At 46.0% G+C, this 144179-nt stretch overlaps 4 protein-coding genes across 11 annotated transcripts; 2 read left to right on the top strand and 2 right to left on the bottom strand.

The window, feature by feature from the left end:
- Positions 1-30959: 30959 nt before the first annotated feature.
- Positions 30960-82588, bottom strand: LOC135396396 (ATP-dependent RNA helicase DHX30-like). Its single transcript, XM_064627346.1, has 18 exons — positions 82484-82588; positions 77360-77506; positions 70485-70583; positions 65180-65310; positions 61776-62022; positions 59401-59699; positions 56396-56640; positions 55027-55237; positions 50406-50633; positions 47684-47836; positions 47364-47589; positions 39877-40187; positions 39128-39336; positions 36015-36105; positions 35793-35943; positions 35067-35271; positions 34350-34536; positions 30960-31393 (listed from the first exon to the last, which is right to left on the bottom strand). Exons 2-18 carry the CDS (start codon positions 77433-77435, stop codon positions 31124-31126), a joined length of 3339 nt encoding a protein of 1112 aa, XP_064483416.1. The 5' UTR covers positions 77436-77506; positions 82484-82588; the 3' UTR covers positions 30960-31123.
- LOC135396395 (ATP-dependent RNA helicase DHX30-like) lies at positions 81497-108940 on the top strand. 6 transcript variants are annotated; one of them, XM_064627341.1, is made up of 17 exons: positions 81497-81610; positions 83946-84044; positions 85944-86074; positions 86139-86352; positions 90114-90385; positions 90939-91159; positions 92530-92740; positions 96504-96731; positions 97154-97300; positions 100526-100751; positions 101688-102001; positions 103531-103739; positions 105425-105515; positions 106073-106223; positions 106302-106524; positions 108141-108333; positions 108436-108940. In XM_064627341.1, the coding sequence occupies exons 1-17, from the start codon at positions 81553-81555 to the stop codon at positions 108724-108726; spliced, it is 3279 nt and encodes a 1092-aa protein (XP_064483411.1). In that variant the 5' UTR covers positions 81497-81552; the 3' UTR covers positions 108727-108940. The 6 variants fall into 6 exon arrangements, with proteins under 6 accessions (XP_064483411.1, XP_064483415.1, XP_064483413.1 ...); XM_064627343.1 differs by lacking the exon at positions 81497-81610 and adding an exon at positions 82471-83028 and having other exon boundaries at positions 100655-100751; XM_064627340.1 differs by lacking the exon at positions 81497-81610 and adding an exon at positions 82473-83028.
- Positions 108941-111705: 2765 nt separating this feature from the next.
- LOC135396393 (F-box/WD repeat-containing protein 7-like) lies at positions 111706-125246 on the bottom strand. 3 transcript variants are annotated; one of them, XM_064627336.1, is made up of 9 exons: positions 125023-125241; positions 124175-124511; positions 122828-122995; positions 122228-122293; positions 120526-120921; positions 118630-118821; positions 118432-118569; positions 116242-116448; positions 111706-113881 (listed from the first exon to the last, which is right to left on the bottom strand). In XM_064627336.1, the coding sequence occupies exons 2-9, from the start codon at positions 124412-124414 to the stop codon at positions 113570-113572; spliced, it is 1719 nt and encodes a 572-aa protein (XP_064483406.1). In that variant the 5' UTR covers positions 124415-124511; positions 125023-125241; the 3' UTR covers positions 111706-113569. The 3 variants fall into 3 exon arrangements, with proteins under 3 accessions (XP_064483406.1, XP_064483407.1, XP_064483408.1); XM_064627337.1 differs by lacking the exon at positions 125023-125241 and adding an exon at positions 124808-124971; XM_064627338.1 differs by lacking the exon at positions 120526-120921 and having other exon boundaries at positions 125023-125246.
- A 63-nt stretch (positions 125247-125309) lies between these two features.
- On the top strand, positions 125310-135759 carry LOC135396394 (serine/threonine-protein phosphatase 4 regulatory subunit 2-like). The gene is made up of 7 exons (XM_064627339.1): positions 125310-125459; positions 125740-125821; positions 125897-126067; positions 126130-126264; positions 127055-127648; positions 129117-129420; positions 134310-135759. The coding sequence occupies exons 1-7, from the start codon at positions 125420-125422 to the stop codon at positions 134415-134417; spliced, it is 1434 nt and encodes a 477-aa protein (XP_064483409.1). The 5' UTR covers positions 125310-125419; the 3' UTR covers positions 134418-135759.
- The last annotated feature ends 8420 nt before the right edge of the window (positions 135760-144179 follow it).

Below are 144179 nucleotides of genomic sequence, written 5' to 3'. Positions count from 1 at the left end.
CATCTAACGATAGGGTGCTTGAACCGCACCGCAAGGTGCACCGCACGAGCAAGCGAGTTGTTTGCAACCGATGGCACGTGATGCGTGATGTCACGTATCGACGGCAACGAGCATTTGGTATTTCCTTGCCTTGATGCCTTGCCTTGTCGCTGGTGAACGACGCTGTCGGCTGAGTGTCGGTGCACGAGCGGTTTCTCGGACCCAGTCGTTTGGCCTGTCGATTAGCCGAGAGCATTCAACGGAGATGGCTGCAGGTTACTTGGCGTGGCTGCTATCGAGGCCAACGCGGTCGGAACCTATGTACACGTCGACCTGCCTCCATCGCTCTCCGAGGCAGAAGCGGCCACGGCCGGTGCCATATAAATGACCGTTGATGCGGACTCCGAGGCCAGCGGTGCCTGTATCCAGAGTCTCCTGCATCCCGGTCGTCGCCACTTGCCCTATCACAGAGGCGAGCCGCTCCTCCAGCTCAGAGAGCGATTCTTTCGGTGGTGGACCTTTTCCCTCCCCCGCGTATGGTGTGAGATGCGAGCTGCGATGGCTTTGTTGGCGCTTTTCCAGTCGGTCCACGTCTAAAAGTTCCCAGTGAACACAACTTCAATCAAGTAGTGGGATATTGCAACAAAAACAACATATATATTCTGATAATGCAGGGGGGTGGTTTTCCACTCTATGAGTGGAACGCTACCCCATAGCTAGGGGTTCTAATATGAGTGGTGACAATGATGCGTGATGATGATGAGAGATGACGGGAATGATCGAAGCAGCGATGGCGATGATGAACGTGATCGTGATGGTGGTAATGTCCGAGAGCGCTGGTGGGGTCATAATGAGTTCCTTAGGCCTGTCGCCTCAAATGAGCCAACTACATGACGTAAGGCCGCCCTGGAGTTGGCCGCGGTGTCCCAAGGGCCGAGGATGGGGATATTGCAGTCGCCACTGCTGCCGCGGATTTTGAGATTTTTGTAGGTGTTTCGGATCTGATACTAATTTACGCACCTTTCTCCACCTCTCAACGGGTTTCACTGCACCACCGCTGGCGTTCAAACGTGTAGCCAGCTTGCACCACTCCCTATTTCTGTCTTGCGATGTGTAGCCAGCGGACAGCCCACCCGTAAAGAGATTACGGTGCTCCCCCACATAGTCGAGCACAATGTGAAAGTGCTCCGAGGTGGGATGTGAAGCGCGTACCGGTGAATTCATCGCAGATAGAAGAAATTATACGAAAACAAAAAACAAAAACAAGCACAGCTTGTTTCTTTTCTTTTTTTTCGTCATCTTTTATTGCCTATGTTTGCTTTTATATCAAATGCACAAAGTTGTATTTGCGAACGCGCTCGTGCAATCGCTTTGTCGTCGTGGTCTGGGATGCGCGTGACAGTGACGTTGAACGGGCTGAACGATGGTAAATAACCCAAGCGCGCGATCGTTTGACTTAACCCGAAATACCAAAAGTGGCAGGTATCGCTCGCGCCGCCTCGATCGCTTCGCCTACCGACACAGTCGGTGGTCCGGAACTACATGTAGTAGCTGCTCAACGGATCGGGAAGTTGTCAGTGGTTCCTTGGCCTTTCGCACCCCCGACTGCTTTTACTGCATGTATATTCACTGTCAGGCGTGGAAAAACTTGCTAGAGCGGGAAGCCGCTATAGAATGTAGCAAAAAAAAAAGAAAAAAATATTACACACGTTGCTAGCTTATGAGGGTCAGAACCAGGCGGCAGTCGTCTTCTGGTGGTTCGTGTTGATAGTTGTTCTTTTTCACGTTCTCTTCTGCTGAGCTCTCCCCGCTGAACAAGCGTGCGCATCGGTCAAACGACAGGATCTTTCACACGCGGCTCGTCTGGAAGCACAGGAATACCAAATTCTCGGCGCTGTCGTTCGATGACATCACACACCACGTGCCGTCGCTTGCAAACGACTCGATTGCGCGAGCGAGGCACCTCGGAATAGGGCCCCAGCGCGGGCAGACGGTCGTCTCGAGCGTATACACCGCGGAAGAGTGCCGAAATGTAATCGTTGTACTTCAGGAGTCTCTCGATATCTTGCTCGACCATTGCTAATCCAGTGTGACGTTCCTGTTCTTATCGATGGACATGATTCTCACACTCTCGGACAGTATCAATACGGTCGTGGGTTCGGCCAAGGCACGTCGGAACTTGAGTTGTAGACGAACATTTCCACGCCTGATCGGTGACAGGTGGACGGAGGATTGATCGGTATCCAGGTCGTAGTACAGTAGAAACTTGTTTCCAACATAGTGGTCGTATTCGTAGGAGACGTGCTTCTCACACAGCTGCTCCAAGAGGTTGAAGTAGCTTCGGTGGTTCAGGTTATTGTTGAAGTCGAACGTGTCTATTCGCTGCGTCCCGTTCACGGTGAGCGTCGCCGACTCAATGTCGCAGTTTACAAATCGGTACGGGTCCCGACTGAATGCTCCCTGGTAGGCTAGGGTGGGCACGAATGCGACCACCACCTTAGACGGTATCTTCTCTGGAAATAAATCTTCCAGGCATGCATCCAGGTTGCCAACTGGTAGCGCACGAATACGCGATTCACTTCCGGCCAGTGTGTAGAGAGCCTTGCGCTGCTGCAATTCCGTTTCGTGCCCGAGGAATAGGCTGGGAGACACGGTGATTTTCTTTATGTACAAGGCGGCACTCATGATTTCCACTTTATACGTGTGCTGCTCCTGATCGGTCTTCATAATGCGGAATACGCCGGAGCCTTGATAAAAAACAAGCCTAATTTCCACTCCCGATATCAGTAGCTTAGGCTGCAGGAAAATGTCAGAGTTGATCTTGGAAACCAGGTCGATGGTCTTGCCGCCCCGTGTGAGGTTGTATCGTTCGGTCGGTCCACGAGCGCGAATGTTGTCTTCCGATTGACGCGCTTCTTCTTGCGTGCACAGACCCGCTTTATGCACGGTATTTTGCTCCATGGTGCTGGCGTGAAGCAAAATATCCAGGTAGCTTCTATAGCTATACAAATCATTACTCGTAATCATGGTCTGATTCAAGAAGACGGCTATGTTCTTGAAAAGCGAGCTGGCGAACGCGTTGACGGGGTAGACCTCGTCATAGGTCGTCCGATCGCCAGCGTGTGTTCCATCGTCACGTACGATGCGGGCTTCCGTCACTATGTACGCGGAGTTCAAATCGAGATAGTGATGCCCCAAATTCGAAAGCTGGAACTCTATGACAGAGGATATGTCAGCGACGGGGTAGAATACCCCATATTCCCCCTTCAGTATATGCTACTGCGTTCCCGGCACGGAAAATAACTGTGTTTCCGACTTATCCAACAGAGGAGTGTCGGGATGTACGACGTTAATTGTGTCCATCTCGCAACTAAATTGTGGCCGCACAACCAGCGTGATTTATGCTGTCGAAGACGTCCGGTTTTCTCCTCTTTCTTCGCCCGGCCCCTCCGAGGTCTCGGAGAATTTCGTGGCCCGTATCTTTCGCCAATCTTTTAAGCGCACTTTGGAAAGGGTCTCCCTCCGACAGATTTTTGGCCACGCGCTCAGCGGCCGCAACAGCCATCTTTTCTAAGGCGATACACGTTTAAAGAGTGGAATAGCGAAACGCCCGGGCTGAGACAAGAAATTGCCTCCCCTCTGGTACAGGTGCGACCTAGTATACCGTCTGAACACCAAATCCGTAGATTGGTAGCGCTTTAGTGTACATGCTTAAAGTGCAGCGTCAGCGTCGACCTACTGCAATTTTGTAGCGGGAGCTTGCGACCCGTGTCGTCGCGTATAGAGACGGTGATTGAGGAAATTTCGCGTTGCACTAACTTGAAATACTGAGTGGGAAGAAAGCTGGAACTCAGTTGTTCTTTCGTTCTATCGTATACGAATGGAATTAATTTCAGTATCGGATGCCGCCCGTTTCCCACTACGGAGGGCGTGACGAGATCCGTGTATATCATAATACAGTTAACGGGAACATCTATGGTCACTTCGTCGACGCCCGTATCGTTTTCGGTAAATACGGTTTTCGCACGTTTTCCCGCAAGCTCAACGAGCACTTCCTCGCCCATGCATCGTACGTGAGGGAAGCCTCCGGCTGCAGACGCTCATGGATGGCGCTCACGAGAGCTTCGGGTGTTTCGTAGTAATTTGGTGGAAGTGAAATGCATTGACTTTCCGTCTCTCGAGTGTTTATGTGGATGCGGTACGTCTTCACTATGGAATTACACGTGATGCGCTTTCGGGATCCTTCAACGTGGATGTGCTTCACCCGAATGAGGTCCAGGAACTCGGTCGACAAGTTGAAATTCGCCGGGTGAGAGAGCGAGTAAATGTTGTTTTTCTATTCCACCCTTGATTCTGTATCGTTCGTCGCTCTGAAGAATTCGTTGAATATGTCGGTAATTAGCGATCAGGGTTCTAAAATTATATCATTATTGATCACTATCACCCGGCAAACTCACATCATAACGGCTCTTTCCTCCGCGAGCGGTAAAACGTTTGGGACAGCGCGTACTCTACCGCCCTCCGGGTGATCTCCATCGATGTCGACGATTCCAAAGGCGAGATGCAACGGTCTGTCGATTAATTTCACCGAGCGCACGCGGGACGGTAGCTTAAACACGTAGTGATCTTCCTCGTAAGTCCACTCTAGCCCATATTCGGGGAATATTTTATTCAATAGCGTGTCCATGTCTTCGAACGTAAGCTGTTTTCTTTGCCACTTCTTCGTTGATAGCGTTATCAGGTTATCAGGCGCTTGGTTCACGTTCAGGAAGCTGTTGGGAATGGAAAATCCCTCAAGACCGACGACGACGTACGAATCATCCAGATGTAGCGGCTTATCTAACGCGATCGTGAAGTCATTCAACGTGTTGGACGGGTGCAGGTCCATGCTGGCGTTCGAGAGCAGATACACGTGAAATTCATTTTCTGACATCGCTGGCTGGCACCCAAGAATCGTGATCTTTGGCGTATCCAAACCAACGAACCAAGTAGCGCAATACCCCGTTAATTTTCTTCTTTCTAATCCCCGCAGATATGAGTCGCCTATCGTACGAGGAAAGATGGTGGATGGGCTGCAGCTCCTGCTCGTAGAATGATCCCAGTATTTCTTTTCCCGTAGAATCTTTCACATACACTACGGGTGGATCGGTCTTTGTAGTTCGCGACACCTCGAACACTTCGGCCGTCCACCTTTGATCGTAGCCTTTGGCGAACACGTCGCGATCTAACGCGAGCCTCACCTGGTCCCCTGCTTTATACTTGCCCTCGCGGGGTCGTCTTACGATTCAATCTGTTGAACAGAGCTACTTCATTTCACGTTTTTCGGCTTTTCGCCCGTGATGGAGTGTACCCGGACTATAAAGTCGGCCACTATCGTCGGCAGTGCGTTGATATAATTAAACTTCCTAGTACTAGTGAAATGCCTGGCTATTCTTTCTCTAATTGTTCTTTGCACGCGTTCACAGGAGGCCGCCTTCATTCCGCTTTGCGTGCTATAGTGATTTAGTAGCGACTGAAAATACTGACGAACGGGGGAACCCCAAAATTCGCTTCCGCGATCCGTGAGGAGATTCTTCGGAATTCCATGACGGAAAACTCGTTGGAAAGCTTTCTTTACGTCTTGCGGGCGCTTTGTGCGAATGGGGACCATGTACAGGTACCTCGATAGCGTATGACCGTTAAGATATACCTGAAGCCCTTGTTAAATTTCTGATATTTACGCATATCCAGAAGGTCTGCCTGATGTAAATGCCCCACGTGAGTTGCGATGATGGAGCGCCGCTTAAATTTTTTCTTCACTGGCTTGTGAAGCATCTTCTTTTTTCAGCTGTTCGATGGCTTCTGCGCGCGTGAGTTTGTGATAGCATCGGTACCGATCAACTCCACCTAACCCTTTCTCCTTGATCTTTCTATAGGGCCCCATATTTGCTCCAGCGAGCAATGCGGTGCATTTTCAGAGTGCTTATAATTTTTGATACTTTTTTGTACCAACTGGGTTTCTTGATGAGCGCGCTACGACGTGCTAAGTAGCTCACAAGGGCCACAATGTTTGAGCGATAGATTCGCTTCCCTCTATATACTAGTACATTATCCGCCTGCCAGGTGAAAACTTTCTTCAATTCTTTTAGCACAGATTTCGCGCGTGCTTTATCAACGCCGGAAGGTAGAAGATTAAAATCGAATTGATTGGGTTCCGGTTCAGGTGCCGAATGGATAGGTTCCAGAGGAGGAGGAGGAGGAGGAGGGGGAGGAGGATGATAGTGAGCGCGCTTCAGCAAGTAATAGAGGGCTTCCAATATTTTGCCCACCTTTACGTCGTCCGAATTGTTAGATTTCAGAACTCCACCTATTTCTATTCTATGAGCCATGACCGATGGCTTTGGATATCGCTCTCCCGGCGACTCCAGCCACGAGACTTGATAGCCCTGAGAGGAGCAGTGGAAGTATGGGAATGAGATCACCTTGTTGTTGCCTAATATATTTCTTCAACTGCCGGGGGCACTTATGAAGTGACTTGTAAGCAAGGAAGCGGAGGATTTTTTTGTGTTTCTTCAGGTTTTTATGAAGTTCCGTCGAAAGTGTGATATTTCCTCGTAGAATGTTCAGACAGATTTCCGAAAGGATTCGAATGTCGTCGCAGCTGAGCTGTTGAAGTAACTCTGCGCGGTGCGCCGGTTTGCTGGTGGCCAATACTTTGAGAAGCGTGAGATGTCTTCTATGATCGGCCGTCATTTCGCGGACATAAACAGGAACTGCCGGTCGTGCGGTAAAATACCCGTTCGCAGGCTACGAGAGTGAGGTGTTTGCGAGTGAAGATCCACAACTAAATAACCGTGCGCCTTCTCCGTCACCTGGTTATATGCGTCGAGAAAATAGGGGAGCCCCTGTTTCCCGAATACCTGGCGTCTGAAGGTTTCCATCTGTTGTACGGACCGAGCGTTCCGGAACAATATGATATAAATGACGTTCAGCGATATCGTTCGAAAACCGCCGTTGTGATTGAACAAGGCTTGTGTGATCAGGATCACGGACGCATTCCTATGGTGGCTACCACATACAAACAACGACTCTACCTCCGGTAGAACTCCCTTTTCCGTGATTTGATCGTCAATAACTATGAGAGTGGAATATCGCTCATCCCAATCTGCGGTTATCCTGTCCATAAACTCCACACTGTCGAAATCCTTTTCCCAGCCGGCTGCATACGTTCATACGCAGAGTATCTTCTGCGGTGGAATGCTAAATAACTCGGGGTGTCTCATTATATTCTGTGTGAGCACCGTCTTCCCACACATGGACGCGAGGGAGATAAGAATTCAAGCTGGGTTCTGGAACTGCATGCTCATCGTGGAATAACTTGAGCAGACTGTGTAGTGAGGTGTGATGCATCGTTATTTTCATCCATAGCTCCTATCACGACTGATGATCGTCTCCAGGACTGTTATTTCTCCCTGACATAGTTACTGAGACTCACGCAGTGATTGCTCCCTGTAAGCCAACAGGTAGTCATCCAAGATTTCGCATATGATGTCCCGCAACTTGTTTGCGGCGAAACGGGAGCGCAATATGTGGCAGCACATCTCGACGAAGTTCTCTCGCTCGTGTGACGCCTCAAAGCGAAATCGCGCGGAGCTGATGCACCTGAGTCGCGCCATGTGGTGGCACGAGGTAAGTATGGATGTATGAGATAGAGATACCCAATTGGTTCAGAACCATCTGAAGTTCCAGCAGGTTCCAGCATTACCATAGATAGGCGGCACCATCTGGCTGGCCAATTGGCATGAAGTGGGCGGAGCCAGTAGATAGGTAAGTTTGAACATCTAAGATAAAGCCGCAGCGGGGCTGCTGTCGCGCTGGTGAAGGCGGAGCGCCTGGAGAGTAGGACCAGTCAGCAGAGCCGGTTAATTAGCATAGCAGGGTCGGCGTGCACCAATCAGCGTGAAGTGGGCGGAGTCAAGTAATTAACATAAAAGGGGCGGAGCTATGGTGAACCAATCAAAGATCAGCGGGCTTAGCATGGTCCAATGAACGTGAAGTGAGCGGAGCCAACTAATTAGCATAAAGGGGTGGAGCTACGATCAACCAATCAACGATCAGTAGGCTCGGTGTGCGCCAATCAACGTGAAGTGGGTGGAGCCAAGCCAACTAATAATATTAAGGAGCAGAGCTACGATTGACCAATCAATGATCAGTGGGGCTTGGCGTGGACCAATCAACGTGAAGTGGGCGGGGCTAATGGCGACCAATCAGATGGCTTTGAATTTGGCTTGTTGGATTACAAGTGGATTGTGTTGGCTTAGAACTGGATTCTGTTGGCTTAGAGCTGGATTTTGGCTTAGAATTGGATTAGAATCGGCCATCTTGGATTAGAAAAAGGATGTCGTTGTACGTAACGGTTGTTATGCCGTCTTAAACTATACTACTAATGTTCGGCTGCACAGCAGTGCACCAGTGGAGCGTCTGTTTTCGGTTGGTGGTCTGGTTATGACAAGGAGACGTGGCAGCCTTACAGACAAGAACTTTCAGAATACCTTACTCTTGAAAGCCAATGGACGTTACAAGCTGCACTCATAATCTGCACTTTGTTCACGTACCTGAAGAAAGAAAGCCTTTTGACTGTGATGTTTGGTATTTCTTTAACATGGCAAGAGACTTGTCCTTGTGTAAGACTTCTGTAACCTGTTTTTCTACCACAAGCACAACTACCACCATCTTTCAGAACATGTGCAATAAATGTGTACATCAAATCTTGCATGTTGCGGTCAACTTTGTGAATGTAATTCAGTGCAATGCAATTACTTTTTGAGTAATTGTAATCGTAATTGAAATACAATAGAAAATGAGTAACTGTAACTGTAACTTAATTACTTTTGTGAACAAGTAATTGTAATCGCAATTACTTTCCAAAAGTAATTTGTACAGGTCTGGTCACGACTGACGCCCAGGGGGAATGTGCGTCCTGGGCCGACTTCTAAGGGAATTTTGCCGTCATAAGTCTGAAAGCGTCATAGCGGCCCGCGTAGGATACAGCAGCCAATGAAAAACGCTCAATTTGATTGCCAGGTAAAGCCTCTTTTTTAGGCTCCTTCTAATGGCCAGACTCCCTTTGGAATACAGGGCACTGGTCCATTGCAGCGACGTGCTAGACGACGCTGAGAACGTCATTCACGACTGCAGTAAGTACAGAGACCATGATGAAACTGCTTGTCGCAGTCGGCCACGCGTTCTGGGCCGACTTTACAGGAAACTCTACCGACATTTGTCTTAAATCGTCTGAGGAAAACCCAGGGGAAACAGCACAGCCGGCGCCCGGATTCGATCCCGGGTCACCTCCCAGTCTCGACGTGGAATGCCATCATCGTAGCCACGGGAGCTGGTCACGGAACGCCAGGGTTGAACCAACACCACGATTAAAAATCCGCCAATCACGACCTTGCTTTCAGCGACCGTATAGTTATGGAGCAGCCACTGGTAGCCACAGAAATCGTCTGCTGCGATTGCTGGACACCTTGGCGGACTTCGATAATGGCATTCCACGACGAGACTGGGAGGTGACCCGTGTTCAAATCCAGGAGCCGGTTGTGCTGTTCCCATGGGTTTTCCTCATACGCTTCAAGACAAATGTCGGTACAGTTCCCTGTGAAGCCGGCCCAGGACGCACGATCCCCCCCCCGTTATAGTAAAAAGAAGCAGAGTTCGAGGTAACTCGTTACAAGTAACTCGTTACTGTAACTAAGTTCCTTTTTTGGTAACTTGTAACTTAACTCGGTACTTTTGCACCGTGGTAACTTTCAGATGAACTCGATCTTTTTTCAGGTAAGTAACTTAAGTTAAGTTCCAAGTTACTTTTAACTCGCTTTTCGCTCACGTCCACATATTTTCTTGCTTTCTCTCCGGTTCCTTCATGCCATTTTTTGCCATAAAACGTGATATTCAATCAGTGACAGGAAGTAAGAACAGCTGCCATTGAAATGAAGCCGAACCATTGTGCGCCCACAGGGAGTAAGATGCAAAGCGTTCGAATAGACCTCACCCAGAGGAACGTCATCATGACATTGGTAGAGAGACTGAAACCGAAACAAATCGGAAGGAGAGGGCTGGGTTCCACGAACGGGCACTTGTTCGCTGCCTCCCATTGAAAGAAAAGCAGGACCAAGGGTCGCGTCCCTTTAAGGGACCATATCGTAATCCCCTCAAGACCGTGGCTTTCGGGAGCGACCTTGTTCACCTCTAGCTTCGAGCGTAGTTCAATTCTACCAAATTTGTGGCACTGTCGAACACTATGACGTCATTTGTTTACAAACAGGGAGAGGTCTATTGTTGGACATAGACGAAAACGATCTAAGCGTGTTGTACTTCTCCACAGGCAACTCAAGGTCTAACTCAACTGCTCACGCGCGCTGCACCTGCGTAATGCTATTTTGTGTCCGAAGTAACTTGGAAGTAACTCGTTCCTTTTTTTAAGTAACTCAGTAACTGCGAGTTACATTTCAGGCTGAAGAACTTCGTTATTAACTTAGTTACATTTTGCACACGGTAACTTAACTTGTAACGAGTTCTTTTTGACCGGTAACTTCTCAATCTATGAAAAGAAGTGCGCTCCATGCGCTCCAGAGCCGCTTACCATGTGAGAGTGGGACACAGCGAGGAGGACAAAAAAAAAAAGGAAATGCAGACGATCAGGGAAAGTGTTTCAGCGGCAGTTGTTAATGACTTTTGCTGACGCTGACGAACGTTTGACAATGCTTGCGGGCAAAAAGCCCGTGAGCGTACGAAAGCTCGCTGCAGTTTCTGTTTTTGCGGATCTCAGACCTGAGGGCTTCTACTCTACAACTTTCTAATTTAAGCCACCGACTCATTTTTATAAATTAAAGAATGTATTTATGAAGGCCGTTGACTGTTAACACAATATTACGCCGCAGTAGACCACAGCACTGTTTTGTAAGCAAAATTTAACTCTGAATTTAGGAAACTTTTGGGCCATTCCTCGAGAAACACCCTGTATACCGTACAAAATAAAATATTATATGTATACTCATTCAGAAAGAAAGTGAAATAACTTGGCATATAATTTGTTCCAGTCGATGAGCAGGATCAATTACTTGCCTATTTATTTATGTCGACGTATTTAACAAAGGTATCAAGTATTCACTTTCCCCAAGTTAAACAGCGAGGACCCACACGATCTTCCCCATTCCTTTTCCACGTTATTTCTTCGAAACAAGAGGGGCGGCGCTTTTTCTGTCACTCTTTCTATACTGTAAACTTCATAAGTTTTTTCTTTCTTTTTTTTTTCAATGTGAACCAAGCCTAGCTAGTTACACAGAATTAATCTGCAGGGAAGACGGGCTTCCTCTCAACGCTATTTTATCGCTTGCTCATAACTTGGTCCTTCAGGGAAGATTTTTACATTGTTAAGAACACAGTACATTTTTACCCAACTTTTACCGCAACTTAATAATCTACCAAATGTACGCAGGAGCTGGGGCCTAAAAATATAGTTGGAAGGGTCAACCCAACAATACCTTTCGTCGTCTTTAGAATACGCTCTATAGTCATCACCTCCAAGCGACAGCGGGCTACATCGTCCACTTCGTACCGGCTTTCAGCGATGACCCCGGAACAAAAGTTTGAGGTAAGAGAACATCTCATGTACGAACATCTGCTGAAACCCCATGCCCTTATCAACTCTAGTGAACCACTGGAGGACTTCGAATCGATTTTGCTGTGTCTACCTCACAAATTTCGCCCCAGGAGTGCAAAAATTAGTAGAATACTGAAAAGGTTCGTTTCCATGTTCGTCTACAGCAACGCTGATAGCTATACGGCAAAAACCTCCTATAATGTTAAATGCCGGCTTGAAGCGACAGTTCATCAAAAATATCTGGGCATACATAGACATACATAGAACGGACAGCGAAAAGCAAGGACGGCCTGCGAAAAGTTGGAAGCTTGGAAGACAAGTGAGTGACAACTGGTCAGAAAGAACAAACTACATATCCTAGCACACTAAAAATTACCGTGCCTTCTTTTTTGTCACCACGTCAGCTTTCTGGGCAACATAATAATCAATTTGTCGTAAGCCAAATTTTATATATTGCACATTTTCTTTTGTGGAGTAGATGGTGTCCCTCTACATGAGTCCTGAGCGACGGTGATGGAAAGTCCCAAAAGGCAAGATGTGCTGGGGAGATGCTGAACCGCGCCCCACTCCTGGACTCCACCGGTGGCTTATGAGTTATGTCATGGCGCGTGGTAGTACATAGTAGTTGCGCGTCGTCGCCAACCGCGAGCAGTTAGCTGGGATGCCGAGCGGTGCTTGCGGATGAGGTCGGCGTCGATACCACGAGGTGGAGAACGATGACGACTCATGGACGAGGGACTATGGTGAGCTCACCGTATGCACACAGCTTCTGGTTGTGGCAGTGAGTAGAGCAACTGGCTGAATGCATGGGCAAGCGCGCTGTAAGCCGGGCGGGTTCCAGTGATGGGCTGAAGGGGCGTGTGTTCCAATGCGAGAGGGCGACAGTAGCGCATCCCCAAGGGTTGTCGTCAAGGGTGTGCCGGGGAGGACCATCGCGGAATGGCCGGGAATGGTGAGTAACCTGGGATATTGTAAACTTTGTGCGAGGTGGGGGAACCTTACACAGAGACATAAACATCACGGAGTGCAAGTGTGTCAAGAACCGGTACGAGATTGAGAGGAGAGAGTAGAGTAGAAGTAGCTGCGTTTTGGAGCTTGGTGACGCCCGAGTTTGGGGTCTGCTGCTGAAAGTGACAGTTCCATGAGCTATCCTTTTGGACTTCCAATGCTTCGGCCACATTAAGAATGGGCCACGCGGGCAGCATTTCCATGACAACGACGCCGTAATCATAACTGTGAGAAAGTTGCTGAGCTCCGCTGGTGTAATATCTACGAGCAGCATGCAGGTTCTTGTTGATCGGTATCGAAAATGCATCGCCAATGGTGGGAACTAGGTGAAAAAAAAACAAAGTTCGTAGAAGACTTGCTCAATTCAATGGTGTTATTCCAGCACCTGGTATTATCTTCGGATCAACACTGGGTACCTACAGGGTGTCTCACTTCAGCTAACATTTTTAATAAAGGGAGGCACGCTACGGAAAAATGTGCGGTGAACCACTTTTACCCGCAGGGAGCTTTTGTCGCATACCGCAAGTTTATGAATTTTAACTGAAATAAATTTGATTTCCCGAATTAATAATTTCCGAAGCGCCTAGTCAACGAAGAGGGCGAGGAGGACACGAACCTAGCTGCCCCTTCAGATTCCTCTAGAATGTTTCTGCTGATAACGGGAGCTAGGTTAGAACTAGAGTCACTAAATAGTGGTACAGAGTATCGCATTCCTTTTCCGCGCCGGAGCCGCCATCCGATGTCAGCTATTGGGCCGATTGTGTCACATGATTTCTCCTTCCAAGAAGGCGCCGTCCATGTTGAGTCCCCTCCACTCGAAACCGGTTTCCTCGATTGCGAGCTGGGTCAAGTGCGCGCAGTTCTCCGGTGGAGAAGGGGGTGATTGGTGTCCCATTGCTAGGCGACGCAGCCGCGCCGGACCCAAGATGGCGGCCTCGCTCGCTGGCGTGACTCAGTGTCGCTACTCTGCTCCCTATTTAGTGACTCCAGTTAGAACAGTGAGATAGCGAATTCGGGTGGTCATTTCGTAGCAAAACGGCCGAGCACTCGGAAATTGCTAGGTCGACGACCGAGCTGGATCACGTGACCGTTGCCACCCGAACATGATTGCTAGGAATCTAGCGGTTTTAGGTACTTGGATCACGCTAGGGGCGTCGCGGTCGCAAGTCTTCGAGTTCTGTCGTCTGCTAAACCACGTGATTTCAACATGCGGGCCAATGAGGGCACTCGCCACCGTTGCAGTGCGGATGTGACGACACCGGATACAGTTGAGCAATCTGCTGCTCCATCGTTTTGAGACCGGGCAAAAAAAGTGCTAGCTAGCAAATTCCGAGCGCTAGGAAAGCGCCACGCGAACATGCGGGATTTGCTTCATTTTGACCAAGCGAACATGACTGCTCGAGATCTGGCAAAAAAAGTTGCTCCGAAATGACCACCCGAATTCGCGAAGAGGGTTTCGAAACGACGGTTCTCGCTTTTTTCTTCTTTTGCAGCTATTACCATTGTAATATGCAATGTCTTTTGTAGTGGAACGGTAATTCGATAAACTTACTTGTAGTAGCTTGCAGAAGTTCCGTACAGATCGTACGTACGTCCTTCATCGCATATTTTTCTGCACTGTGCCTTTTCTATTAATTCTTTTACATGGCTACCGAAACATCCTGTATAGTATAAGTCTTCGAAATGTCCGTACGCTACTGGATTGGGTTCACCTTACAGGATACAGATTTGCATGAGAGAAAACCGGTAATATATTAGTTACCTGTGCAGTGCATGACACCTGTGGCGTTGCCTATGATCCCAATTAGGAAGTTATCGTACTTACATATCTGAACCAATGGCAGTGCGCATGACGCAGAATTTTACGTCACTTCGGAAGCCACATTATCAGCGGTGTACTAACACTCCACTCTCTCATATAGCCGCGAATTATCAACAGCTGGGAATGCAAATACATCATGCAAAAAGAGTATTAGAAAAATACCACAACCCGCACAGCCCCAACAAAGACCCACAACTTAAAAAACCCCCGAGACTGGGGGACAAAAAAAGACAACTTCTGTTTTCGTTATGGATCTATACCACCAGCTCGCTTGCTACCTATCTATTCTCTCGCAACAAAGACATTACAAAACACCACCAAAACTCACAATCTCCAATCAGTCCAGCAACTTTTATTTTCGTACTGGCCTCCACCACCACCTCACGTTCCTCGAAAATTTAGCACACCACGATCGTGAACTTGACAGTCAACAGCGCTCCTAACTACGCCTGAACCAACTCCACTTTCTTTTGATGCACGCCTTAGGAAGTGGAGGTTTCAACTGCCCACACACAGTAGCCTTTAAATTCTTTTTGATCTTCTTTTGTCCCTTCTTATTAAACACTCCGTCAATAATCACACTGGGAATATAGGTTACAGGAGGTTTCACACTCATCGTACGGAGTCCCATCTGATAAAGCAACGTCTTGCCTTGAGCCGAAGAAGCACAACTGTCAATCTTCTGCGCGTCAGCTTTCACCTCCTTAGAGCACTTCTTTAGGGCCTTTTCCGGATTCCGGTTCTTCAGCGTACAAGCCACAAACTTTACGTTGATATTTTGGTCAGGATACAGTCCTATCGCGCATGCGTGAATTTGGTGTGCCGCACATTCAGCTGGTCCGTGATGACAAGTAAAGCTAATGGACGAGTTTTCCGACTTCATTTTAGTCTTGCCATAAGGTACAAGATCCACGATGAGATAATCCTTGAGAAGGACGTAAGTCGGCAACAGCTGCTTGGTGATGAACCGTGAGCTCTCCTTGCAGTAGGCCTCGTACATGACGGTGACGTTAACTTTGGTGATAACGGGCGCCGGTGTGGTCGTCGCTGGTGAGGCTGCCACGACGGCGGAGACAAAGATGAGCGAAATTAGGATCAACGCGGCCGTGAGGAGTCTCATGGTGGAGTTGGAGTGGTGGGACTTAGTCGGGAATTTTGAGCGGCAAGAGGACCTGACCGCGACGGCTCAAATCTTTAGGTGGTGTGGAACGCTCTGCTCACGCACGCATGCGCGCGGAGCCCATGTAGCCCGTCGTTTTCTTCTATAGGTTGACTTTCGTAAGATATTGTTTTGGTGTGATTTGTGTGATGCTTTTGATTTGGTGTAGTATAATAACGTTGCGTTCGGCAGAACTGATGTACAGTAAGTGAAAGGGCACTGCACACTGTGGCCGCTATGCTGTGTACTTATTCTATATGTGTCTTTCAGAAAGAAGTAACCCCATTTGTAGCGAAACGAAAAAACATTGGTATTTGTACCAATTGTAACATATGTTTTGTTGTATTAATTGTATATGTAATTCTTGTATTTGTTATGTTTGTTGTAATATGTGTTTGTTGTATTTGAATGATGATGAGTGGGTGAAACGAAAAAGAAAGACAAATGTGATAGAGAGTTCAGTTCAACCTTGCGTTACAGTACGTGTTGGATGCTTATCAATCATATCAAAGTTATCGTTCGGTCTACACTTTCAAACCAGAGCTCCACCACGGGTCTAGGACGCGTCGGTGCAGACATTACGGTACAGATATCTCGGTACACGGACGTTTCGGTACGCTGACATAGGGTCGTCTCCATGCACGGATACGCGCATCTTGGTACGATCCATCCTGGCACAAGGATTGTCACGTACGGAAGTTTTTTGCAGGCCCGTTCGTCGCTGATAGACGTTCCAGCCTGGGGATGAGATATATCCAAATTTTTGCGACATTGTAAATTCGAGGCTCATGCAGGCAGGCCTAGGAAAACGCTATTCAATCGGATATAGTTTTGTCAAGTCTCGTGTAAGTTACAAGTAACTTGAAGTAGTTACTGCTTTTGGTTTGAGTGAATGTAAAATGTCACTCTGGTCTTGCAAAATTTTCTACGCGCGTCGGTTCTCTAGCGTTTGTGTCGAGGCTTCCCAATTAAGGAGGAATTCCACGCAGCCAGGGTTGCCTTAGACCAATGGTTGATTCTCAACCTTTATTGCTCCATGGACCGTTCATCGAAGCGTTATCCCCCCGTATTAACTCCGAAGCAATACACGCATAATATTGAATGTATTTAATTGCTTTTTCCGAGTTTCTTGGAAGTACTGTTTGTGGCGAGCGACCTTACCGCTAGATAGCCCTACCAGTACTGTACACACCCATGCAGGAGCCTTCATGACATATACCGTCGAGGCGTTCCTTGCGAGGGAGATGTGATATACAGTCGACCCCCGTTTATCCGGACGGTGCCGTTCCTGGCGAAATCGTCCGGATACCGGGGCATCCGGATAAATGAAACGACCGAATAGAGACGTCCTACAGAGCAAGGTTTAATTAAAACACAGAAATCTCGTCAATGACAGCTGTTACATAGTAGTGTATGCACTCGATTCCTGCAAACGTTTGCTAATTGCATCGAGTTGAGCCACGCTGTTGCGCTGCTCGAAGAATGTCAGTGCGGACGCAAAGTGTCAATGTCGAAGCCTTGTTTCTCACTGGCGTCATCGGCACCGTCTTGCTACACATCATCGGAGGCAACAGCAGCAATCACACCGCCATCAGTCATAGCTGCGCACGCGTTATCATCCTTATCAACGTCAACGTAGTCAGAAACGGCAGCATCATCTACGGCAGTCACAGTGAGCCTCTGCATCAGGGATCGCAGCTCACATAGGGGAATGTCTTCATCGGCCAACGGGCCGTAAGCAGCAGGCCCTCGGGTTGGAGTTTTCCCCTGTAGAACCGGACAGTTACTCGAGATATTTCCAAATGACTCGACTGGTCAACGTGACCCAACGCACACAAATAGAAAAGCGGGTCATCGTGCACGGTTGTCTCCCCTACAGAGGAATGTAGGTCCCTAACGTGTGACGGGAATAACCCCAACACAGCGAAAAGGGTGACGAAGCGGGATCAGCGTCTCCTCTTACTCACGGTAGTCCGGATAACTGAAGCTGGATTACAAGAATTTTCGACTTTCGTTCCCTGGAATTCTTGTCCGAGTCCGGAAGCTGAAGTCCGGATAAACGAGAACAAAATACATTGAGGAAAATCCGTTCCCGTGCCTTTTGTCCGGATACCGCGGGATCCGGATAAATGAAATCCGGATAAACGGGGGTCAACTGTACTACACAGAGCTAGAGATCGCGCAAGAGCCGATTGGAAGAAAACAAATGTCCCCATGACATTCCCACCGTTTGAGGACCTCTGCCTTAGACTAACTCCCATGGCCCTAGACTGGACCATAGCAAATCCTGCTTCTTACGGGATAGCTATGCTTGGACAGCAGAAGCGCTAACACAAATTTTTGAGAATTACATTTATTCGACTTTCTTTATATGTACCTGTAAGGTAACTAAGCTATTTTAGTTACATTTCAAAGAGTAACTCGGACTAACTGTAACTGTAGCGACGAAAAAGCAAAGGCCCTTGCAACGAATCATCAATCCTAATGATTTGCTCGGCATTACATGTGTCAGGCGACGTTACGTGTTCACTATAGTCGTGTTCAACTTAAGAAGGAAAAGAAATCTAGTCCGTCAATTACATACGCCGTTGGAGAGAAGGAGAAGCAATAGCGTGCCAGGAGAAATACTGCAGTGCCACCATGCGCCATCAGTTGGGAGCGCACTTTCTGCCGCAGCGTGGTGTTCTGCGGCCAGTCTTAACAGCCAATAGATCTCTCCCTGTTTGTAAACAAATGACGTCATAGTGTTCGACAGCGCCACCAATTTGGTAGAGTTGAACTACGCTCAATACTAGTGGCGAACAAGGTCGCGCCTCAAAGCCACGGTCCTGAGGGGATTACGATGGTCTGTGAAAGGGACGCGACCTTCGGTGCTACTTTTCTTTCAATGGGCCTGTAGCTCTCGGCCAGGCGGCGTTGCGATCAGCCATTGCCATTTATAGGGAGAGTTTGGCCATTCTCTGATCTTTTGCCGCCTCGTGGGTGGAGCCTATTTTGACGTCAAAGTCGTCGTTGCGCCGCCCAAAAAGCCTGAATCCAAGCAGAAACCGCTTATCAGCCATCTGGTGCGCGCCATATTGATGCTGTCCGTCAGCTTTGTTGTCGCAATGAATGCAATCTACAGAAATAACCGTCTTATGACCCACAGCCGCCTGTGATAAGGGGGGCTTTGTTGCCAAACTGAAAGAGTTCAAGGACGAAGGGCTTTGGAAGGACAATGTACGCACGTGTCTTCCCTCCTTGCATCGTAAACAACGATCAGCATCAACATGGCGTCGGCGACCGGCTGACGACGGGACAACAATAGAGCACGGCGATGGAGGTGGCTTAGCCGTGACGTCGCATGACGCGCTTCAAGTTAGGCTCCTCCTAATGGCCAAACTCTCCCTATAAACGGCTCTGCGATCAGCGGACGACAGCGCCGCATGTGGAAGCAAAACGAAACAATGGTCCGCACTCAAGAGTGTTTCGGTTTCGCGGGTTTCGCTCTGGCGCAAGCATAGAAATCTTAAGTATGCTATAAGGAAACCTCCGAAACTAGGACGTACGGGCGAGGGGAGCGCCATATTGAATCAGCTACTGTTGCCGCGGCGCATGCATGCAAAGGAATCCAGTAAGCATACAGCAAACATAACGCCAAAATGTTTATGGAACAGTAACACACCGCCAGAACCCATGAAACCGTAAGATATATGAAAACACATACACACACACACACACACACACACGAAGAAACAGACACGACCACGGACGCCACATGGGGACGCCGTCTCCGCCGCTGCCTAAACCAGCCTTGACTACAAGCCTGGATAGGGGCGGACACTGACAAAATATGTAGCCGACGGAAGCTGAGGAGCAACCGAGCAAGTGTTGCAACAGTTTTTGGAACCACGGCTGCTTTCACGGGCTGGAAATTTCCTCGTTTCCTCGGCTGATTCAATATGGCTGCCTCCGAGCGCATACATTGGGAGAGGGAAGATCCCTGTTCAAGTGCTTTGCTCTCCTCCGATCATCCTCCCCAGCTTTCCTTCTAGCCTCTCTCCATAAGATTTCTATGGGCGCAAGCAAGCAATATATCGCATCCTGCGTGGGTTTGAAAAGCTGGAGGCCATTGACGATTTTTTGAGAGAATCACACCTTTCCAAGGGCCAGTTACTAGTCAATGTTTCCGGCGTCGACGAAGCATCGGACGGTAACGAAATCGTCGTTAAAGCGAAGTGCATTTCGGAATAAGTGAAGGACAGCGCGGTTTGTAACGTCCGGTTCGAGGTAAGTCGGCGTGATCGTACGTAATATTTGTTCACTGTACATCAAAATGATAGACCTGATCAGAAAAACATTGAATGCACATTTTACCCGCACTGAAAGTTGATTTAACTCGGTTTCGGTACCTCTCCATCACAGGTGTCCAAGTGCCCGTGAACAGTTTATGTTGCGTCGTGTGCCTGTAAAGCTGTTATAAAGCGGGAATTGCGGGAAAATGTAAGCACGCGGCAGCAGTCTGCTGCTACCTGAACAAGGAAGAAGACGCGACATGTACGTGGCAGCCACAAAAGAGGGGCAAGCCTCATCCTCTCATCGCTTCACGTAACCGTCATTAACTGGGCCCTCATGTCACGATCCGTGGCCAATAGGTAATATGCAAAATTACTTTCACGTCGGGCAACACTGGTTAGGACTTTTTGGTCGGCCATCTTGGTGGAGTCAGAATTTGGGCGTTGCCTATGGGACGCCGGCCGGTTCAGCTGGCGGCCGAAATGACTGAACTGCGACGTTTCCCTATGTATGATGACAACATGTGGAAAAACGACTTAGGCGCTCTGCCACACCTGTCAGAGGATACGTTACAGAGTTTTTGTGCTCTTTCGGCACCGCCGTGACGGTAGCAAAAGAAGTCTACGCCTTCGCCGTGGAAGCGTACACACTGCCTTCTTCACTACTCACGAACAAATGTGACTCGAGATACGTGAACTGTTTTTTTGTAGTGGAGCACCTTGTCCACAATATTGACTAGCACGCGCAATCGAACTCGAGCAACCGCCCGGTATTCGGTGTTTAGTGCATGCGCCATTCACGTGTGTTCGAAGTGACGGCTGTTTTCCTTCTTCACCACTATACGGTAAAATGTGCGTCCGCCGAAGTTTCTCGACACACTTTCGTGTATCGTACGTTATACGTAAGCGCTCTTTCTATGACGTTCTGAGTTAAAAAAGAAGAGAAAAGCAAAATAAACAGAGTGTGCTATCAGCGCAAGGATGTGAAGAGTGTGTTGGTTGAAATTACACATAGCTATTAACGAGAAAGACAGAGGTGGGCACGGATAGCCCGTGTCCGTCTGTCTTTTTCTGTCATCGTGTGCTATGAACTTCGTGTGACTAAGTTACGTCTCGCTTGATGGCAATAATCTACTTCTTGTTTAGTGTCTCACCATTTGGAAAACGGTGAAAGAACAACTACAGAAGACAGAACACTGTTAGCATGTAACATGTTTTGCGTACCAGCAAGGCTCGAGGAGAACAACAATTGTATTTATTATTTCATTCTGAATAAGCTGCCCTTGTGGAAGCCCTGTTTGCGCGATCCATCCACAACGAGGTCCGCACATGAATGCCTTAGTTAACACAGCATCGCAACATTGCGCGATCGCAAAATTCCCCTCCTATTCAACACCTATCTTTTCATTCGCGTGCGTTACGCGATACGTGACCGTTATGCGCGATCGCTCGATCATAGCCTCCTATATACTCAATATAAAGGAGGCTATGGCTCGATGAGAGCAGCAGACGTTCTGGGGAGAAGCTCAAGTACAGTTGGAAGACAAAGGCACAAGCCACTGATCTCTATGTATAAAGGCTGGATCGCGCATGGGAGAGGGGCTCGTGAGGGAGAGGCGTGCATTCGGGCCGCCATGTTGGGAGGCCCTAAAACGCAGTGTTTTCCTAACAGTGTTTCACAGGTGTCCTGTCGTTCGATTCTTAATTACGTTATGTTTTGCATTCCGAAACTAGACCGTCACGGCAGTGCAGCGCTGGGGATTATACTACAGTACGTTTCCGAGCCAATATTTCAATAAGAAACGATGTGAGGTTAACAACAACCATGTATGTAATATCCCGTGCTGCGTTCTGGACAAAAATTGTTCCATAAAGAACGGTCCGGGATGATATATACTCGCATGGCAGAAAGAGATCGTACTGTAGAATCACAGCCGTTGTCTTAGTCGTGTATGGGTTTAGTATGATTTATATCAAGCATCGCCGCAGAAACAGTCTTTTAGTAAACGACAGCGGTGCTTTGCCTCGCAAATATGGACACACCGAAGCAGCCCTAAATACTTCACGCAATTAGATCACGCTCGTTAGGACAGTTAATCAGGTAGTGATGTAAGCTTAATCAATTAAGTTACTTAGAAAGTGGTAACACCTCCTTGAGACACAGGACTTATCTCTTTTTGAAGTACAGCCCTTCTATGTTTGTTTGCTTCTTCCTTTATTTGTTCTGATTATTTGCAGGCACGGTTGTGCCAAACTGAATGTCCTTCTCCAGCACTCACATGATTTTGTTGAATACAACTGCAGCGTGAGAAAAGCTGCTTGGGGACGGGGTCCTGGTATCCAGTGCAGACTTGTACAAAATACTGCGCAAAAGTATTTAAAATAAGATACTAAATACTCTACGGAAAAAGTATTTAAAATAGAGTACAAAATACTCAAAACTGAAAGTAATTTGAGTAGAGTACCAAATACTCTAAGAAGTATTTAAGATACTCTTTAAAGTACTTTAGTATTAGCAGTAAGTGAAACGCGTATTCTGAACGTGGCCTTACAAATGAAAGGAATAAACTTCATCAGCCATGCATATCTTTCATTTGCAACGTCTGGTGTCAAGTAATGCTTGGTGAACTTTGGTGAACCCAAGTAAACTTTGTTGATATGTTCTGACCCAAAACTTCGTAATCCCTCCTGTATGTCGGTTCGGGTCTTTCAATCTCTGGCACGTGTTTATTGCTTTGATGACCAAGGAAAGAAATGCCGGGATTATCTTGTACCTAATCCCCTGGTGATTCACCTGGCAATATGAATAGGAACGGTTTTCGGACGAAGTTGGCTATTGACAAGCAAAGCCAGGCTTGGGACCAGCCTATTGTACAAGAGGATAAATGACAGATTCGCGAATTCCCGAAAAAAAGAAAAAGAAGAAAAAGGGGGTTAAATTCCAGTGAGCTGAAAATCTCGGCACGGCGGGAAGCGTGCTGGATATGGCTTGACGAGGAAGGAAAGTATTTTGAGTACTGATAGCAAATACCGATAAAAGTATTTTAAATACATTAAAAATACTTGTCGCAAAAAGTATTGAGTAGAGTACCAAAATACCGGTAAAAGTATTTAAAATACTGTATTTTGAGTACGTACTCAAGATACGTACAAGTCTGATCCAGTGCTGACTTTGTCATGCTTGTTATGTGGAGCATGTTCCAAACAATGCAGCTCCACGTATGGTCTTCAAATTGCAACAGGACTATTTGGAGGTTGAAACAGTTGTGATTTTGTCATTTTGGCCCTCGTGTACCCAGTCTGTGAAACGCAAACAAAAAAGTCTAACACGATATGCTTTTGTAATGAAGATCACTGATGATGAGTAAAGAGAATATACGAGTTCAAGTTTATTCAATATTTTATATCATTCATTATATTATTCAACATTTTATGTCAAGTTTATTCAACATCAAGTTTATTCAAGTTCACGATTTATTTCTTGCACTTATGCGTTTCAGGATACAATGAACGTGCAGGGAGGTCGCAAAAGGCTACATTTATTGTTTTGTGACCTTGCTACAATGCAATATATATTTTAGGAATGACAATGGTCAGGTACGCTCTCTAAATTTGTAGCACTCAATTTTAGGTTGGAATGAGCAATGAATAGCAACTTCCCCACTGATATTTTCTCATATATGCTAAATTTTAAATTTAATGTGATCGAATATGTGATAATATAATAATAATATATAAGAATATAATATGTGATAAATGAATGTGATCAACAGTAGATGTAAACAACATGAGTAGCCAGAGAAGTGCATTCTCAATAAATAATTGTCTTCTTATAGCGTATATGTGCATGCCTATTAACTGAAACAATTATCACAGTTCCCTGACAAGTTTTAATTTCTGAGAGTGTACTGTAGAAGCTGCTTAGATCTACAACAGTTCATACAAGGTATTATATACTGTGAATGCCTTTAAAAATCCCATGTGACACATATCCCTTTACTTTCTGGAGATGCTGTGGTAGTCAAAGTTTGCGGGCATTACGCAGGTTCTGCACCCATTTCTTGAGTATGTCGAGGCAGCTGTGAAGTAACCTGCATTGATGAAGATGATTATTCCAACTTTTATGGTGCATCGACAACAAAGGAAATAATACATCAGAACATTGGTTTGGGTGCAACCAGTTAAAAATGAATATGTTGTTTAATAAATGCATTGGACAAATGTTAAAACATCAGTTTAAAACATGGTTTACAATCCCTGTATCTTCTAATAATTAAAAAGATTAAAAACTATTCTAAAAAGAATATGGGGAACTCTTCTAAAAAGAATTATAATCTCTAATTATTATATTGCTGGGTGAAGGAGCCTAAAGTGTAAGGTGTGTTTCTGATGTGAACATGTAAGAAAATATGCAAAACTGAGAGAGGCTAACCACAGTGCGTGCACTGAGGTTGTTCCTTCCTGTAAAGTAGAAACCAGTGGATGAGGAACGTGATACTTACCTGTACACCCAGCCGTATCACTATGCACAGATTATTCACTGGGCAGCCCTCATGACGAAACCTGTATTGAGAGACCACTTTTGCCTTAAAACTGCTACAAATAGCACGACACGCTACAAATTATTACTATCGTAACAAGCTGACGGTACAGCTCAGACACAAAGGCGTTATTCAAGTCGCGCCACACCACCGTTACGTAGGATTCTTTGTCACAAATCAAACCAAGGCACAAAACAATACCAATACATGAAAAAATGTGACAATCGTGGTCTTATTATGACGTAATACCGAACTTGTGCGCGAAGGTAATTCAAAGAAATGAATGTGGCACTTGCTTCCGCAGAGAACACCGTGTACCATGCTAGCAATGCATGCAGAAAAGCGCTCGAGTGTTCGCACATATATCGATGACAACACTACCTGTGTAGTGTAACATGTTCTTTCAAGCATATTATGCACTCAAACTGTATTTGCCGCCGGGTAAAATGCAAGTGTGCTCGATTGAACGTCGGAAGAGCGATCAAGCAACCTGCACCCAGTGCTCGTTTTGGGCAAAAAAACACTTCAGAATGGTCAAATAAATGTACAGAATGGACGCCTATTTATTCCTTGATGAAGAGTGACTCACCTGTATAAGTTTAGGCCCTGTAACCTTGCCAGTACGGTTGGTACGACCGTAATTGCAAGAAGTTGCCATGATCGCTGCGGCGGCTGTTGTGGGCACCGTAAGATGGCGGCCGGTTTCTTCACGCTCGCGCTCCCTATCCGCGATCCAGCCTTTTACAATCGAGATCAGTGGCACAAGCTAACTGACACACGAGACAGCACGTAACACAAGTACTAGCTGTTTTTCTTGCGGCTGTAGTTCGTTACCGGGACCACTCGTTTTTAAAAATTTGTGAAAGCGTTTGAAAGGTAAATATTGCGTAGAAGTGAAAGAAGTTCATATACTGAATCGAAAAAGGTAAGAATTATAAAATTCTGTGGACTAGAAGTTTTTTTATTGGCATTTCAACAACCCCATCTGATTCACTTTTAGCACAGGAGAAACACGGGAATGCTAAGCCTAACGGATCCGGAACTTGCAAGAGAACTGGGCTAAATCGCCTCACTTTAGTGAGGTTGGGTTAAGTTAGGTTCTACAGATTGGGGGGGGGTCTGGGGGGGGGGGCGCCGCCCCCCCCCCCCCCCCCCAGGCACGCAGTAGGCGGTTGCGGGCGTCGAGACTGTGCCTCGGGTTAGGTCAGAAGGTCCTCACCCAAGATGGCGGAGCGCCATCAAAAAACGGGCGATAAAATTTAATTTTATACGTTTCACGCAATATACGAGGGTCATTCCTGTTTAATTTCGTTCCTAATTTGCTCCTGCTTCAGGTAAAAACATATCATTTACCTAGTTATCTTCTTTCTTTACAAAAACGCAGTGGTCCCGGTAACGAACTACATCCTTTCTTGCTAGTCCTGTTTCCTTATGTTCGGTATTATCAACGTACACCACCCTCATCACTTAAAAAAAAAAAAACGTGGTATACTGCGTGCGTACCATTCACTGCATTTCACGGCCGCTTCTAGGGTTACTGCCAGGCACACTGAACAGAAGTGAGTGATACCAACCCAGTTCCCGTTGCAGTCTTTGGTTCCACGTTTACACAACGGAACGCAGCAGTTCGTGGGCATTCTTGTGTCAAAAAATAAATAAATAAATAAAATAACTAAAAAAAGGTACGATCCCGCAGTGTATGTGCACGTACAGGACGATACATGCATTACAGCAGCAGCCTAACGCGCGCGTTTCTTGACTCTACCAATATGGCCGCCCTAGTTACAACCGTTACCATGAGATGGCGCGTCGCATTTTGCATATCTCCTATTGCCCCGTGCTATGCGCCACTGCGGAGAAAGACGAAGAAGAAGAAGAAGAAGAAGAGGGACAAGGCCAAGCTCAAAGCCGCAGGCGTAACATGACAAAGGGTATCGCCGACTTATTTCCGATTACGTATGTATAATGTGGACAGTGTGCTTTCCTTTAGACAGGAGCTCGGGTGCAGACCTTTCATATTGTATTTTTAGAGCTGATGAGACTACAGTCATCTCTGCTACATCGTTGATCATTGGCCAATGATCTTTCTCTACTGAATGCTGCTGGTGTACCCTGCTGCATCGTTGATCGTTGGCTATTCTGTTAATGATAATTCTTCAGCATTTTATGTTTCATCAACCAGTATTGCACCGTGTACCTAGTACGGTGCCTCAAAACAATGCTTTGTAATAAACAGCTTGCATCTGATATATTTCTCCTTGTTTGTGTAGTGTTTACCTGTACAGGTATATAAACCAAATGTCTCCCCGCTGCAAAAAGAAAACTGCCTGGAGTCTGAACAGAGGGGGCCTTACAGTGGGACTGTAAAGAGGTTCTGAACGGCATTTTCGACAATGTAGTAACGGCAGAGCAAACGGAGAATCTATTCCGATCTCCTAAAGGTCATGAGAGGGACACGCACGGTGTTCCATTATAGCATTAAAAAAAACAAGAAAAATACCAGGGGGTAGCTTCATAGCGGGTCTCTTGGATAACAGAAGTAAGTAAGTAATAAGTAAGTAAGGTCATTTCTTTTTTCGAAGTAAACATCACACTGCACGAAGACCCTCGAACATAGCAGTATGAAGAACCGGCGCCAGTCGATGCCCACAGTAAGCCTTTCATATTTCCCTCTAATCTGCATGCGGTATGTTAGAAAGTAATAACTGTTTGGCAGAATTTGTGATATATCCAAGTAAATTTCTACCGCAAGTTGTTTGGGTATAACCCTACATTATCTCCAGGTGGAATGTAGAGCGGAAACTTCGCGGGGTTTTTACGGTGTACAGACGCAATTAACGCTTTCCGCCTTTCTGTCTCCCAAGGTTTTTCGAGGAAGCGATAAAACTTTATTTTTTGACGTTTTGTAATCTGGTATGGTAGCCAACGACGCAACAGTACTGTGTTCCCGATTTGTGTTGTGGTTTGCCGTGCGTTGGCAATCTGAAAGGCGGCATATTTAACCACAGTACATGCTTGGCTGCCTGGCTGTGCGGACCAGTCACTGCTCCCACTCCCGCTTGGGTCCCGATTGGCGCTCGCGTCGTCGGGCAAACTTGAGCGCATCAGGCCTATAGGGACCGTGCGACACCTGCAGGGGGCGCGCTGCTCCGTCGCGATAGCGCCGCCAGTGGCGGTCTTGGACGTATCCGACGTGATAAAACCGGGCCGCCCGTTCTATGCATTCTCAAGTGGAACCGTAGCTTGCGTGGCGACCTCCGTAATTAGAAGGGCTAATTTTCAAAGTGCAAGAATGGAGACAAACTGCACAGAAGCAACCACCGTATTTATAATGCATCTAACAGTACGGAAGGAGAACAGCCACTCGCGTCTGCCCGGTCAAAACGCCTGTAAGTGATACGTCGAGAGAATGGTTATTTGACTCCTCACAAAATGGCTTGCTAGCGAAGGTTATATACGTGTATTCCTCTGACTCCAGCCATTTGTAATATCATGTTTTTGACTGAGTCTTGTATTCCATTCGTCGTCTTTGCACACCCATAGCTTCGTCACTGAAATTTACATCGTGCGTCCGTTTTATCCACACAAATAAACACGTGGGGTCACAACTTATTGCCTGAACTTGTACTGCAGTTTTTCCAGTATCTTCAGATACAATAACTCTAAAGACATCCTCAAAGAAGAAAGTATATGAGTTTTTACCTCGGCTACCGCCGTAAGCTTGCGGGACGACAGCTGTGAAATGGTCGGTGAGTAAATACTAAACCTTTTGGACAACGTAGAACTTCTGTTCTCACTGCGAGACTCGTCATACCGAGAGCAATATCGGCTCTGGGCACTGGCGATGAAACACCTCAATCATTATCTCGAAATAGGTTGCCGTTTGGTCGGTGCATTTGACGGTGATACAGTATCCAGCGGCGTTTCACCATCACGAAAGTGGCAACTGTAAATCATTGATCATTTTGCAGGTCCTCATTCAGTTTCATTGAAACTAGAACAAAAGAAATATAATATATTCGCTCATGTTGTGCACACCTCATGCAATGGCCGAACGCGCGTCACAAACGCTATTCGTTGCGAGTCTAGTGACCTCGGTGGTATTGGAAGCGTAGAAATCACGAGAAATGAAGCATCTGGTCCCTAATGAAGAGTTCTTTTAGGTGCTGGCACAGTTAGCGATGCTGTGGCAAAAAAAGATACCCGCACTTCACATGTAAACAACGCTGGCTACCCGGCGGCTATCACGCAAGGTACTTTCTCCGGAGGCCGCATCGCGGCGCCACCAGTTTGTCGCACAGTCCCTATAGGAGGCAGCGAACAAGTGCCCATTCGTGAAACCCAGCCCTCCCCTTCCGATTTGTTTCGGTTTCAGTCTGTCTACCAACGTCATGATGGCGTTTCTCGGGTAGAGATCTATAAGGAAGCGGAGTGAGTATGATGGATTACATTATCTGGCGCAGGGAGAGAGCGTGACCTGACGGTGTCCAGCCACCCTATAAAGACTGGATCGCGCATAGGAGAGGGGCGCGTGGGAGAGAGGTGCGGCAACCGGCCGCCATGTTGGAGGGCCCACTGGCGCCGGCTGCTCCCATAGGAAACAATGGGAAGCGATGTGATTTGTAGTATTTATTGCGATGTAAACGCTCCTCATTGCTGATTGGCACTCAACTTTCTTAGGAACAGGCGTGCTTATGTATTCCAAACGTGCTTCAGCCGTGTTCCTGTAGTTTTTAATGGTAATTGCCTTCTTTTTCTTCTCCGCTGCCTGTATTCCAATAGGGGGTCTAACTGTCGTGCACAGGGCGCATACGCATGAAGGTGAATTTGGTCAATGTCAACCTATAAAATTAATTATTTTTGCTCAGGAAGGTTTCACACTGTTTCTTATTGTAAGGTACTTCCGTTTTTATATTTGTTTGTTTGTTTTCGTTTGTTGTTCGGTTTTCGTGTGGTGTTCCGCGGTTCTCGTTCGTTATTATGTGGTTTGGTATTGTACGGTTCTCGTTTGACTTTTTCCTTTATCGTATTATGCTCTAGGGGTGTCTCTGTGTGTATTCTGCAATAAGACCTCGATCCTTATTCTGAAGGGGCTCATATATATATTTTATTCACCACATCACCACCAGCAATATGGGGTGGAGTATAGACCCTGGCGATGAAACTCCCCATTCCTCATCTTAAAATAACGTTATTGTCACGAGTGCTTTGCAGTTGTTCAGCTGTCAGCGTATTTCATTACAGCAATTCGAAGCGCTGTGCACGAAGAGCATGCTCATGCATGACTTATCACATACGCTGTAGGAGCGACTGCACATACGAGGTTAACACAGCAGTTTATTTACTTCCACCGTACCTCACAAATTAAAAGAACAGTGGAACAAATTGGCATATTGGCGCAGGTTCCTCATCCGCTTCTTCGGCACAGCTGAGCGACTGTGAGGGGAATCAGCAAGCACAAGCGCATTGTTTATAGAAAATACATGGCCTTGAGATCTGTAGGAGCAGCCACAAATACTTTCTTAGTACGTAATGACACCAGCGAAGCAGCAATGCAAACAAGTCAGTCAATGCAAGTCAATGCAACGAGTTCAGATGCATGCGATACGAACAAACAGGTTTTTCCTCAAAATAAAGACCTTACCTGCGAAAAATTATCCCTCTTTCTCTGTCCGTGTGAAGTGTACTCAAAGCTGCAACAAACTGGTATGACATGCCCTTTAGTTTGAAATAAATTTTAAAAAATACGGGCAGCCCCGCTTGAACTAAATGCAGACGACAGAATGCGTTGGGCCCACCAATATGGCAGCCGGTGACCACGCTGTGGAGCACCCTATGCGCGATCCAGCCTATACTATACAGATCAGTGATCCTATCCGCGGCGCAGTAATATTTTGAGAGCTGACAGACTAGATTTCTTTTCCTCCTTAAACACGACTACAGATCCCAGAGGGTTTTCGAGAAGATCATAGAGGTTTTAAGGGACACTATTCGTGAAATAGTTGAAAAATAGTTTTGTAAGCGCAACCTGAACCTCATTTCCAAGGCCCAGTGTGCTTTTCGTTCCGTACAATTCACGATGCACACCAATATTGTGATTCTTGAACAATAAAGTATACATATTTGAAGAAAAAGACAGGAAACGGTCCCCGAAATTTCGTTATAGGCATAAAATTCAATTTCGGAGAAATAGGCCAAAAAACTCCCGACTTAGCGCCCAGACGCAGGAAGCCTAAGGTGAAGTCCAAAATCGAAATCGAAACCTGAGCATGTATTCCTCGTGGCCATCGTAAGCATCAACAAATTATCCTAACAACTGGTCATATCCTTTCATTATACGTAATCACTGATCGAATATACTTAGCGAGGCTAGGAGAAACATGGGAACTCCCGATGACGTCATCTACTCTCGATCAAGGCTTATTTATCGTACCAAAGAAAATAAATATTTTTTAGACCGCAGTAGCACTTTTAAGTGCTCACCTAGGCAGAACCTAAAAACAATGCAAACATATTACGTAATATACGTACGAAAGAATAGAACATTAATTTATTCGAATCAAAGGTATGCAATATACATTTGTACAGTATCACAGTCATTTTGGAGGCATTACTTCATACCTCTCACATATTATCTCTATCGGCATAACAGTCATCACAGAAAAATTTTTATGAAACGATTATGGGCCTCGGTGTTTAATGTCGGTTGTCGACGGCTGTTAGAAGAGCTGCCGTCATCTCAACTATGATGGGCGAAAGGCGTTGCTTCAAGTCAGTTATGCCATCAATTGATTCCGTGATTGAACGGGGCAGGAGATGAAGTTCGACCAGGAAATGGAGCATGTTTCTCCACCTGGCGATGACGTAGGCGTCCTTCAGTGAAGCGCGAAATGTGAGCTGCTCACGACTGTCGATGGTTATGATCGCCTCGCGATCTTCCGCCTTAGAGCAACTTCCAGCGTCGTCCTTTCAATGACCAAGGCACAAACAAGTTGTCAATCGTCAAACAGATAATGCAAAATAGCCAGTCCAAGTCTGTAATACTAATGATTCCAATGACCATTGAGCCAGAGCCGTATATTAAAAGGGAGTCTGGCCATTGGGAGGAGTCACAAAAAGAGGCTCGACCTGTCAATCACAGTTTCGCTCCTCTGATTGGTTTGCTTTTTACCAAGGGGGTCGCCATGACACCATACTGCCACACAAAATGGCGACGAAAACAAACACAGTGAAGCGGGGATTTCATGGCAAAAAATTTTCACAGACTAACCTGATTTTACGCTGCAAATGTACATCCTAATATAAATTTCTCGGAAATCAGTTTCAACTTATGCTCATCCATCGATATCCAACTGAAAATAATACGTTTTGTCGCCGGTGTTAGGCCTAGTGAACACGGCGATCACAACGAAATCATAACAGAAACGGCGCTGTGCTGTACAATCTTATATTTAACAGCTGGATTTCATGGATATAAACATTCTTGCCTCTTATATTCCAACTATACATGTAGATTTGTTTAAAAATCATAACGACAACAGAACGTGTCCCAGCAGGTGGTTCTGCCGGCAGCGGTACAACGACGGAAGCAGACAATTCCCGACGTGCCTTACGCTCCCTAGGTGGCGCTTATCAAATTTGCACCAACAATTCACTACTTTTGCAGATTGCGAGTGGTATCCATTTCAATCCAATCCAATGCACTTGCCACCCACAATGGCGCTGCCCATGTTGGATAGGGGGGGGGGGATAGTGACGATAGGCTGATTGATAGCGCCCCATATTTCAAGACTTCATTGGTCGGAAAGATGAAAAAGTGGGTGGAGCTTCAGGTATAGGCATGACCCATTAATGGCCAGGCTCCCTTTTAATATACGGCTCTGCATTGAGCATGCTCGTAGCGTCACCAAGCATGTAACGTAGCAACTTTTCAAGGAGCATTGAAAAGCATATCTGACATAGTTGACACGTTAAACGCTTTGTAGCCACTGGTTTCAATGATCATTGAACAGTGCCCGTGTGATGGCCCCGGTACAACTTTGATTAAAAGTGGACACAGCATAATTCGAGAAACGCGCAGCACAAAAGATCATCAAGTATGTATCCAAGAAACGTAACAGGGTAATCCAAAAAGTAAATATCGTCAGGTTCAAAAATTGCGACACACACAAAAGACTAATGGTGAGCCACCGGAAATCCGAGACGTGGTAATATTCTTCAACCGAAAGCTTAAAGCGACGGTCCCATCCGGAAACCCATCTATGAAACCGATACCACAGTCTATCTGGCTAATGTTTTCATTCCAAAAGTGCTTAGACATTGAATACACGAATTTTAAGGATCAGCGCTGCCTCCGCGGCTGCAGAAGCTCCAGCGGTGTGACGTCACTCCGTAAGCGAAGGAGTGAGAGGGCGGCGCGCAGAGGAGGAAAGGCGCCGTCCAGACGCCCGGTAACTCTGAGACGGCCACGGCATTCCTTTTCTCGAAGGCGCGCCATAATTGGCCTGGTTACAGAATGACGTTTTCTCGATTTTCCAGAGAGGGAATTCCGGCATACCCTAAATCCGTCGTCTGCTCTTGTCATGTATTCCGTCGAATAAAAGTGAAACTACACCAGTATTTCGCGTGGGATTTTCGATACTGTGGTGAGTGGTCCGCGAGGAATTAAGTGACACTATAGTTCCGAAATCGACTGCAACAGTTTCTGGCTAAATGCATTGGCTGTGGGCGACTACAACAACGGGGTTTAAAAGCGCGTGAACAGATACGATAAATGCTTATCTGAAGGTGATCGTGGAGAAGTATATTAAGGTACTGTGCGCTTAAAAAATGTATCAGTGAACGATAAAATGTTTTCTTAATTTCTATAAAACTAAACAGTCTTTACTTCCTGGATTATTCTCGTACAATCCTACTATTCTCTTCTCTCTCTCTTCTTCCTTCATAGCCCTCTACATTTACGTACACGTTACTTTCCGCGCCCCTGTTATGAATGTAACTGGCACGATCATGGCTGTCAGACAGGTGCAAGACTGCTGCTGTGCAGAAATTTGTGCAGTGGCACACTCGGCTATTTTCTGGCCACTTTTCGGATACTTCATGGCGATCCAGTGGCGTCACTAGGGTACGCGCCACCCACAAATAATGAATCCCTTTCCATACCATGCGGTACTCGATAAGTAACAACCACACGCTGAAAAAAAGAATCAGGGTCTCGCAGGAAGCTCCCAGCGTTGTTTTTGGTGTCATCGCGCCGCAAAGAGGAAGCAGCGGTACTACTATATGTATAGTAAGCCTCGTCACCCGGTGTGAACCGCATCCCCTAGTGACGGCCTGACGCCTAAAGCCGAAGTGCAGTGCGTTCACTTTTGTCGTACAATCAGCATAATATGCTATACTTGTACGCCATTCAGATTGCTTGGCCCTCTTCTGCACAGTTGCGTCTATCATTGTGCAGCAGAAGCTTCCTCAAAGTCTCGCTGAAGTTGAGAACCACAAGTTCAAGTTGAGAACCACGGGGCTTGCAAGTTCTCGTGAACGCCGCGAAGAAAGCTCAGAAAGTCTTTTTTTTTTTTTTTTGGTTCGGCACATCTCCTGTCACAACGTCTAACATGTGCGTCTGTTTCCGCCGTCAATGTTCTCCAATGGCAAATTCTCGAACAGCGCTCGCATTATCAACAGACCTTCGGTACCAGAGTCTCCGGTCAGGAAATCCGGTGTCTCTGATGTTGCTGTTATTAAGACTCGCGAATAATTCCCAACCGATTCGGCTTTTTTGTACTGCCGAAGGTAATTTATTCCTCGAATGGCATGTCTGACGGACACTTCAAAAATTTACCGAACAATGAGAACGCACTGAACAGCGTAATACTGATCAAGGTAGACCGTATATCAGGCGATACCCAAGTGTATGACGTATTACCTCGGTGACATCTACTTCTAAGCCAGCAAAGAGGAGGAGGTGGAGTGCAGAAACTTCGGTTGCGTCGTAGACTGTAATCCTTTGTCCATCATAGTGACGTTTTGCGTTGAAGTAGACTGCCCACGAACATTCGTTCTTCCTTTCTTGCAACACCGACTCTTCCGCTATCACTGCAAGCCCTCCATTCCTGCACATAAACGCAAAGCTCATAGTGTACTGGCAAAAACTATGTTCAGTGGCGGATCCAAGGGGGGGGGGGTACATTGAATTTCCCCCTCTCCCCTCCTCCACTACGCGCTTCAACAAAGAAACCACCCCCGGCCCCAAATCCAGGGTCTTCGTCCGCCCCTGTCCCCCGCGGTTACTTCAATAGCTGCACATCACTGTCGCAGCGCAACATACAAGGGGCCTAGTTGACACAGATTTTTTATGGCCAAGTGGACATACTGTCGGGGAGAGTACTGCTAGATGACTAATTACTTAAAATTATTAACTTTTTAATTAGAGGCGTTCGGGGAAATGTGAGAATCGGAGCCACTCATTATGTAAAGTCACCCTCTTTTCTAAAGATCCATTCACCAAATGCTGCTACGCAAATGAGCCCCAAGTCGAAATCAAGCGCATCAAGAGGGCAGACAGGACACGACCTTCAGCTTGTACTATTATACTTCTACAACTGCGGTCACTGAATATTCGCGTGTCATATAAATGGCTTACAAGCAGAGGAATTCGGTCTCCTTGCGATTGTGTGCTTTCTTACGACGCAGGACATTCGGGTAGAAAGCGGCCGTCACAATTCCAGACAACAGCGAACAGTTTCGAGCGTTCTGGTTCACGGGATGGTTCCAATCCTCCATCTTCTCTCTCGGACTTTCTACCAAACCCGTGTCCGACAGGTGGCGCAAATAATCGTCCTTCAGGCCTGCAAGGTATGTTTTTGTAATAAATGCGTATATAGTCACAATACCTCTATTTCGGAGGGACGAAACCTATCACCAGACGTGAGCAAGGGTATGGGTATGTCCGCAGTTACCCGCACATGCGCACACTTTTGCGATTTGCGGGTAGAAATGCGGTGTCGCTTCGGGTAAAATGCAACGGCGTGCGTGGGTAATGCGGGTAAACCCGCACCGAGCCACCCATGGTATGAGGGGTCCCTGCAGAACGTCCTAATTCCGCAGGGGTGCGTACAACACAAAGAGTGAGTTTTAGTATTTCGTACGCTGTCGCATTTGCGTACGTAAGGGATATTGCGGTGATCCCGCGCAATGCGCAAAGCTCCCTTTATGTTATGCGCGTGCGCGGAACTACCAACGCTATCCCTTACGTGCGCAAAAGCGATAGCGTACGATATACTAAAAATTACTCATGCGTAAAATCTCAGAAAACTGTAAACACTGATTTTTTTTTTATATGTTCGGGGAAGGTAGGAAAATTCCCTGCCTTTGCTGAGCTCCCAGCTGAATCGGTTCATCCCCATACTTTGAAGGAACATGTCACGTCCGACAGGGTTTGTCTTTGCATCCCAAGAACAGTACATCTTCATCAGGGCAATATGATCGCTCCTCTGCGTCGATTCGTACGTCAGCTTTGCCTGCGAGCCAAGTGACTCTCCGTTGTTATTAACTTCATTTCCCCAGCTGTAACCTCTGCATATAAAATTACCTTTCTCGTTTCAACGTTGCTTAGCTGAGAATTGAACAAGTCGAACGCTTCGGACATCAGGGGAGCTAACGATGCTACAGACTTTACGCACCTGCGGAGAGATAAAGAATTTCCAATTACGATCCCAGCTGCAATCTACCGGTAGTGCTACAGAGTGCAACGCAGCGCTGGAGATTTACAAAAAAAAAAAAAAAACGATATTGTGCCAAACGTGCCATGTGCTGAAGTAACGAGTTTCGGCGTAAAATGAATCCGTAGAGATCCTTGGTGCGAAAATATGCTTTTTCAATTCTGTCGTTCAATGATGAGGTGATTTGACAAGTCACGCGGGTTATGGAAGCAAATGTTTTTCCTGCTTCAACAGATGAGCAGCATATATCCCGCGGCGGCGTGGAAGACATCAACTTCTGGGAGGGGCATCCCACAGGTTCTCGGCCTGACCCAGAAGGAGGCGTCCAGATTAACTAATGTTACTTTTCCACGCAATACACGCAAAGGCCGCCCCACAGATGTTACAGCGCTTGGATCCCCGTGGAAATAAAGTAGCAAGTTTGGTCCGCCACAAAACGGGTGACGGCTAAAATGACGTCATCATCACTAGGGGGAGTGGACACTTCCTTTTTCTTCTTGGGGCACGGTTGAAAGTACGGTGGGGAGCAGTGATTTCCCTAGAAATTCACTGCTGGTGGGGTGCCGAGCTTTCAAGGCGGGGGGGGGGGGGGGTTATGCTTGGTGAAGGTTCCACTTAAGGAATTTGTTTTCTTAGACACGGAAAGAATCGTGGCACATTGGTGACATCTCTGCACAGCTTTCCCGTTTTATTTGTGCATGTTATTACGTTAGAACACAGTCCATTAGAATACAGATTCATTATGAACGGCATTTCAACATTAAGATGCATAATCACACGACCGACAAAGAAAAAATACTAGCACCTTGTCTCACGAAGCTCAATGAATACCTAGCAACCAACGGTGAAAACCTAGACGAAAAAAGCAGAATACCTCGCTCGATTGAGTTGGGCGCAAATGGTTCTTGATGATCCACATTGAGTTTGCGTGCCCCCACGCATTTTTGCTCGTATATGCGCGCAATATATGCATTAAACAGACACTTTGAAATGATTTTGGACAAACACATGGTACGATCATCTGCATGACTGTGGTCCTACAGCCCAAGTTTGACAGTACAGGATGTAATTCGCTGTGCCGGACTCTCTACCAGAACGTGTTGGTGGCCGACCTGGGTGGGGTCACCGGAGAAATTTCGGGGGAGGGGGGTTAGGGAAATCTCTGGCTGGGGCGTGATCTCGCAAGGATGGTGGATGATTGAATCAGTAAAGCCGCATGAGTGGATAGCAGCCATCGCCACAGAAGCGTGGTGCAAGTGCGCATTGTCCTGATGGAAAGGGCCCACTTCAGGAGCGAAGCCCGTCGTTGGGCCTTGATGGCGTCCCGTAAGCGATAGACCAGGGTTACGTGGTACTCCCCGGTGATGGTCTCAGAAAGCCGTGGCCATCGCCTTGCCTGATGGACCATACAGAGCCTTCTTCAGTGATGAGGAGGGGGGCTGTTCCCACTGTTTCGGCAGGGCCTTGCTCTTGGTTTAGAAGCGCGCAGAGCGAATTTTGTCCACACAAACTAGAAAACACAGTCCACAGTGGGCACAGTTCGCGGAACCTACCCTGAACAGCAATAAATCTTGGGCGTATCGAGAGGGGGCTAGGGGGGGGCGTGCCCCCCTGGAGCTTCAAGGGCACTCTTCGTGCATCTTTAGTTACTCATAGGTCGTAATGATTTTTCCCAGATTGCACAATAACATGCACTTCTGAACAGTTCGCAGCATCCGTCTCCAGGAAAAGAGGTGAGAGGGTAGTACGCTTTGCCCCCTCCCCTGAAAAATATCCTGGGAATGCCCATGCTGGGGATCATCCCTAGATGTGGTGCAGCGCGTGCGTTTTTGATCACGCGTGAGCTAGAGCCCTGCACGGGCCCGTGTATGCCAAAGGGAGTCTGGCCATTAGGAGGAGCCTAAAACAGAGGCTCGACCTGTCAATCAAATTGAGCGTTTTTCATTGGCTGCTGTTTCCTATGCGCGCCGCCAGGGCACCAAAATTTTCCCGAAAATGGCGGCGTAGCTTGGAACAGCGAAGCGAGAATTTCATGACAAATTTTTTCACAAATTACTACTATTTTATTCCGTAAGGGTACATTCTGTTGCAGCTATCTTGCAAATCACCTTTAAATTACGCTTCATGCAGTGTTGATGTTTACCTGAAAATATGTTTCATCGTCCTTGTTAGGCCTAGTAAAGACAGCAATCACAGGCAAATAGCAAGAAAAACGCTACGGATGGCAAAAAATTTGCATTTTATGACGTACTTTTATTCACATACACACCTTTGCCCGTTCTTGATTCAATCTTGTTGTGTTTCTCTCTACCCTATGATCTGCCTGCGTACCTATGTGCTGCGTGTGTATTTTTGTGTGCTGTGGTTTTGCCTACCGTTCTGATGTCATGCTGACTCCACTGACTATCCCTATTTAGCATCGTTCATCACCTCATCATCAGGACACATCACATCCTGCCCCATTGTGCCTTGGGGTAGTGGGCCGCACCTTAAGTGGCGAATTTCCCCATTCATTATCATTAACTTATTTGTTGTTGTTGTATTTCATAGTTAAAATACGTATAATACCGGCAGTCTGTTCCAACAAGTGGTTCTTCCGTCCAACCAGTTCTACTAGCAAGCTCTTCTACTATTCTGAGTCTTCCCTACATGCCTCTCTCCATCCAGATGGACGCAAAATCCATTACGTTGCTAGGTCGTCAGGGAATATCCTATTCAATCTAATCCAATCCAGTGTCCCGAAAATGTCGGCACCCAGTAAATACAGGTAATATATAGCTTGGATACCCTGGGATTAATAGTAGTAATTAACTGCATTTTGGATCATGATTTGCCAGAGAGCTCAAAAAGTGGGTGGAGTTCCAGGTATAGGCAGGCTCCATTAATGGCCAGACTCCCTTTGGTATACACGGCACTGTAGTGCCCCACGTAATTGTCTCTATGCCTTGTCCTAGAGACTGGGGTAAAGACAAACTGCATTCACCTAAAGACTGCAGAGTAGACGAGACCCTTAGACAGCTGCGGTGCCATTGGGAAGAGGACGACGCACTTGCCCAATTCTGTCAGTCCCCTGAACTGATCCATAATGCCCATCGCCTGGAGATCTAATATGGCCTTGTGGACAGTTTCTGCAGGCGGAGGATCGGGTGCTTGGGATAGCATTGCTTCGACCTCGTTGCTGGGGCAAAACAGCTGTTGATACAACACGTGATGCTAAAGTAACGACGCATTGCTTGAAGGTGCACTAAGTTGCGGAAGTTATCTCCTCGCGGAATGAAAGGTGCCGTTACCTTGACACCAACATAAAAGGAACGAGATTCATCGGTTGCGTCGTTCGTGATTTATGAGGGAGAGAAACATCAATTTATGCTTTCCCTCTTCCTTTCCTTCCCAAGAAGAGCGACAATGCAAAGATCCTCAAACGATTTGTCATCAATCATCGCGGGAGACCGTTTGAGGAGACCAACCCGGGCCCTCTCCGCATTGTCGCGCAACCACTGAATGCTGTTTCTTTTCTGTTCGTGTCAAGGTAACGGCATCTTTCATTCTACGAGGAGAAACCTGTGCACTTCAGTGCCCCCTCAATTTCTTGGAGTCATTATATCTGACAGACAATGATGAGGGATTGAACTACTCTCCTTCTCTCGAAAACTTGGAGGTTCGGCGTAAACGAAGCGTTTCAGCACCCCCTCTTACCCTAGCCTAAGCGATTGATCAAGAACCGGACATCACCTTGCAGCTGAGCACCACTTGGGTAAGTGATTCGCGCTGGATCTCTGGAAGAGGGAACTGCGATCTCTTCATTGCGTCAGTCGTGGTGAAAAGATAGTAGCACTCCCCCGCTTGTAGCCTTCCAGCACGACCTTTGCGTTGACTCATGCTGGAGCGCGACGTCTCGAAAATGCCTAACATGGGCACTCCGAGTCTGACGTCAAAGCGCTTCTCTCGGTGCAGGCCAGTGTCAACAACGTACACAATGTCCTGCACTGTGATTGAAGTCTCGGCAATGTTGGTGGCCAGGATCACTTTGCGCACGTCTTCAGCTGCGTTGTACTATTCGGTTAAAGACAATTTTCATTTCATACAGGGGGGGGGGGGGGGATATATATTTATTGAATACAGGGGAGTTACAATAAGCAAACTGTATAGGGCAGGGTTTGACCGGCCGCCCCTGTCAGATACGTGAGGCCCGCGCTGCGACTGAGTCAACTGCCACAACTGATGATGCTGCAGTCGCTGCCACGGGTTCTGATATTAAAGAGACAGTCGCATCCGGAAAACAAATATATCTCACTATGCTCGGCATCGGCCGACAATCTACTTGGTAATTTTTTTCGCCCGAAGAGTGATTGTCTATTGGAAATATGGTAAGATATTTTATACGATGAAATGCTGAGGTAGTTCAAATATACGTGTCACAGCGCACACAAAGTGATGCACCTGTGTCTCATGTGTGCTGTCAAAATAAGGAAATCCTTTGCTACGGGCAGACAATCGCTGCCTCCGCAGCTGCGGAGGTTCCGGCAGCGACGACATCAGCTCTGCGAGCTGCCTGTATCCACATGCGGTACACATGTGCGAAAAGCGCCTGCGGGCTGTCGCTGCGCGGCAAGAAAGCATAAAGGACCTTTAGAAAGAGTGCATGCTGCCCAGCAGCCGCTACCTCCTGCGGTTTCCGCGTTTCTAAAGATATCGAAGCTGTCAACGTGCTGCAGACTTCGTGGGAGCCCAGAAGTAAACAAGTGACCACCTGATTGGTCGACAATGCGCGGCATGCCGCAAAAAATAAAATAAAAAATAAAATAAAAATCGTGCATTGCGCAATCGAGGAAAAGCGGCACGCGGAGGCGGCTTCTCCCGCTCCGCGGCAATAATTTCCGGCCCCGCATACGCGTTACCGCGCGCATTTGCCGCAAACAAGGATTGAGAAGGCAGCTCGCAGAGGCCTCGCAAGTTGGCTTCGCGCGGCCACGGCGTCCCCTTTCCCAGGGTCATGCTCTGATTGATGTGTAGAGCCTTTTTCCAGAGAGGGAATTCCGGCATGCTCTCAACAACCGGCGTCTGCTCTTGTCATGTATTCTATGGAATATCAGTCAAAGTACGCCACTATTTCACGTGGGGATGCGACCGTACCTTTAATATTGTCAATTTCGTTTTGGCAGGTTCGGTGAGGTCGGCGCTCTCTCTTTAATCCGATCGTCTTGGTAGAGATAACAAAGTGCAATGTCAGTTGCTATTTATGACTAACGGAACTCTAAAGGGCCAGCAAAGTCTCGTTCAGGTCTCACAACTTCCCTGCGGAACAAAATGCGAGACACCCATTCTACAGGTTTTCCCGCTCATTTTAATCCATTGGTCACTCAATTTAATCCAAGCGCTACCCAATTTAATCCAGTGGTGAACCAAATTAATCCAGACACCAACCAATTTAATCCAAGCGCTACCCAATTTAATCCAAGCAACACTTGTAAATGTATTCCGTACGTATTCAGTCATGTCATGACTGAGACTTTCATGATTTCGCCAATGTGTCATGAGTTTATGAGTACTGATTCAACAACCCCTGGATTTTGAGTGTCATAGGGTGTTTTATGACTCCTTTTTGTCATTATGATATTTCATGACTATTTTCATGCTGTGTGCCATGAATCAATTTTATGGGACTGTCACTGCTTCAAACAGTGTCATACAGTGTTTTTTAACTCCCGATGGTCATTATGACATTCCGTGACTATTTTCATGATATGTGACATGAATGAATTTTCTGGGATTACCGCTGCTTCAAACTGTCATGCAGTGTTTTATGATCATCCACGCTCATTATGACATTCCATGACTATTTTCATGACATGTGCCATGAATCGATTTTATGAGACTACTGCCGCTTCAAACAGTATCATCAACGTTTTATAACTACCGATGGTCATTATGACATGCCATGACTATTTTCATGATATGTGCTATGAATCGATTTTATGGGACTACTGCTGCTTCAAACAGCATCATACAACGTTTTATAACTACCGATGGTCATTATGACATGCCATGACTATTTTCATGATATGTGACATGAAGCAATTTTATGGGACTACCGCTGCTTCAAACAGTGTCATGCAGTGTTTTATGACCAATAACGGTCATTATGACATTCCATGACTATTTTCATGATATGTGCCATGAATTGATTTTGTGGGGCTACTGCTGCTTGAAGCAGTGTCATGCAGTGTTTTATGACCACCTACGGTCATTATGACATTCCTTGACTATTTTCATGACATGTGCCATGAATCGATTTTATGGGACTACTGCTGCTTCAAACAAACGTTTTCTAACTACCGAAGGTCATTATGACATGCCATGACAATTTTCATGATATGTGCCGTGAAGCGATTTTATGGGACTACTGCTGCTTCAAGCAGATCATACAACGTTTTATAACTACCGATGGTCATTATGACGTTCCATGACAATTTTCATGATATGTGATATGAATGAATTTTCTGAGATACCTCTGCTTCAAACAGTGTCATGCAGTGTTTTATGACTACCTACGGTCATTATGACATTCCATGACTATTTTCATGATATGTGACATGAAGCAATTTTATGGGACTACCGCTGCTTCAAACAGTGTCATGCAGTGTTTTATGACCAATAACGGTCATTATGACATTCCATGACTATTTTCATGATATGTGCCATGAATTGATTTTGTGGGGCTATCACTGTTTCTAACGGTGTCTAGCGATGATTCATGACTACTGCTTGTCATTTTGGCATTTCATGACTATTTTTGGTATAGGGGTCATAACTAGACTTTGTCCGACTGCACCTGGTTCAAACTACGTCATCCACCAATTTATAAGTATAGCTCCCCTTCCTACCTCTCTTTATTCATGACATGAAGTTTCAGTAGCCCTATGCTTTGATCGATCAACCGTACATTCCATTATGTGTTTCATGTACATGTGTTCTACTGTAATGAACTTGATAAGAAAGTGAGTCGAAGTGGAACCACGTCCTTGTCAACTTTATTACATCAGATACAGCGGAAACTGCAGAAAATATGACAATGTCGCGAAACATTGATGGGAAATGAGAACAACAAGCGCGGCCGGCGTTACACTTTTGCTCAATTCCTACATGTCAGCGCCTTGGAGAGCTTGCTCAATATAGCGGAAGTGATTTCTATCATATGACGAGCAATCCACGCGGTGGATTCTCTCCATGGCGTGCTGCGCCGCGTCAAGCAAAATAGCACGGCGGTGCTCCCGGATCGTTAGGCCATTTGGGTGTCCTAATATTTCGTCTCCTTTTTCCCTCAGGAAAGCACGAACTTCAAGCTTAAATTTGGAGAATATCTCCTCGATAGGATTGAAAAAAGGGCTATACGGCGGCAGAAATTTAATAGTGTGTCCCTTACAGAGCGTTGCTTGATGTGCTCGCTTGTGTTCAGGGGCGTTATCCATTATCAATACGACCTCTTGGTCCGGCTCTGAGACCGCAATGGAGCGCGACACCTCCTCCAGAAATTCATTAAAGGTGAGGTGTGTCACCCTTTCCAATGTACTTCAGCGCTGGAGGCCGTTTCCCGATATGCACGCCACTACGTTGATGTTGGGGCCTTTGCTGCTTTTAGTCTTCCTAACGGCTGCAGTGCCCTTTTTTGCTCGCCATATCTACGGCTGCACCAGATATTGAAATTGGTTTCGTCTATGTAGTACCGCAATGTTTGTGGCCCTTCAGACTGCAGCCACAATGCATAATTCCTTCGCACTGACTTGACGTCTTCCCTGTTGCGGTCGGCAGGCTGTAAAGTCAGCTGTTTCAAGCTGTAGCAGTGCCCATCCAGCAAGCGGTCAATCGACGACAAGCTAATTTGTATACTTGGCACACGCTCGGTGAGCACGCACTTCAGTTGAGTTAATGTATAGTCGGGATGAGCGTCAACCAACGATGTCAATATTTGGACGACGTCCGTGCCAAATCTTTTTGATGACCCTCCTCTTCGCTTAGGCACGTCTCTGTCGCTACGCACTATAGAACGTGCAGTTTTAATGTTGATCCCCAAGGTGGCAGACAGCGAAACGAGATCGCCACCGCGCCTGTGACAATCCAGCAAGCGATCTCTATCTTGTTGCGATAATCTTGCGTATCGCCGCAGAGGTTCGCCGGGTTCTTTTCGTGGACGCCCTGGTCGCCGCCGCTCGTATTCCACTTGATTTTCTCTTCTCGCGCCGGGTGAGCTCTCCACGAGTTCCATTTTAGCTGAGCGTCAGAACACCACCGAACAACTTAGCAGACGACAGCCTAGCAGACTACACGGCGTGCGACGCCGTGGTCTGCTAAGTTGTTCGGTGGTGTTTTGAAGCTCCGCCCAAAGCCGACAAAAGAGCAGCAGACGACACTCCGTGAAAGAGACACGGCTATAGAACTGACGCAGCGTTTTCTTCACAAATTTGCTAAAATGGAGGACTCACCTAGTGCAATACCTAGTATATGGTCTCGTGGCCGTATTTTTTTTAAATTTCGTGTTAGCGCCGCGAAGCAACTGTGGCTATGAGCGGCGTACAACGTGGACAGATGGAGAGAGGACAGCAGGAAGAAGTGGGGGACAGGGGCGGTTAGTGTGCGTCCTGGGCCGACTTCTGGGGGAACTGTGCCGACATATTCGTCTGGAAAGTCTGCGGAAAAGCAAGGGAAAACCTCAGACAGTACAGCCGGTGACAGGATTCGAACCCGTGTCACTTCCTAATCCCGGCGTAGAAGGCACCACTACGCCACGGGAGCTGGTCGTGGCAGTATTGGCAATGAATAATGCCCCTCTGCACAAGCAAGCACATCAAGCAACACACTGTGATGGACATTGCGTGAAATTTCTGCCACCGTATAGCACCTTTTTCAATCAGATTGAGGAAATCTTATTCGAATTAAAGCTTGAAATTCGTGTTTTCCTGAGCACCGCCGCACTATTTTGCTCGATGCGGCGCAGCACGCCATGCAGTGCAAACACCGCATGGATTGTGCATCGCATAACAGAAATCACTTCAGCTATATTGAGCAAGTTCTCCAAGGCGCTGACATGTAGGAATTAAGAAAAAGTGCAAGGATTCCGCTTTTGTTCTCTTCGTTCATAGAACACCGCTTCAAGAAAACTTAGCGGTATTGTCATACTTCCTGTAGATTCAGCTGCTGGTATCTCATGTTATAAAGTTGACAATGACTTGGCTGCGCCTACAGAATGAACGCTTCATGAACTTGAGTACGTACATCAAAGACATAACTAAGCAGTAGTCATGAATCATCACCTGGCACAGTTTGAACCAGCTGCAGTAGCCGAAAGTTTGTTTGACTCGTATAGGCAAAATAGTCATGAAATGTCACAATGACAAGCAGCAGCCACGAATACTTTGTAGAAAATTGCACTAGCAATAGCAGATGGAATGCCATAATGTCATAAAATACCATATGATACTGTTTGAAGCAACCTTAGTCAGATAACATCGATTCATAGCACATATCATGAAAATAGTCATAGAATATCGTAATGGCCCTCGGTAGTTACGAGGCATTATATGGCACCCTTTCTAGCAGCATTAATAATGATCATATTAATAATAATAACTGGGGGTTTACATCGCGTGACAGCTGAGATCATGAGCGACGCCACAGCGGTCGGTCTGTGGAATAGTTGCTAAAATTGGTTCATGGCACGTAATATAAAAACAGTCGTGGAATGTCATAATGACCGCGGTAGTCGTAATGCATTGTAGGACATTGTTTCAAGCAGCAGTAGCCCCATAAAATCGGTTCATGTCACATATCATGAGAATACTCAAGAAAGGTTATAATGACCATCGGTGGATATAAAACATTGCATGACAATGTTTGAAGCTCATGGCACATATCATAAAAATAGTCATGGAATGTCATAATGACCGCCGGTAGTCATAAAAGACTGTGTGACACTGTTTGAAGCAGCGGTAGTTCCTTGAAGCTGATTCATGGCACATATCGTGAAAATAGTCATGGAATGTCATAATGACCGTTGGTAGTCATAAAACACTGCATGACACTGTTTGAAGCAGCGGTAGTCCCATAAAATCGATTCATGGCACATATCATGAAAGTAGTCATGGCATGTCATAATGACCATCGGTAGTTATAAAACGTTGTACGATGCTGTTTGAAGCAGCAGTAGTCCCATAAAATCGATTCATGGCGCATATCATGAAAATAGTCATGGCATGTCATAATGACCATCGGCAGTTATAAAACGTTGTATGATACTGTTTGAAGCAGCAGTAGTCCCATAAAATCGATTCATGGCACATGTCATGAAAATAGTCATGGAATGTCATAATGACCATCTGTAGTTATAGAACGTTGTATGATGCTGTTTGAAGCAGCAGTAGTTCCGTAAAATCGATTATGGCACATATCATGAAAATAGTCATGGCATGTCATAATGACCATCGGTAGTTATAAAACATTGTATGATACTGTTTGAAGCAGCAGTAGTCCCATGAAATCGATTCATGGTACTTGTCATGAAAATAGTCATGGAATATCATAATGACCGTAGGTGGTCATAAAACACTGCATGACACTGCTTCAAGCAGCAGTAGTCCCATAAAAGCTATTCATGGCACAAGTCATGAAAATAGTCATGGTAAGTCATAATGACCATCGGTAGTTATAAAACACTGTATGGCACTGTTTGAAGCAGTGGCAGTCCCATAAAATTGATTAATGGCACACAACATGAAAATAGTCATGAAATATCATAATGACAAAAAGTCATAAAACACCCCATGACACTGCGAAATCCAAGGGTTGTTGAATCGGTACTCATAAACTCATGACACATTGGCGAAATCATGAAAGTCTCAGTCATGACATGACTGAATACATACGGAATACATTTACAAGTGTTGGTTGGATTAAATTGGGTAGCGCTTGGATTAAATTGGTTGGTGTCTGGATTAATTTGGTTCACCACTGGATTAAATTGGGTAGCGCTTGGATTAAATTGAGTGACCAATGGATTAAAATGAGTGGGAAAACCTGTAGTTTCTACTGTGGCGTCGGGCGCGGCAGGCCATCGCATCGTACCAAAGATATCCCGAAACGCCTCTAAACAATAGCTGCTGAAAGCGTTATAGATGACCATCTATAAAATTGCTTTCATCATAAACCGGCCGAAGCGACGTTCTTACTGTTTGAGGGGACGTCAAATATTTTCCTCTGATCTTCATGGCGCAACTTGGAATGGAGCGGTAGTAACCATCGGTGGGTGCGGGGAGGCAGTACCTTGAAGAGCTCCTGCATGACGTACATGATTTCGCCCCAGCCGGGCAGAAAGCACAGGATGGCTCCGGGAGGACGGTTATAATAAATATACTTCACTGTATGCACAGCTAACTTGACAGGGTCTTTCACATCCTTATGAAAAAAAAAAGTAAAAAGAAAGAAACACGGTAAGTAAGTGTAATCATAGTTTCACGAAAACTACACGCTATGGCTTCCTTGCACTTACCTTCCGAGGAGGACAAATCAATGCCCTGTCTATCAAGTCCTCCAAGTAGAGCTCTCGCACGGGGTATAGCCTTCCAGGTATGGTGATTATAGGAGCCCCACCAAAGTAGTCCGAAAATGTGTGCGTATTAATAGTTGCACTCATGAGTACCACCTGATGTAAGAGAAACCATTGTAGCAACAGCCCCACAGACCGGCCGCGCGGAGCAAGACACAAACTCGGTTTCCTTAGCGGTTTGAACGTTACCACTTATGCTCAGACTAGTTCTTTTCGTGGCGAATTTCATTGGTAGATATACAGCGTGTTTATTCTTACCCTTTACATATTTTTATTAAAGAAGTACGACAGCAGCATGTATGTAGTTTCTGTAGTTGATTAGGCGGACATCCTCTAGTAGAAAGTATGCAACCACCAGGTGACTAATTACCTAAAACTATTTAATTAAAGTATTCTGGGAAAAAGCGCGCCAGCAGAATAGGAAACAATCTTTATTGTAAGGCATTTTCTCTTTTATAAACCCTGAAACAAGCGGGTGCCGTGAAATATCCACAGCTAAATTTCGCTTACAAATGAGCCGGAGCCGAAACCAAAACAGCATGACCTTCGCCGACGGAGGCCGGAGAGCGCTGGAGCAGAAGGGCCGGAAAGCGCTTGATCTGACCAGCAGATCAGCACCTATACTCCAATTATCTCCATTGCCCCAAAGCACGTGGCCCTCTGACGAGCGCTGTGCTCCCGGTCGCCGCGGTTTCGGTTTATTCTGATTGCATATATAATCCCGGGGACGGGTATTTCACAGAGCCCTGTTTCGTGGTCGATCGGTACAGCATAGTTTAAAAATGCAGACAAAACTTCTACAATTCTGTGGCTCATGACCTGCTTGGACTGTAGTCATTCACTGTAGATCCTTACAGTTCTCTTAAGTTTTTTTTTAACGTCCGTGTTAGTGCCGCGAAGCAACTATGGCTGTGAGCGGCCTACAGACGTGGACAGATGGAGAGAGGATAGCAGGAAGGAATGGGGGACAGGGGGGGGGGGTAGTATGCGTCCTGGGCAGACTTCAGGGAGAACTGTGCCGACATTCGTGAGGAAAGACTTCGAAAAACCCAGGGAAAACCTTGGGGAAAACCAGGGAAAAGACTGCACAGCCGGTGCCAGGGTTCGAACACGTGTGACCTCCCAGTCTCAGCATGGACAGCGATCATCCTAACCACCATCCTACAGGAGCTGGTAGTTCGCCAAGTTAACATTACACCAGGGTGTCGAACCGCAAAAAATACGGGTTCGGTTCGGGTTCGGGTTCGCGTTGTTTTGATTTCGTTCCGGTTCAGTTCCGGTTCGGCCACGCCAAAAACCGAACCGGTTCGCAAACCGGTTCGCAGCCCCGAACCGGTTCGCGAACCGGTTCAACGCTTCCGTTTTATATGTTCCATAAAACTGCTTTTATCAGGAAATGCGTGGCTAATAGCTTACTGCTGTTGTCTGCATTGACGTCTTTAGCGGTGAGGTAGCTCTTTAGCGAGAGAAATAAGAAATGGATGAACACTTATTGCAAATAGAGTCCACGCTGATGAAGCGGTGTTGTCCCGCTACTTTCTGTTGCCAAAATCTCTTTTTCACACGCACAGTGCCAGCAAGATAAACTTAAAGAAAGCCTAATAAGATGGACAGCGTAAGATAGACGACAGTACTTGCCGGCACACTGCCTTCGCAGCGTGAATCGATCTGAAACCGTACTGAAGCATGTCGAAAATAAGCCTGCCAGCCTTACTCTGTCCAAGCTCACAGCAGTGCACTAGTTAATCCACCTCACAAAGGCAATGTATCACGACACAACTGCAGTACCAATAAGCAGAACCACATTTAGTTTTCAAACCACGACCAATCAAACAGGCACCGTTCTGCCTACGCTCCTTCTCCGCTTCTCATGTTTCTGACTTGTTTAATTTTTACTGCTCACGTGTAAAAATAAATCTTGGACGCTTATTTGATCACATAGTCGTCGTGTAGAGCTACATAACTGGCCTACTCCATTCCTGTTGCATTCGTCCGCGTGGCACCTCGTCTCTGAAGAGTAGACGCCGCATCACCGCGTGCGTGGGGCGCCAGCCGCGGCGCTCACAAGGACAACTGCGCTTCAACATGTTAAAAAGATGCTGAAAGTATACTTACTATACGTCGTCGTCTGACTGCTAGGTGAAAATTTCTGAAATCCATGATATAGGCGCGTGATGATGATACCGATGTGTCTTCGTTCGGGGATAGAGAGGAACTCTTGTGCTGACTTCTATGTCCGAACCGTTTTGTTGCGAACCGGTTACCGCTATTATTTTTTATGGTTCTGCTCCGGTTCGGGTTCAGCAGTGTTCTGAAAATTTCGGTTCGGGTTCGGGTTCGGTTCCGGCAAAAATAACGGTTCGGGTACGGTTTTCGGTTCGGGTTCGGGTTCGGTTCGACACCCTGCATTACACACTACGGTATTACATTTTATGCTCGATTTAACTGATTTACTTTGTGTTACATTGTGTAGGCTGGCCACGTACGTCCTATTAACGATAAAATAAACAGAACGTGTTTGTTAAACTGTGACATAATTGACGAATTCAGCAAGATACACAACGCCATGTCTGTGTAGGTCCTGCGTTCCTCAGTTGTGTTGTGTACATTCTATGGTAGGAAATGCTGGTACGCCCGGACTGCAAGATATGAGCAGACCACTTACCGTAACACTGTGGTTCAGTTTGATAACCTCTCGGAGCACAATGAGCAGAAAGTCTGTATCCAGGTCCCTCTCGTGTACTTCATCGACGATGACGTGCGAAATCCCCTGCAGCATTGGGTTGCCTTGCAGGTGTCGCAGCAAGATGCCCGTGGTGCAAAAGTAGATTCCGCCACGCTGGTGCAGAGCCACCCGCTTCAGTCTAACTTGATAGCCTACCGTATCGCCCACCTACGTTCCAACAGCTAAGTGTCATGGAGCATGTTTTTCCTTGGCTGGAGCGTGAGTACCGTTCACAGAACGCTTTCCCTCGACATACTGCCGCGACTCATTATTGTTGCAAGTTAGTAGCAAGGGGACATATCAACTGCTCGTCCCTTTGCCCTGGGGTACGATTTGCAAATGGCTGCTACTACTTCGATGCCAGCTGCTAGGTTCGCTGCGAACTTTCGCTGACGTCCCTATTAGAACATGCGCGGTCTCGGGCTTACCCCAAAGCCCGAGCCGAGTCCGGCACGCAGGTCGTGCCGAGAAACACGCAGCCGGCTCCCTCAGCCGATACAATGCACCAAGACTTCGGAAACAGAAACTAAGAACCACTTCGTAACTCACACAAGCAAAATATGTTAATACAATCATTTTATGCTAGCCGGGAAATGTCGGCCAGCGCCGAAAAGGAAACAGTCACGTGACCTCAAGGTGACGTTATTTATGACGTGATATTAGGACAAGATGGCGACGTTTCCACAACCGACGGCTTGAGAATTTTTGTTAGAAAAACGGCAGGTATAGGGCATCCCTGTGCTACCAATAGACGGAAAGTGTTGGGGTGCTTTTCAACTAGATGCAGCCCCAGAGTCACTCACATATAGCTGTTGAAAGCATAATTTATACAGGGTGTTTCACCTAAAGTGATAAATTCTAACTGGCGACGTACGCCGGAGGATTGTGGGACTTTCGACAATTACCTTCTGGAAACTTTTTGAAACTGGGAAACCTCTGGAAACGCCATTTAGGAAGGCTTTGGACAATTTTATTGAGGGAAATTTATTTTTTTCAATCGAACTTTGAAAATTGCCAAGCCAACATTACTCTTTTTTTCTTTTACAGAAATATGAAGTCGTCCACGGATAACCGCAGACCCAACAAAGTCTATGCACAGTATAGCAACATAAATAGTAAAAAAAAAAAGTATAAGTGCTGCTTTAGTCCCGCCTGCGTTATTGTCGTAAAAAAGAGGCCGCGAAAGGTGCGGTGATAGGAGGAAGTGCCCCCGCCTTCTTTTGTTTTTGCTAATTTTAGCGTTCTGACCAGCCGCCGCTCTAAAGCGAAACGCACCGCTTCCAAAGCAGCTGATCTAAGCAGAGTTCGAGGTAACTCGTTACTGTAACTAAGTTCCTTTTTTTGGTAACTTGTAACTTAACTCGGTACTTTTACGCCGTGGTAACTTTCAGAGGAACTCGTTTCTTTTTCAGGTAACTTTGGCAAAGTAACTTAAGCGAAGTTCCAAGTTACTTTTAATTCGCTTTTCACTCACGTTCGCTTATTTTCTTGCTTTCTCTCCGGTTCTTTCATGGCATGCCGTAAAACGTGATATTCAATCAATGGCAGTATTCTATTCAGGAAGTAAGAATCGCTGCCACTGAAATGAAGCTGAACCACTGTGCGCCCACAGGAAGTCAGATGCAAAAGCGTTCGAATTCATGGACATAAACGAAAACAATCTAAGCGTGTTGCACTCCTCCGCAGGCAACTCAAGGTCGAAATGAACTGCTCACGCGCGCTGCACTTGTGTTGTGCTATATTGTAACCGAAGTAACTTGGAAGTAACTCGTTCTTTTTTTAAGTAACTCCGTAAAGGTCCGTTCCGATATACAGCGCTTTGCCCAGGAGCACTGGAAAACAGCGCTGTTTTTCCCTCCTCTCCCGGCTGCGACTCGATGGAAAACAGCGCTTGGCGAAGTTGAGCTTCGGTGAACTTTCCCATCGCTGTCTCCCAGCAATAGGCTCCCTGAACCAATGAGAACGCGGAGCCGCGTTCACGTGACGGGGCTGCCTCCCCCCCCCCCCCCGATCACGTGAGATCACCAAGCACAGCGCTGGGACAAGCGCTGCAAGTGCGAACCCCACAGTGGAAATACAGCGCTGTGGAGCAAAGCACTGTATGTCGGAACGGGCCTTAACTGCGAGTTATATTTCAGGCTGAAGAGCTTCGTTATTAACTTAGTTACATTTTGCACACGGTAACTTAACTTGTAACGAGTTCTTTTTGACGGGTAACTTCTATATCTATGGATCTAAGTATCCCTAATTGGCTGCGTGATATATATGTAAATATTTGGCTGCTCGTTGGTCTCCGAAAACTGGCGTCAGTCTTCCTTCGCGCTGATTGGGCGAGAGTAATTTGACTGAGGCGCGAGGATCCGTACGGTCGGTCGAACTGGCCCAACGGAGGAGAAAGAAAAAACGATGGAGGAGACATCATGTCTGTCCGGCCAGGCGTGTTCTCTCGGTCTACAACCGTTGTGCTCGCAGACGCTAGCGGGTAGTTTAGAGGGTTTTGAATGCTTTAGATTTAGATTGTGGCGAACTGCTAATGTGAAAACGGAATGGCACATCCAGCTGATCATCACAACAGCGGGAAGACGAACATGACAGGTAATCCCTGCACCTCCAAAGGACGCAGAAATCGTTCGTGAGGAAGTCTGCACTTTTTCCGATGTCCCGCAGGTGAGCGGTAACACAAGTCTGGTAACACAAGCTCAGCTGTTTTCGAAAAATATATAGCTGCACATTCTGGGTGTGCGAACTGCGATTGGCTTTTGAACTGCTCTTCGATGTCAAAGCACCTAAAGCTCCAGTGAAGCCTGTTACAAGATGTGAAAAGATATGTACTGTAACTTTTTCGAAACAGTTCGCGAGGACAAATCAGTGATTTCCCCATAAATTCACTACTGGGGGGGGGGAGCTTTCAGGGGGGGGGGGGGGTTTGCTTGGTGAAGGTTCCACTATAAGGAATTTTTCTTAGACACGGAAAGAATCGTGGCACAATGGTGACATCTCTGCCCAGCTTTCCCGTTTTATTTGTGCATGTTATTACGCTAGAACACAGTCCATTAGAATACAGATTCATTATGAACGGCATTTCAACATTAGGATGCATAATCACATGACCACATCCCCACCAGCACTGGGGTAGAGTATCGCCTCTCGGGCGATGAACCTCCCCACTCTCCATCTCAAAATAAAGTTGTTGTTCACATGACCGACAAAGAAAAAAGACTAGCACCTTGTCTCACGAAGCTCAATGACTACCTAGCAACCGACGGTGAAAACCTAGACGAAAAATGCAGAATACCTCGCCCGATTGAGTTGGGCGCAAATGGTTCTTGATGATCCACATTGAGTTTGCGTGCCGCATTGAGTTTGCACGCATTTTTGCTCGTATATGCGCGCAATATATGCATTGAACAGTCACTTTCAAATGATTTTGGACAAACGCATGGTATGATCATCTGCATGACTGTGGTCCTACAGCCCCAGTTTGACAGTACAGGATGTAATTCGCTGCGCTGGACTCTCTACCAGAACGTGTTGGCGGCCGAGCTGGGTGGGGTCACCTGAGAAATATCAGGGGGGGGGGTTGCAAAAATGCAGGGAGGGTGTAGGGAAATCCCTGGGACAAATGATGATTGAGGTTTTATGGCGCACAAGCAACTAAGGCTATATAGTGCGCCAACCAGGACAAATAAACTTGCTTTATCAGACACCATCGCTTTTTGGTAGTCTGCTTTGGGACAACACGATCGTTACTCTACAGCAAGCACTGAAGAAAAACGGACGAAGCTGGGGCTGGGGGTAGGGGGGACGAGAAGAGAGAGACGAAAAACCCGGGGAGAGAAGGGGAAGGAGGTTGGGAAGGAGGTCGGTCTGCGCATGCGCACTTGACCCGAGCTTTTTTTCCCACGCTGCTGATCTTGACCGCTGTGAGTGGCTCCTGCAGATCACGTGGTTTTGCGCCCGCCATTTTCCCTGAACATTGAGTCTATGGGAGCTTCCGGCGAAGTCTCTGACCTTGGTTCCGCGGACTGCACTTTTATCGGAAGTAGCTTCCCAGGTAAATCCCTTTTTTGTTTGTGACTGGCAAATGTGAATAAAACAGGGACCTATCCTGAGTTCTTTGTGATAAGACCGTCGTCAAAAGCATCAAGATCAAAGCAGGGCAAAGAAAGGAAAAACAAGAGGCAGGAACTCTTCTTCCTGTCGCCGCACCTTTCGCGCCCGCTTTTTTGCCACAATCAAGCGGGCGGGGCTAAAGCAGCACTTTCACTTTTTTTTTTTTCGATTATTCCTGTTGCTATACTGTGCATAGTTTTTGTTGCATCTGCGGTTACCTTGGAGGACTTCATATTTCTGTAAAAAAGTGAGGGTAGCTTGGCAATTTTCGAAGTTCGATTGAAACAAATATATATAAATTTCCCTCAATCAAGAATTGTCCAAAGCCTTCCTAAATGGCGGCAAAAGTTTCCAGAAAGTAATTGCCGGAAGTCCCACAATCCCCTGGCGAGTACGTCGCCAGTATCACTTTAGGTGAAACATTCGAAGCTCAGCACACATTCCTTACCTCTTCTCCCCTTTCCCATGCGACACGCTCCGCCATGCTTATTGCTGCTATACGGCGAGGCTGCGTCACCACTATGTTGCACGACGACCCATAATTGGAGGCTATGCAGTCTTCGAAGATGTATTGAGGTACCTGCGTTGTCTTGCCGCATCCGGTTTCACCAGCGAGAACCACCACTTGGTTCCTTCGCACCATATTGATGATTTCGTCCCTGAACCAGTTACACTTACATATTAGCATTTTCGCTGGTACTTAAAGGGACTGCTGCATCCGGAAACCCATCTATGAAACCGATACCAGTACCCTCGGCATCGGCCGACAACCCAGTTGGCTGATTTTTCCGTCCGAAAACTGCTTAGTTATTCAATAAACCGATTTTAGGGACCAGCGCTGCTTCCGCAGCTGCAGAGGCTCATGCGGCGTGACGTCACTTCCTAAGCGGAAGAGTGAGAGGAGCCGTCCAGACGCCTCGAAACTTTGAGACGCCCACGGCATTCCTCTTCTCAAAGGGTCGCCCCTCCGGCATACTCTTGGCGTCTGCTCTGGTCATGTACTCCATCGAATAACAGTCAAACTACGCACTCTTTCGCGAGGGGTGGATGTATAGTCCACGAGGAATAAAATGACACCACAGTTTCGAAAACGACTGTAACGGATACGACAGTCCCTTTACAGGGGACACTAAAGAGAAAATTTTCTCCTCGTGAATGAAAGACGCCATTATCTTGACAGTAGCACAGAAGGGCGGGATTCACTCGTCGTGTTGTTCGCAAAGAAAACCGTAATTTACGCTTCCCCTCTATTCTCCTTTTTTATCCCATGTTAGCACCGCAAGGCAACTGTCACTATTAGCGGTGTACAGACGTGAACAGCAGGAAGGAGTGGCGGACAGGGGAGGGGGGGTTAGTGTGTGTGGGGTCAACTTTCAGGGGGAATGCCGCCATTCGTCTGAAAGGTCTGCCGGAAAACCCAGGGAAAACCTCAGAGAGCACAGCGGGAGGTAGAATTCGAACCCACTACCTCCCAATCTTCAGCGCGACCTCGGGTACCACCACAGAGAGGATCCTTTTTACCCACTCTGTCCTGCCGCTGGGTATCTCGCTCGTAAGAAGCATGGCAATGCGGAGCGGCCGCCTATTGACCTCCTCAAATGATTTGCCCATTCATCGCGGGATATCTTTTGAGGAAACCAATGGGAGGGCGCTCAGCGTCTTTGCGCTTCTTGAGGAGAGAGGAGGGAAAGCGTAGGTTGTAGTTTCCTTTTCGCACAATCGCGAACGACGCAATGTCTGAATCATGTTCTTTTTGCATTGGCGTCATTGGCATTGGCGCGCTTTAGTGCCCCTTTACTCCCAGTAGCTGCTCGCACCTGTAGTCATAGACGGGAAGCGACTCTCTCCAGCGGTGTCTCGATGATGCCCGGTGCATGTTGTTCTTTTGTACAAGTTGATGATCTCGGCGTTCCAGTGAAGGTATATCCGACGCCCAGAGGCGCCTACCTGTCATTACATCCCACACGTGCTCCTTCGTAGCGTCGTCCATAAAGGAAACATCATCTTCGTCCCTGTAGTCCTCCTGACCCTCTTGCAAGCAGCTGATCTCGGAGACTATGCCCTAAAGAAAGGTGAGATTTTAATTTATGAACAACAAAATTCTACGAGAAAGCAAATCCTCGACAGTTGCTCTGGGGGTCTGACACGTCCGCGAGGCATGGGCATTGATACTATTGCAGACTGTGTGGCGCTCCACCTGTTTAGGTGCACACATCAATCAAATTTCTTCCTTGAGCAAGAGCTATCCAACGAATGACCTCAACTCATCGTCTATGACTGGAGCCACATCACTGCTCCGAGTGTTTCGGTTGAAAGTCGCAACACGCTACGCAACTAGGTCAAAGGACTCGGCATCCATTTAGCTGCGGTCTTTCTATGTCTGCGCAGGCCGTGCCCTCAATAGAAGGGCTTCAAACAGGCTGTGCATATAAGTAAACGGATTGCGCGTCCCTCCAGCTTCTCCTATCCCTGTTTGTGAACGCCATGACCTCGCTGGTAGGGGCTCACATAACTTTCAGGTGGACCATGAGCAGTCTGGTATATGGTCTGAACATCAGTGACAAAAGGAGGCTAAGCCAACGAAGCCATACACCATAACATGATGACCATGGAGGCCGTGCATTAGGGAAGCGTGCAATTGTTGTGTGGTATTTTCTATGTATTGTCCAAATGGCCATCCTGAGGAGGTATTTATCTCAGAGCTGTCAAGGTATCTACCATGGTGAACTGCTTGCTGCAAGACCATCATATCGAAGGGCGCTTGATAGCCTGATAGCTTGAGCGCCGTTAGGTAAAACTAGCAGGGCTTGGAAACAAAATGGCCTCTTCTTGTATCTCCTGCTCGCCCTTGAAACTCTGTGTCGCTTCTCTGATGCAAAGCTTGACTCTAATATACCCCAACAACAACCACATGGTACCGAGTTGCCCCTTATTTCGCCAGTTATGCGGCTTCTCTTCTGCTGATCTCGTCTCATGTGCAAGGCCAAGGAATGCCACGTTTGTGCTGAATCGCACTCTGCTGTTTGTCCATGTTGCGCTCACATGGGTCGGCATCATGTTTTCTCGAACGAAGTGAAAAACATATCTTTTCGGACACTATGAAGTGCTTGTAACGCTACCTCTGTCACTGCTTCAATTACATAGCGATTCGTTGTGTAACCTGAGAAGCGAGGTTAAGCTACGTTCCCACTGCCCCTCGCGCGCGGTGAACCCTTACTTGCACTACCAGTTTAATTTATACCAATAACTACCAATAATTTGTTTTCTCCCGCCACGGACCCTCGTCGTCGTCGTCTTCGCTTTCATTGGTTGGTTGCTGCTGTCTGCCATCGTCAATCACGCGAAGAGCGACTGCTCAGACGGGGCAGGAAAGCGGACCTCCGGTGACCACTAAGTAAGCAAACCTCCCGCCGTTACGGCCGCCGTTGTGGAAGCCCGCGCGGTAGTGGGAACGTAGCTTTACTCCAAAGTCAGGTTATCGAAGCGATGCTCGACATGTAAGTGGGGAATCTCTGTACTCAGCGTTACTGCAGCAACTCCCTTTTTTAAATGTAAAAACGTCGGCAAGTTCGGTTTGGTAGCCAGGTCAAATTTAGGCTGCGACGTAGTTATGCTGAATTTCATGGCGCGATAACTCGCATAGTAATAAACCAATCAGGCAATCGGCTAAATCCAGATAGCTTACATAGCATCGTGTATGTAAGATTCTAGCTAACAAGGTCACTGCAAAGGCTGACGCAACCTCCGGGTGTAGCGGGCGCGTGCGAGAGAGACAGAAATGTAGGGGTACGCATACCTTGCTGGCAGTCGCGAACGCGTGAAACTAGGACGCCGATCGAGGTGTCGTTGGTAAGCGCTTAAGGTTCTACCTGGACCTTAAGCGATATCGGCTTCAACGACAATAACCAAAGTTTCATGAATTTACAAATTTGAAATATCAAAATTTTGCTAGAATGTCGGCATATTTGAAACTAACATATGATCAGAATCAAAGGAAAAGGCAATCCGAAGACAGGGTGGCTCGAGAGGAACCCAAAAATCCCACAAAGTCCAGCACCAACTCATCGAGAGAGTTACAGGATGCCAAGGATGCCAAAAGGTAGAATGGCTGCGGGGGGGGGGGGGAATAAGGGGGGGTGCAGTCGTGTCCAAGCCGTAGTGTTTTTTACATGAAAACGTCACAATCTGCGATTCCTTTGGTCCAAACTCGTTCGCCACGAACGCGACGGCGCCGCAGGCCGCCTCCTATCTCCGCTGCGCCTGGGGTCTCTGGTAGGCTCTGGCTCCTCCATAGTGCTGAGCCCCCGCCCCCTTCACCCTGGATCCCCTTCCCCCTGGATGCACTCCATCGTCTTTGCAGGTCACGGATTGCAGGTCACGGTTGGAACGAGTTTGGAGCAAAGGAATCGGAGATTGTGACGTTTTCATGTAAAAAAACACTACGGCTTGGACACGACTGCACCCCCCATTCCCCCCCGGCCATTCTACCTTTTGGCATCCTCGGGCAGTCACCCAGAAACTAGTTAGCTAGATTTCTAGTTAAATGAGTGGCCAACGTGCTGTAGATGACAAAACATTCCTGAGAAAGTTTGTACGCTGAAATGTAAAACCGTTTGTAATTAACATCTTCGTCATGTAGTTTTTTTTTTTTCTACAAATGTGGAAACCGCGGATGTGCGGATATTGAGTATATGCGGATACATCTATTTCGCGGATCTTACAAGCGCATATGCCAGCACATTACCATGAAACCAAGATATGATAAGCGGGTACGGTGCAGAATTGCTACTTACTACTATTTTCCTAGTCCTCTAGCACCCACCTCGAACTCGTGCAAAATCTGCTCCATCCTTGGAATGACGTGAGGTGGGAGCTTCACCTCTTCTAATGGCATAGGACGGCCGTGTGAAACAGCTTTATTCGTCCCGCCAATGACTTGCGTTCTTGGGCCTTCGGTATGCAGTTTTGGTCGTAGTCTGTTATCTATGAATTCATTTTCTTGGAGGTAGCTGATGAGGTTAAGACAAGCTCTTCCTTCAGCTTCTTTTTTCTTTTGGCCTTCACCAGCGAATGACATCACAGAAGGCCAACGTACCGTAAGGTCTGCCACCCACTTTTGATCTGTAATCGCATACAACGCACGAATGGATTAAAAAATTACAAATAGGGCTGCAGAAATAAGGGCTGTTAAAACAGTCGTCAAGGTCTTCAGTTCTATAGAACTCTTCTTGGCTGGGCATAAAAATATGGGAGGATTTTGGTCTCTGATTCTGGCCACGTGGGTCGCTAGGTAGTCTTCAAGGGGGATGGGAGGCCGGAGTCTGCCGAGTCACTCATGTTAATTATTCGGTCATCGCTCCTGCTGACCTATGGTGTTTAGTATATCTGCTACCTCGCACCCAGCTTTCAGTTTCTTTTCCAATATTTCTGGCTCGGACGAGATATTGCTTTGATTCTGAATTCGAATATAGAATTGCATGGTTGATTCGTAATTCAAATCTAACATGCAATTATTTGCCTCGATAAAAATATTTGAATACTTGCACAGCCCTGAAGGCATTGACATAGGCACTTCAAGGCATTGACCCTTGCAATGCATAAAACTCGAAAACAATCATGATCAGTGCGCGTGCGACATGAGTTGGATGGATTCAATTCCACTAGGAATATAAAAATATTTTTAGTGCGCATACGCATGTTTACTCTTCGCACGCGGAGAATAACAGCGTCCGTTGCTGGGCTGGCAAAGTGATCGTCGGCAGGCGGAGTCGTTGCATGTCAGGGACGCGGCAAATCTAATCGCGCTCCTCCCCTGCCCTCAACTCGCCCCGTCGACTGTTCGACAACACCCTGTACTACTCCCGTCACCAAGTTGAAAATCACGGCACTAACTAATCAGCCGAGGCCGATAAGTATCTCTTAATGTCTGAGTGGACGCCGGAAGAATAGCTTGCGTGTCCCAAGGGAGTTATGTCCGCAAAGCTGATTCGGGGGGAAAAAAAGGAAAAGGAAAACGAAGCCAGCTCCTGTGGTTCACTATGAAGAAATGGGGGAAGACGCATAATCTCCGTGCGTCCTGCGGAGTTTCGTTTTAGGCGCGGCCTGCTTTGTCACCCTCTCCGCTGTCTTGGCTCCCTCCACTAGCTCCGTTCCTCGAGGAACCCCTTGGTGGTGATATTGTGAGAAAGTGAATGAGTCGACCACAGTGAGGACGCACCGTTCCTCAATGCGTGATGTGCCGGTACTTTATTCTGTAGTTAAATAAATAACGAGTAAACCTTCTCTTCGTTTTCGTTCTCAGAACTACCGGTCAGCGAAACAGTGCATGGCAGTATAGATCGGGGTGCACCACGTATGGTGAAGCAGCCAGCCTGTGCACAGAGACGGATTCAACACGAGCGGAGAGGAGGCAGTGCAGTGGCCGCATCTGAAATGAAACTCCGCAGAATGCGCAGGAGTTTTGCGTTTTTCACCTTTCATACTGAAGATAGACCAGAAGCCATGGGACATCATGAGTATCCACACACTGGCTAGAGTCAAAATGGCAATGAGAAAGTTGTAGGGGACGATACAACTACACGAAACACGTTTTATGCAACTTTGTACCTCTGGCGGATCCTTTTTTCCCGGCTCCTAAGACTAACTTCCGGGTTCGCCAAAAACAACAACACAAAAAGAAAAAGAAAAAAAGAAGAGAAAGAAGAGAAAGAAAAAGAAGAAATAGAAGATAAAGAAAAGAAAAGAAAAAGAGGAAAAAAAAGAATATAAAAAGAGAAAAAAAAGAATATAAAAAGAAGAAAAAGAATATACAAAGAAAAAAGAAGAAGAAAAAAACACACACACACACGAAGCATTACCTGTCGCCGACGCGCGAGGAACGCCGATCACATTGCTCTCGAGCGTCCTGTTATCGAACGAAGACTATAGTCACAGTTCTTCATTGACATTTTGGCTTGGCATTGACTCCTCGCGCGTTTGCGACAGTGGAAACGCAATTTAACTCTCCAGAAAGGCTTCTGACACCTGATCAACCAGCCACGGATTCGTGTTTTTCTGCATGCATTGGTGGCCAATTGAAAAATAAAACTGGCCGAATCATGCCTGTGGTAGTGAAGGCAATCCGGACGGTCGATCGTCTAACTATATTTACACCAACCACAATGTTGTTCCTGCCTAGAGTCAAAGCAGATGACTTACCGGTACCCATTCGTGTCTCCAACTGGGGCTTGAGACGGACATCATTTTTAGCTCTGCAGAGACGGTCGTAAACGTTTATAACGAGAGCCTTAGCACGGGTCACAGATTCTCCAACGGCTCCTTCAGAGCTTGGACAATGCCTCAGTAGATCTGGTTGTGGAGAGCAGTTGGGAGGCTTGGTGGGCATAACCCGCTCAGCACTCGCCAGCTTTCTGCCAGGCAGCAACTTGTCGAGCGCCCCGACTTCCTGCGTGCGCGGAGGTAGTAGCAAAGACGGGGTTTACCTTCACAGGTCACTACAGAATACCCAATGAAGGCGACGAACGCAAGCGTGAAGCCATGAAAGCTGAAGTTAGCGATGGTTATTGTGCCACGTCTGCTGCTAGTGGGATGCCGCTACGTGTAGCCCATTCTCTGTCAACGCATTTTAACGCAGATTTCATTGCATTTTTCTTTTTTAGTGCGAGGGAGCCACCTCGTGAGAAGCTTAACAGAAACGCGTCAGGTTCCTAAAAATTCGGGATTGGTAGCAGTCGAGCTACTGCTAGGTTTTACCGTGAATATGTCTCGCATGGAACACTGAAACGACAGACATCGGTTTACCAGGTGAAAATCTTGTCAAAGTGCATGTCCGCAGCATGTCAACGATCATCGTTAGTTGCGGAACAGACAAGCAGTGCTTGTTGATCTCTCCTTTGTGGACACGTCGACTCCGAAGTGGACGGAGCCTGCATTCCTGTTGGTTTTCTTTTTCACACGATAGAGCCGGCAACGCTCCGCAATGCTCATAGCCGGAACGATTCCTTTTAGTAGACAAAGTTAAGCATTTCGAGCTGATGCCCTTAATACCTTCACAGATGTGTCCTGCACTTTCCTACAGATCACCTCAAATTGTAATGCTCTGTACACGAATCAACTCTAACTTCACAGTTTTGGCAATGCAAATGAGGCGGGTTTCGCAGCAAGACGACAGACTGAATCGCTGTTTTGACTTTAACAGGGTGCACTGTCTACCAAATTGCAGCTTTCAAATTCCCTGACTTGCCCATATCGTGACTGACAATTTCGAGCGAATTCCCTGCTACGTTTTGATACAGATCCCTCGTAAAACAGATCATTTATTGACTCTCGATTTCGGGTGATGCACCTGGTAATCCGAGCGAGAGCGCCCAGGTCCAGTGCACGCTCTACACGGGAGAGGGTAGAGGTGTGCGCCGCCGTGCCGCCGCCGGAGGTCTGGACCTCGCCGCCGCCGTCCCAAAACTGTCGGCGCGCCGCCGCCGCCGATATTGAAAAATCGGCGCGGTTGTTGAATGTGTCCATTTTGATCCGTTTTCCATAAAAAAAAAAAAAAAACTCCCATACATCTAATCTTTTCTTGCATCGTAGGTCCCAGGCTTCATTTGTGGTGTTTTTAGCAGTAAGAATTTAATCACTGATATACTGTTTATGCTTCACAGCTTCGTTTCACAGTCCACCCTGGAGGCACAACCCCAGGGAAACTTGTCATTCAATTCCTGCAGGTTGTTTGCCGGTCATCCACTAACACCATAGCACTAGTCATTATCCATATACAGGGTGTTTTTTTTTATTCGTTACAGAATTTTCGTTAAAAAAATAAAATGAAACAAGCGGAACAAAATGGATGCCGTTTTTGAGTTGGTCAGGCGAAGAAAGTATGTAACTACAAGATCATCATTTACCTAAAATTCTTTAATTAGAGGATTTCGCGCAAAAGCGAGATGGCAGGACGGAAGATATTCCTCGTTGAAAGCAATTCCGTGTTTAAGAAATCCTTAAACGCGCACGTGTGTTGAAATATCTGGCGCTGAATGTCGCTATACAAATGCGCCGAAACCAGAAGTACGCAATTTCCGAGCGCAGAAATGACGAGACGTTCGCCTTATGTGGGTTGGAAAGCGATCTATCTGGCCAACAGATTAGCACCTACACCAATCAGCTCGATCGCTACAAAGCACGTGGTCCTCTCACGTGGATTGCCTGTCGATCTTTCTGCGCTCGAAAAGTGCGTAGCAAGTAGTGCGTTTTGTGTGTGCCGGCGGCAAACACCCCGTCAGATGGTGTTTTCAATCGCGAGATCGCGCGGCTTATAATGCGCGCGAAACGTGCCAGCCTCAACCCACTCGCTCTGAACAAGTTTATACTGCAAAGCCCTTTTATTTCGCGAGCCCTTAATTTTCGCGAATTTTGCGAATCGAGAAAATTCGCGAACTTTAAGGGCACGCTAAAATTTCAAAGCAAGGGAGGAGGAGCTCGAAGAGCGCGCGAAATTTAGTTGTTGCGAATATATGTCTACTCGATTCGCGAAAATTCAGGGCTGCGAAATTAAAGGGTTTTACAGTATTATTCATGATAACTACAGCCTGTGCAAAAATACTATTCAGTGACGTGGTGGGTGCGCCTTATGTCATATCGTTTTCTAACGTTTGCATATATGTATTTACTATAGTTTCTCAAAAAGAGCCACTGGATCAGTGGACAGAGCTTTGACGCGTCGTCGTCCAGTGAACGTTCGGCACTCGCTATAACTGTTACGCGTAGTTACCACTAAAGGGAGGACTCGTCGTTCTGATTGTCTAGCTATGTTGTTCTCTCCAGCGAAACCGGCCCTTAACGTGCCCTGTCGAAGTTCTTGGGCGACGACTCGAAGTGCTTTACTTCTCCTAATGTTCCTTTGTAGTGTTCGGTTTTCTTTCATAATACTATCCACTGCCGATGTACTTCTTTGGCGCAAGGTACAATAAATACTGCTACCGTCTCGGTGTCTATATGGAGAAAATACCCCCGCTCGGAGCTGTCCGTGCGTCCCCGTCGGAGAAGAGAACACATATTGACAGACCACGGGGCCCACGCCGATAAGACGTCGGCGTGACGACGTGAAGGCGTGACGACGACGACGCCAATCCTTCAACGTGCTCTACGCCGCCGCCGGAAAAATGCCCACGGCGCACACCTCTAGTAAGAGCCAAAGAAGTGCTCTTGGGGCGAGCGAACTGCTCCGTAGTGCATCATCCGAACACGCGGCTCTTGCTCTGACCGCACCACCCGAATTTACCGCTCGGGTTCGGGCAGAAAAAAGTGCCCCAAATGCATCACCCGAAATCGCCTTTAGTGAGGCTGCTCTACTTTTCTGCCTCTGAGCTTGTCATATTGGCGAGCTGTTTGTCGCAGCAACGTATCCCCACTTATCGGCACTCGCGACTCGCTGGGCATCGACACTTTTCAGAGTAACTGTAATAGACTTACAACTATGAATTTGTAATTGCAACTGTAATCCTGTTAGGTTTACGGACACGTAGCTGCAATTGCAATTCAATTAGTCTGAAAACTCATTTGTACCGGTCTGATAACCGCAGAGCACGATGACAGGCGACTGCACGTACCTGCAGCCTGTTGAAGAAGGCAATCTTGACAAGCGCTTCAGATTCCTTCTTTGTCATGGCTGTTGCTGCAACTGCTAAAGGCTCTGGAGTCGTTACTTGAATTTGCGTTCGCCACTGGGTTTTACCTCCACCTATAGTGATAAAGTGACGGTTGAGCGTGCATGCTTCTAACGACAGGGCCTAGGTTGTGGCAGAGGTTAGTCATTTTTGGCCAGTACCCGGACTGGACTGCGCTAATCATCTCTGCGGTTATCGGGCCGCAAGGAGCGTCCCAGTTTAAGGCAACTCAGGAATTCTCGCATGTCTTTCGTGGTAGGGTAGTTCAGCAAGCTACTCTAATCCTAGAGCAAGAAGGAATTATGCTTCTGCATATGTCGCCAGTTACTATCAGGGTTTACAAATGCTTTTTCCTCCTTTCCGCTAGTCAGATCTCAATTTCAAAGCCAAGTTCCAAAACTAAATCCCAGGTGTCGCTGCTGTCCCTGACTTCCGTATATAACCCGCTCTCCTTTACCCCACTCGTCTTTCCTCTTTGACTAGTCAGTCTTGATATCAGCCTCTTGCGCGCGATTTACTTTCGATTTCTTTGAGCTTTGTTAGCTTAACAAGGTAAGTTTGGTTCCGTGTCTCCGGTTCCTCGAACCCAACCTACAGTTTTGGTCGTAGCCGTTGTGCTACGTTCTTGAACTCCCCGTGGCAGGTTCCCCCATTTTTTTTTTTTTTTTTTTTCGTTTTGTGGGTTGCTTCCTCCACGGGATCATAACTTACACTGACCTATCTTAGAGCTGAAAGGACCCTCTCTCGGGGTCGGAATATCACTTTTCAGGGCCGGAAGGGCACTTTCGAGGCCGAAAGGTCCGACCTTCTGAAGACCAATTTGCGGGGTCGGAAGGTCAATTCTCGGAGCCGAAAGGCCCGACTCAGGGTCGGAAGACCAATTACGGGGCCGGAAGGGCAATTTACGGGGTCGAAATGTGACGTGCTTGCAGCTGGTTCGGGAATGATAGCCTTCCCGACAGCGGGAGCATTGTCTGAATCAGCAATTTATCCTTGTTCCACCTTCCTTAGGGCGGTACACAGCATCGATCAGCAGCTCTTGCATTTAATCTTTCCGGGCCACTTATCCCGCTCCTGTTTCTTCGCAGGTGCGATGTCGTCCCCTTCCGCGCTAAGCTCCCGCCGCGATCCTGACCTACGTGCCGTGGTCGAGTCGCTCGCAGCAACGGTCGCGTCCCTGGAAGCGCGACTTCCACCTCTGCCAGCTCAAGAATTTGTCGTGCCGGCCGTCCCAGGAGCAGACCCTCCCCCACCTGTACCGGGAGTGACGCCAGCCCAGGCTAGCATTCCTCCTCTGCCGCTCGGAAATGAAGAGGATAAGGAGTACATGCAGGAGTGCGAATATCATTCAGCCGACTGGCTAGCTGGCCTGGCTAGCTCCGGCCCACAGGGCCTGTCTCCTGCAATCTCTCAGTTTGTGCAGGCCCTTTGGGGACCTGAGGACAGGGTTGAACGTTGCCGCAAGGCTCTATCTGACTTCCCTCGCCTCAGGCTCCCGTGGCTCGTGGTGCCGGACATGAACCCTGAACGGAAGGCACTAGCCCGTGAGCTTACCAGGGACCACGGGTTCATTACGAGCCGGGACCAATGCCTGAGGGACGCGCAAACAGCCTTGGTGTCAGCGTTGGGCCCATTAGTGGCTCTTTTGGAGGTTTGCTCTGCCGTTGGACCGAACCAGAACGGGGTGCCAGGGGAAGCTTTCCTGGAACAACAGCAGGGCCCAGACAGGAGGACGGTCGCCAACCACCTGGCAGCTACCATTTCTCACCTTGGTAGGCTGTTCTCCTGTCTGTGTGTGGAACGCAGGGAGGGCATCCTCAGCCGCGTTGTTCCCGAGCTCCGCCCGCTGGTGTCCTCGGATCTGCAGGGAGAGGGCTCCACCTTGCTATTTGGACAAGGTCTGCTGGAGCAGATAAGCACCCGCAATGAGGCAGTCAGAGTCCTCCGCGAAGCACAGCAGTCCACCTCAGCGGCATCCTTGGGCGAACCAGCCGCAAAACGCAGTCGGCCGGCCCAGTCTGCACCTGGAACGTCTCGCCGCCCCTATCAGCCCTTTTCATGGAGGCCCTTCTCTGGTGGACCACAGGGAGGGGCTTCACGCCAGCCGGCAGGCTGGGTTCCTGCAGGAGGACTTGGCCAAATCTCACACGGGATGCTTGGGTACTTAAAGCTGTAGCAGGGTACCAACTCGAATTCGCGCGCACTCCCTCGCGGCATGTTCAGGCCTCGCACTCTACCTGGTCCCAAAAAAAAAGGACTCCCAACTACGACCAATCCTAAATTTAAAGCAGCTAAATCTCTACAATTCCCACGAGCACTTCAAGATGGAGGGTTGGGATACAGTAAAGGAACTGATCCTGCAGAATGACTTCTTGGTGCGCATCGATCTGAAGGATGCCTACCTCTCCGTTCCAATAGCAGCGAAGGACCGTCGTTGGCTTTGCGTCCTCTATAAGGGAACTTGTTACCATTGGAATGTCCTCCCGTTCGGGCTGAGGTCATCCCCGAGGGTCTTCACAAAGACCGGTCGTGGCCTTTCTGAGATCGCAAGGGATACGTCTTGTGATTCTCCTGGACGACATTCTAATCATGGACCAGTCCTCATCCAATCTCGAGTCGCACACACAGTCGGTTGTTCACCTCCTCCACTCCCTGGGGTTCATTGTCAACCTTGCAAAGTCCCACCTCATCCCGTCCCAGCAGCTAATCTTTCTATGCTTCGAGATTCGCACGTCTTCGTTGTCTGTCTGCCTTCCCAAAGAGAAGGGGCTAGCTATCAAGCAGTTTCTGGACTCTCTGGGCCAACACAAGGTTCGTGCTCAAGTTCTCGCAAAGGCGATTGGTCATTTGAACGCGACACCCCTCGCAGTTCTAGAAGCTCTACTTCATCTGAGGTCCCTCCAATTGCTCCTTATCCAGGCTCTGAGAGTGGGTTCGTACGAGACCATAGTTACGCTTTCGACAGGGGTCATGCAGGACTTGGTGTGGTGGCGCAATATCCTCCCTCTGTGCCCCAGTCGGAGCTTGCGCAGGAATCCAGTAGTCCAAGTTATTCAGACCGACAGCTCTCTCCAAGGCTGGGGGGGCTGCTCACAGACCCATGTGATCGGGCGTCAGTGGTCCTGCGAACAGTTCTTGCTCCACATAAACGGGTTGGAGTTAGTAGCAGCCTTCCTGGGCCTCAGAGCTCTGGGGAGGGTTACAGCTTCGGGCTGCATCCTCCTCCAGTTAGACAACAAACCAGTTGTAGCAGTCATCAATCGGATGGGGAGTGCTCGCTCCCCTCGTCTGAACAAGGAAACACTTCAGCTGTGGTCTTGGTGCCTGCATCGGGGATTGACTGTGAGAGCTCAGCACATGCCCGGCAATCAAAACCTGGTGGCAGACATTGCGGTAGTTAAAGAAATAGTTTTAACTACCTCCCCTGAAAAGTAGTTGAACTACTAGTTAAACTACTCCATCGCAAAGTAGTTCGTAGTTATAGTTAAACTACTGTAGAAGTAGTTAGTGGCCATCACTGCTCTTGGCAGCATCAAGACAAAAAGGTACCAGGCTGGCATAAGACTCCTGCTGGCGGAAGTGGAGTAGCTGGTGTGGTGAACGGTCGGTTGATCTGTTTTCTCTCCCTTTAACTCAAGTCGTAAACTTTCTGGCTTATCTGCACTTTGCTGAACACCTGGCATTCAGGACGATCTGCAGCTATCGTTCAGCACTATCCCAGACGATTGGTGTCTGTGAAGGGTTCCCTCTGGGTGAGCACCCTTCGGTTTCCAGATTGCTTAAAGGGGTTTTCCACATCAATCCTCCTTCTCCCAGATACCCGTTCACCTGGTCAGTCGAGACTGTCACTTCCTTCCTTTCATCTTTGGGTGATAATGGCTCACTGCCCATTCGTCTCCTGACCTACAAATTGGCCATGTTGTTAGCTATGGCTACAGCCTGCAGGTCAGCAGATCTTGTGTTATTTTCTTTAAAAGGCATTCAGCGTCGGGATTCTGGCTGGGAACTGCCCCTGGCTGGCCAGAGGAAAACTTCTCGCATGTCTAAGCCCTGGCCGTCGGTCTTCGCCCCTGCTCTTTCTCAGGTCCCTCTTCTCTGCCCGGTTCGGTCACTTGAATCTTACATTGCTCGCACCCTTCCTTACCGGGCTGGCCACTCGCAAATCCTTCTAACTACCCAGAAACCCTTCCAACCAGCTTCCCGGGATACCGTAGCTAATTGGCTGAAGCGTACTTTGGATCTTGCTGGGGTTGACACGTCTGTTTTCAAGGCCCACTCCACATGAGGCGCAGCCACCTCAAAGGCTCGGGGAAAGGGGGTCCCAATTCCAGAAATAGTGGAAGTGGCAGACTGGTCTTCCGACACCACTTTCAACCGTTTTTACAGGCGTGACTCGCGCGCAAGAACACACTTTGGGGTGCAGGTACTCAGCTAGCCGTGCCGCCCTCACAGCTTTGAAGAAGCATTTGTAAACCCTGATAGTAAGTGGCGACATATGCAGAATTCCAATAATTACCAGTTCTAACGAACGGTACTTACCTGAAGTTAGAGCTGGAATTATACGATGTATAGGGAGACACTTACTATCAGGGTGTCTACACCCGCCCGTTCCTTACACCCACCCATGCTCTTCCACCATTCAATCTGCTTTTTTTTTTTTTTTTGTCTCTTTCCCTGCAGGACGGGGCAGATACTAGAGCAGCCCGGCTATCGCATGCGAACAGCGATGCACAGTTTGGATAAATAATTATTATTCTTTGCATTCGAATCCCTCTCGTTCCTGTCTCCGCTCTACTGACCTAGCTTATCGGAAAGACGAGTGGGGTAAAGGAGAGCGGGTTATATACGGAAGTCAGGGACAGCAGCGACACCTGGGATTTAGTTTTGGAACTTGGCTCTGAAATTGGGATCTGACAAGCGGAAAGGAGGAAAAGGCATTTGTAAACCCTGATAGTAAGTGTCTCCCTATACATCGTATAATTCCAGCTCTAACTTCAGGTAAGTACCGTTCGTTAGAACTGGTAATTCACACCCCTCCGTCTCCTGTACCACCGTCATCTTACTCTTCCCCATCGTCACCCTTCCCCATGGTGCACCGAGCCGACGGGTCAGAGCAGGCGTACCGCACTTTCCCCAAACATTCTCCCACCCCCCGAAGCGAGCACACGCTAACAGCTATAAGAGTTCCGCCCATTTTGCCTAATGCAAGCACCGAAAGACAAGGAAGTATGGCCCAGTCCTGCCATACCTTGCACTTGCATAATGGCCATAGTCTGCCATGGCTCACGATAAGTCCTCTGTACGTCACTCTCTATCGAGTTCAGGATGCTCGATATCTTGGCAGCCTCTGGAAAATGCAAAATTAGATAACCTTAACCCCGTAAATTCCGCCTGAGTACTCAGAATTATGCAACACATGTTGTGCAAAATACAAAAAGAAAATGTGTTCCAACTGCGGCGCACAGAGCGGTGTTGAGAGGGAGAGAGTACAGCGCGAAGAAGCGGGGTTAGGTTAGTACGCATCCACGGCCGACTTCAAGAGGAACTATGTTGACATCCGCCTGAAAAGCCCTGGGCGAACCTCAGACAGCGTATCCCGTAGGATTCGAACCCTCCACCTCCCAGTCTTTTGAGTGACGTTGAAGCTATAGCACCAACGAGTGAACGCTGCATCCACAAAAGACCATGTCGCAGGTCGTTTTCCACTTACAAGTGCTTACCCAATTGGGTGTAGTTCCGTATCGGGACCACTCGTTTTTAAAAATTAGTGAAACCGTTAGGAAGGTAAATATTGCATAGAAGTGGAAGAAGGTCATACTGAATACGTACCGAATCTCAAAATGCAAGAATTATAAAATTCTGTGGACTAGAAGTTTTTTTATATGCATTTCAACAACCCCATCTGATTCACCTTTAACGCAGGAGAAATACGGGAATGCTAAGCCTAACGGACTCGAAACTTGCCATCTTGCTAGAAGTAGCGTCGTTGAATTGGACTAGTCTAGGTTAGGTCCTACAGGTTGGGTGGGTCTGCCCCCCCCCCCCCCCAGGCACGCACTAGGCGGTGCGGGTTCGAGACTGTGCCTCGGGTTAGATCAGAAGGTCCTCAGTAAAGATGGCGGATCGCCTTCGAGAAACGGGCGATAAAATTAATTTTTAGACGTTTCACGCAATATACGAGGGTCATTCCTGTTTAATTTCGTTACTAATTAGCTCCTCTTTCACGTAAAAGCGTTTGATTTTTGTTTTTATTCTTTTTCTTTAAGAAAAGCCAGTGGTCCCGATACGGAACTACATCCACAAAGCGTAATGTAAGAAAGTACGAATGCCCTTCGGAATATTTGTGACGAATAAATCGCAATGAGCAATTTTTTCGACAAACTTTTAAATCTTAATGTGGAAATAAAGCTATGCGAACGTCTACAGAAAACACGGGTTGATGCCTGGCAGAAGTGCAAGGGTGCAGGCGAGCTGGTACATTGTAAAAACGACAATAAGACCTGAGACACGGAACAGAAAAATAACAACACGACATGTTCTCAAAACAGAGAGAACGTGAGAGAACGTGTCGCGTTGTTATTTTTCTGTTCCGTGTCTCAGGTTATATCGTCGTTTGATGCCTGGCAACGCCTTGAGCGGGCGCGCCATCAAAATGCCTCCCCCCTCCGGGCCATCGTGAGACCTAAACCTTATCTAAACCCCAACCGTCCTTGAAGCAGAATACAATAGTACGCATTAATCACTCGCTTAAGTCAAGACAGTCTGCCGATTTTGCGCCTGCGGTGTCGCAAATACATACCCTGATAAAGAGACCACTCTGAACCTGGACCTATATCACAGCCTAAAAAATGATCACTTTGTACGTGTTCTATATGTTGACCCGAGCAGCAGAGTAGACGGGAGACCTCGTATTGATGAAATGCTTGGCCACATCGCATTTCAAAAAGTATTACAATAGGAGACCCTACCTTCTACCAGTGCTCCGTCCATGACCTGCGTGTAACTATGAACTGTGCTTCTTCTTCGTCAAAAGTGGCGCACAGCTCACTACACGACGATATATAGCCACAGTCACGGAACACTAATTTAATCACGAAAATTTAGCACACTATGAAAAAACGCTGAGTAGATTACATGTAGGAGATGATTATTGAGAAAAAGATGGTGCGAGATAAGCAGCGTCCAGAAGGACGACCAAACGAGAGGACGGCAGAAAGTGTGAGGGGAATGCACGGAAGGGGACGACCGAATAGCGAGAGCAGACGAGAAAAAAGTGATCAGTTGGCGTAATCCAAATGGCAATGAGGACATCGATGGGAAGGAATGCGGTGGATGCGACAGAGAAACAAGTTCAGCGTGGGTACGCGATAAACGGACGAGTGCAATAAGGGCCCTGGTTTTCTGCTGCGGCAAATTTAAAATTCTGCGGCACCGACTTGTAAATTCCGCGATTTTCCGCGGCAAGTAGTCAACGGCTGATTGACATGGGAAATACTTTATTTTCTTGGACAATGTGGGAACAAAAAATATTTTATAAAATCACAAAATCGAAGCCCTGTTGTGGCTCAGCATTACATACATGATGTTCTCCTCTGGCAAAGAATGCCGTCTGTCGCCCGCAATTATTTTATACTTGCTGAAAGATCTTTCGGCACCTACAGAGTTTATAGGAACTTTATAGGAATATTATAGGAAGGAGCTTACAATACATGCCCTGTGGAAGTTACATCTTTAGGACACTTTTTTTGTTTCTGGGCTGTAGGCAAAATCCCGAACATCAAATCAAATCAAAATCCCCCACTGCCACCGCTAAACTGCACACGGGAGGGACGCCGCCCCTTCCTCAAGCGGAGTATGCACAATAAACTTGGGCTAACGTTATCTTAAGCTAAACTACAATCTGTCTGTTTTGGACTGTTGGTCCTGAAGCATGGGCAATTTCGTAAAGCAGGCTTCATCTCATGCAAGGAAGCGTAAGGTGAAGCCCACCTTCGGAAGGTGTCGTTCATCTTCGGCGAATAGTCGGATATTCGGAAATCCGAATATTGGGTATTCGATTCGCGAATTAAATACTTCGAGTGATTGATATCTGATTCCAATTCGAGAACTCGAATTATCGCACACACCTAAAAATAAGGGATTCCGTGAAATTCCGTGTCAAACGAAGGATTCCGCGATATTTCGCGGAATGTATCAAGGGACCGTACCTTAACTATGAACATCATCTTCTTCGTCCAAACAAAAACTGGCCGTGAGCCACTATAGGTAAGATTGTATGATGGTCCACCATGTGGTGGGCTCACCACAGAGATTGGCCAGGACAACTGGGTTTCTTCGTCACGTCGCAGCGTTACGTCCTTCTTCACCAGCCTCGCGTGGCTCAGTAGTTAGCACGCTGGTCATGTCACCCGGGTTCGAATCCCGGTGCCGGCTGCGCAGTCTGGGGTTTTCCTCAGACGCTTTCAGACATATGTCGACACAGTTCCCTTAGAAGTCGGCCCAATACGCACATTCCTCTAGAGCGTCAGCCATGACGTTGCCCAACTACGTGAGGCTGACAACGGCGAGCCCTTTCACCCCGCCATATCCTTTTTCCTCCTCACATATACTGGCCGAGTTCGCTGGGTATAGTTGTAGTGTGCAGCATTGCACTGACCGCATTCTTGGGCCCAGTCGCGGCCTTCCTTTGATTTACCCGCCCGGGGCCCAGCCAGACGGCTTCATACCTGGCCCGGCCCAAGCCCGACCGATTTCTAGATTTCCCGTCCTGTGGACACTGCCAGAGCCCGAAGAATTTCTACGATACGCTACCCCGCCCGGCTCAGTGAAACGGGCTGTAAAAGTTGACCGTGGCTAACTATAACGAGGGAAAACACAGGCTCGATCTCGATCTAGGATCGACAGTGCACGGGCCCAGCCAATGTCGCCTAGATACAGAAGGCCTGCTTATTGCTTCCTCTCCTCCTTCGCTACGTGGACATATGAAGTCAGAATTCGTCCGCTACTGCGATTCGCCGTTCTGCGAATTCAAGAAGTCTCAAATGACTGCAGCTAACTTGGAACCTGCAGACCTGAATATGTAGACAAAAGTGCAACACGCTTTCCAGAAAATCAGTTTAGAGAAAGAGAAGGGACCGTTTTGCGCTTTATTTTCAAGTTTTCACATTCAGTACGCGAGGACGTTCAATCACTACTCGCAGGCGACGGCCGGTGGTTCGTCTTCATGGCCACGACCACTGAAAGCACGTTCGTGATTGGCTACGGCCGTTGAAAACACAGTCATGATTGGCTGACTCTTAGTTGTTACGTCACGTCGACGAGTAAGCAGGCTTTCTCTATCTAGGCGGTGTTGGCCCGGCCCGGGCTCGTGAAGTCACAATCGAGGCCCGCCCAGGCCCAGAAAGAGAAGGCTTTGGGGTAAGCCCGAGCCCGTGAGGGCCTACCAGAGCAGTTTATAGAGGGAGATTCACCACTATTTGATCTTTTGCCGCCCGGAGATGAGGGGCTCGTCGTGACGTCAGACCCGTCATCGCTCCGCCCAAAGGCGAGCCGCGGCGGCACTTGGAGATTTCAGGGCTGTTCGTCCGTTCCACAATGACGAGGTGAAAGGGACGGGGAGATTTCAAAGCAGTAGCTCTGATCCAAAATGGCGGCAGTGGCCTCCGCGCCGCCCGTCGCGTGGCGTCAAATGACGCGCTTAAAACAGGCTCCTCCCAATAGCCAAACTCTCCCAATAACCGACTCTTGGGTCTACTATGTATGTAGTACAGCTTGGGACAAATGTTTACGAAACACCGACACTGGTGTATTTCTTCATCGGAATTTCCCCCTACTAGCTATCAAGAAGAGATCGAATAAGAAATAGGTGACCAACTATTCTAGCCCTCTCCCAATATGCGTGTCCGCTCCTATTTGCTATTAGGGTGTCGCTCCAATAGAGAAATGCGACACCCCGGTGTTCCGTAAACTTTTGTCCCAAGCTGTACAACCGTTCGTACGTCACTGGCATATCGAGCCACGCAAACAAAGAACAATAGAGCTCAAGTTGGTGCATCGTACACTATCGCCTTCGCGTACGTAAGGGATAGCGTTGGCTCCGCGCACGCGCAAGACATAAAGCGCGCTTAGAGCATTGCGCAGAACTACAACGCTATCCCTTACGTACGCAAGGGCGATAGCGTACTACGCAATAAAACTGACTATTTTCACCCTATCTGAATGAAGCGGTAGCGGATCTATCTTTCAGGTTGCCTCGACGATGGACAGCTCAGATGGGGATATTTTCTCGATGACGAAAACCAACGGGCTATTTATCTCTTGCGGTAGGGCGGTATCCACTCTGTGAAGCGTTTCAATGTGCTTTTAGTCTGCAACCGATCCTGAACCGAACTGATAAAAAATTTCGGTTCGACTATAGGGCTCGAGCCCTATCGTAGACCAGAGTGCAATGCTGAAAGAGAGCCAAGTCTGGTCATCCAACGTCCTTTCCCTCATTCTCATACCATCGGTTGCCATGAGCCTCCTGTAGGAACACGGGTTTCGTCTGCAAACGCGTTCACTTCTTGTTAAGGTCATTGTATTCTTTGGTGCGCATTTCTCAACGTCTGGCCGAGTGTAATGGCGACACGCTTTGTCGAACGTCGTTTCCTGACATTATCAGTCGCACACGGCTTACGTTCCTCATTTTCGGACACTGCGAGACCAATCCGAGAGCGGCTGGAGGGACCTTGGTCTACAGGTCTACAGCCTTGGCGATAGACTGACCGACCGACAGGCGGGCGGGCGAGCGAGCCGGAATACTAGGGGACGGCGTCTGCTCTGTGACCGGCTTGTTGTTTCCGGTTCTATATTCATCTCCCACAGCAAAGGCGGCACATCTGCGATCTCTATACTTGCGCGAGTGCTCCGTAGCACACCGCCTACGTTGCAACTCCGCGGCGTCCGTGTTGACAGACGACGTGGACGACTTCACGTGATACGCGTGACTGTACAGACACTGAGAGACCAGCGGCGTCCGCCCCTTGTTGGCAGCCAAGGTCGTCCGAAAGACTAGGTGGTGGTGGGTTCGAAATCTACGAACAGCTGTGCTGTCTAACGTTTCCCTCTGGTTTTCCCGGAAGACTTTCCAGTGGAACGTCGGCACAGTTCCCCCCGAAGTCTGCCCAGGACGCACACCAACCCCTCTTGTCCCCCACTTACTTCCTGCTGTACTCTCTCCATATGTCCACATCTGTCGTCGCTCATAGCCACAGTTGTTCCGTGGCGCTGACACGGAATCAAAAAGTTTTAGCACGTCGGAAGCGCTCTACGAAAACTATACGATATATCTGTTAAATCTCCCTACTGAACCGGAGCCGCGATCAGGAAACAAACCAGGGCCGATCTTTCTTTCTAAAGACCCTTTCGAAAGGGGCTTTATTCCTTTCCCATCAGTAGCGCGTCTGAAATGTAGCTCGAGAGTACTGCACTCACGACCTTCGTGAGGTTTTTATAAACTGAAATTATTCTCAACTGCAAAATGGCTTTCTAACTTGATTCGCTTAATTAAAATCTCGATATCGCGTATTTTTGTTTTCAATTGCTAATAATCGTCGGCTGGTTTTGTGTTTGAGGCTCCTCTTCTGCAAAGGCCCGCTTGCGAAAGTGCGTGTCATGGGAAGCAAATGCCGTTCGGAAGGGTGTCCTTCTCTAGGTCTTTAAGCTGCCCGTGTGTCGGGGGTATAAGACTGACACTCACAGGAGTGGTGATGTCCACTTGGCGCCTACTACGGATGTACAACAATTTGGAAGTACAATTTCCCAGTGCAGAATACCATGACTACCGTCCTCGTCCAGGAAAATTCCTGGCGCTCCGAAAGCGCCACGCGAACGTGCGAGATTGCTGCGCTTTGACCCAGCGCACGTGACTCCTCGGGATCTGGCAAATAAAAGTTGCCACGAAATGACCACCCGAACTCGCCATAACCAGCACGCTCCTGCCTATAGGCTACCCAAGGCTTCAGTAGTCTATTCTACGTATATAGGCATGCTTCCACCCGTTGTCGAAGGTGCCCTGGTTCGCGCTTCCTCAGCCCTCTTCCAGATGCGGAAGAGCTGCAACGTCGATTAACAGCCGCCACTCACCCATACACAAGGCCACTGGAGCTTTGCGTTCAGAATGAGCTGATGCACCCGCCGCCGTTTTCCAAGAAGAAGCCATATAGGAGCACCTAGAGGAGGTGAGGCTCCCCAAGAACGGCTCTGGAACTTTTGTATGCGCACGAGGAAAACCTGGAAGGATTTGCCCGACTCGTCAGTCGAGGAGAACGCACGTGCAGCGACATGAAAAGTAGACTGCTCATGCTCGCTCTAGGCTTTTGTGTACGATTTCATTTGACGCACACACATATACATTAGATTATGATGAGGTGGGCGATTCACATTTGACTAGATAGACACATTTGCGTTTTTCACATCCGCATCCGCCTATAGTGCCGAAACTATAGTGCAGTTCTAATCCGCGTTCATCACTGACAATAACGCCGAAAATCCGACGCGAATTCGGTGTTGTTGTTTCTGTGCAGTTTGATATAACACATGGCAAGAGCAGACGACGCATATTCAGAGTTTTCCGGGACTCCATCTCCGGAAACGTCACCCGCAACAAGGCCAATCAGTGAGCGCACTTTGGCGCGGACGAGACCAATCCGAGAGCGGCTGGACCGACCGACAGGCGGGCGGGCGAGCGAGCGAGCAAGCGAGCCGGAATACTAGGGGACGGCGTCTGCTCTGTGACCGGCTTGTTGTTTCTGGTTTTGCATCGGACGTGTTCGTACAGCCAGGATCGTAACACCGTGTTCCACACAACATGGTCACGTCAGAACTCACACTGGTAGAAAGTCTCCGTATTTACCGGACTTTTAATTTCCTTTGTATATTGCGACGTTATCACCAAGCAGACGATCTCGGGGACAATCACCTGCGCAGCGCTCCCATTCGTGTGCCTGGCTTACGTCATCATGATGTTAGCTGCAGAGGAATGACGAATCTAAAACTCGTTTATTTAATATGTAAGCAGTTTTCGGAAGATAAACTTAGCCAAGTTGACTGTGAAGCGGTGACGAAAATTCCCCACGCATAAGTCCTAGGACGAAGGAGTTTTAGTATTGCGCAAGCAAGCATACACAAAGGTGTCGCGTACGCTTTCTCGAATTTAGCGTGTGTACACAGCGCCGCTTGCGTTCGGCTCTCGTGGCATTCGATACAGCTTGAGATCTGCAGTTTGCCACACTCAGAAGCAAAGAAAGGCACGACACCAATGACGTTGGAATGGGCGGATTGTCCTGGCTGCACTTAGCTTGCCTGCTTCTTCAATGTAGACGTCATATCATGGCTCATGAGACGTATAGCGCACGACCTACTCACGTCAGCTACATACGCTGTTGGAGATGAGTCCAGGAGAAATACTACAGCGCCACCATGCGCCATGAATAGGGGAGCGCCATGGGGAGCGGACTTTTTGCTGCAGCGTAGTATGATGGATTACATTATGTGGCGCATGGACAGAGCGTGACCTTTGTGCGTCCAGCCATCCTATCTGCGGCGCAATTATATTTTGAGAGCTGACGGACTAGGTTTCTTTTGAACACGGTGTTTTCACGGTGTTTGTGGTTTTCAGGGTGTCCCAGAAAACGTGTCATTGAATTATAATAAAAAAACTACGCCACCGAGAATCATGCGGTCAACAGCATTTGTTCTTATTAGGTTTTTGCCACCTCCTAATGTGAATGTCATGTACTCCAAGTTTAATTATGTAAATATTTGCGAGCTGAACTCGGAAATTTGCCAAGTAAAGGGCACTTTTTTACCCCACCAATATGAAGAGCATGCCGAATTCACTCAAATTCATGATAATTCAGTGATATCCACGAGCTATCCCATCAGAAAAAATAGCCGAATATCATGCTTTTCGGAGCACCGGACCATAGCGCGCGATGACTTTTTGAGCGCAATCGCTCTCGGTGCGACGAAAGGAGGTTCCGAAGCCAGCCCACAGAGTGATAGTAGAAAAAGTAACAGTTCCTAAAATTGTGAGAGGGAAAGCATCATCCCAGCGGAAGTCGGACGTGATAAGCCGTGCCTGTTTTATCTCTTTCTGCGATGTCGGGGAGGGCTGGGTTTCCAACCTCCTTTCGTCGGACTGACAAAGATTGCGCTGAAAAATTCATCGCGCGCTATTCTGTGCGACCGCCGTAGAGCATGATGTTCGGCTATTTTTTCCGATGGGATAGCTCCTGAATATCTCTGTCAATTATCATTAATTCGACTAAATTAAACACGCTCTTCACATTGGTGGGGTAAAAGAGTGACCTTTACTAGGCAAATTTCCGACTTAAGCTCGCAAAAATTTACATAATTAAACTTACGTTACACGAGATTCACACGAGGAGGTGGCAAAAACCCAGCAAGAACAAATGCCATTGACCGCATGACTCTAGGCGGTGTAGTTTTTTTTATTATAATTCAATGACACGTTTTCTGGGACACCCTGTAGATGGCAATCGCCTATGGGAGAGCCCAGAGCCGTTTAGAAGCTCTGGAAGAGTCAGGTCGTGTGTTTGTTACGCTTGTGGCCGCTAGGAACGACACTTAGCACTATTGGAGAGAGGAAATGATGTACATTGTTATCATCATTGCCACCGCCGTTCGTCTGCTACACAGCCTTCTGCTTGCTATGCACGCGCTACCGTGCTAACTATCTCCAAACCTCACATCGCCAAGCGGCGACTGCCAGAGCCTTGGTGCTAGGAGCTTTGCGCATGTCCAGGTCTCTAGTATAGTAGTAGGTCGTGGTGTAGCTTTTAATAATAATAGTAGGGAGTGGATTGGTATGGCCTCTATTTTGTGCGAGAAACGGTGCCACAATAGTTTGCGCGCGTATCGCGCTGCGCCATACTGAAACTGTGCGCTACGTTACGTGCGCCGCAGCAGTGCCGCTAACTGCTATCGCCTAGCAGCTATGCAAATAAAACTTCCTATTGAGGGGTTCGGTACGGCAAAACTGCGTTCCAGCGATAAGGCTGTAAAACTTAAAAAAAAAAAAAGAAAAGAAGAAACAGAAAACGCGATAGGGATTTTGCACCGTGCTGTGCCACTGAGTTACTCGAAACCTTGTGTGACAGAGCGACAACTGAAGCTGGAGTTCCCAACCTGCTCGTCCCGTTTCGAAGGAAAGGCGAAGGCAGTTACCTTCTTGATTCATCTCCACTGATTTGCCGTCTTGTTTTTTTTTTTTTTTTTTTTTTTGCAGAGTATGTGCATATCTCAACTTGCTCGCTCGTATTAGGATTTTCTAGAAAAGTAGGGTGGCTTTCAATAATGCCATGCTCCACTTCTGCTACCTCACATTTCCATTAAATCATTAAATCTAGTTAAAAAGTTAATCCATGAATTTTAGTTAATTAATGTACCAGTAGTTGCATATATGTTTTTTAACACAAGCGCAGATTCGATAAGAGGCATTCTGTCCTACCGGGAATTCGAAAACAAAATTCCTTGTTGGATTCGGAATTGGAATCGAATACACAATTATGTACTCGCTTCCGTATTTCAGAAATTCAAAAACTCGCCAAATCCTTGATATAGTAACAGGCGTGTGGCGGTTATTCAGGCTGCTACAGAGCTGAGTGGTAATGCTGGATCTACGGGAAGACTGCGATGCTCGGTCATTTTTCTAAACCATGACCGGATATAAACAACACCCAGTCACTGTGCGCACAATTCGATTTGTCGACTTTTAATAGGTTTCGTCAATTGCGCCAGAGTTGGTTTTCTTGCATGCTCGATGCAGGCACCTCGCCGAATGTTACTTCCATCCACTGATGAACAGTAAGCATTAAAGTCCATGCAGTGCTAATGCAAAACCATAGTCGCCTACGCAGGATTAAACATTCAGGGCTACCAGTGCAACGATAGAGATCCGTAAAATGCGGCCTTGTTTGAAAGACAGGTCAGAACTGTTATTTTAAAGTAAATATCGCTGGTAGCGCGTTATGCTGTGTAACAGTTAGGAGCGTTGAACGTGGACATTAAACTGCAATCGTTCATTCGTTGTCTTTCCTGGTTTTCTCACTCCAAACCCACCGTTTCTTGCACTGCCAAACGGGCCAAGAAAAAATCCTGCCGACGCGCACGACGAATATCGAGCAAGATGCACGTGCTCAAATATTTTTCCCCGCGTGGCGCTCTGGCATTAGCACTGCACGTTCCCAGAGTGTACCTTGCAGATGGTAGCGAACCACAACAAGCAGAAGTAAAATATAAACCAGCGCACGGCGATGGCACACAGGCGTCCAGCCAGGAGGACCATCGCGAGAACCATGGAAGAAACCGGAGGTAATGTACCTCGCTCGCGAAAATTGTGGCCAATGACGTGAGGGATCGTGAGTGTCCAGTTTCGCATACGTGTAAGGGGACCGCAGCCACGGGTGTCCCCCACACCAGTGGATCATGGTGTTGCGATGTAAAACCCTAAATTATTATATTAACTGACTACCTCCTGTGGCGTTCGGAAAAGGTTCTCCCATCTTCATCGCTCACCATAAGAGACTCGCCTGTACGCGCACACAGCGTCTATAGTATCCACCCTTGTGGCGTAAACCCCTTTTAGAGAAGCTAATTTTTCCTTTATTGCTCACCGTTGCCCTTGAAGCCACGAAAACGGATCAAGGAAACGGGGTAGGTTACACTGCCACCTAAGGGCCTAACCAAATCTAAAAACATTCCTATAGGACAAGTATGTTGCAATCGAGACCTCTTCGGTTACACTGTCAAAGGTTCAGAATACCCTACACATAGCTTGATGAGCAGGTTGCCGTGCCCCATTTACATGTGTAAGAAATGTGCGTATGGGTTGATTCAACGCACATCAGGCAAATGCGGCTTGCATGACCCGCAAAACTGTCAAGTGAAGAATGGCAATTCACGAAAGAAAATTCATGGCACATTTGTTGGCAATATGCTAAAAACGAATAACATTTCGAACACGATGTGTTGCTCAACTAAGCAGAACCTGAGGCTTCGTTTCCACATGGACCTCGTGAACACGGTGTGCCATGGCCACAACTAGTCATCGTTATCCGCCGGTTTCTGCTTCTTACCGCACGGAAACATCAAAACCGAATGGGTACCGGCCTTGCTCACGTGAGACCTCACACAAAGTTGTTGCGTTTGTGTTGTTAGAGAACAATTTCACAGAAACTCACTTACGTGAAACAGCTGATCCGTTCGAAAGACGCTCCAGTTGCACGTGCGGCTGTAACGACAAGTTCGTATCCGTTTCTCATTCGTGTTCGGCGCTGTATTGTGTCTCTTTGGCCCGCTTTCTGTGCATTTTACGTGGCTATTTGATGAATGCAGATATTTGCTTTTGCGTACAGTTTAGTCCCTACAAATCCACAGCACGAGGTGGCATCTTCACTCAGCCTCAGCGACGCCGCCGCGTTCTATTGCGGAAGACATCGCGAGCGGGATGATCTGTTCGGATTTCTTGCAGCCGAAACCGGAGTCACCGGAGCATTCAAGGTTCGCTTGAAAAATGTGAAAACATGTGAGAATAAGAATGTGATCCTGTCCCCCGTGTCGTATTAATCAACCGATTAGGGATATGGTGCACGCAAACATTGCGACCAGTTACACCAATCTCGTGGCAGCTGTGCTGTCAATATGTAAGACTGTCTTCCAAAGGCGGACGATATGCGCTGACACCAAAAGCCTCAACACGGTGCTGCGGCACAACAAAGCAGATCCGAAGAGTAAGGGAACTTGTTTCTTTTTCACTGACAAGCATACGTGGGGAAGTTACTTTTATTTTGTAGTGCACTACCGTTACTCACTACTCTTTCAAAAAGTAATGCGTTACTTATTCGTTACTGTTGAGGTAGTAGGTAACGCGTTACTAACGCCGTTACTTCTGATAAGTAATGCAGTCACTTTTGCATTACTTCACCAGTTGTCCTCATAATATGTATACCATTTGTGGTTGAGTCACATAAGTGCATTCCGCAAATCAATACAAGCAATGTTGAGCACAAACAAGGGCCACGCATGGACACAACTTACATATACGATTTATTGCAACGCAGAAGTAGTTGATGATCAAATTTTTCATCTGTGAGCTTCGCCCGTTTGGCTGAGAGGACGTCTAATGACCAGTGAGTGCTCCTTGTCAAGGTTGATAGAGACTTTTATCTCACACAGTACAAATCCAAACAGCCAATCTCTTGGTACTTTGTTACTTGTTCAGAGGATAGAGGCTATTTTTCTGTCACTTTTGCCCCATTCGTCCGAAAAATACCAGAGAGAGTGAAAAATAGAGGTGGTAAACAAAGGTGACATCTCAACCAGAGTAGGTAAATGATCATTCTTTTGCGTCCTTCGTGGGTGCCGACGTGACCCTCTTGTCATTGCTGAAGATGAATAGAAAAAATTGGGGATTTTCTAGGATTCTGCAGGTACGGTCCTCGCTCAAGCTTAGACGCTGAAGCAATGTTCCCGAACACACAGTAACGCATAACGCCGTTATGCGTTAGTTAGTAAAAATGTAATGAAGTTACGTTACTCATTACTTTTCTCACAAATGTAACGCGTTACCAGTAATGCACTACTTTGTAACGCGTTACTCCCCACCTATGCTAACAAATGCCACCTAATGTGCACCCTTCTTTCCTAGATGTAGCTGATATGCGAAAAATTATTGCTGTGATAGAGAGCAACATACAACGGACCTATGGCCTATCGTGGCAGACTGTGACAACCAAACAAATCCAAGGTATTTCTAAGAACCTATACTGTACGTAGGTTGCAATAATGACTCAGATAATGGTCACCATATCATGGTGTATGTAGCATCAAGATTTCAAACAAACGTCGCTGCACCCATCGGTAGCTTATCTGACCGTCTTTATTATCAAGAGCAGCTGTGGTCGTGTTGATTGCAGATGTGATGAGATGAGACAAAGGTGGAAAGTAGGTGATGATGGAGGACCAGGGGTTTCCCCCCCCCCCCCCCTGCATTTTTGCAACACCCCCCCTGAAATTTCTCAGGTGACCCCACCCAGCTCGGCCACCAACATGTTCTGGTATATAGTCCGGCGCAGCGAATTACATCCTGTACTCTCAAACTTGGGCTGTAGGACCACAGTCATGCAGATGATCGTACCAATCATTTGTCCAAAATCATTTGAAAGTGACTGTTCAATGCATATATTGCGCGCATATACGAGCAAAAATGCCTGCGGGCACGCAAAATCAATGTGGATCATCAAGAACCATTTGCAATTTGATTATGCATCTTAATGTTGAAATGCCGTTCATAATGAATCTATATTCTAATGTACTGTGTTCTAACGTAATAACATGTACAAATAAAACGGGAAAGCTCTGCAGAGATGTCACCATTGTGCCACGATTCTTTCCATGTCTAAGAAAAATTCCTTAAGTGGAACCTTCACCAAGCATAACCCCCCTCCCCTCCCTTGAAAGCTCGGCACCCCCCCAGCAGTGAATTTCTGGGGAAATCACTGTGGAGGACAACAAGAGTTGACTGCCTAACGAGGGTGAAGAACAGCCCGTTTCCTGAAGGAGGATTGCATCTTCAGTATGTATCACCCGCAGAGCGAACTTTATTGCCAAAAGAGCTGGCTATATAGGATCATGTAAACACAAAGTGGCAACTGAGGGACAACACTACAGACACCCACACAAATTTTATGTTGTTGTAGTGAATGCACCTTTTCGTAGCCTATGGAGCATGGTTTGTATTTTTCGGAGGAGGACCCTCGTCCGTAGTTACACATATATGTTTACAAAACCGTGACCCGAAGCTCAATGGCTGCACATGAAGTGTGTGTTTACTTACGAAGCATGCTGCAATTGCTTACCCAAAAATGTATCTCTGTGATGCAACGTTTTCCAGCCGGAGGGCTAAATATTAATGAGGACGTTGTACACTGGGCCTACACTTTGTGTCACAAGGTGTGACACAGGAGTACATCGTTTCGTCAGCTACGTGCATCTTGCAGGTGAATACTGGAACCAGCTCCACGATATGTACGGCACAACCAAAACGTGCCCAACCTTGTAAGCAAGAACAAAGAAGAAAAAGTTTGGACCTCTAATGCATGCCTTGCAGCAAGACTGAATCACAAGGCTATGAAAGAGGGGAGTCCCAAAGGCAGTACAGCGTGAAACATAACAAATATTTACTAAAGCTACGTTCCCATTACTAGACGAGCACCCACAACGGCATAAAGGTCACTTAGAAATCACCAGGGGACATACTTTCCGGCACCGTCCAAACAGTCACCCCTTGCACGACTGACAACCGTCGGATGGCAGTAACCTTCCAATCAAAGACAAGAGTTTCCGTTTGTCTCCGCGTTGTTTATTTTCCGCTGCGCTATCCACGTTCTAATCACGCTGCTTGCGTGTGTGAAAACAAACAATTCCGTAGCACATGCAGTAGTCTCACAGTTGTAGTCAGTAGTCAGTATATCTCGAGCGTACGGCGCACGAATTGAAGATAATTCAGTTGTACAGGATGCCGACTTGTAGCTGCAAAAATTGTGACAAAACTAAAAACGTGCGCAATCACATATTTGAAAATTATTCGTATGTTGCTTCACAACCTTATTTGCAAACCACTGCCACGCTTTGTGTTGCTTCTCAGATGGAGACAAAGCCTTGTGGCAGACGGAGGTTTCAATTACGTTACCCCAACCTTTGCGCGTTGCTGCGGTTGCTGCCAAGAAAAAGGAATCCAAGACCCTTGTGCAGATAGCACTGTATAACAAGCTACAGGTAGGCCAGTACTATGCCACATAACTGGTTTGCGTATGACAGCGTGTCTCATTTTTACAAACAGGAAGTTGGAGCACTTGGGAAGTTGTTGCCTCAAACTTTTGCCCAGCCAAGTAACCGTGGCAGTCTTGGTGATCGTGAGGGCTCGCTTCTTCCGGAAAGTGTGCAGCAGAATGTGACACACGCAAAGAGTATTATCCTTGCTGCATACGAGCACATCTGCAGGGCAAAAAATAGTACAGAATTCAGGCCACAATTCGAAACAAGGATGGATGCATGTAAGTCACATTTGAAAAGTAGATATTTGTTGTCAGTGGTATAAATCTGGGTTCATTGCATGCTCTCAGTTATGGCTCCTCCTAGGAGATGTCGGCAGAGACACTAATGGTGTGGTCAAAAGTGGTGTGTGGTTATCGCAGAGTCATTCTTGGTATCTGTTATCGGCCACCTTCATCGAACCCTGCGTTTGTCAGTAATCTACATGATGTAATCAACATTATTACTGTTCGTTATCCTGGGATACCAGTTTTCCTTTTGGGCGACTTTAACTTTGCGAACATTTTATGGTCAGTCACACCACCTTGCATTGTACCATTCTCATCAGACAGTTACGGTTTCCTTAACCTGTGTACCGAATTTAACTTAGTTCAGCTCGTTAATGTACCAACCAGAATCACGCCTGCAACTTCATCCATACTTGATTTGGTGTTGACAACTGAACCTGACCTTGTATCATCACTTACTTGCTTCGAAGGCCTAAGTGATCATCGTATGATTCACTTCACTCTTAACACCTGTACTGAACCACGGGCCACAAGAAAATGCCACAAGACAATTCGGGATTTTGCGAGAGCAAACTATGACGCCATTAACAACGGATTGCAAACATTTCTGGATAAGTTCCTGGATGGTTTCGAGAATCGCTCGATTGATGTCAACTGGTCCATGTTTGTAAATGAAACCCAGCGCCTTGTCAATGATCACATTCCACTTCGTCGTATCAAATCATCACCCTGTTCGCCGTGGTTCAGTAGAAGGCTGTATAGATTACGGAGCAAAAAGAAGCGTCTACCGCGCAGCTCGATTGTCAAACTCGTGTTCCCGCTGGGCTGCTTATCGACAAGCAGAAAGTGAATACAAAACAATGTTTAACGACACCAAGTCCTCCTCCTTTCGAAATACTCTTCCATCAATGCTTACATCTAACCCGAAGAAATTTTGGAATACTTTTAAGAATGCGACTAACCATAATAAATTTGAACTTCATCTGCCCAGCGGCGAACCGGTCTCTCCCCATGAATGTGCCGACCATTTCAATAAGGTTTTCAACAAAGTGTTTTCCAGTTGTATTCCTGACTTGGCCAATGTATACCCCAGTTGTAATTTTACACCTATGAACCCGATAGCCATCAGTGTGCCTGGCATCGTCAAAATAATCGAGTCTTTGAAGATATCCTCATCATGTGGTGTTGACAACATTAATTCAAAGTTCTTGAAAAATACCAAGATGTACAGTTCAATCATTCTGTCCAAACTCTTCGAGCAGTCTTTGCAAAGCGGTACCCTGCCTAACGACTGGAAGATTGGAAAGGTAGTTCCAGTTCATAAATCAGGTGATAAATCTCTCGCTAGTAACTATAGGCCGATATCACTAACTAGCATATCTTGCAAGATCTTGGAACATATCATATTTAAATATCTCACAGAGCATCTAGATAGCCATGGTTTCTTTTCGCCTAGACAGCACGGGTTTCGCAAATCATTTTCCTGTGCAACACAACTGATTTCGCTAACACATGACTTACACACCTATTTGGATCGCGGATCACAGGCGGACTGCATCTTCCTAGATTTTTCAAAAGCATTTGATAAAGTACCTCATTCCCTACTTCTTTGCTTCTTCGCGCCCTCAATCTTGACCTCCAGGTACTAACATGGTTAGAGTCATTTCTTTCCAATCGCACCCAGTACGTAATAGCCAATGGGCGTGCGTCTTGTCGCCTTCCGGTCACTTCCGGTGTTCCGCAAGGTTCGGTCCTTGGCCCACTTTTATTTTTAATATATGTTAATGAACTCCCAAAATCCCTGTCTTCACCTGTTCGTCTGTTCGCTGATGATTGTGTGATATATCGAGAAATTAATAACAGCGCTGATACAGTTATTTTGCAGTCTGATCTATCGCAAATGTTTGCTTGGTGTAGGCACTGGGGGATGGAACTTAACCTTAACAAGTGTAAATACATGTCTGTTTCTCGTCAACGCATTAGCTCCACGCGTTCCTACCACATTAACAACTATCAGCTAGAATCAGTCACAGCGTACAAGTACCTAGGTATAGTATTAACAACCGATCTCTCATGGAAATCCCACATTAAATATGTCACAAATAACGCAAACCGCACTCTTGGATACATTCGGAGAAATTTTGGAATGTGCCCGGTTCACCTCAAATTAACACTATATAAAACCCTCGTCCGACCGAAATTAGAATACGCATCATCCGTCTGGGATCCCGATCACTCCACATTAATAGAGGAATTAGAAGCGATCCAAAATCGTGCAGCTCGTTTCATTTTATCAAACTACAACCGCACAGCTAGCGTATCCTCGATGAAGACCTCACTGTCATTAGAACCATTATCAGCACGTAGAAAAATTGCAAGGTTATCTCTTTTTCACGCCATTTATTTTCATAACCCTACCTTAAAAGAACAGTTGCTTTCCTCACCACCATACATCTCATCTCGCATTGACCATCAATTCAAGGTAGGAGTCCTCCATTGTTGTACTAATTATTTGTACCACGTACCAGTAATGATTGGAACAGCCTTCCGTCGTCAGCCTTTTGTGTCAATCCTAATTACTTTCATAAGATCATTGTGAACCATGTGTAACCACTCCCCTCTGTAATGCTATGCCTTGAGGGTATAAATAAATAAATAAATAAATAAATAATATTTGTGGGTAAGATCCGCACTTACCATGGAGGTGCGCATTTTTGCGGGAGTTATTTGCGTGGATTTCAAAACATTCGGTTCCTGTCCGCGTTGATCCACAGCTATAACCGTACGCACGCACACCTTTATACATCTCTGCAGACACAGCTCCATGAGGCATAATTTTCTCCTGCTGTCATTGTGTTTAGGCACTTCATGTGTTCTCTCCAAACATCCTCCTCCATATCCACATTTAAACGTACAAACAGGGGTCATACTGCCATTGGCTAGCACTGACGTAGTTCAGTCTCCCTGATATCATTCATATTTACAATATTTCTTTCACCAAATATGCACACATATTGTCACTCATCAGACTGGTGACATTAATCATCAGTTTCCCAAACTCTTTTTACACAGCGGTAAGATCTGTTGAGGAAGCAAAATGCATATTGATGTGAAATGTGCAACAACAACAACACCTTTGGGGAATGAAATAATGAGCTCTTTCACAATAAGGTTTGAAATCCTATAGGGCACAGTGTTGGTGGGCAGGATTTGGGCAGGGACCAAGCAATTTTGAGAGAGAGAGAGTGGGGGGGGGGGGGGGGGGCGAGAGTTTAGCTGGTTAAGAGATGAAATATGCATCTCCTCTCACTCAGATTAATTTACACTATTTTGGATGAACTTTTGACCCAAGTCAATGAATGCAAATGCACTTGCCCGATCACTAGCATATTGAATTGATGTGCTTTCGCAATTATACTCTGTCACCCCAAGTGCATTTCCTTTCTGTCTACAAATACTAAAGCGATGTTCCTAGTTTAGGAGATTTTATCAATGAGGGCTGTAAGAATACTTGTGCCAAATTTTGTGGCATATCCTAGAAAGCCATAACATCATTTCTCAGTGGTGTACAGGGCATGTAGCCAGGGGGGAGGGAGTTAGTGGGTTTAAACCCCTCTCGACATAGCGCATTTGGGAGAGGGAAACACCGTGGAAAATATCCTCTATGTAAAGTCCGCATATAAGCCCCCCCCCCCCCCAATATTTTTTTCTGAATACCATCCTGGTGGTTTAGCTTGGACTTGACAACTTTACAGGCAGGCAATGGGTATCAAGGGTCAGTGTCAGTTGGCCTTTCCCAATGGTGTTTGATGGAGTTGGTCAGAAGAAGACACAAGCCGAAGGTCAAGCCTGCATTCCTCTGATCGATTATCTCCGGGATAATGGCTTCCTCGATGGAAAATTTTATCCAAAGATGTACACAGAGGAAGCAAGAAAAGCTCTGAGAAAGAGACTTATGGCACCCGTGCAAGTTGCGCTGCCGGCTGGTGCAGCCTCTAAGATGGAGGACATCCTATCCGAATTCGAGGTGAGGGTGAAGGGTCAAGTGTTGACACTTGTCTTCACATGGGCATAAATATTGCATGAAGGGAAACGGGGCAGAGATAATGGTGCACTGATTTTTGTTATCTACGCTCATTCCAGGTACCAGCTATCTTTGTTCTAGTATCTAGCTTTAAATTCACATCTGTTTGGGCCAAAGCTTTAATGGGGCATACCAGCTCTCCGTCCCAATGTATTTCCTATGGAACATGTTCTATGCTTTTTCTTAGTAACCACCGCACAGATTTTAACGTGGGTGGTTTCACTATAAAGACGAAGACGAGATGAATTAAATAACGTTGAAACAATTCTGAAACATTTCTATTTTACGGCAACGTCACGAATGTGAAAAAATACACATTTTTTCTCATCCCTCTTTGAACAGGTTTTTATTAAACTTCTATAGCCATTGCGAAAAAAGTTCTCATTTAATTTTTCTCGAAATATTTCAGGAATCGATAGACACCAAATTTATATGTTCCTCTCTCCCTCTCTTCCTCTCCCTTTTACATACACTTTGTTTACCTATATCTTTACAGGAGAAAGTGAGCTCCCTTCAAGAGATCCGTCAGTTCAGTGGAGATGGTGCGGAACTTGACGCGGATGACAACAAAGTCCCCTGGGACATAATGACTGGAAATCCGCTTGATTATGAAATGCAGTATGGACTTAGAAGACCTGCCTCGCAGGGCCAGAAAGGATATGTGGCATCACAGAGTATACGGAGCTCTAGGCAGTCTTTGCCTATCTATCAATACAGGTACGATCAGAGTTGTGTAACTACCGTATTTTCACGCGTATTAGCCGCACCGCAGATAAGCCGCAGGACTCATTCTTAGATACATTTTGAAAATGTTTTTGCAGATAAGCCGCGGGTAATACGACGCGACTGCTTTGTGCGCTAAACCAGTGATGCACAAACAAAATCAATATAGACGCTCAACACTCGTCGACGCCGTACTCCCTGCCAGCTGCCCTGTTCTCGTACTTGTCCGCGACGTCGACGACTTTTAGTTTGATGCCGCTGTCGTAGCTGTGCCTGCGCGTTGGAGCCATGCCTCACCTCTAACTGCCGTGCCCGTGTCCACGAATGCTGCTGCTCTCGTCAAATGAGAACTTACGCTTAGCTGACCATGTGTTATCCCGATGTCAGGTGTATTGAGCCCTTCCTGTGGGTCTGCCGACAAAGGAGACCGTAGGGAAGGCAATAAACCCTGTGGTCCAGATTTTGGTGTCGGCATAATGTATAACAAAGGAGGTCAATTGTAGTGTTCTACTGAGATTGGATTGTGCCCTTTTTGCGTTTTTTTCGTGGATTGACGAGTTAGTGGTGTTCCAGGAGTCCATTCGAATGTGGACCTGCCCCTGTTCGGTACTGTTCGTGCACTGGCAGGGCGGTCCTGCTCCGAAAAACACGAGGCACTGTCGGCCCTTTCGTCTAATACGGGGTATGGGGAAAATACCAGGGAAAAATAGCCATCAGATAAGACGCACCCGCGGATAAGCCGCAGAGCGTCTGCGAAAAAAAAAATCGCGCATAAGCCGCGGCTAATACGCGTGAAAATACGGTAAGTTCCTTTTTTTGGTAACTTGTAACTTAGCTCTGTACTTTTGCACCGTGGTAACTTTCAGACGTACTCTTTTCTTTTTCTGGTAACTTTGCCGAAGTAACTTAAGCTAAGTTCCAAGTTGCTTTTAATTTGCTTTTCACTCACATCCACATATTTTCTTGCTTTCTCTCCAGTTCTTTCAGGGCATTTTATGCCATAAAACGTGATATTCAATCAACGGCAGTATTCTATTCAGGAAGTAAGAACTGCTGCCATTGAAATGAAGCTGAATCATTGTGCACCTACAGGGAGCAAGATGCAAAGCTTTCCAATTGTTGTACATAAACGAAAACAATCTAAGTGTGTGTCCCTCCTTCGCAGGCAACTCGAGGTCTAGCTCAACTGCTCATGTGCGCTGCATCTTCGTTATTAACTTAGTTACATTTTTCACACTGTAACTTAACTCGTAATGAGTTCTTTTTGACGGGTAACCTCTCGATGTATGGGCACGATTATCCGTGGCACTTGGCATATGTTTGGTGCTATATTGCTTTTTTTCTTTTTTTTCTGCATGGTATAGGAATGAAATTCTCTCTACGATAAAAGACAACCAAGTTGTAGTTCTCGCTGGTGAAACTGGATCGGGCAAGACATCCCAAGTGCCGCAATACATCATCGAGGACTGCGGAGCTGTATCCTGTGGACCTTCGTGCAATGTTGTGGTGACTCAACCTCGCCGTATCTCTGCCATTAGTATGGCTGAGCGTGTTGCCTGGGAAAGGGGAGAGAAGGTGGGTAGACCTAGTGCAGTTCCTTCAGTACAATACAGTCTCCGTCCGATTTTTCGGACTCTGCGGGGATTGCGCAAAAGTCCGAATAATCAAGCAGTCCGAATAAACGAATTTCGCTTCAAAATAAACTTTACTAAGCCCTAGTAGGCTGGAAAAATTTATCGATGCTTTCCTAACGTGCTTCCAGCTCTACCTGATAACATCAGCTTCTATTTCCCGAAGCGACATTTCGTCAACGTACACTACGAGAAGCATCGCCGTCATCAAGTCCGCAAGTCGGTTTCACCTAACGCATGCGTGTTTTAGGTGTAGCTCGCTTTACAGCGCTGTAGCGCGACTCGCGGGTGGACAGCACATGCTGGGCCGTTGGCCAAAAACGAAGACGCAAAAGTGCTACGACAGACCTCTTCTACTCAGAGGAATGGAAGATGAACAATCAGCACTGGCTATTTTTTTACCTCAATATTTTTGTTGGTTGATTTCTTTTGATATGAATTTCAGATGATACCAATATTTTCCGTCACCCCAAGAGAGAAATTCGCGGGTTGGGCAAACAGAGTCCAAAATATCGAGCGACGGAGCTGCACGGCGTCCGAAATTTTGGAAGTTCTTATACATCAACTCTATGGGACCCGCGGCCGTTCCGCGAACGAGTCCAATAATCGAGCGCGTCCGAAAAATCGGGGGTCCGAGAAATCGGTCAGCGACTGTACTGACAGCTGGGGGTTCCAGGGCTCAGTCCGCCGCGGAACCTTCCAGGGTGCTGGAAGTCTACCTGTCTGAAATTCAGGATATATTCTAAGAAGCGCATGCTTGTCTTTGCAAATTATGTGCTCAATGAATGTGGTTGTTAGGACAGAGGAGGCTTGCAAGGACCGTATTCTATGAGATAATTGTGTATTCTATTTGCGTGTGCCTAGCAGCTCATTAGCTCATCTTCCTCCTGTGTCACCCCCTTACGGCATACTCAGCAGTGGTCAAGATGAAGACGTCATCTCAAAAATACATAAATACAGTCAAGCCTGTTTTTTATTATCTTAACGATAACCGATATTACAATCAAATTGAACAATATGAAACAAAATACACCCATTGAAGTATGTACATGTAAACAAGACATCGTTATAACAATCTTTGTGAAAGGGTTCACTCGTGCATAGCGATCAGAATTCTCCCGGGTGCCGGTAAAGAGCTATGAAAATTGACCAGAAATACTCAATTTTTTTCATTTTAAAGGAAATTAAGGAGGTATGTTCAAGACACTTAGTCTTAATGAGCATTAGAGTGAGAATGCAATGTGTGTGTGTGTGTGTGTGTGCAAAACCTCGTTGCAAAATACCGTGCCTTCCAAAATGTGAGTTAGGAAAGAATTGCGTGTCGCCACTCAAACATGTGTCAACGAATTATCCATGGACGAGGCACGTTCTAATGGGCAATGCAGTTCCAATAGTGAGAATGATGCCGACTACACAGCTTTGGAGGATGAGCAATGGGTGAAGTTGTTAACATCGAGAGGTGTGGAGCCTCACGCAGTATTGGCGGGTATGTTGTCCTTGGAAATGCTTTCGACACAAAGCCACATCAATTTAGAGCTAGATAAAATGCTTTTGTGCTCTCAACAAATGTGCACATGCAGCGGTGTTCTGCTTCGTTGACATGATCCCGCCCAGCAATTTCATTGAGGTAGATCAACGATTTGCTCTATTAGGTCACAAGAAGTGCTGTGATGAGCCGTTACCATGCAAAAAATGCAATTTAAAGTAATTTTTTAATAATATCGATTGCAGTGGGATTTGTGAGCTGTTTGCATAGTTTTATAACCACTTGTAGCTCATGCATCTTTGTTGTTTACACTGGTACAGTTGGGCATTCATCACTGTCTGGTACATTGTTCTTGCCGTGGTTGCGATCTTGCCAAAAGGTCAAATCACGTTTATACTGTGGACAATCTCAGCTTACAGAAGGAAGAATTAAACTGGGGACTTCCCTTAGAAATGGGAAGTAAGAAATCTGAGACATACAGAATGGAGAAATGTATGAGTGTCTCCCTAGACTGCATTTTAAACAGCATCTTGAAGCATAATATTTCATTCTTTGTCTTCTTCTCTATTCCACAATACTGTGGGGTTTCTCCACTCTGTTTGCTCAGCGAACTTCACAAATTGTGTGCACATGATTGCAAATGTTGAACGAGCATTTGACTACATGTACTTCCTAATTGGCCAAGAGGTGGTTGCCCATGTTTCTGCCACATTGGCATTCCTGGAATGACTGGCAAATGAGGGGATGTCACAAACACACACACTGACTTAATCTGAAAGTTTTGAAATTTGCGTTGCCAATATTTAGGGAGTGACTTTTTCAGGTTAAATGCCTTTCTCAGATTCGGGTGGTAAAAATCGGGCGCTATTTTTAAATCTAATTCGGAGAGAAATCGGGCGATAATTGTGCCTTCAGGTGTTACAGGGTGTTACCGGGTGTTTTTTCCTCCTCTTGTCTATTAAGACCTTTTCTAATCCCTCCTTTTTTTTCTTTTTTTTTTTGCGGGATCGTTACCTTCCAGCGATAATCCCCGAAGGCATAGACAGTGTTGACACACATGGGTGTATTGCTGGGAACATAAGTGACCCATTCTTACATGTGTTACACGTGGCGACCTTTGTTCGTCTACAGTGGAAACGTCACTTGAGGATTTCATGGTGACTGGAATTTGGGGAGAAATCTGGTTTAACCCGAATTGGTCAGAGGTCAGTTCGGGGGGGAATAACCGGGCGGAATCGGGTTTAACCCGAAAAAGTCACATCCTACCAATATTCTGTCTCTGTAGTCTGGATCTAGAGCCTCATGTTTTAGGCTTTGTCCCAGTAAAACCCCTTTGTCTCCCCAATTTGCACTACTACTGACAACTGAATTCGTCAAAGCACAAACTCAGCCACTAAATAGTACTTTCCATCTTGTACTTGCCAATGGTATTTGCAGTGGCCTTCTCATGTTCTGCTTTCCTCTTTTTTCTTTACACCTAAAAATCTGACCAGATTTTTACCCCTGATTGTGAAAGAGTAGAAAACACAAGGGTCTATATACATTTAGATGACCATTCAGCAAAATTTCGCAGAACCTGCTGTTTCCCTCAGAATCGTGTGTTTTTCGTGGAATATTAGGTACCTACAGAATTATGTAAGGATTTCAATCAATCAGTGACATTTTCTTGGGTTAAATCGGATCAGGTGTTACTACAATGCCTCACACAACTGATAATGGTGGCATTTACACGGCTGAACGTGAGGCAACGAAAGGAAATGTAACGAAAGCAGTGCCCAGAGAGAGATTGAGAGAGTTTAGTCTAGTTTTCTTTACTCACTGGAATGTTACGAAAGGCTGGAGAAGCATGTGGGATGAGGCAACATGCAATCTTGGGAGAATGCTGCACTTTGCTTGTTTTCTCTTGCCTATTGGATACTGTAAACTCCACTTTGCAGAAAAGTAAATTTTCCACTGCAGAAAGCTAGGCACTTGATATAAGTTGCAGGGCTTGCATGTTCTCTTGCCATTAATTTCTCATCCTGTCTCTGTTCATCCTCAACCATTTTTCTGATGTTCCCTTCCTGAATATTATCAACTCTCCCCAGTATTATAATTTTCCTTTGCTAGTCGGTATTCCCAGCAGTTCCATTTGTGCATGCTTCGGGTTAAAAAAAAAGGCTGATGGGAAAGCAAAAGCTATAAAGTGCAGGATTTCATTTGACGAGTGCACATCACACAGGTGGGCCAAACTGTGGGTTACCAGGTCAGAATGAAGCGTGAAAATCTGCAGCAGCGTGGGGGCATATTCTTCTGCACAACAGGCATCTTGTTGCGGCACCTGCAAAACAACCCGTGCTTGCAAGGCATCTCTCATGTCATTGTTGACGAAGTTCATGAGAGGAACGTTGAGACAGACTTCTTGTTAATTTTGCTTCAAGAAATCATCAAGAGAAATGCAGACTTACGGGTAAGCAGAACTAACTGTTAGGCAACAAAGACATTGTCATGGAAAGTTAGTTATGTAGGTGGTAGAGGAGAAGCTCAAATAGGAGAGAATTAGAGGCAAGTGCTGATTCACGACCAACGCTTTGAAGAAGTTAGGCTTCTAAATAGGCTCAGCATAATGTTCCCCAAAATATTCTGCTGGATATTTCTGTTTTTCAGCATGCTTTTGAATTTCATTAAGTAACCAAGTAAGCTAAATATTCCCACCTATGTCCATGCACTTCGCGCCACAAGGTGAAACCATTTATAGGAAGATTTATTTAAGAAATGGGCAAGATAGCCCTTCTAGGGATATACGGAAAAGCGAATGAGCAGTGAGTAGGCGTTACAATAGTACTTGCTCTCTCTTTCTTTGTTCCTAACTGGTACTTTCTTGTGTAACAGGTAATTATTATGAGTGCAACAATCAATACCAAGAAGTTTTCGGATTACTTTGAGGGAGCACCAATCATTACAATACCTGGGAAGCTGCATGCAGTGAAAGAGTATTATTTGGAAGACCTCTTGGATGAAAGAATTGTATGCTCGAAGGTGAGCTTGTACAGCTGTAACTAGCGTCCTCTGCTGCTACATGCATGTTGTGTGCAAATGAAGGTGCTGATATTACGAACTATGTGGGGCATACAGAAATGCTACGGTGCCAGTGTAGGTTCCTGCAACAAGCTGCAGGAGTAGGATTCCCAAGGAACACGACGATTGCTTATTTAAAGAAACAAGTCTGGAGATGATGGAAGATGTTTTGTCTGTGCCTGTTGGACGTGATATCTGTTTTATAGCAAAAATCTAGGCTCATAGGTTCACACATAAGGGAAAATATTGGAGGACAAAGTAACGCTATATTGTGGTACTTTTTATCCTTGTCTGTGTCACAGGAAATATTTTAAAGGAGCAGCGAGGTGACGTTTGACATGGTTCAAAACCCTGTGTCATTCGTCAAGCTGTGCAGTGTATTGTCATTGTGCTATCAAATTTACAAAACAGTGGAAGAAAACAGTCGCAGACATCCGACACGATCGTCGTGTGACATCGAAAAGTCCCTGTGCCTCACTTCTTTGTTTGTTTCTTCTCAACTCACTTATACCTGCTTTAATGGGCTACATCACGACGTACCCTCCTACCTCCTTCATTCTCTGATACGTTATTTCCAGGGGTGGATAATTTTTTAGAAATATGCGAAACTGGGGCCTGGCTCGCTTGCGCATTGGAGGTCACCTGCGCTTGTTGTTCTTGCGCAGGAACTCTTTTTCTTCGGTGCAGAATATGCCACAACAAAAAAAGGGGGGTCACTTTAATGCTTCTTTTTGGGCATTCTTATTTAATTTTTTTTTTTTTTAATTAGCGTTAGTGCTGCGACGCAACTGCAGCTATGAGTGGCATACAGATGTGGACAGAATGAGAGAGGACAGCAGGAAAGAGTAGGGGATAGGGATATAGGCAGACACAAGCACTGCAGAACTCTGCGACCCTATTCCGAGCTATGTCGGAAGCGCGAATGTGTCGTTCGGGAGCGAGCGCATGTGGTACGTGACGCAAACGTAACGCTAGCGATGAGAATTTGGTATTCCCTGCGCTCCAAACGCGTCGCCCGTAAACGACTGGTGTCGCTCATGGGAACGACAGCCTCCACCATGTCGTTATGATGGGGCCATACTGTCGTTTAGCGGAGCGAGAGCGACTGCAAGTTACTTCGCGTGACTCCTATCAACGTGGCCACGGTTGGCGCCGGGGTTTCGATCGGGCGACAACGCGTTTGTATCAAATGAGACACGAAAGATTCAATAAAAAGTTTCGTGAAACTGCTTCACCGCGGAGCTATACCTCACTATCATCCATGTCCAGGTTATCAGCACAATATGCAAAGGTCTGCCTAAAGCTTACATTTTTCCACTTGTCGACTGTCCTGACAGCTCCTTCGCTGGGAATTTAATATCCCGACTAATTCTGACCACTCATTTTGTCTGTCTAATTGCGTGTATGCCGCCAGCAAAAGGCCTGCGAATAAATTGCGGTGCTCCATCACGAACTGCAAGACAATTTCACATTAGTTGTGTGTTGAGCGAGAAGCGCGAGAGTTCGCCATCGTCAACGTGTCGTCGTCTGCTTCCAAAACAAGGCATTCCACGTGATTCTCCTCCTGGTGCGCTATTGGCTGAGAGTGCGGCGTCTCGTCTCCCAGACGTCTTAAGCTCTAACGACAGTCAACATACCAAGCGCACTGTCGTTAAAGGGACGGTCTCGTACCCCCAGCTCCTCTCATAAAGTGTATCATCCGATTGCCCTTTGTTGAAAACGGAATAGTACTGCAAATTTACGCGACAAAGCATGTCATTGATATTAAATTGATAAAGATTGCAGAGCATGGTGCGATCTGTGTTGGCAGCAATAAGAACGGCTACGTCGCCCTGCGGGAAAGTCCGTGATAGGGTACAGAAATCGTCTGCTTTTGCGCTCGCTAGTGCACCGGCGTGAGCAGATGACTTTCAGAAGTGATTTGGTTCTGCGGCAACTCTCGTACATTTTCTTTCAGTTCTCAGGCGAAAAGCGCACATTCTAAGAAGTGGCCCACATGGTGGTTTAGAACAACTATGTTAATCCTCAGGGGCAAGTTAAAAGTCTCAGGACAACCCCACCCACAATTGCAAATCTGAAGTCTCCGGCCATCAGCATCCGCGGTTACATTACAGCTCCGACCAAAAATGTATTACGCGCTTCCATTACACTTCCCATTGCACACTGATCATGTTTTGAAATGAAGTGTTACTGACGACATACATGGAGGAGGAGTGCGTGTTTATTTAGCAGCCGCATTAAATATTCGCAGAAAGAAAACACGTGACTTAGCTTCCAGGTATCCGATTATGCGCCACATTATCGGAGACCCCACAGTCAATGTACGGACCACATTCTCCGCTCGCAGAGATATAGGTCTGATGTCCCCATTTCGAGAGTAAAGGGGATGACTCAACCCAAGGTCCTCCTGCAGGTTCCAATTGCCATGACAACGCGACGTACCCGCAGGCCGACGTCATGCATGAGAGTGAAGCCCAGGTTTCGTCGTCTGCTATTACGGCACGTTTCGACAAATTTGTCGGAAATGACTTGGTTATTCTGAATGAAACTTTGACGGTTGTATGTGTACAGTAGTCGTGAAGGTAGTTTTGGCTAAGTTTCGGAATCGCCCCGGCTGTACGAGACCGTCCCTTTAAAAGCGACATGGGAATACCAAAACTGGCAGATGTCGCTCCTGGAGCTCGTAATCGCCTTCTATCGATACTCCTCTATCGACACCGTCGCTGGCGCTCGACAACGGCTCGGAATAGGGCTCCTGGCATTGCACTTGCATATATCAAAGTTTACAAAAGCTTGTTCATGTTTTGCAAGAGAACACTCTGTTGCTTTCGTCTTTTCTGTTCTTCTGCATTCTGTTCAAAAGCTTGTCAAATTTTTGCTTCAGCAAAGGCTTGGACATGCTAAGGCAAACATGCTTTGCAGGGTTTCAGTACATAATGGAGGTGACAGCGTACCGTTCCTTTGTTTGACCTTCTTGATCTACGTTTGACCTTTTCAGACCTTTGTTGGTGCATGTTGCTACTGTTGCTCCATTGCTGCATGATGGGAACATGGAATATGAAACTAGCGCCAGTTGACACAGCGGTTTCTAGAATTACAGTAGAGTTATCTTCTTAACTGTGTGCCCCCGTCTACTAGAATACATGTGGTATTCAGCTTTCTTAAAGTAGTTTCGTTTCCCAAAAGGACTTGACAGCCCCAATGAAGCTAGTGGCACAGGTTGTGGAGTACATATATTACCACCGGGCACCTGGTGCCATACTGTGCTTTTTGCCTGGGTGGAATGAAATCATGTATGTCATGAGAGAGTTGCAGAGGATGCTGCCACCCTATGCTCACAGCTGGATATTGCCACTACACTCCAAGTTGCGCCATGAGGATCAGTGGATGATATTTAGCAGTCCACCTGACAGTAAGTACACCTTTGCCAGAAAGGATAATGCTGACTGTATTGACTGACTGCAGACGTCAGAGACTCTGAAGTCTGATGGCTGTTGTATTTGGGAAAGTACAGCAGATGTGACAGTATGCTGGACAGTTGATTGCTTGAAATCTGCTGGTAATCAATAGAGCCTGAAGTTTTCGGGAAATATTTTTTCCAAATTCGGGTGGCATAAATCGGGTAAATAAACGTGTGCTCTAAATTCATGCAAATTTGGAGAGAAATTGGGCTCAGTTACTCAAACTAACTGTACTGGTTGGTGCAAACGGTGATGTAACTGCATTTACTGCCAAATAACTTGCTGTGCATTCCTACAGACTTCTCTTTAAGGGCGATTTGTCGGGTAAAAATCGGGTTTCACAATAAAGAGGCAACCTTCAATTCGGGGTGCAAATTCAGGGAAGAATCAGGTCAAAACCCTAAAACTTGAGCTGCTAGTAATTAATAAAGGAACTATGGTCTTATGAGGGAGGAAACTGCAATAACAAAACTTTTCAGGAGGATTCTAGGGTTCCTGGTCCCTGTGTGTCACCTGTTTTCTATGATACATATATTTCAGAGTTAATGTGATGTTGAAGTTCATAGGTGATTACTCAGCACTTGTGAGTACAAAATGTTCCGTTATGTGGCAGCAGACGAAAAGGCACTAGCAGTGGGATTCGAACCCACATCCGTCGATTTCTCATTTCGTCTGGTGCCTTTTCTTCTACTGCCAATATTCAGTCGAAGTATGTGACTGGGCGTTGTGAGGCTCGTGTTGTGCTTCGGCATTCTGTGTTTGATTCCCTCGTCTAACACTAAGTTACACATGGGTATAGTTGTGCAATACATTGATGAATTGGTGGTACAAAACTCCCTCCCATCCCTCTATTTCTTATTTTTCAATGTCACTGCCTCTCTGTGTAGCACTGGAAAACGTCCGGAAAGTCATCCTCGCCACAAATATTGCCGAGACGTCTATTACTGTTGATGATGTGGTGTACGTGGTGGACACTGGCCTGCACCGAGAGCAGAGATACGATAGCTGTCTGGGCGTTCCATTATTGGACACATTTGAGACGTCACGATCAAGCATGCGACAACGTAAGGGACGTGCTGGACGACTCTGCCCCGGGGAATGCTACTTTCTCTTCAGGGAGAGCAACGCTGTGCAGCGGCCAGAGTTTTCTGTGCCAGAGATGTTGCGTGTGGCACTACCCAACGTAGTACTCAGCTGCAAGGTATCATGCAGGTCTACTGTTTTCTTTCTAGAGAAAGTAGCTTTGTCTTCGTATTTCTTTGTAGTATTAGTATACGTCACCCTTAAAGAGCATTAAAGAGACCCACTGTATTGCCATATTTACTTCCTGATAACACGCTGTTTTGAATCCAAAAACATAGTGCCTTAGAGGGGATGGTGGGGGAGGCAAAATGTCTAAATCAGTGCCCTGGAATCAAGTCATTTTTCGCAGTCACTTGAACCACAATCTTCTCAAACGATGTCATGTTCTGCTGTGTAAAGTGCTGATGAAATTTGAGCTATCTGATACTCGGGAGATATCATGTCACACATCAGAACAATCGCTAAGGCCCCTGGTTTTCTGCTGTGGCAAATTCAAAATTCTGTGGCACACCGACTTGTAAATTCCACGATTTTCCGCGGCAAGCAGTCAACGGCTGCATGAAATGGGGAACGCTATTTTCTTGGATGATGTGGGAACAAAAATTATCTTATAAAATTAGATTCAAAGCACTATTGTGGCTCAGCATTACGTACGTGATATCTTGTATTCTCGTCTGATGAAGAATGCCGTCTGTCGCCTGCAATCATTTTATACCTGCTGAAAGATCTTTCGGCATCTACAGAGTTTATAGGAACTTTATAGGAAGATTAAAGGAAGGAGCTTACAATACGTAACCTGTGGAAGTTACATCTTTAGGACACCCTTTTTGTTTCTGGGCTGTAGGCATTATTTAAGTCTTTAATGGCAAACTCCCAAACATCAAATCAAAATCCCCCACTGCCACCGCTAAACTGCACACGGGAGTGACGCCGCCCCTTCCGTAGGCGGAGTATGCACAATAAACTTAGGCTAACGTTATCTTATGCTAAACTGCAATCTGTCTGTGCTAGGCCTGCAGCATGGGCAATTTTGTAAAGCAGGCTTCGCCTCATGCAGGGAAGCGTCAGGTGAAGCCCACTTTCGGGAGGTGTCGTTCATATCCTGCGAATAGTCGGACATTCGGAAATCCGAATATTGGGTATTCGATTCGCGAATGAAATACTTCGAGTGATTGATATTTGATTGGAATTCGAGAACTGCAATATCCGCGCACTCCTAAAAATAAGGGATTCCGTGAAATTCCGTTCCAAACGAAGGATTAGGCGATGAATTCCGGATTCCGCGATATCTCCGCGATATTTCGCGGAATCGTGGAATCGCGGAAAGCCCGGGGCCTTAATGATCACTTGCAAACTATTCATGTCCCGAGGTAACCATTCATTAAGTGTACAGTCGTCGGACATTCGTGTCGTGTTCGTATCATGTTCACCTGAAATGTGGGAAGCACTCCTCTTATCTTGCACACAAAAATAAAATTGCTCTTTCACAAGATGTCAGCCACTTTTACCTGATTTGTGCCCTGCCCCCCGTCGTCCGTAACATAAATCCCCAAAACACAAGTGCCTATTCATATCTCATCTATGCTTAGCGCAGTCTTAGATGCAACTGGTACACACTGACATGGGCATCACCTTTACTTTCAACAGCTGTTCTGCCCTGGGTCTGAAGTGGAGCTGGTACTGTCCCAGGCACTTGATCCCCCACCTGCAGAGAATATCTGCAAGGCCATACAGGACCTTCAGGCAATGGGCTTAATGGATGAGTCGGGGGAACTGACAGAGCTGGGAAACTGTGCCGTCCTTTTTCCCATGGCACCGCAGCTGTCCAAGGGTCTCATTTATGCAACACTATTTAGGTAAGTGTGACATATTTTAAGGAAGGTATAAGATTTGCAGTACTACTTCTAAATTTGCAATGAAACAGAGCAGTGAGACACTTTTTGTGACATGGGTAACTTTCTGCAGTGCTTCCCTTGACCAGTTGAATTGTGGCAGTTGAGGAAAATGCAGTGGGATTTGAACCCACACCCTTTGATTGCCTCATCCACTGATTGTGTTTAATTGCCTCATCCACTACAACTTTTCCTTGACCACTTAGGCCACAGTATAGCATTGTAGTATTAGACCTTTGTGTTTTCAGGCTTTGTGTTTTTAAAATTGGTGGTAAAGTCGGGGTTTTATTTCAGGAGCTACAAAATCAGGCTACATGGGTATACGGGTGGAAAATAAAAAAAGAGCTTGTCTCTCATTTAAGATGAACACGAGACGCTGAATGCACAATGCTTAGCGTTCTCTACAACCCGTATTGGTAGCTGAATTGCTTTTTACCCTAAATGACAATGAAGAAGATTGGGGGTAAAAATGGGTATTGACGGGTTTAAAGGGGCACTAAACAGCTCAACGAACATTCTCCAGTTATTGTGCTCTATGAAAAAACATGGCTGCTCATGATATCAAAATATGAAATTCATTTACGTCTAGGGAGCATCTTTACCACGAAACAATGCCATTCATAGAGCGTAATCCCCGTGAGCCTCTCCTTCATCCTTGGAATGGGGACACGTCACCAGGTTCTAACGTATATCGACACCGCATTCCAGGCACTGGGGGTAGGGGAGATTTTGATCTCCCAGCCAATGACAGGCCCCACTGAGACAAGCGGCAGCTCGCGAAGGAACCGGTTGCGGGAGCGTCTCTGTGACGTCGCGGAGCAATACAACACTGAAAACATAATGCGCACATGCAATGCGGCATTGCGGGCTTTTTGTACAATTTCATCTGGCTACATTGGGGCTCACAAGTGGCAAGACGTTTAGAATTCACCTAACTTCCCGATATTACAAAAAAATCAATGTATAAGTGTCCGGCATTTTGAATGGTTGATGGTACGCGACGTCAAAATGACGTGTGGCTATTGTCGCTTTGGCATCGCAAGGCGGGTCATGAGCGCGAAAGAGTGCAGTGATTATTCGGTCGGTTTGGAGCCATTATTTAGTTTTTTTGCGACAACAATTTTTGAAAAACGTTCACCGTCAGTCAGCAACGTATCACAACCGATTAAAAAAAAGTGCACCTTGTATACCTGTTTATTGCCCCTTTAACCCTAAAACCCAGGTTCTAATGATACTCTGTTCAATGAATCAGCATCGCAACTGCATCAGGTTCTTTAGCAATGTCCCCAACCAACAAAGCAACATTGCATGAATTTTCCTCTTACTGCTGATTGTAGTGCAGTAGCATTTGGTCAGCTCAAATTCAGTTGACTGGATATTTAAAGTGCTCTTAGCGTTGTGGAAAAATTCCCACCCTCCGGACAAAGCCCGTGAGTCAGTCCATTTAGGGAAGACTCAACGAGGCGAGCAGCAAAAATGTGCATGGTGCACGTGCTTCTGCGATCGTCCTCTCACAGTCAAAGCCCTGCAGGAAAAGAGCCCCTATCTTGGTGCATTTGTACAGCTTTGGCCACCATTCCTTTCGAGTTTAGAGAGAATAACGCATTTCTTCAAAAGATTAACGATAAACAAATTGTTTTATTATTCAGGTGTGTCAAATCTATTGCATCACTCGCTGCCCTTATGTCAGAGGATTTAGACCTTTTTTCCAGTCGTCTAAGCAATGTGGACTCTAGAAAGGTAAATTTACTCTACCAGCCTGTTTGTATTTATTCCCTAGACTGTAACTGTATAAGCTATTGTTCGTGTCAGTCAGTGCCCTCAGCCTGGATCCCCTTCCCCTTCAGAGGCAAGCTAGAGGAACAAGGGCCATATTTTCTTGCCCTTTCTTCTGGACAGGGGTTTCGCAGTTTCTTGAGTATTGTTACATATAGACTTGTGAGAGCTACCGTTAAAGATACAACCATGCGCTATGGGCAGCTAACACACACACAAAAAAAAAAACACATCAGATTATACATTGGTTTTTCCCCTCCCCCGTCCCCAGTTAAGCGTTTTGACAATGAAAAGGCCTCCCAAAGTGAGGGCCAGGGTCTGGTTCTACCCATGGATGACCATCTTTATGTATGTAAGCACCATGTATGTGCACCACTACCACTGGTCTGAACACTTGCTAGACAAAAAGAACACTACTGTTTGACTCAATAAGGGGCTAGTGAGAATCGGGAAAAAAAATGTTGTGGAAAAAACACGTTTTCCTATTTGTAGACATACTCTGTACATCTTTATTTGTGCAGGCAAAGTTGACGCTTGACCAGACCAAAACCAGTGATCACGTTGCTCTGATGAAAATCTATTCCTTCTGGGATTCGAAGATAAATTCTGTGGACCAAAGCATGTTCTGCCACAGCCTCGGGGTGAACACCTTCAGCCTGGAATACAGTAAACGTAAGTTATTGAAATTCTTCTAAGATGTCCCCCTGTCTAAAATGGCCTTAAGACAAAGTTCCTCTCTGCAACCGGTAGGTCTCAAGCTGGACTACTTACGGAACCTTTCGCATGCTCGTCTAGTGGCTTGCACAAGGGATGAAATGGGGGACTGGAAGCACCCCATAAATACCTACGCTAAGAACGCCGCACTGTTGGCTGCTGTTTTGACGGCGGCATTCTACCCAAACATTTTGCGTTCCCAATTTGGAGCCATTCGCAAAGGACAACTGCTGGAGAATGCCAGAGACTTTGTTGGCCTGTAAGTTGTCTCGTGCACCAGTAACCATCTGCAGCTTCTCTGTACTCTCTGTATCAATTCACTGTCTTCGTGCAATTACGGGGACACGCATCTTATAAACACAAGAGGCGGCAATGGTGATCCACTCCCATAGCACCATTCGTTAATGTTGTCCTCCAACGGCCACAAGGAGGTGGTGCTCAGTGAAGCACGTGGTCAACTGCCTTTAGTTCGAGTTGTAGTATCTCGACCAATGTACAGGGCTACAAGCCTGCACCTGTGAGCTTCAACACCCGCATCCTGGTTGCAGTACATTGTGGTCCCGCACCTTTCTTGTGACTTCCACCTGCTTCTCAGTGGCACCCTTTGGATAAGGCCCTCAGGTTTTCACGATTCCGCAAAATTTCGCGGAATTCCGAATTAATCACGGAATCCTTCGTTTGGCACAGAATTTCACGGAATCCCTTATTTTTGCGGGTGTGCTGATATTAGAGTTCTCGAATTCAAATCGAATATCAGTCACTCGAAGTATTCCATTCACGAATCGAATACCCAATATTCAGGTTTCCGGATATTCGACTATTTGCCGAATACGAACGACACCTCCCGAAAGTGGGCTTCACCTGACGCTTCCCTCCATGAGGTGAAGCCTGCTCTACAAAATTGAAGCCTGCTTTACGAAATTGTTTATGCTGAAGGACAAACACAGACAGATTGTAGTCTAACGTTAGCCCAAGTTTACTGTGCATACTGAAGAAGGAGCGGCATCCCTCCCGTGTTCAGAGCGGTGGCAGTATGGGATTTTGATTTGTGAGGTTGCCTTCAAAGACTCTACAGCCCAGGAGCAAAAAAGGGTGTCCTAGAGATGTAACTTCCCCAGGGCATATATTGTGAACTCCTTCCTATAAAGATCCCTATAAGCTCTGCAGATGCTGAAAGATTTTTCAGCAGGTATAAAATGGTTGCATGCGACAGACTGCATCAGAGGAGAACACAAGATATCATGTATGTAATGCTGAGCCATAACAGTGCCTTGAATCTGTAATTTTACAAAATATTTTTTGTTCCCCCATTATCCAAGAAAATAGGGTGTTTCCTGTTTCAAGCAGCCTTTGAGTGCTCGCTGCAGAAAATCGCAGAATTTACGAGTCAGTGCCACGGAATTTTGAATTTGCCGCAGCAGAAAACCGAGGGCCTTACCCTTGGCATACCAGTGACGCTTCGTCGGGTGATATGCTCCGCCATTGGTCTCGGTACATTGCTAGTCATTTGCCTTGATGCCGCACATGCACCAGCTTGGAACACGCCACGGGAAACGTGATTACGTCCTCTAGACTCTGCACCGATTACACTGCGGTCATCTACATCCCTTTCCTGCATGTGACCCTCCTGAGACCGTTTTATTTGCATCTCGACATTTTGCTTTCAGTTCCTCTTACTCGATATTTGAGCATAATGCATCACACAAAGAAGAAAATTATGAAGGGCATTCACGGCCCAATATACAACAATTCTTTTTTTCTTTTCCAGTTGTCGCGAAGTCTCCTTTTAAGATGTCTCCAGTGTTTTCCTTTGGTAGCTGTACTGCTTACGGTACTGTTATTTATTTTTATTTTTTTGCCATCTTCTTTTTTCAGCCATGGAAGGAGAGCAGTACTTTCTGAGGGGTCGATTATTCAAGAAAGCAGCCAGGCAAAAGAACATTCTTGGCTTGTTTACTCGAGTGCTATGTGCCACTTTGACAGGCAAAGAATTATCGTGCACGATGCCACCGAGGTTTCGTCTCTGCACATCCTACTATTTGCTGGCTTGGGTCTCGAGGTTGTTGAGGTAGCGTATATTGCGCAACACAAAATTTTTGATGCCTTTTCGTAGACTAGCCAGCCATTCTTTGATAGCAATTACCTAAGCACTTTTTGTTTTCATCATAAGGATGTCATCTTTGATGCACAAGAGGGGTTCTGCTCCCAGACAGACAGCAAGATACTGACCATCGATGGCCACGAGGAGTTGACGTTCCGGTGTTCGCGGAGGGACGCCTTCCTCATCGCCAGGTGGAGGAACATGTTGCTCTATCTTGTCGAGCTGCACCTCCTCCCCAGAGCAGTGTCACAGTCTAATAACGTCATTTCAGACTTGCAACACTGCCTCTGGCCTAGAATAATTCAGGCAACTGTAGACATTCTAGCAGCTGGCCCCGAAGAATCAGCAGAGCGGAGTTGACGGTGCCTTCTGCTCTGATACGTATTTATTTTTCGTGTGGCTAGTTTGCAAGATTCGCAAACTATCTCGCAGTATATTTGTACGTGGCAGAACTTTACTTCCGTATTTCGCATCATGCCGTACAGAGTGATAAATTGACAAAAGTTATGCGCCGTGTTGAATTTTTATTTGTGATAGGTTGTACATGTACAAATAAAAATATTTTGTAAATTTACCTTAGTTCAATTCTACCACGAAACTAATGCGCACAATAAACAGCGAAACCTTAGCAGCAATTTTGTATGAAATGCACTAAAAAAATGCTTCCCAGAGTACAGAATTTCTTCAGAAGCTGGTCAGCATGGTACCCTATGAAGTTTGCTCAAGAATGCTACTCCTCCCTACGTTCATTTTGGAGAGAGAACTCATTAATTAGACTCTGCCTTCTCTCTGTGGCAACACTTGTGGATTGAATCTGGTGTATACGAACCTCTGGTGGTATGCACTGTGCATCATTATGCAGGGGTGTTGCAATGAATGCTTGTATCTATAATGCATTCTTATTTGGAGGATGCTGAGCGCTCCTCAGCATGTACAGCAACACCTTGTTAATAAGCTTGTCATTATCCTGTCTTACTTAGGCATTTGTCATATTTAATGCTTGTCTATCCAAAACATCATCTTGGCTATCTGTGACCCATCTAGAACTTCCCTCACGGCCATCCAAAATCAAGTGGTTACAATTATACGCGTTTTTCGAGTCTCCTCCTCGAAAGTTTCCATCAGTCCTTTTCCCTATGGCCCGATTGTATATCGCCCTGTACAGATCCACTGAAGATCAGTTCACAACACTGCTGTAAGTCTGCTTTTCTCACTTTCATCCCAAAGACCACAAGAAACCGGATGTTTGAGTGCAAGAGATGATTTTGTTTTCCTGATGTAATTCTGCTAGGGTGCTTTCAAGTCAATGATATGACAAGTCAGACTCCCACGAGAACGGCTTAACTTGTTCTCTAAAATAAATAACTCCAGTCTGGGTCTGATCGGGAATGGATTCTCAAACATCCGGAATTCATCTGTATCTGGATGTGAAGCACCGGAAACAATCTTCAGAACCGGTGTCGAACACGTTGCTCGTGCGAGAACGTGTCGTGCCCTCCGTCCTTGACACTGTCCCCAAGGAACGTCACCTCCTGCGTGAGCCTTCCGTTCTGCCCGACAAGTGGAAGAGGTGTCCGGTCTCCACCGACATGATAAAAAAAAACTGCGCTTATAGGACACTGAGAAGGAAGAGAGACCCTGCCTATGCACCTCGATCTCAACTGGGCACAAAGTCTATACGCGAGCATCGGCTGTTCGAGCCATGGGAAAGTATTTCTATCCTTAAAACCTGCACCAAGGAAGTGCTTTGCTCTGATGTCAGAATGTGGACATTTGACACATTCGTAATAAATAGTTTTAATGGAACTTCACGCATCTCCACACTTGACATGCTTACGCAAAATTTTGCAATCTGGACAGTACATGACAAGAACCAAGGCATCCTGATAAGGAAGACACGACTGTACCGTACTTAGTCTCGGTTAACAACACCTCTACCTTTGGTGCCCAAATCTTTGTAACGAGGCATGCGCGGATGATTATTTTGGAACCAAAGCGCAATTTGGATGGGATATGCGTGCACCACATGTACGGATATAAACATCTACAGCATCATACGATATATACACGTGGATCAGAATACAAAAGTAGAGCTCACTTTGTTTTAGGCCCTCTCTTCTGCCATTTTCGGCCTTACCTGCGCAGCTTTAGAACTAAGAATATATTCAGTTTGGAAGAAACATCGATTTGATCAGAATATTGAATTCAATTACTATACGCTTAAGTATTTCTAAAAATTTGGGTGCTCGCACGCGCCTATTAGTACCTTTTCCCACGTATTTCGAGCTCCAAGTTCCACAGGATGGCCAGCACTTGCTGCATGACGACAACTTGGGACATAATTAATGCGCTCCCACTATGATGCTGTTTTTGGGTTACAAAGGTGTAGGGGTGTGCGAATATTCGAATTCTCGAATCGAATCGAATATCAAACGCTCGAATTATTCGATTCGCGAATCGAATATCCAATATTCGATTTTTCGAATATTCGACTATTCCACGAATATGAACCACACAACCCGAAAGTGGGCTTCACCTGATGCTTCCGTGCGTGCGGTGAAGCCTGCTTTACAAAATTGCCCTTGCTGCAGGACGAACGCAGGCGGGACGGTGTTTAATTTAAGATAACGTTATCCAAAGTTACTTTTGTAGACATTGTCTGTGGAAGGGGTGGCACCCCTCCCACATGCACTTTAGCGGTGCCGACGAGGGACTTTGATTTGATGCCTGTGAGGTTGCCTTTAAAAAAGTTGAACTCTTGAATAATGACTACAGCCCACGAACAAGAAGGATGTCTTAAAGCTGTCCTTTACGTCTAAAAGTTTAGTAGTGCAATTTTCTAGGGCGAGTGCAAAGAAACTAAAAGGTGTTCATGGCAAAGCTGAGGCAGGATGCCAATTTGTTTGTTTCACAAATGTCCTGTGGTTGTCTGAAACAATTACAGCCTCATTCGTATAATATGCTACTGCTTAGTATAAAATTTTGAAATGAAGGTAACCACTCCAGTAAGTGTAGGCTCACCTGAAAAGCAGGAAGCACTCTCATGTAAAATTAAAGAGTATGGGCTTTAAACAGAAGAACTGCATGTCTCTCTTGTGACAGTTAATGCCAGAAAAAATACACTAAAGCCATAGGCTACAAAATCGAAACTTTTAGTGCGAAAGTCACATATTGTAAATTTTGCACGAATATTCGATTCGGTATTCGGAATTTTTTCCCCCATTCGATTCGATATTCGATTCGACTTAAAATATTCGGATTCGCACACCCCTACAAAAGTGTCCATTATGAAATGGGCAGCTAAGCATACCGTCAGCAGTAACGTTGTCGGGAGCTTCGCAGCATGGAAAAAAGTTTATTCCTTTCAAAAGAGCAGTACAAAACGAAGTGGCAAGAGGGGCAGAAAAAGTACTTTGGAGGACAAGAGCTGGACATGTGGACGGCTGCAGATGGGATAAAAATTGGCTGCAAGAAAATGACCCTGTAAAAAGAGTTCAATCGCACCTCCTTTTTGCTCTCATGTGCGTAAATTCACAAAACAACGAGACTCTGGAATGAATTAAAATTAAGCAAAAATGGCTAAAGACAAAACCGTGCAGTGGTAAATCACAACGTTGCTCTAAATGCAGCACCTAGAATAAAATGCAAGTATGGCGAAGGTGAGGTCCGAGCAAAAAATATGCTAGATGTTGGTGGACTGACTGTAGATGTCTACCTGTAGTCGTGTAGCCTTCTGCTTATAACGCACACAATATGGTTTACAACACGTACATGTAAATGAGGCTCGTATTGCTGTTCCCCGAGGTGGACAAGACTTTGGTGTTGGTATTTACGATGACAGCACAAGACACTTAGCATTAAATATAGCTGCAAAATGGGCATAGCACTGTCTTTCCTAAGCAGGAGTTTCATGTACTTTGCACATTCAATGTTGGATAGAACACAATTTCGGTGCTTCTAAATGCCTCGTAAATGCAAAGTAATTACTCGCCTATAATAGAATTATCCTTTCAACTTACTTTATGTACACTACTGCCAGAACTTGGCCCACACATTATGGATACAGCAAAACTTTAGTTACTGCATCCATATCCTGGGCTATGCAGCATGCAAGGACTTCCCCCAGAGAAGTTAGAAAACAGGTTCCCACATTAATTTGCTTTTCAAGTAAAGTAGTAGTAGTTCCTCAGACTCCTTACTACTAATTACCAAAAGTATTCACTACCAAAAGGTACAAAATGTGAAAAAAAAAAAAAAAAAAAAGAGAGTGTGGCTATTTTTTAAACTGCCTTTCAAACAATCTCCAATCCTGTGGTGTCGATGTTTGTTGCAAGCATTTCAGATAAGCTGGCTGTTAGGTGACTAGCGTATAATTCAGATGTGAAACAAGAATAAGTGGTGCGAGAATCATTCAACACCATTGTGACACACAGACTGCTATCAGCTCCCACTGTGGCCAGAAACTGTGCAGATGTCTGCAATATTTGATTGTAAGAAGCTGTCACGAAGATTGCCAATTTATCACTTAATTACCCTTAGCCAATATAGCATGCAGGAAGCATCATGTGGTACTTAGAGACTTCTTTCACTCCAGGCATGTTGGCAAATTTACAGTTGTTCAATAAAATAGCACAAAATATAAGCTTGTATCGCTGCAATTGAACAATTTTCTGCGTACATATTTTTAAATATGTCCAATACTGTGCTGCACTTGCAAGCATAGGCAGGGTGATACTATATACTGCCAGCAGAGCCAGCAGATCAAGCGACATGTTCTGACCCACGGACTGGAAATTTTGAAAAAGACCCTTCATATAACTATCCTGTGAGATGTCCTGGGAATACCATGTGACCACAAGCTATATGTACAATGCATCTCTTGGAATGTACCATGCTTTCAATGAACCATGCTTATTGGCCATAGCGAGTGCCAGAACAATTTACGTCCAATCCTTAGGAATAAATCATGTCCAGAATGTGTGTACAACCACATGCGAGACTAGAAAGGACATTTTGTTTTTAGGGCCCTGCTTAGAGACAGACTGAGTGTTTGCATAAGACTAGATGCATTACAGCTTTTCTTAAGAGCTCCTGCTTTACCTAATCTGACAGAGTGCATTGGTAGTGCTCTACAACCAACAAAATGAGCTTTTCAATCATGCGCTCCATGCAGGGTGGAAAAGACTTGTCAGCCCAGAGAGAGTCAGCACACTGTGAAGTCCCATAATTTCACTGTCTGATCGTAAGAACCAGATACAATAACGCTGTCATTGAAGTGCAAACATGTAACACCATCTGTGTGGTTTTGCAAGGTCACAAGACGCTGGCCCGTGTCCAGACTCCAAACTTTGAGGGTTCTGTCATCGCCTCCGCTTACGATCCGCCAGCGGTCCGCACGCAGGCAACGGATGACACCAGTGTGGCCTTCAGATTTCATCCAGTCCAGGGTCCGGAGGCAGTGACCGCTCTCTAAGCTCCACAGCTTGATGGTACGGTCCAATGATCCACTGACAATCTGCATGATTGAAAAATTGAGTATTGTTAGGTGCTGCTAGGACATGGCTGAAACTTCGCAACAAGAAAACTATTGTAAGAGGTGCACAGCCACCGCCAGACTTAACAGTAACATTTGAGCGTTTTAGTTTTAGACAAGGTGCAACGACGACCCAACCAAGTATGCCAAGCTGTCCTGAAGCAGTATGTGTCTCAACCCAGTCTTGGACCTATGTTTTAGACATGTGAAGCTAGAGGCTAATGCTTCATGGTGCTGGCATTATGCTTTTCGGAACATCCACAGCATAGCGCTCGACGATTTTTTAGTGCAATCGTTGCCTGTCTGACGAAAGGAGGTTGCAAACCCACCCCACAGAGGGGTAGTAGAAAAAGTGACAGTTCTGGAAATTGGGAGAGGGAAGTCATGATCCTAGCGGAAGCAGGATGTGATAAGCCATGCCTGTGTTATCTCTTTTTATTATCCCAGTGTGGGCTGATTTTCCAACCTCCTTTCGTTGGACACAACGATTGCCCTGAAAGATTTGTCGCGCACTATGCTCTGGGTAATCTGTAAAGCATGATGTTGGGTTATTTTTTCCGATAGGATGGCTTCTCAATATCCCTGTCAATTATCATGAATTTGAGTACCCTACCTGCGGCATGCTCTTTTTTACATAATAAAATTTACGTTACATGACTTTCACAGTGGCAAAGACCTAGTAAGAACAAGTGCAGTTGACCGCATAATTCTAGGTGGCATAGTATTATAATTTGATGACACATTTTCTGGGATGCCCTGTATATGTGACTGTGTATCCATTACATATTATTGTAGTCCCTAATGTACAATGTCCACTACAGCCCCCAATAAACATATTCACATATATATAGTTTTTTTTTTCCCAAGACAGATTTTTAGTAAAAAAACTATAAGGGCTACAGACATGGTGTTTTCACTTCTATCATATCTGGGCCGGCGGACGTTCTTGGCCATATGTTGCTCAACGGTCAAATGACTAATTACCTAAAAATCGTTAATTAACTTTTTAATTATAAAAGCTACGAAGTTGTTCCAATGAGAACATCGGTTCCTTTCGGTGGCCTGATATCCTAGCCGTTTTCAGAACCAAATTCTGTTCAGTAGATCGTCCGCAAAAATTCATGAAGGAACACCATTTTGTTCATTGCGCATCTTTAGAGACGCGTCTTTCCTTCACTCCCAATGTGAGAGGGTGACGGAGCCTCATGCGTCGAAGATGCCGCCACAGTGCCGCCTCGTGCATTGAAAATGAGCTTTAACTTGCGGAAACGAAACCAAAACACATGTATCGGGTGACGCTATCAAAACAGTCCTTATCCTGGGTTGCGTTTTCTGTTTTCTTTTAATCTTTGTCCAGGATGCAAGACGTGACAGTGTGCTCTTTCACCCTCTCACATTGGGCGTGAAGGAAAGACGGGTCTCCGAAGATGCGCAACAAACAAAACAAAGAAAAAAAAATGGTGTTCCTTCACGAATTTTTTGTGGATGATCTACCAAACGGATTTTTGTTCTGAAAATGGCTACGATATCAGGCCACAGAAAGGAACAGATGTTCTCATTGGAACAACTTCGTAGCTTTTATAATCAAAAAGTTAATTAACGATGTTTAGGTAATTAGTCATTTGACGGTTGAGCAACAAATGGCCAAGAACGTCCGCCTGCCCAGTGATGATAGAAGTGAAAACAGCATGTATCTAGCCCTTATAGTTTTTTAATGAAAAATCTGTCTAAAAAAAAAACAAAAAGACACCTTGTATATTCAAACTCAAACTCAACTCAAACATATTCACAGCTTATACAACTGTATTCAGCAGTCCATGGTAATATTCATACCATTTGTAAGCTGATGTAGTTTCAAAACTAGAGAATACGCATTGCTGCAGAATGCATTGGATCTTCAGACTCCCACTGCCGGCAACATAATGCACATGTCAAAGCCTGAAGTAAAGGAGCCTGTTTTTTTTTACTTTTTTGTTTATATTCTGCCAGAAAATGCCACAGATGAGCAGTAGCTGTTCGCTGATGGACACACTGTGATAAGAATTAGCTATTCGAGATATTCGAACCACCATCAGCAACTACTATTCGATTCGATTCACAACTGAAAAAGAAAAAAAGCTATTCGAAATATATTTGCAGTGTGTCTGAAATATTCGTGTTCGATTCGCAATGAAAATTTTGCTATTCATCTTCACCCAGCTCTACATTAAAGCCAACCAGAATGTGCACTGAACTGCCCAGCACTGGAATTACAGTCACTGGAATTCCAGTCCAGGCACTGGAATTGTACTACAGTACAATTCCATAGGATGTTTGGGAAGATAACAGAACAGATAAGGAACCTTTGTGGTGTCAAATTGGAGACAGGTAACTGCATCCTGGTGACCCTGGAGTGTAGCAAGGTGCTGCCCACTTGCAAGATGCCAAACCCTGATGGAGCGATCGCACGAACCAGACACAAGCCGGTCAGTGTCAAATTGCAGGCAGAGAACAGCTCCTTCATGCCCTACCAGAGTTTGGAGGCACTGTCCTGTTTTCATGTCCCAAACCTGCCGCAATGAGAAAATTACAGCAACAGTTCTACAGAGTAAATATTCTTGCAAATACAGTGAAACCCGCGTATAACGATATTGACGGTAATCGCGAATTCCATCGTTATACGGGATACATCGTTAAACGAGGGCTAACTTAAATAACGCGTCCCAAAAAACTCGCGCGCCACCCCGCGTGTAGCAAAAGAAAAATAAACAGATGCTTAAAAAACGCTAAGCTATGTGACATCGCACTGACTTGGGGAACCAGCAACCAGAACTCGTGGAGGGAACCAGGCAACATATCAGGACAACTTCTGGCAACATTACACGTCACCATTCCGCAAGTCGGCTTCACCTAACGCCTGCGAGCTTTAGGAGAAGCTCTCTTTAGAACGCTCGCGCGACTCGCGGGTAGAAAGCACGTGCTGGGCCTTTTGAATCATCTCGCGAATTTGAGCAGCATTGGTTAAATCAGAGACACAAAAAAAGCGTTACCACCGACCTCTTTCACTGACAGTATTGAAAAATGAACAGTTGCTGTCTATTTTCTTGCTTAAATTTTTATTTTGGTTTAATTCTTTTGATACGAATTTCGGATGATACGAATTTTTTCCGTTCCAACATCGTTATAAGAATACTCAGAACCGCGGTCTCCATCTCTGTACGCTGGTCGTTTCCCCATAGAAACAATGTATATTTTGATGGTAAAATCATAAGCCATCATTTTACGAGAGATACCGCTATACGAGATATCGTTATCCGCGGGTTTTACTGTATGCCTTCCACCAGTCAACAATTGAGTTCTCTGTATATTTCAGAAAAGACATATTCATTATAAAGAAAGCATATTCTTCTATTGTTGATCAGACATTTGTAGCAAAACTGTGCTTGGTAAAAGAACATGCACTGACAACACACACATCAGTGAGTGTGTTGTGCCCAAATTGATGGGTCTGATGACGTGAGTGTGTTAATTCTACGAGTAAATACTGTGATTGTAAATGCATGGTAATTGCAAGTGTCAATTGCCTGGAATCTTATGTAACCTACAACTTCAATGCAAAGATGTTGCCAAGTCAAATTATGAAGTTCAGAAAAAGTATGTTGACTTTTTGGGTAGTTTGACAAACATATTTTTTGTGGCTGACAGTATCACTTCAAAATATGTTGCTATATAGGAAAATGTAGCCAAATGAATGTCCTATCAAATAATATTAGTTTCAGAAACAAAGCTATCCACGTATTTCCAAAATTAATTTGGGAACACAAAAAAATTGGTACAAACAGCAGAAACCTCATGAAGATACGCCTGTATCTTGAACAAAAATATCAACCTACAAGTTCAAAAATATATAAAACGTGGAAAATTTTGTCAGAAATAATGTATCTGCCAATATCAGAACTCTGGATCAAGAAGTTCATGAGTTGTGGAAAGTAACGTCAACACCCATGTTGTTAATGTAACTGAGTGACAGAGTTCATTGAAGGAGTAAAACAGAAATGAACATCATAATTCCTGCAGAAAACATTAGTTTAATGCTCAACTTTCTTGTTCCTGTACCACATTTTGCTATTTCACCGCTTTCCTATTCCTCCTGGTTAGTTTTGAGGCAGGCAGAACAGCAATAGCGCAACTTACAAATACCCACACATTCAGGGCAAAAATCTGATTATCTAACCCTTCAGTGTCGTACTAATAAATGAAATTGAACCCAAACATGCTTCAAATGCGAGTATTGCGCATTTGCAAAAGAGATCCACCGTGGGAACGCGACCAGGATAAAATCTCCGCACTGCCTCCTTGGCGCAGAGAGAGTTCATAAATCGTCACCACGAGGAAAAGCTAAAAATGAAACCGAAACTTATTCTGTAGTGTTTATACATAGTATTCACCAAATGTCACCACTTGTCCATATCTGCTTTGGAAGCCGACTAGCGCGGCTCGCAAACCTCTATGGGCGTGGTAAGGAAAGAGTTAAATATCAGTTGAACACATACCTTGAGTGTGTGGTCATAGGAACCGCTAACCACCTTGTGGTTGTCAGACTGGAGACATCGCACTGTGTTGCCGTGTCCAACCATAGTGACCTTACAGGCTATGCTGGACCACGACTGTTCTGTACTTAGGTCCCACACCTGTGCAAAGGTCATAGGTCTATGTTTATATCGCTACGGATTATTTAAAACAGAACTTGCCTTGATCGTACAGTCACTTGAGCCTGATACTAGACGGTTCCCATTGAGGTGAAGGCACCGCACTGTACCTGAGTGTCCCACAAGGGTCATCACAGACCACGGACTGTTGGTGCGCATGTTCCACACCTTGATGGTCTTGTCGGACGACCCGCTCACTATCCGTGTCTCATCAAACTGGACACAAAACACTGCCTGCAAGAATCAAGGGCACACGGCAGAGGAAAGCTTTAGGGATGTGCGAATCCGAATATTTTAAGTCGAATCGAATATCGAATCGAATGGGGGGAAGAAATTCTGAATACCGAATCGAATATTGAATATTCGTGCAAAATTTACAATATGTGACTTTCGCACTAAAAGTTTCCATTTTGTAACCCATGGCTTTAGTATAATTTTTCTGGCATTAACTGTCACAAGAGAGACACGCAATTCTTCCGTTTAAAGCCTCTTTAATTTTACATGAGAGTGCTTCCTGCTTTTCAGGTGAGCCTACACTTACTGGAGTACTGGAGTGGTTACCTTCATTTCAAAATTTTATGTCAGGCAGTAGCATGTTATACGGATGAAGCTGTAATTGTTTCAGACAACCACAGGCCATTTGTGAAACAAACGAATTGGCATCCTGCCTCAGCTTTGCCATGAATACCCTTTAGTTCCTCTGCACTCGCCCTAGGAAGTTGCACTGCTGAAATTTTAGACGTAAAGGACATCTTTAAGACAGGCTTCTTGTTCGTGGGCTGTAGTCATTATTCGAGAGTCCTGTCTTTTTAAAGGCAACCTCACAGACATCAAATCAAAGTCCCTCGTCGGCACCGCTATACTGCATGTGGGAGGGGCACCACCACTTCCACAGACGATGTCTACAAAAGAAACTTTGAATAACGCTATCTTAAACTAAACACTATCCCGCCTGTGTTGGTCCCGCAGCTAGGGCAATTTCGTAAAGCATGCTTCACCTCATGCACGGAAGCATCAGGTGAAGCCCACTTTCAGGTTGTGTTGTTCATATTCGTGGAATAGTCGAATATTCGAAAATCGCGAAATTCGCGAATCGAATAGTTCGAGCGTACCACATGCTCCAAGGGGCCAGTACACTAGTACAATATACCTAGTGTACATTGCAAACTGAGAGAGAAATTCATTGAGAACATGTCATGTCATGTCCTGTCCTGTCCTTGTGCTTCCTGCCTTCAGTTCTTCTCTGTTTGCTCGATATAGCGAACTTGGACATAGCAAAGATATGAATGTAGCGAAGTAAACCTGCGGTCCCAATGTGTTGGAACCCCAACCATGAACTACTCGTATAGTAGTGAAGTTTCTTAGTGGTTCGACAAACTTCACTATAAAGATGTTCTATGTAGTTGGACTTTCCCATCACAGTTCCCTACATTGCTTTAACACATCCCTTTAAATACACTGCCAGTGATGAGAACGATGCCCAGTACGAGAATAGTCTCTGTTTGAACTATTGGAGGCTCCCAAGGCTTCTGTTCCATTCTACTTTTACTGGGTCACTGGATTGTCCACTTTATACTGCCTTCAGTATGTTAGATGTTAGATGATTAGTGCATAGTTCAGGTGTGAAACCCAAACAACTGTGGCAGCATTGTTTGCACCAATACTAAAGCGAGCCTCTTTAATTTAGCCTCTTTAAGCCGTTAATTTTGATGACTTGCGACGGAAAATGCTTCGCCTCTGCCTGTTCCATAAAATATTTTATCACAACGCGACTTTAAAATCTTCTTAGATCACATCACCATCGTACATTTCCCTTCGTGTTGATCATCGTCAAAAAGTAGGTGTAGTGCGTTCTTCAATGAGATCATTCCAGGGCTCATTCATTCCCCGCACCTCATCAGAATGGAATAGTTTACCTGGTTCTGTCACTTCAATTACCTGTGTGTGCCCATGAAAAGTGCGGACGTGGCAGCTTCCTCTCAGCCAATTCCTCCTCAGACGATAGCGTTGCCGAAACACGTCTTTCCAGTCCACGCATCCATCGCACTGCCGTGCCATCTGCAGCTGCTTTTTCTCAGCCGCAGGCGATAATCTCCATTGTGGTCGAGCACACAGACGCTGCCACAAGTACGGATCACAGACGAGGTCGCACCAGGCACGGCAGACGGCAGCACATCGTCCCAGTGAAGTGGGGTCCAGGTGGGAAAAAATGCGCAGTCGAGGCCCCGGTGGAAGGGTGCTCACCCAATCCTGGCAATTGGTCGGGCAGTGCTCGTGCAGAATGGGTTGCAGGAGCACAGAGAGCAGGTGGTTCTGTGGCCGCCCACACTGCAGCTGCATGCGTAAAGTTTGTTTTTGGTGTTATAAATAACATTTCAACTTTTCGGTGTTTTCATTTGGCAAAAATCGGGAGGCGCCCACCGGAAGCCTCAATTTCTGGAAAATTTTGAGTTTTTTGCAGGTTCTCTGAAAAAGTCAAAATTTTCCAAAAATTTAAAACTCCAGCAAACTCCCTCTTTCCTTTGCCAAATGAAACCACAGCGTTCTTGGAATGCAGTGTCGGACGCACATGTGTTATTGGTTTTGCGTACGTGACTGGCCCGGACTGTGACATGGCGCGGGAAGGTTATATAAACCGTGGATGACTTCGAGAGAGGGGGAGAGTGAGACAGTCGCCTAAACAGTTACTCGTAGTTTGCGTCGAGGGTCGTAACCAGTGAAGAGTCATCGATATGTGATCCGGAGCGGGAGCCCAGACGGATGCCTGGAAGGAGATGGACGACGGTGGCGCCTTGACGCCTAGAACCCACCTTCGCCCTGAGGGTTCATCCCCGAAATCTCCTTCCACCAGCGCTAACGTCCGGGCAACCTAAGTTGCGACCTAGAGGCCCAGCTGGTGGCGACTGACCGGAACGAGGTGCACCCTACGATGACGTGGTGAGCGAAAAGACGGACCGACGAGGGCGGTAGCAGAGCTCCTGGGACAGAGCCTCCAAGTGGGATGGTAGGCCTGCTGCCAAGTCGCCGTCTTCTGTCGTTCGCTATTGTTTGACCTGGCCGTGGACCAAGAATGGAGACTTGAGCGGATGAAATTCGACGGAAGCAGCAACCGAAAGCCACAGCATTGAAAGCCGGCCACGTAGGTCACTCTTGCCGCAATGTTATGTCTCCCGCATTTGCAGTTGTCGTGCAAGTTTTCGACGACTGTAGTTTAAAGTGGACAATGTCATATATTTAAGTTGTGTCTGCTTTATCGCACGTGGGTTATTGTCAGGATTTGCGTTATCGTCCATTCGAAGTATCATATCGCATGTCTTAGCGTTTAGCAGAGTTCATACTAAATTATGTTTGTTACTGTCACGGTTTGTGTTATGAATAATTTAAAGTGAATAATGCGCGTTTCGTTGTGTTCATATTAAATCATGTTCGTTGTTGTTAACGAAGTGCATGGTGTCATTCCTTCTCGCCTCTGCGGGTGCCCACATTGAGTGTATCCCCTTTTCTTGGTGAATATTGTGCTCCGTCCCCTTCAGCTACGACGAGGGACGTCACACCAGCATGCTCAACCTTAGCATGCTCAACCTTAGTCCACACCAACTGGCCCAATTCTAAAGTATCGTCAAGACAATGCCTCGCTCACCAGTAGGGCCTTGATAACGGTGTTCTTCTGTTCATCTGTGAAGTCACTAAACCACTCCTTCATTAGCTGAAACAATGTTACAGAGGCACATTAAGTGAATGTACAGACATTGTAAATGTATTCCTTTTACTACTATCACTTATGATGAAAGGACGTTCCTTGTGTGTATAAACGTCCTTCATTTGTGTATGCATGTATGCCCTGGTGTTTTCGCATTTTATAGATTTTAAAAATTGGGTGCAAAAATCAGGTTGTATTTCAGGAGCCATAAGACAGCCGTAATATTGGGTATTATCAGGTGGAAAAGCAGAATTTTGGGTCGAATATTAAAAAAAAATGTGCTTCTCGCATTTTAGATGAACTCGAGATGCTGAATTTGCGCTTTGACAGGTTCGTTTTTTCGGGCTTTTCAGGTTTTAACCCAAGTGACGATGATGCCAGTTTGTGGGTAAAAACGGGTTTTAGTGCGTTTAATCCTAAAACACAAGGGTCTGTGTTTGCACCACGGTCAACATTTTGTTCCAGCAAAGGATTTTCCTAACATGCATCTAACCTAAATTGTAGAGTACAGGCTGTTTTTCAGTACGAGCAGAGACTCACATCAAGTCGAGTCTTGAAATCAGCCGGACCGATCGCTTGAGAAATCTTCTCCTGTTGGCACTGACTTTCTCCAGAAGACTGCTTGCATTCATGTAGCCTTGGTTTATAATTTCTTGGAAGACTGTGGCACTTGCGTGACACCTGCCTCGGCTGGAATGCTGGCAGTACCTGGGAGTTTCATCCGTTTGTGACTCATAAATCAGTGCTGAAAATGAGCTCAACGGGAAACTAGTTTCATTTCCTTCTCGTGGTTGAAGTTAGCTGCTGTAGCTTTTGTAGTTAGCTAAGTTTTTGCTTTCCAAATAAGAAGGTCGAGATGGTACTGAGCTTTCACTGAGCCTATGCTCTGCACCATGTAAGACCTCTGGCATTGCAGTATGTTTTGCGATCTCACCACTGTACGTCAAAGCCTTATTGAGAAAATGTAGTCAGCAGGGAAGTCTCCACACGTTTTGTGTGCAAGAATCTGTCTGGGAAACTCAGAGAAAACTGGATGGCTATAGAGGACTAGGATTAAAGTTGCAGCAATGCTTAAAGTCAATATCTGCATGGCTTTCCAAGTAAAACTAAGTTCATCTAACTTTTGTTTCTTTTCATAGCATTTTTTTTTCTCTAGAACTTGCAGTGACACAACATACATTAAATCCCTATGATACCATGTCGAACGATAAAACTTCCTGCTGCCCAAGTCACTTTTATGGGCACTGTCTGAGCCCATAAAAAATAATGTAATAAGGGTTGACGGGGCATTAAAGAATTCTCATAAATGGTTTATGATTGTGCGTCTATGTTTCATTGGCCTCAGCCACTACTACGTTACATAGTGGCATAGATGGGAAGTACTTAAAGTACCAAGTAGTCAAGTACTACTTTAAGTACATATCTCAGTACTTGCCCTTTAGTTTAAATACATTTCAAATGGTGTACTTTGTACACAACTGTAACCACTTTTCTCCGGTACTTTCCCACAAAGTACTCATGTTCCAAACTGATAATGCAGAGGCAAAACTTGAGAAATATCAATATATAATTTGTGTGTCTGGAAGGGGAATTTTTGAAGGGGAAGATACATTGTCTACAGACCTGAAATATTGGGAAGTTACACGATCTAGTACCGTTATACTGCTCAGCTCTGTTAGAAGCTGGAAACTTTAGCTGGAAACATTACTTTCTCACTCTCTGTCACCACCATACAATGAAACGTGGAGCAACACAAACTGCAATGTACTTGCGAATACTTTAAAGTACTTTGCGGAGTACTTTACTTTAAGTATAATTTTGATGTACTTTGTCTGTTGCTGCATAAAAAAACACCAACGAGGTGGCTGTCACAGCACTTTGCAATACCTGTTCAACCGTAGTCTTTTTTGCAGATGCACGTGAGAAACAGACTATGTGCGGATAGCCCTGGGAGGTCAAATCAGCCACACTTCTCTTACGCCCATTAGTTAGAGAAGTGTGTGCCAGTTCAGTTCTGCCTTCCTCTTTTATCTCATCATCAGTGTGTGTCTTGCACAGGGGACAGTCCACCAGTTTGCCACCAGACAGGGCACGGATGAGGGGAGGCCGGTATGTGCACATGTCCATTGCTTCTCGTCTTGAGTTCCCCTATGTTGCTACATCATGTAGCTGTGAATGCTCCATCTGACGGTAGTCCATGCGGCCACATACTGTAAGCCGGCAACTGAAAACACAGAGCAACATCAAAAAGGTTGTTAGACACTACAGTCACGAACATCCTCTTCAACTGCTCCCACGTATTTTAGATGGCTGCTATAGATTATCTTAACAGTTTCATTCACATTAACTTGTGCAGTTAATTTCTCGACACAGATAAATTTTCTCGAATTACTATTACGGAGGTCTCCGATCGAGTTCTGGGACGTACGGTACGTTTGCCTTCACGAACGACAGATTTTGTGATATTCCCGTTATTGCATGCACATGCGGCGTGGAAAAAATACGATAAAATTGCACTACCATTCGTATGGCGATTATCAGTCCTTTGATGCCAACCAACAGTTTGACGGAGTATCAATAAAGAGAGAATCGGCAAAAGAGTACTGCAAAAAGCTGCAGCATCATTCACATGTCAACGTCTCAATGCGACAAGAAGCAGCCGCTGAGCTCTGCACAAGTGCACCTTGTATGTATTTGCATACTTTTGCACATCAGTCAGTAGCGGGTTGTCATACCTGATTTATCGAAATCGGTGCAAAACCAGGAACATTAAAGCCCACTACCGATGCACGAGTACAAGCACCATCGCATCATCCTTACTTTTTTGTTTGTTTGTTTGTTTATTTCTTTTTTCGGTTTTTCCTGCGGGGGAGAACGGAACTTTGAACTTCACCCATTTGTACTTGCAGGCCACGCTACTACAATGTCTGTTGCTGAATTTTCTTTCTGTTTTTGTCTGTGTTCTGATAAGCGAAGTTACCGCGAATAATGTTATTTTATTTTATTTGTGACGTACTTCTGACGTCACTGTCAATCGCCATTTGTTGTCAGTCGCCAGCTGCCGGTGGTGAATGAGTTTGTTGAAAAAACGGTGTGACCCCCAAAGCATAGCAAATCCTTGAGGCAAACGGAATGGATTGTAGTAAAGAAGCTCTCTTAGATGAACTCTCAGGTCAGACATGGCTCCAAACTGAAGAAATGTGGTCTAGCGTTTGGAAAAATAGTTGTTGCGTGTTCTTGCTTGAGGGCTGTCAAATATATTCATTTCATGCCTCTTCGCATTCGTAGTAGTGGTTTAGTTATGAATCTGAGATGGAAAGTGATACTTGCGTTGTTTGGCAGTAAGCTTTCCACTGCTCTATCGTGGGATGTTCTTTGGGAAAAGTTATCTCTGTGGTGTCCCTCAAGTGCAGCGTGTTCACCTATAAACTGTGCGTCTTCGCTGCTTACAGATTTTGAGAGACAGAAGCCTGTAGAAATACCAGTAGTCCTGGAAGAGTACTTGCGCCAAGTGGCTAAAACAGGGGACACACTGTAAGTAAATGAACGTTGTCGTTGATACTGTTACACCAGCAGGTGAAGCATACCGTTCTCTCCCCTTTGTTGCAGGTTTCCGTGGCACAGAATAAAACCACTCTTGTGTCGTAAGCTGGAGGTCGTCATGAACGAATTTTACGAGACTTTCCCAACAGACTCACTCCCCATCTTGCCAAACGTTGAAGCCTTTAACTACGACGACATGAAGTCTAAAATCTTAGAAACACTAGATACATTTACAAGGTGAGAACAGAAATTTTCCTTTGGCACATGCTCCTCTAATAGGTGTGTTTGTCCCCTTGCAGTGCTCCGTTCACTATACAACGACTCTGCGAACTAGTCGTTGATCCCAGGAAACATTACAAGCGCACAGACAAGTTCATGCGAGGCGTTGAGAAAAATGTTCTCGTTGTTAGTACAGTGGAGCCAAAGGCCACATCGTAAGTTACATGTATGCCCTTCAGATCAAAGCATCAGTTGAATCTGGGTTAGGGGATGTGTGGAACTGGTAAAAAACGCGTCTTTAACTCTCCCAATTCGCGTCATCGTCACTTGTGGTGGACCCTGCAAAGGAACTTGCTGGAATGCTAATCCCGCCTCTGATAACAGGCACTGGAGATGTAATGTTGTATGTAATGTTCAGCATGTAATGTTCATCTAGAATGTGGGAAGCATTTTTCTTTCCTTTTTCACCCAAAAGCCTGCTATTCCATCCGATATTGCCCGATTTTGAAATAAAACTCTACGTAAAAAATACCTAAAACCTGAAAATGCGAGGGTCTGTGTATTGTTGACGTACATCAAAATAACCTCTACAGCCCAAGAAGACTGAGACTGCCACGTTACTTTAAGCTGCGGAATGACCCGAGTGATGAAACGAATATTGAGGAAACGAAAAGTGAGTCGTAAGAGTCATTGGAAAGGTCTCGACTAGTTCTGGAACATGCATTGAGTGTCAAGACAAGCACGTGCAGGCATGTTCCTGCATGGCTGATCTTCGCCTGAATGGATTTAGGAATGCAGGTTAACAAATATATAAAGAGTAGTATGGTACATTTCTGGGTGTTGGAGGCTAAGCGTGTGTATATCAGATTGGTTTATGAATGATAGATAAGTTTAGATTTGAGTGCCAAGCTTTGAATGTACTCTCATCGTTGAGATGGGACCTTACATCAACCCTTCCAGGGCTACTTTGCAGTATTAAAATTTTCAGTGTATTTTTTTTTGTAGGCCTCTACCATTGCAACAGCAGTGTAGTGTTCCAATGGTGAATGGAGTTCCAGGTGTCGAAGACAGCGGGATAAATGGGCACACACCCGGTGAACATGACTGCGAGCAGGAGCACGACGACAAAATTGAGGAACGGAGGACTCCGACAGTAATGGATGCCACTGACATTGTGCCTACATCGGAAGAAACCCGTACTTGTAATGGCACGGCTAGTACCCCAGTGGACAGCACAGTGGATAAGGAATCTGCAATGACTGTCTCAGAATCACCCAGCTCTGCATCAGAAACAACGATCTCACAAGTGGAAGCCAAAGAACCCGATGCACCTGTCAAGCATCCATCAGAAACTTGTGCAGAAAATGTGATAGGGGAGAGTCTGGAGGAGGTAGATGCTCAACAGGCAGATGCAGAAGGAGAAGAGTGTTGTGCAACGAGTGAAGTGTCAACGGCCGACAGTTCTCAACACTCTGAGGCACAGTCATCAGCTGAGCCTAATGTGGAAGTCAGTTCAGAGCCCGCGGATGCTACTTTGACGGAAGATGTAGCAGAAGATCAGGGTGAGAAGAACGAGGAAGTGACAAGTGTTGAAGCAAGGTGCGTACTTGCGTTATAAGTTGTTTTTCTTGTTTTTGGCATTTATTTTTTTAGGTATTTGTTGCAGTTGCGGCGCAGTTATAATGCGCATGATCGTTACTTAAAGGGATAGTTGGCTCTGCAAGCATCAATTCGTAGATATGTTCCCACGGGTAGTGGAAGCATTCAAGTGTTCTCACTTTTCAGCGTGCAAACTATTCATGAAGATTATGTCATCTGCAATCGCCCAATAAAAGGTAATTAAAGGCGCAGTTGCAAGGGATGACACACCTCGATGCCATTTTGAATTCGATGCATGCTCTGAATTGTGGCTCCACCTGGGGAATGTTTACAGTTTGTTTCGAAAATTTCCAATCTCAGACATCTGATGCCCGGAGCACCCACTATCTGCGCCTGTAGATTTGTCAATTTCTTTGACAGTAAACATGTGAAACTTTAAGTCTCGAATGGATCATTAAATTTTCTCTATAGCAAGTATGTCTGCGACAGATGCTTCTAAACATCATAGAGCAACCATACTGCTCCTTCCAGCTCTTGCAGTAGTGAGTCCTAGAGCCTGACGCAACCTGGTTTAGAAGGAGGACGGACTACAGATTATAATTAGGGTTCCAGGCTCTCGGATTTATCCGTAAAAATCTGCGTTTGTGGGTTCCAGTAATCGAGAAGACATGCAAGACCATGCAAGACAAGTCATGCCTTGATAACTGGTTGACTGATTGGATTGTTTCCTTTGGTGTCGAGATTACCTTGCATCGCGGGGTACCAATCCCTGCAACAAGACTCTGTTAAACCAACTCCACTCTGCAGCTGTCTTTCGCGAAGCTTCCATGTAATGCAGTGAATTCTATCCTTGCCTAGAGGTAATTTGCCATGAGGGTGTTTTGACAACATTTCAGCCATTTCCAAGGTCCACTTGGAAAACTCAGTGCCTAAGGTTTTTCTTCCTCTGTGAATCATGCTTTCCCCTCAAAGTAATGGCATAGATGTCGTCGTCTGCAAGTTCCACAGGATGGCAGTGAGCGTTTTGGAGAGGCAGCGTCTCACCCTTTTTGTGAATACATCATTTCGCAGCTGTAGCTTGTTCTCTGAACTTTGGAATATGTTAACAGAGATACGATAAATAAAAGACAAAAAACTCTGAATCCTCGGAACATAATAAACTCCAAGGAACATCCTCCTAATATGCAAAAAATAAACTCCGAAAACCCGGAACCCTAATTGTAATGTGCTGTAACTTAAAATTACGTAAAATATTTACTTTGTCTTCAGTTTCGGATTGAGATGCTGTTTGATGCTGCTTTTCTGCGCAGACCCGACGTAAGTCTGTCTGTGCAGAAAAGCAAGCATTGTATCTCCAAGTGTCTGTCTTGGAAGATTTTGTGCCCTCCCCTTATGTAAAGCCCTCAGCTAGAGGGTCTTTAAGGTGAAATAAATGAATGAACACTTTCTTTCTCCCTGTCTCATCCAGCTGTGAACCACAGAAGGAATTGCCAGAGGAAAATTCAGAAGAACCACCCCACAAAAAGTTTCATCCTGCGGAACAGGAAGCAGCGAGCAAAACGGTGTCATCACCTACATTGGGAGTTGGTGATGTGTCGGTGTCACCCGACACTGCACCCGTTGCTGCACCTGTTGCTGCACCTGTTGCTGCACCTGTTGCTGCACCGGTTGCTGCACCCGTTGCTGCACCCGTTGCTGTGGCCTTGGAGGAACCCACACCGATGATGGAGAATGGTGACAGTAATGCTGCTGTCACAGAAAGCATGGAAATGGTAAGAACCCCGAGGTATTGTCTTTTTGCTAAAGTTGTGGGAATACATATTTGATATTCCAAATACGAATAGAATATTTCCGATATACGATTCATATGTGCATTTGAAAATTTGATACTGGAATGCTTTTAAGATTTTAGCATTTGTGAATGTCTCACAAGCTGTTGGGGATGGCCCGCTTGGATTTGTACATTGTGATAACAGCAACGAGCATGAATCGTGCAACAGGTACAAAGTGACGCGTGTAGCTTTTAAGATTGTCATGCTCACCTGTGAATGCGTTACGGAAACTGAAACTAAAACTTCACTTACTGAAACTGAAACCAGTACAGCGTACCGAGCTAGCCAAATGTGGTACTGTGCGCATGACCCTGCACAGCATGTGCGTAGAAATCTTTAAAGGGGCACTGAAGTCCAAAACTTCCTCCTTGTGGCATGGAAGATGCAGTTATCTTGACATCAATACAAAAGGAACAGTATTCATTGATTGTGTGGTTCGTCATGAGCAAAGGAAACTGCAATTTTCGCCTTCCCTGTACCGCTTTCCATTTCGGAAGACTCATGTTTCTTTTCTCAAATAATCTCCCGCGATGATTGGACAAGGTCGATTTTCTTGAGAAGGAAAGCGTAAATTGTGATTTCTATCGCTGATAAATCACGAATGACGCGACCAACGGATCCTGTTCCTTTTGTTTTGATGTCAGGGTAACAGCTTCTTTCATTCCGCGAGGAGAAGTTTTGCACTTTAATGCCCAAGTTTGCTTTACGTCCAAGGGTCCTCTTTGTTGACCGTTGCAGTCACTGTAGATGTCAGCCTTATTTCAAGCGTACTTTGATAGACGGTAGACGGATAAATTATGTAGCATTTCTCACTGGGAACAAGGCACCGATAAGTGCATCTGTGCTCCGTCACTACACCTGGTCAAAGAAGAAGCTGATTATCTTAGGGGTGATCTGTTGCAGAATGACATTAGAGGTGCTAGTCCAACGGCGTGCTTGTCTCCCAACCCTGTTGTGTCACTGTTCAAGCTTTTGTGCTGTTGAAGCCATGCTAAGTCAGTAGCAGCTACCCAGTCTATCTGTTCTAGTTAAATGCCTCTAGATGAAAAGAAAGAAGCGCTGAACATGAACGTCGCGGAAACGATTGTGTGTGGCAAGCACAACCATACAGCATTCTCAAGGATTGTGGTTTTTACGGAGCTAATCAATGAGGCTGTTTGAAAGAGTGCACTACCATTAGGAAGGACACTCTCACTAGCGACAGTTGGTCCCCATATATGACAAATGTGGAAGGCATTGCCAGTGCAAGAAGAGAGCACTTGCTACCTTCTGATTTTTCTTCGTGATAGCCTGTGAGCTGAGATGTACTCATCAGTAAACCACCCCACATTCTGTACATGCCATTCCTCTTTACTTCCATTCTGCCTGTCTGTTTCACTAGTTCTTGCAATACCAATGTGGGCAATCAGTGGCCAAATGTGAAAAACATGAAGGGTTTTCGAATTGCAAGTTAGTAATTGCTGTTTTCTGCTTGCTTCCTGAGAGTGACACATTCGTTGATTAACTATAAAATTCCAAAAATGATTTGACTGCACATGTACAGATAAGCATGTATGCCTTGTGTTACACCAACGCATTAACACACATCCCTTACTAGCTTTTTCAAGTGCGTGTACAACGAGAAAGATGAGACCTTTACGGTACTGAATTCATGGACTGCAACTTATGAAACCAAGCCGTACATGTAGTGGGTTGCAAGGGGTTTCTCAACCCGCTTCATGATCTCTGAATTCTCATGGAGGCATGTTCTGAGCAGTTCCAGAATGGAGTTCCCTGGGACGGATTGCCGGAAGTACCCAGGCTTTGTCAGGAAGTTTGGGAACCCTTCCTCGGTGAACTAAGCTTCGACTTTCAGGCTTACATTAGAGAGTTGAGAATGATCGTGAAATGTCGAAATGTTGTTAGAAATGTGTTGTGCAGAATTGTCCAGTAGGGGAGGTGGGGGGGGGGGGGGGTGTCAAAATGTTGTCAACGTGCACACTGAATGCTAAAAGAGTGAGGCTCGATTCACACGATGCAATTTTTTCAGCAACTTTGTTGCAGCGGTTGCACGAAATTGAAGTTACAGAGAGTAGGCTCCTTTCATACGGTGAGCAAGTCGCTGCATCATAGTGTTGAACGAACTCATGAGATTGCGAGAGAAAATGTCATCATCACCACCTTTGTCCAATCGCGCGAGAGTGAGAACTGAAAATACGATTGACAGCTTGCAAGGACGTATTCAAGAACACTTTCTCGTGAAATAGTTTGCATGAACTGCCGCGGAAGATTTCATGCTGCTTGCGTCGCCTTCATAACCCGTGCCGACTGCGCTGCACAATATATGTCTCGGAAGTGACGCCACGACAGCCAGCCATTGTGACTGGATGTCTTCGGAGGAGTGCTGCTTAATCACTGCTACGCTTTTTGAGACATATCGCTGAAGTGCAGCAGTGATTACTTATTTGTGTATTGCTGCTTCGCTTATGTGCTTTCCAGTCAGTCGAATGTATCACACAGAATGTGGTACTACAGAAAAATGGAAGTGACTCGCAGCATTATTCCGTGATGTTTAAAGGAGCGTGGAAATCATTTGGAACATATATTTTTTCACCGCTTGATATGAACATACTACCTTCATAAACTGTCACGCAAAATATTTCCTTCGAAAAGCGCGAATTTCCTGAGAAAATTAGTTTGCAAGAATGCGCTCCGCGGCGACAGTCTCCCCCAAGCCGAGTCCAGATCCGTTTATAGAGAGAGTTTGGTCATTAGGAGGAGCCTAGCTTAAAGCGCGTCATGCGACGTCACGGCTGAACGACCTCCCCCGTCGTGCTCCATTGTTATCCAGTCGTCAACCGGTTGCCAACGCCATATTGATGCTGATCGTTGTTTACAATCCAAGGAGAGAAGACACGTGCGTACTTCTTGCTTCGAAAGCCTTTCGTCCTTGAACTCTTTCAGTTCGGCAACAAAGCCCCCCTTATCACCGGCGCCAGTGGGTCATAAGCCGGTTATTCCTGTAGATTACATTCAATACGACCACGAAGCTGTTGACCAGCTGGCAGACAGTATCAATATGGCGCGGACTAGATGGCTGATAAGCGGATTCCACTCGGATTCAGGCTTTTTGGGCGGCGCAACGACGACTCTGACGTCAAAATAAGCTCCTCCCAGGAGGTGGCAAAAGAGCAAAGAATGGCCAAACTCTCACTATAAATGGCTTTGGCTGAGTCTGGCGTGTGGTGACGTCAGGCGGCCGACTACTTCATTGGCTGCCGGAAGCGTTTGCGCCCCGCCAGAATTGTCTGCTAGCTCCGGAATCGTGGCGACTTACCGACTGAGACGCTGTTGCTATTTATTTGCGTTTGACATTCACTTGCGTTCTTACATGATTTGTCTCGTACGTTTTGCATAAAACAAGACTGCAGGCAGTGTAAAAGGTATGGCTAGGCCTCCGTGTTGCCGTGACGGCCCGGGTTGAGGTGGATCGTACGCGGTTGTGGTTACTGTTCCGATTGTGCTGAGGTGTCGTTAATTAGTGAGCAGTAGTGTGCCTGTGTGTGCAGCATATATATGATATGACTAAATACATTCCTGTCAGTTGGAGGTTTATTCCCTGCGCCATTGTTGTATGCTGCGTATGACCATCCAAAAAAGAAAATGCTTATTTTGCCACGTGTTTTGTGGTTTCCCACAGATCGCTAGCAGGTGAACTCTACTGACTTTATTTTGGTATCCATGTTGTTGTGCTTGTGGAGACGTTGTGCTCCTGGTATCAGTAAGATATGGTAAGCGCAATGTTACACAGCTATGCATTCATCGGTCAGCTCTTTCACCTCAGAGATGTGAGTGCCCACGCGGTTCAGAGCCAGAGGTGTTGGCCACAGCACGGAGAAGTCATGATGGTCGACGACCTCTTCAAGTGAAAACACTGGTCACTGCACCGCGTCTTCATGAGTATGCATTTGTAACCAAGAAGAAGCACTATATTTCAATCCGAATGTTTGTTCACACTTAGCAGCATCACTTACCAGCCTCCAGTACATCCGTGTGGCGAAATCGGAGCTGGCGGTGTTTAGGCTCCAACTCCATAAAATGTTTTGTCAAGAAGAGCAGACGTGTCGCCTAAAGAGTGTTCAGTTCACCACCTGTCCTTTCCCCGACGTCCGATGAACAACAATGCTTCCTGCTCGGTCAGCTTGCCGGCGCCGCGATGCCGGAGAAACCGCAAAAAAAGAGAGAAAAAGACGGCGAGGCCATATGACGTCAGCGGCTGGCAGCCGAGTCAGGCACGAGATTCAAAGCTCCCTCGCGCTCCAGGATTGTGCGCTACGCTCAAACTTTTTGTACATATATGTATCACAGGGCTCAGAATCGTAATTTCTACTTCTTCCGTCATATTTTATTCCGATCATTTCCATGCTCCTTTAATGACACAGGAGAATTTAGGTAATGGGCAGTATTGCCCGATGAAAATGGGGGCAACAGGTAGCACAGCGTAGAAAAACAAAGCAACACAAATGAAATGTTCATAGTACCAGTCTTCTCTTTTGATAAACACCAAGTAACACATCCATCCTCTTTTTTTCTTCATTTTTCTCATTGTATGCACTACAACAACATTTGATTGTGTGGCCACAAAAGATGACACAACCTCATCCACTACGTCATCGTGTGGGAATTTGCACGGGATCTCTCTCTCTCTCTGCGGAAATGACAAGGAAAATTGGGGCATGCAAAGATTGAAAAAAAAATTGGGCCATGTTTGTCCGGTAACTCTTTCGCAAAAGTTTGTCCGCAGTAAGTTCAAGAAGGTATTCAACGAGCAGCTCTGTGCATTCTTCCAGAATGAAGGGCCAAGCGATCCATCAAATGCAGACATGTCGGATGTCACAGAAGCAGACCCTGCGCCCAGCCTAGCAGAAAACAAAGAGGAGCCCATGGATCAAGACTGATGCTGAAGATAGTGTCATCATTCACCCTTCTTATTTTTTCATTCATTGGTGGCCACACACTGTGATTCAGTATTTCACCATTTACTGCAGTTGGTGTTCTGTTTTTAATTTTGTTTGTGGTTCTTCTTAGAGGGGCATTAAAGTGCAAAACTTTCTCTTCGCGGAATGAGATATGTAATTACCTCGACACCAACACAAAAGGAACGAGACTCATCCGTTGCATCATTCATGATTTATGAGGCGAACAAAACCGCAAGTTGTGCTTTCCCTCTTCTCTCCTGCTTAAGAAGCACGACATTGCGGAGCGGCCTCCTCAAACACGTTGCCCATTTGTCGTGGGAGATCGTTTGAGGAAACCAGTGGGAGGACACTCCGCGTCTTTGTGCTTCTTGACGAGGCGAGAAAGCGTAAATTACGGATGGCATTACCTTGACACCAACACAAAAGGAACAGGATTCATACCTCACGTTGTTTGTGATTTATGAGCAAAAAAGGTCACAAGTTACGCTCTCCCTTTCCTCCTCAAGATGCACGACAATCTGGAGAGGCCTCAGATTGGTCCCCTCAAACGATGAATGGAAAAATCGATTGAGGAGACCAATGAGAGCATTGCTCTGCCTTGTTGAGGATGAGGGAAAGCAAAAATTACGATTTCTTTCTGCCATAAATTAACGAACGACGCAGTGCATGAAACCCATTCCTTTATGTCGGTGTCAGGCTAACGACTCATTTTATTCTGGGAGGATAAATTTTTGCACCTTACTGCCACTTTAAGGAAGATGCACTGACATGTGGCAGTGTTGCTTCTCCTCCAGTATAATTGCTCAAGCATAAGGGCAGCAGGAAATTAGTTCTTTTTGGTGTCGTGCTCACGATAATCTACCGCATCATCGAGCGACAGTTGCTTCAGTTAATGTTATATCGAAACAGCTTCTGTATCAATTTATCAAGTTATTATTTTGGAGTCCTTTTATGGAGGTTGTGCATCATTGAAAATGTTTGAGTAAGAATGGCATTTAATTTTACTGCATGACCAATAGCTGTGTCGGTAGGTGAGGTGGTCTTTTGCGGCATTTCACGTAGCTTGCCGCAATACATCGGACTATTTGCTAGGCGCTGATGAGCTCATAGGTATGTGAAATAATGCAGTAGAAATGAATGATTAGCCTTCATCATATGGGCAGGCTTACGCATTATCTTGTTTATAGTCCATTGGGCTGCTAGTTGATGGGATCTGTTTGTCATTTGCTCATTTTGTCACTTTCATTCACTGTGAATTCACCCTGATGTGTCACTTGTTGAAGAAACTAATTAAAATACTTGATGTCACAAGAAATGCAAACGTTGTGTAGTGTACATTTAGTTCACCACGGGGAAGTCGCAGTAGTTGACTTTATTCATTAAAGTGGTTCTGGCACGTGCTGCTAGTGATGGGGAGTACCTCAAGTACCAAGTACTACTTTAAGTACATTTCTGAATACTTGTAACCCTACTTTAAGTATGTCACGAAGCGAAATGGGTCGGCGAGTCGTCGAATAAACAGCAAACGGTTTATTAGACTACTTGGTAGCAAAACACAAGAGTGATAGCTCTCTGAACACAACTGAGTCCCAAGAATGAATGCTCCAGCTTGGAGCGCACAAGCATTTAAGCGTCGCGCCGAAAAGTCTAGAAAGAGCACGTGCGTTTGCCAGACAGCAGGCGATGTGTCTGGAAGCTTCTTGCTTCTTCTTCAGCATGCGCCGGGATGAGATGTACCGTTTCGCGCCTGCCCTGGAAGTTTGATGATGATTCGTGGCATTGCCCCCTCCGTAGACGGGGCATCGTCTCGATGCCGTTTCTTCTCCTTCTCCTTCTTTTTTTTTTTTTTTTTTCATGTTGTTTCCTTCCAGCCAGTCTTCAGCGCTACCTGCTGTAGTACGGCTTGAGTCGAACGACGTGAACTATTTCAGTCCTCGGGGGTCGTCGAGAGGGAACGCTGCCCTCAGGTACCACTTCGTAATCCAGGTCTCCAATGCGTCGAAGTACTTTGTATGGACCGAAGTACCGCTTCAGTAGCTTCTCGCTCAGGCCTCGTTGTCGAATCGGCGTCCAAACCCATACCAAGTCGCCTGGACTGAAGCGTACGTCTCGTCGGCGCAAATCTTTCATCGACGCGTTGTTGTTGACCAATTCGTAGTCTGGCCAGTTGGCGGGCTTCTTCTGCTCGCTATGTGAAGTCCAGAGCGTCGTTTTCCACATCACTGGGTTCGTGGGGCAGTATCGCGTCCAGCATAGTCGATGCGTCATGGCCGTGTGCAAGGCGGAACGGTGTGAATCCCGTTGTTTCCTGGACAGCCGTGTTATAGGCGAACGTGACGTAAGGCAGTATTTCGTCCCATGTCTTGTGCTCGATGTCGACGTACATCGAAATCATGTCGGCATCATTGTGTAGGCGTTCGGTGAGCCCGTTCGTCTGCGGATGGTACGCCGTACCCCTCAGGTACGCCCTGGTACGCCGTACCCCTCAGGACGCCTAGCGAGATGGAGCCTCCGATTACAGGAGTATGACGTTCACCGTCACCGGCAAGACGACCTGTGTGGCGCAGCCCTAACCGGGAAAACTGAAGACTGCAGCTCCGGGAGGCGAAGCTGCGGACCGACGACAAGTTACAATTCCTCCAACTCGACGAACAGCAACGCATCACCAACACGACGCTCGAAAAATTACCAATAACCTGAAAATACTCATCGACGGCCATGAGATGATTGCGTTAATCGATACCGGAGCCGACGACTCTGTTATAAGTGGTAGGTTGGCTAAGAAGCTTCGCAAGGTGCAAACGAAGTGGGATGAGCCTAACATCGGCACTGCTGGTGGACACGTCGTAACACCGACTGGCCGATGCACGGCAGTCATACAAGTGCGTGACATCCAGTACGTCGTCAGCTTTGTCGTCTTGCCGAACTGCCCACGGGATGTAATACTCGGAATGGACTTTCTAGTCGAAAACGAAGCAATCATCGACTGCACAAATGGAGTTATCTCTTTTAAAACGCCGGAAACAGCAGAAGACAAGTGGTGGGCACGAATAACCCCGGAGAAACGCGCAAACACGGACGTAACCGCCGTGACGACTCAGCACGTCAACCTGCCTCCCTTGTCGTCAGTCCTTGTGACTGCTACGTGCGAGAGAGCACCGACTGGCTGTTTGTTGGCTGAAGGCAACACGCAACTTCTCCTCGAACGAGGAATTGGGATAGCAAGAGGAATTGTGTCCGTAAGGAACGGAATATTCGAACTCCTGGTCACAAATTTTCACCCGGAGCCACAACACCTGGCGAATGGCACGAAGATAGCCGTCATCGTAGACCAATACTCCACCACGGATGTTTGCCTGATGGACACTGCTCGCATCGCGGTCACCACGGAACACGAGGCCGAACATTTCGACGTAAACCCTCAACTCAATACAACTCAAAAGCAAACCCTTCTCCAGATGCTCAACGATTTCAGTGACTGCTTCGCTGCATCGTCGAAAGTAAGACAAACGCCCATTGCGAAGCACCGCATCATCGTCGACGAAAAGGCCCGTCCCATTCACCGCATGCCGTACCGGGTCTCCTGCAAAGAGCGAGAAACGATCCGAGCGCAAGTAGAAGAGATGCTAAGAGATGACATTATCCAGCCGTCGACCAGTCCGTGGGCATCGCCGGTGGTACTAGTGAAGAAGAAGGAAGCGCACTCAGGTTCTGCGTCGACTACCGGAAACTCAATGAGATAACGAAGAAGGACGTCTACCCGTTGCCGCGCATCGACGACACGCTCGATCGCCTTCAATGTGCAAAATTTTTCTCTTCCATGGACGTCAAGACGGGGTACCGGCAAATTGAAGTCGACGAACGGGACCGTGAGAAGACTGCCTTCGTCACTCCGGATGGACTTTACGAATTCAAGGTTATGCCTTTCGGCCTTCGCACAGCACCAGCGACGTTCCAGCGTGTTATGGATACAGTTCTCGCCGGGTTGAAGTGGCAAACCTGCCTGGTGTACCTCGACGATGTTGTCGTCTTCGCAAGAACATTCGAAGAACATGTTGAACGGCTAAAGCAAGTCCTCGAGGCTATCAGAACTGCAGGGCTGACGTTGAAGCCTCAGAAGTGTCGATTCGGCTACGAGGAACTCAGATTTCTCGGCCATCTCGTGAGCAGCGACGGCGTACGCCCCGACCCCGAGAAGACGGCGGCCATCGCAAATTACCGTGTTCCTTCTAACGTGAAAGACGTTCGAAGCTTTCTTGGTCTTTGCGCCTACTACCGATGGTTCATTCCGAACTTTTCAAGAATTGCGTCACCCCTGTTAATGCCCCGCACCTCCACCAGAAATGTCACGAAGCGAAATGGGTCGGCGAGTCGTCGAATAAACAGCAAACGGTTTATTAGACTACTTGGTAGCAAAACACAATAGTGATAGCTCTCTGAACACAACTGAGTCCCAAGAATGAATGCTCCAGCTTGGAGCGCACAAGCATTTTAAGCGTCGCGCCGAAAAGTCTAGAAAGAGCAGGTGCACTTGCCAGACAGCAGGCGACGTGTCTGGAAGCTTCTTGCTTCTTCTTCAGCATGCGCCGGGATGAGATGTACCGTTTCGCGCCTGCTATGGAAGTTTCGCGATAATGATTCGTGGCAGTATGTTTAATATTCTGTACTTTGTAAACTGTAGTAGTACTTTCCCATGATGTACTCATCATGTACCCAACTTGAAATGCAAAGACAAAACATCGAAAATAGCAAGCAAATTTTGGCCCTCGTGTTTCCTTTTCGTAAAATACCAAGAGATTCACAGATGAATAAATCGGGATATCAAAATACTTTCCACCAGCACAGCTGGTTGCGTCTGCAGTTGTAAACAGAAGTTATATGCTATCCGTCGCAGTGCATATTCATGAGTGAGCGCTAATTAGCGGGGCTTCAGGAACAGCATTTGCAAAACAATGCTTACACTGGCATTTAACGAGTAAAAAAATTACACAATGCAATCACGTTGCTTCACGTTCACAACTGCTTATGCGCATGCGCCGCGGCGCCGATTACCTAGGGGGCGCCAGGCAAGATTACCTCCGTGTTCAATAGATATCGCTGGATGGGGCCGACGGGCGGGGGTGGGGAGGACATTACATGAACTCGTCTGCCCTGGAGCCACTAAATAAGCTTTTGCGACACTAGTTCTAGTATAGGCCTCACTCTAAGATTGGTTTTGATCCTCTGTGCTACCCACGCGTGTTTATTTTGGCGCGCGCCGAGGGCGGTTCGCTGGAGAGCCCCTAGGATAGGACGCGACCGTGAAAAGGTCCATTTTGCGCTTTCCCTCTCCTCCTCAAGAAGCCCGGAGCGCGCTCTCATTGGCCACCTCAAATGATTTGTCCAATCATCGCGGGAGAATTTGAATTGAGGAAGCCTCTCCGAGGCCTCTCCGCACTGTCGGCCTTCTTGGGAAGGGAGGGAGTTTTGCTCATAAATGCGAAAGGGATGACTCCGGTTCCTTTTGAGCAGGGAAGGATAACGGACGTATTTTCGTTACCGTTTCCATTTTCGTTACTGCTATATTTTCGTTTCCGTTATCCGTTTCTGATACCAGCTTTTCACTTTCGTTTCCGTTTCTGTTTCCGGTAATGGAATGGCTGTTACAGAGCTGCGGGAGGACAGCCCGTCCCGCTCTGTCAGCACCCCGTTTTGCCCAAGTGCTGCTTGGATGTCACGCGTGCACACTACACAAGTAATTTTACGTCGTTAGGATGCGCACATCTTGCAAGATTTTTTAAAGAAATGTAGGAACATGTCTTCAGTCAGTCCAGCAACCCAAGATGGGCGTAACCTTCATCCAATGTCGTATTCATAGGCGGGCGCTCTCAGCTCTCAGTAGTAAACAATACTGCCATAGCCACGGTGTAATGAAAAAAAAAGTAAAAATAAATGAATAGAATAAAAATGGTAGGGTGTGATCCTTGTGCTATGGTGAGTAGAGTGCGTAGAGTCGTAGAGTCCATGTTGTGTGTCTATGTGTTGATGTCATGGAGTTGGAGTTTTGAGGACTGGGGCGAGTAGGTAAGCGAGGGATGCACCCTTGAGATCCAATATTGCGCTTTGTTTCCATGCTCTCGTGTAGTATTTAGAGCATTACAGGAAATGGAGTCATCAAAATACAAAAATAAAATGAAAGGTAATTGAAATGTCAACGCACAACACGTTTCTGTTTCCGGTAATGGAGGACCGTGCCATGCGTTTCCGTTTCCGTTATCGTTACCATCTCCAATTTCGGTAATATACCGTTTCTGTTTCCGTTACCATTACCGTTACCCTTCCCTGCTTTTGAGTTTGAGTTAAGATAACGCAATCTTGCATTCTGCGTGGAGAAATTTTTGCATTTCAATTTCAATGTGTTGGTTTACCACATTACATGGTGGGACAGCAAAGCTAAAAGTTACCGGAAGTAACTTGACGAGGCTCTGCCGCCCAAAGTTTCAGCAACATACAGCATGTCACATATTATCATAGATTGAGAAGTTGCCCGTCAAAAAGAACTCGTTACAAGTTAAGTTACCGCGTGCAAAATGTAACTAAGTTAATAACGAAGTTCTTCAACATGAAATCTAACTCGCAGTTACTGAGTTACTTAAAAAAGAATGAGTTACTTCCAAGTTACTTCGGACACAAAATAGCATTACGCAGGTGCAACGCGCGTGAGGAGTTGAGTTAGACCTTGAGTTGCCTGCAGAGGAGTGCAACACGCTTAAATTGTTTTCCTTTATGCCCAACAATAGACCTCTCCCTGTTTATAAATAAATGACGTCATAGTGTTCGACAGCGCCAAAATTTGGTAGAACTGAACTATGCTCGAAGTTAGAGGTGAACAAGGTCGCGCCCGAAAGCCACGGTCTAGAGGGGATTACGACATGATCCCTTGAATGGACGCGACCCTCGGTCCTACTTGTCTTTCAATGGGCGACAGCGAACAGGTGTCCGTTCGTGGAACCCAGCCGTCCTTACGCTTTGTTTAGCTTTCAGTCTGTCTACCAATGTCATGATGGCGTTTCTCTGGTAGAGGTCTATTCGAACGCTTTGCATCTTACCCCCTGTGGGCGCACAATGGTTCAGCTTCATTTCAATGGCAGCGGTTCCTACTTCCTGAATAAAATACTGTCACTCATTGAATATCACGTTTTATAGCGAAATATGGAATGAAGGAACCGGAGAGAAAGCAAGAAAATGTGTGGACATGAGTGAAAAGCGAGTTAAAAGTAACTGGGAACTTAACTTACGTTACTTGGGCAAAGTTACCAAAAAAAGGAACGAGTTCCTCTGAAAGTTACCACGGCGCAAAAGTACCGAGTAAAGTTAAAAGTTACCAAAAAAAGGAACTTAGTTACAGTAACGAGTTACCTCGAACTCTGCATATTATACATACAAACTAAAAATAACAATCACTATTGATATCAAGCGTGGGAAATAAATAACATTGTGCAATAACTGGTGATGGTGAAAACATTTCTATTTCTTAACAAAGAAAGTTCGAAGGTCTTTTTTAGTACGTATGTTTAGAGCAGCAGTATTGTTGAGTTGTTCATTGAGAAACTGCGGTAAATTATGACGAAGTGATTGATTCGCGTAATTTGTGCGAAAGAACGGAATCTTCCATTTGTCGTTACCACGGAGGCAGATGGTACGACTGAATTCTTCTAATTCTGAAGTAGCTTTTAGGAAGTGTTGATATGTTACCAAATTGGTATCCAGACAGTAACTTATATGTACATATTATTTACCTTTATTATGCCTAAAGTCTCAAACAAACCTTGGGTTGTCTGTAATGATGGGGTGTTTGTTATATGGCGAATTATTTTCTTTTCGAGTACTAGTAATCTGTTCATGTTGTTTTTTGTGGTAGTTCCCCAAACTAGAAGGCAATAGTTAAACTGTGATTGAAACAATGCAAAATAGATTAGTTTTTGATGCTTTCTGGCAGGAAGGAGCAGCATCGTGCCGTAATGCCAATCACTTTGGACGACTGAGAGACCAGATGGTTTACGTGAGTGTTCCAGGTTAAGTCATGAGTAAAATAAACACCTAGAACTTTAAAGGAGTGTACGATTTCGATGGGGCTGTTATTCAGGCTGATGCAGGTGCTTGTTTCAACAATTTTATTTTTAGTTAGAAATATCATTGCTTTAGTCTTTGTGTTAGTAGTAATAGGTGGGTGAGATTCACAGACCTGGACCCCTGAACCCTGTGCCGTTGACCCCCGAGTCCTTCGCGAATGTTTCACGCTTATCGGCGGGGGCGGCGCGTGTGCGGAGGGTTGTCCACGAGGTTATAACATGCATAGACATGCAAAGAGGAGTCATACACAAAAAGTACAAGTTGAAAAATATTTATTAAAGCCAATAGTGCTGTGAATTGTGCCAGTTGTACTGCCAATTGTAATGCCAATTGTGATGCCAATCAGGTGAAGGAGAAAAACCAAGCCGAAAAACCTTCACGACTTGTAACAGAATAAATAAAAACACAAGACAGTACATGTAAAGAATATACATATTTTATTCGCTATTAATATTTCAAGTCACGAGATTCTGAAAGAAAACATAATATCAACATTCATCACATTGCTTACCAATTGTTCACTTAGGGAGCCCCGTACCAACGACCTGAAAGATAACTTATTATTATATGACACTACACTCGCATTCAATAATACATACAATACTGCGGCCACACTGGATAATTTGAAAAAGATACATTTTAATATCAAGAATCATACTCCCATTATGGCAACAATAATCCGAAAGAGAATATAATTTAATATCATATTCTACTTTCAATAATACATACACTGAGACGGCGGTGGACCCCAATAATCTGAAAGAGAATCTCATTTATTATCATAATCTACTTTCATTAATACATACAATACTGCGGCCACACTGGATAATCTGAATAAAGAGACATTTTAATATCAACAATCATACTTGAATTATAGCAACAATAATCTGAAAGGGACTCTCACAGGATTATAACTACAAGTGCCGATAGATGTATGTAATTAATTGTGAACAGCAGAGACCCTGGGAGACCATGGGACACGAACGACAAGAACGACATGAACACAAGAGGAAATAAAATCTATAACACCACATTTAATCAAAGGTATTCTTCACCAAACAAGAGAGGAGAATAATCTATCATTTTAACTATCATAAAATCATCCTCGTGACTTAATCTAATCAAACACAATACAATTTTCATTCTAAGAGACACTACAAACCTTACTTTGTTTTATGAATCCAACGCAGAAAATATGTAAAAAAATGAACTTCACCCCCATAGCACGCTTCTAGTCAACAACCAGCTCTAATAATATCTGCACTGATTTGTTGAAGACGGGAGGCGTACGGCCTGTTTTGTGACAGTTATGAACATTTCGAGCGCAATAGGGAAGATAAGTCGATTATTCCAACAATACGCAACTTTTAATTAATCAATTTCTTATTAACAACAACAACAAATAAGTTAATGATAATGAATGGGGAAATTTCTTATTAAGTGAATACCATAGACATAAGGAAATAATGAGAAACATCACAATCAACAGCTAGCATTAATAAAGAGCCAAACCTGCAACTCGTAGCCAACACGTAAACAACAGATACATGCAATAGCGAAACAATCTATCAAAACAAGGAACATGACGAATTTAATACTGTGAATAGCACGGACTTAACGCTGAAGAAC

This window comes from Ornithodoros turicata, chromosome 6, assembly GCF_037126465.1.
Source record: "Ornithodoros turicata isolate Travis chromosome 6, ASM3712646v1, whole genome shotgun sequence".
NCBI lineage: Eukaryota > Metazoa > Arthropoda > Arachnida > Ixodida > Argasidae > Ornithodoros > Ornithodoros turicata.
This window is presented reverse-complemented; position numbering and strand designations above follow the sequence as displayed.

Excerpts from the sequence above, each read along its gene's own strand:
- LOC135396396 (XM_064627346.1), bottom strand. The coding sequence starts at position 77,435 with ATGGCTTCTTCTTGGAAAACGGCGGCGGGTGCATCAGCTCATTCTGAA. Across the intron at positions 55,238-56,395 it reads CTTCCCGTCTATGACTACAG|GGACGAAATCATCAATATGG; the intron begins GTGCGAGCAGCT and ends TAACTGGTTCAG. Across the intron at positions 47,837-50,405 it reads AACTGAACCACAGTGTTACG|GTGGTACTCATGAGTGCAAC; the intron begins GTAAGTGGTCTG and ends CTCTTACATCAG.
- LOC135396395 (XM_064627340.1), top strand. The coding sequence starts at position 82,881 with ATGGTGCACGCAAACATTGCGACCAGTTACACCAATCTCGTGGCAGCT. Across the intron at positions 86,075-86,138 it reads CACTGTATAACAAGCTACAG|GAAGTTGGAGCACTTGGGAA; the intron begins GTAGGCCAGTAC and ends TTTTACAAACAG. Across the intron at positions 92,741-96,503 it reads CCTGGGAAAGGGGAGAGAAG|GTGGGCCAAACTGTGGGTTA; the intron begins GTGGGTAGACCT and ends CACATCACACAG.
- LOC135396393 (XM_064627336.1), bottom strand. The coding sequence starts at position 124,414 with ATGGACATGTGCACATACCGGCCTCCCCTCATCCGTGCCCTGTCTGGT. Across the intron at positions 120,922-122,227 it reads CCGTTATCAAGGCCCTACTG|CTGCAGTGTGGGCGGCCACA; the intron begins GTGAGCGAGGCA and ends TTACGCATGCAG. Across the intron at positions 118,570-118,629 it reads CAAGTGACTGTACGATCAAG|GTGTGGGACCTAAGTACAGA; the intron begins GCAAGTTCTGTT and ends ACCTTTGCACAG.
- LOC135396394 (XM_064627339.1), top strand. The coding sequence starts at position 125,420 with ATGGATTGTAGTAAAGAAGCTCTCTTAGATGAACTCTCAG. Across the intron at positions 125,822-125,896 it reads GCTAAAACAGGGGACACACT|GTTTCCGTGGCACAGAATAA; the intron begins GTAAGTAAATGA and ends CCTTTGTTGCAG. Across the intron at positions 129,421-134,309 it reads TCACAGAAAGCATGGAAATG|AATGAAGGGCCAAGCGATCC; the intron begins GTAAGAACCCCG and ends GCATTCTTCCAG.